The 144179-nt window shown below is 36.6% G+C and overlaps 4 protein-coding genes across 16 annotated transcripts in view; 2 read left to right on the forward strand and 2 right to left on the reverse strand.

The window, feature by feature from the left end:
- LOC127949323 (ubiquitin carboxyl-terminal hydrolase 38) overlaps positions 1-5250 on the forward strand; it is a 10789-nt gene extending 5539 nt beyond the window's left edge. For both annotated transcript variants that reach the window (XM_052546424.1, XM_052546423.1), the window contains exons 8-11: positions 125-218; positions 355-461; positions 2843-4106; positions 4858-5250. In XM_052546424.1, the coding sequence (XP_052402384.1) occupies positions 125-218; positions 355-461; positions 2843-4106; positions 4858-5019 (1627 nt within the window). In that variant the 3' untranslated portion in view covers positions 5020-5250. The remainder of the gene's footprint in view (positions 1-124; positions 219-354; positions 462-2842; positions 4107-4857) is intronic.
- A 2605-nt stretch (positions 5251-7855) lies between these two features.
- Positions 7856-82216, forward strand: gab1 (GRB2-associated binding protein 1). 8 transcript variants are annotated; one of them, XM_052545634.1, is made up of 13 exons: positions 7856-8442; positions 8532-8653; positions 58901-59198; positions 64977-65202; positions 65417-65506; positions 66460-67106; positions 68869-68963; positions 69066-69369; positions 71401-71484; positions 74137-74230; positions 77331-77406; positions 78719-78847; positions 80321-82216. In XM_052545634.1, the coding sequence occupies exons 2-13, from the start codon at positions 8576-8578 to the stop codon at positions 80477-80479; spliced, it is 2280 nt and encodes a 759-aa protein (XP_052401594.1). In that variant the 5' UTR covers positions 7856-8442; positions 8532-8575; the 3' UTR covers positions 80480-82216. The 8 variants fall into 8 exon arrangements, with proteins under 8 accessions (XP_052401594.1, XP_052401600.1, XP_052401593.1 ...); XM_052545633.1 differs by lacking the exon at positions 77331-77406 and adding an exon at positions 74736-74862 and having other exon boundaries at positions 7863-8442; XM_052545640.1 differs by lacking the exon at positions 71401-71484.
- A 534-nt stretch (positions 82217-82750) lies between these two features.
- frem3 (Fras1 related extracellular matrix 3) lies at positions 82751-111856 on the reverse strand. Its single transcript, XM_052547065.1, has 24 exons — positions 106656-111856; positions 106451-106540; positions 96632-96778; positions 96031-96261; positions 95785-95910; positions 95439-95690; positions 93590-93739; positions 93263-93472; positions 92894-93091; positions 92640-92804; positions 92380-92562; positions 92094-92224; positions 90974-91132; positions 90446-90749; positions 90193-90324; positions 89758-90089; positions 89262-89454; positions 88977-89081; positions 86619-86746; positions 86356-86490; positions 86088-86214; positions 85773-85960; positions 84975-85121; positions 82751-84894 (listed from the first exon to the last, which is right to left on the reverse strand). Exons 1-24 carry the CDS (start codon positions 111682-111684, stop codon positions 84376-84378), a joined length of 9381 nt encoding a protein of 3126 aa, XP_052403025.1. The 5' UTR covers positions 111685-111856; the 3' UTR covers positions 82751-84375.
- Positions 111857-118329: 6473 nt separating this feature from the next.
- On the reverse strand, positions 118330-137764 carry LOC127949176 (uncharacterized). Of its 5 annotated transcripts, none has more exons than XM_052546165.1 (13): positions 137636-137764; positions 137164-137337; positions 136870-136998; positions 136480-136506; positions 136347-136367; positions 136220-136255; positions 136067-136105; positions 135613-135695; positions 135426-135519; positions 135261-135344; positions 129644-129838; positions 129458-129544; positions 118330-119757 (listed from the first exon to the last, which is right to left on the reverse strand). In XM_052546165.1, exons 1-12 carry the CDS (start codon positions 137664-137666, stop codon positions 129498-129500), a joined length of 960 nt encoding a protein of 319 aa, XP_052402125.1. In that variant the 5' UTR covers positions 137667-137764; the 3' UTR covers positions 118330-119757; positions 129458-129497. The 5 variants fall into 5 exon arrangements, with proteins under 5 accessions (XP_052402125.1, XP_052402123.1, XP_052402122.1 ...); XM_052546163.1 differs by having other exon boundaries at positions 136220-136258; XM_052546162.1 differs by having other exon boundaries at positions 136480-136509.
- Positions 137765-144179: the final 6415 nt, after the last annotated feature.

Raw genomic sequence — 144179 nt, forward strand, 5'->3', positions numbered from 1 at the left:
TTACTTTTTTATGGATTTGCAAGTAAACACAATATAAAGCATCATAAAATGATCCTCAGGCATTTAAATATTTCTTATATTTTGTAATGTATTTCTGATATTTTTAACAGTCTCTCTTTAAAAGTTTCAGACGACACGTTATGTCTCTGCATTTAAATGGTAGCAACACCCTCATGAAGAAGCTCCAGCTTCTCTTTGCCTTCTTGGCCCACACACAGGTATGTTTATCTTCTGTGCAGTTTCCGGAATGTCCTTTGAAACATTACAGTGTCTGGCATTGCTGGGTGGGCATGTTAAATGAGAGTATTAAGCATACCTGCTGGTGATTTATTTATCATGTTATTTGCCCACCAGAGAGCAGCATATTCTCCAAGGAGTTTTTTGGAGGGTTCTCGGCCGCCGTGGTTTACAGCCGGATCCCAGCAAGACTGCTCAGAGTATTTGCGCTTTCTGCTGGACAGGTAAACTCAGAAAATGGCTATGGCAACAATGATGTATGTTTCAGAGTTAAGAGTTTTGCTGTAAATGTGCAATGCCAGACTGAGCTGATTTCGAGCTGAGCTGAAGCTGAAGACTGACCAGACATTAGTCTTTGTTAAAAATTCACATACACAAACACACAGTATTCTGGTTCATGTTTGTCAGGAATAATGGATAAAATACCCTTGTAATATATATATTTTTTTTTCATAGCTCAAGGAGTATGAAGTATAAATGAGCAAGTAAACTACAAGCAAAGCACACATTTATTTGTACAGATATTAAGAAGAAGATTGTCAGAGGACAGCCAGTCAGCTTCAGTATAAACTGGCCAAATATAAGTCCATAATGTGTGGGGAAAGGTTGGTTGTAGTTGTTTCTTATTGGGCAGTTACACATATTCTTCATTTGCATGGGTTAGTGTGATTTTATTGCTATCTAGAATCCAGAATGGTTGTCTTTCTCCTGCCACCTGCATAAAAATGTACTGTCAGAATCCAAATCTCTTGAGTTTACAAAGAGGGATTCATCCAAAAATCACTTTTTCTACAGCAAGGACCATACAGTAACTGTTGCATTTCACTGTAATGTGTATGTTTTAAATACATATATTTTTATTATTTAAATGCTGGTAACTGTTTATAAGAATAATATCATGTCACTGCTTCACTACAGAGTGTAAGAGCTGTTAAGAAGTGCAAAGTGGGAAAAAGTAAACAAAACTATTTAAACTTTAAACAAGTATGCAATAAAAATGTTAATTATGTATTATATACATTTATATATAATACATAATTAATAATATATTATGTATTAAATATATTGTTTATATATATATATATATATATATATATATATATATATATATATATATATATATTAGGGGTGTAACGATACGCGTATTCGTATTGAACCGTTCGGTACGACGCTTTCGGTTCGGTACGCGGTACGCATTATGTATACCGAACGGTTCGTTGGAGTAATTAATTATATTTGAAAAAAAAAAAAAAAGAGAGAGAGAGAAATATAATGATATGCGTTCAACAAGGTAGCCCAATAACCCAAACAACGTAACAGGCAACGCCCCTGACACTCCCGAAGAAGAAAAAAACACCATCTTATATGTTTATGTTAGGCTACTCAGCAGGCGCTCGCTCACTCAGTACACGCTGAAGGCTCGTTGCAAAATAGCCAATGCGTTTAACAGACTAGAAATGAGAAGATCCTCCAATAACCAACAGGTCTGGTGTTTGGGTGCACTTTGGATTCCCTTTAAGCTATAATGGTGATGGCAAGAGAGTGGTGGATAAAAAAACAACGGTATGTCGCATCTGCAACATGACAGGGTACACCAGCGGGAATAAAAAAAAAAAAAAAAAAACACCAGCGTGAATATCTGGGATATATGCGTCAGTACTATCTGGGAAAAGACGAAAAAAAGGAGAAACATGCATGCAGCAAACTATCCCTGCAGCATTTAGAAACTATAGCTTACAGGGAATCCAACCCAAACACCAGACCTGTTGGTTATTTTAGGATCTTATATTTCTGGTCTGTTAAAGGCATTCGACATTTTGCAACGAGCCTTCAGCGCGTGCTGAGTGAGCGAGCGCCTTAGGGGCCGTTCACATATCGTGCCTAAAAACGCGTGGAAAACGCTAAGCGCGTCTTTCTCCTCCTTTCCAAAGCGCTTGGGCAGAAGCGCTCATGAGGCGTCTGTCTTTGCTAAGCAACAATGACGTGCTCTCTCCATGAGACGCGGAAATTTCAGCGAAGGATAAATGGATTTGCAGCTCTAAAAATCGCTTGCAGTAGCTCTGCTACTAAATTTATTTCAAAATTGCAATCCATATACAACTATGATCAGCTGATCCTTCATCTTGGCTGAGCTCTCAACGTTGTTACGGGAAAGGATGAAGCTGATTGGTTAGTTCTTGTCACATGACCCGCGGTGCGCTTGCGGCATTCTGAAAAGTTGAGATGTTTTTACATTTTGCTGTATCTAAAACGTATCGAACCGAACCGAACCGAACCGTGACATCAGTGTATCGTATCGAACCGAACCGTGAATTTTGTGAACCGTTACACCCCTAATATATATATATATATATATATATATATATATATATATATATATATATATATATATATATATATATATATATATATATATAATAGGGCTTGCAAAGCTATCATTTTACTAGTCAACCAAGTTGCTGGGTTTTTTACTTATGTAAATAAGAGGTTCCTTTAATTGATGACAGCCCTAAAAACAATAAAATAATGCGTTTTCTTATTTACGACAGCAGGGGGAGTTTATGCATTTCATGTGTCTTGTTCTGTCTTCTTATGTGAAATTAAGGTTGCATGAAGAAGAGAAGACTCTCTCAGAACTTCAGGTGAACAGCCCAAAACCTGAACCTGCAAGCACTTCTGCTGAAACTCTAAACAATGCTGTAAGTCAGCCAGTCGCTGATATGCCATTGAATCCAGATCCTGTAGCACCCAAGGGAGATGGTCGCACTCTAGTGGAGCGTATGTTTGGTGGTCGACTCTCGACAGCCATCCGCTGCCTGCAGTGCCACAGCCTGTCAGAAAAAGAGGAGCCATTTACAGACCTCTCTCTTGCATTCTGCCCCTCGATGTCCAAGTGCCACGGTCCCACCGATGAGCACAAAAGCTCCTCCTCTGTGGGACCCTGCCAAGGGGCGGTGAATGGAGGCAGTGAATCGTCGGAGGGCTCGGTTAAAGAAGGTGCAGGAACCAGGATTGAGAGGCCGGTGGAGGAGCCCACACTGTCTGTACCAGATTTGGTCGACTACTTCCTAGCTCCAGAAATCCTAGAGAATGAGAACTGCTACTTCTGTGAACGCTGCGCCTCACTTCAGAGGGCCGAGAAGGTCATGCGGGTGGTGGCGGCACCTGAGTACCTCATTCTGACTCTGCTGCGCTTCTCGTACGATGCCACCTGTCACGTCCGTCGCAAGATCCTGGACAATGTAGGCATTCCGCTGCACATGAGCCTGCCTTTACGCCAACACAGTATCTCAGTTACGTCTTCCTCATCCGACTCCCCAGAGAGTGGTGAGAATCTAGCTAAGAAGCTCAAACCTTCTCAAAAGGAGGATGTGATGACAGAAAACAGAACAAATGGCAAGACAAACGACAGTGATTCGGAGATGCTGTCAGTGCCGTATGTTTTGAGTTCTGTTGTAGTGCATTCTGGGATGTCCTCTGAGAGCGGTCACTACTATTCGTATGGAAGGAATGTGAGTAACACTGACGGTTCTGTAGCTCACCCAAGTTCTACGCCCCTGGAAAGCTCCAGCCTATCAGAGCGCTCGACAGCCACACAGGAGGAAATGGGATGCACTGACAACAAGTCCACCGACTGGTTCTTGTTTAATGACAGCCGTGTGACTTATACAAACTCTGAGTCCTTGCGGAACGTCACCGGTCGCTTCCCTAAGGACACAGCCTATGTCCTGATCTACAGGAAACAAGAGGTCGGTGGACAACCGAGCAATCCTGGGTCAGTTGTAAATGGCTCAAGACTGAGTGGAGAGCCGCCCCTGCAGAAGGAGCTGATGGATGCCATTACCAAAGACAACAAACTCTTCCTGCAGGTGGGAATATTGTACTTTGTCTGTGGTGCACTTTTATGCTCTCCAAGAAAATAGCCTAAGATGCTGACATGGCATTAAACAAAAATATACTACTACTGTTATTCTATGCGAGGCTGTATTTATTTGATCAAAATACAATTAGTAAAGGTAATGTTCTGAAATACTGTTACAATTTTAAATAACAGTTTTAAGGCTTTGTTTAAAAATATATATTTTATTCATCTGATGGCAAAGCTGAATTTTCAGCAGCTAGTCTTCAGTATCAAATGATCTTCAGAAATCATTCTAATATGCTGATTTAATACTTCTATGAATAAAATTAAAATTAAAAAATTTAATTTATGCATTTAGCAGATGCTTTTATCCAAAGTGACTTAGTGCATTCAGGCTATCAATTTTTACATATCATGTGTTCCCGGGGAATCAAACCCCCAACCTTGCGCTTAATAGCGCAGTGCTCTACTCTTTGATGAATAAAGGTACCCCCTCCCCAAAAAAAATTTAATAAAAAAAAAATGTAAGTAATTTTAACAAATAAGTAATATGGTACAAAAGGGGAAAAACATAGGACATTAAATTATTTTATAAAGCCTTATGGCTCTTTGTAAAGTTCAATACATTATTTATTGTTACAATATATTAAGATACTGAATTTTATTATTATTATTATTCCACCTGACATTTTCAAATAAAAGTCTTGTCAAAAATCCTTTGTGTCATGGATTTAGCCCTTTTTTTCTTTTCCTTCCAGGAGCAGGAGCTGAATGCTAGAGCTCGAGCTCTTCAAGCAACCTCTGCTTCTTGCTCATTCCGACCCAACGGTTCTGATGACAACGAGCCTCCTGGCAGCTGTGGGCCCTCAGGTGGGGGTGGAGGAGGGGGCTTCAATACAGTCAGCAGACTCGTCTTCTAAGGAAGGGTCACAGACATGGCCTCAGAGCACTGGACAGTCCAGCTAACAGCATTTGTTTTGTCCCAATTGCCCACAGTGTGGATAAGTGTGCCACCTCAGAACAGATGTGTCTTATTAATTTTTCTGGTTTGCATGGTTTTTCCCTTTTACATTGACGTTCATTTGAAATTAATTGAAGCACTTTGAGTACTTTAGGTCAGAAATGGGCATGCAATAAATTTGTACAAAATACAGTAATGGTTATGGTCTCATTCTGGAATCTTAATTGTTTCATTTTCTAAACAAATCATTAGGCAGAGAATGGTTTTAAAATATTTTTGGACCATACTATACAGTGAACTGCTTGCATCAATATTTGAATTGGAAGTTTTTCAACTTCTGGGATGAGGATTACAGTTATATGCTTTTGTCAATTATTTAATTACAATTAAGTTATTTTATTCATTCAGGTGATACCTGTTTTTAATTTAAATTTTTAAAGTGAATTTCATGTGCCTTTTAATACTTCAGTAGTCCAATACGGACCAGCCACACACACACACACACACACACACACACACACACAAAACCTTCTTGCTGTACAGTGTTAATATGTAATACTTATGGTTTTGGCTCTATAGTAAATACTCATAACTGAAAATTGTCTAATTATATTATTTAAAAACCATGTTACAATTGATCACTCACTTGATCACTGTCAGGTTTTGTGTCATTTACTAGTTAAAACATTTTAAACGAATGTGCCTATTTTATTCAAGGTTAGAGATGTGGTTACAGTATGAAAGCTCAAGTCTTATATCCAAAAGAAAAAAAAAAAGCTGATGTTTCAGTTTTCAGTGTTCAGTTACAATAAGACACATTTGATTTCAGTACAAATACATTTTTGATTACTTATGTTTATTTCTATTGTCATTCTTATGTTAATCTTTAAAAACTATATAGACATATTTAAAAGGGTTATAAAAATGACAATAATATCAAAATGAAAACAAAATAGAAATAAACTATATAGATATATATAAATTGGTTTATACTGAACCCCGAGCAACAATTAAAACAAGTGCTATTCCTGTGAATATTCCATGGTTCTAAAACAATGACCAAGTTTAGGTCTGTTTTCACTACCAGAGTATGATACCTTTGTTAGTCACCTCATGCCTATCAATCCATAAGTCCATCCCCAACATCCCACTGTCCTCAGTTTGAACCACTACACCCTAAAACAACTCTGTTTTTGAGCCAGTTAAGTCCAATTAAAATCAGCAAAACATCATTGTCCTTGTTCATTAGCTTAGAATAGATGCTTAAGCAATCCTTAGATGTACATTTCTAAATTGGTGAACTAATACATGTAGCAAAGTTGTCTTTGTGGTTTTCAAATGTGGGCTTTAGTTCTTCAGTCCCCCCCCAGAGCCATTCGCTTTATAACAGTGTTGCACCACTCACACAGTCTCTAAAACCATTTGGTTAAATCAATGACTTGAATTATTCAACAACTGATATTATCTACCCATGCCTTTGCTACAGTTTAGGCCACTCCCACAGACAATTAATTTTGTGACTTGGAAATAGTTATAATGTTGTTATAATAACTATTGAAATACCCAACTATGATGACCTTTTCTGCTGAGAAACCCAGAAATGGGAAAAAGGTCCATAGCCACTTATATCGTCCTTGGGTTTTTTAGAGTAGACGGATAATAGAAGAAAACAACCAAGGTGTGGACTAAATTATTTTGTAGATAAAAATACTTAATATGGATTATAGACACAACCTGAAATCACAAGATGGAAGATTATAGGATAATAAATGACTAAATCAATCGTTTGCACTGAGATGCAAATCATTGCAGAGAGTAGGCACAGAGCTTCAGAGATAACCAGCTAGGCGTTTAGCATTACAATAACATTCCGAAGATACCAATCCCACAAACATGAAAACATTCTTTACTGACAGAAACCGTTTACCAGTCATATTAACTTTAGTAGCCTACCTATGCTTTTAAAGGTTTATCTTAAACTGTCTGAATTTCTCAATTTTTATAAATATGTAGGCCTGTGTAAAGTTAACTCCTGTATAAAAAAACTCAGCTAGCTATTATAAGTCAGCATCGTTAATTTGGACAATTCTGTTAGGTAAGTGCAGTCTGTATCAAGACGTTCGCTTAAACATACTATGCTTTAATTGAAAGTCTCTTTTGGACTCTTTTCTGCGATTCGGTTCTTTCAAACAGTTCATTTAAAGATTCATTTCAGAAGCAGTGATTCTTTTACGTACTAACGTAAATACGTCATCATGTGTTGAATTGTACATGCTCTAAAACGTTTAATGAAGCCAAATCTAGACACGCCTGGCTTTTCTTTTACTTTTGGGGCTTTATTAATGGGTGGTGTTTACTGCAAAGTTCACGTCAGTTTATTGCAGTATGATTCAACACACAAAAATATAAAAATATATATACATATATAAAAATTATTTAGTGCCTAAATATATTTTGCTGTCACATTAAACCACACAAACATGCGTTTAGGTTAAAAAAAAAGAAAAGAAAAGAAAAAAAAAGGTTTTGGCAGACAATTTACTAGTTATAGAAAATGGTATTCTACAAAATATTTATTGTAATAATCTTATAAACCGACTATGACTGTTTTACAAATCCTACAGATTGAGTTTGAGAAGCGGCTCAGTCGAATCATTAAAAAGATTAGACGCAAAAGAACAGCACTACTTTATTGTCGCAGTCTTAATCCGGACTCAAGCTAGTTTTATTTGGGACGTGGTTGAGACATTTGTTTATGTCTCAGCGTTCTGTCCTCCGTCCCAGCGTTTTCCCTCTTCACAGGGCAACACTCCAAGACTACATTTCCCATGATGTAATGCTCTTTATTCTCCGTCTTGACCGACTTCTCCCTGCCTCCATAGGCCAGAGGAGGCTGAGTTTAGGGAAAGTATCGACGTTTATGCTTGTCAATCAGCAAGGAGCCGTGGGGAGTGAAACTGGAGGGAAGGTCGACGATCGGAACGGATTTATTTTCTAGTCCAAGAAAGCACATCAGCGCTAATGCGACCATAATGTTTTGGAAAAATAAGGAAAAACTGTATATATTTTCAAGAAAACTGTTTTGGTTTACTTTGAAATAAGGTTATCAAGCAAAGCTTTCACTACGCCGAACTTGGCGAGTATCACTCGCTGCCTCGTTGCATTTCAGCTGGAAACAACAACAACAACAAAACAGCGGATTATTTACACCGAGAAAGTGTGTAAACTAAAATAAGGCTCAACTTCAGACGGATATTGCTGTGCTTGAACATACGGTGTTTGATATATTGCTTTCGCCAGAAGAGAGGACTTCATCCATAGGAGTTTGTGTCGCTGTCGGGAAGCTCTTCCCGTGTGGACGTGCTGGAAACCGAGAGTGACGGTATTTTTGTTTGTTTTAACAAACGCACTAAAAACACTTGGGCGCAACTTCCACCTCAAATTGTGGGACTTTGCTTTCATGTGTTGCAGGTTGAAACACGAAACTTAAAGCGCTTATTTTCCTGGAAGGTTAGATGAAAATGAGCGGAGGAGAGGTGGTGTGCACGGGGTGGCTCAGAAAGTCTCCACCTGAAAAAAAGTTACGGCGTTATGTAAGTACCGTTTTAATCTTATTCAAATGCACTGACAGTGTTGTAACCGCAGGACTGTTGGAGCGAGATTCATGCAAATTTAGAGTACGATTTCCAACAACCGCATGTCAATCACTGCTCCCGATCTTTCTGTTGAGGCTTTTTTTTGCGTTCAAAAATGCTGACGATCTAGGAATAGTTTGAAAACGGGATCATTTCCTAAAAACGCGTGAGAGAGTGTATGAACGTTGTCTGTGTGTTCATAACACTGAAATGGTTTGGAAATTCGCATGTGCAAAATCCTTATTTGTGGGGTCTTGATCTGTTCTGTAGGACACACCTACCGGTGTTAGAGAGAACTTTTGTTTGTTTCTTAAAGGAGCATTAAGTATAAAAAAAAATTCTGGTTAAAAGATTTACTCAAATTAAGAGAATTTATTTTGAGAAATATCAGTTAATAATGTGCACTATGAGACCCCTCGCATGCCAGTTTTGTAGAAAAGGCAGTTTTCTTCTACATGGGGTGGGTCGCCCCCTCATGGGCGACGCCATGTTGACATCACATGACATAACTGTCCAAGGTACAAATAATAATTACAACAAAAATTACGTTTGCTTACTATAGCAAATTTAGCTAGAGGTTAGGGTGTAAACATACAAGTAGGCCTGCATATAAATAGTTCCAAGCGCAAACAGAACACAAGGACGGTCACAGAACTTGTGGTATTCTGGTCAGTGAGGTGCAGCAGAATTGAATCCAAGAATGTCCATGAGTGGACGCATGTACTATGAGATGGGGAAACATATACAAAAAAAGAACATAACAAAGTGTAAGAAACAGAACAAACTTCATGAATCTATTGCAATAGAAGTCAGTTCAAGTCCAAAGTGTCTAGTACAGTTGGAAATGATAAGAGCCAAATGTGCATTAACCTTAGTGATGCTTATTGTTTTAATGGTGTGTGGCTTGACCCAAAGACACCAGTATCATACATCTAAATCTAAACGTTTATGTTCAGTTTACTTGTGCAAAAGTTGCTAGCAACATTGTTTTATGCAAGAAAGGTACAATTTGTTTGCAGTAGGCATTGCTCTTTTGAAATCTAATGACAACTTTTAAGTGTGGCTCAAGCCGAAAGCTATTGTTTATCTGCATCAAGGTTTCAGAAGACAGTGCTGATATGGATGGATTAAATTGCAATTAAATTTAATGATTTAATTTGCACTGCTTGCACCAATGAATATTAAACTGAAGGCTGGTTCCTTGATCCGTGTATTTTGAGTGTTTTGTATTAAATATACTGTCACCTTAAATTTGCAAGGATTTCAAGGTTTTTCAAATATTTCCCCAAATCATATGAAATGCCTTTGTTTGCTGCTACTTTAGTTGCCAAGACAACCCTGAACACTTAACTCTCCATTCTGTCTGCACAGGATGACTCAATGCATTTAGTCATTCACACATCGTATTTGTACCGTGGGGTCTTCCCTTCCTCTTAGTGGTAATATACACCAATAATCCGTAATGAAATCACTCACTTACAGCTCTGCCTGCTGTCGAACCCCAACCAAACATGTTAGAAATCTCCTTCAGGCTCAAGTGATGCTTTTTTTTTATTGGATTCCTTTAATCTGGTGGAGCTCTATTAGAGACATTGCATTGGATTTATGTTTTATCTCATTGTGCAATCAACAAAACAGTTTAGACTCAAACAGCCAAGTGTTTGGCATATATTGCCATTGTTTAGAAGGAACATTCGAATGGCAATTATTTGGCCTTGTAGCTAATGCACAGGCTTGAGAGACTGGGTGTGATTTCACATGCTTTGAGCTTCCAGAGTAAACGGTAGTGTGTTGAATGTGATGAATGATATTTCATGGCTCCAAATCTAATTAAAAGGATTTCTGAGCTCATCCACACAATGCTATAATAAGATTAAATCCAAGAGAGAACAAGTGCTTTGTTGTAACACACAATGTTCTCAAGTAATTTTTTTTAGATTTCCTCCTGCTTGAGACATGTTTGAGCAAAGTGATTGTGGAAAAAGCCTTTGTATTTGTTTAGTTGGTTTTTAGAGTGAGATGAGAAACTTCCTTCCCTTTATCCCTCCTTTCTTGTTGAGGTAAGTTTACAGTTTAGGTTTACTGTAAGTGTTGTCCTCAACATTAGTCTCAGGGTGTACTCACACTAGGCACGGTTGCCATGAACCGGGCCCGAGTACGATTGTCCCCCCTCCCCCTCTGGCCTGCACTCACATAGGGTTTCAGCATTCGTGCCGGAACACGCTTACGTCATTATGGTGCGACGGTTTCGGGATAAACAGGAAGAGCGGCGCTCTCTGAACACAATGGAGTCCATCGCTCTGTTTTCTTTGTGGATAATTTTGTGTCGTTTGGTCCACGGTGGTCCACAGCCCTCTCACAGCCTGTTGTTAAACAGATGTGTCGCCTTAGTGGCGCGAAAATTTTCGCGTAATCGTGATGCTCGTATGAGGAGGTTTGCAAGGTACCAGCTGAAGTGCAGCAAAGACTTTGCAGTTTTGAGTTTTTATGCGTTTTGTCCAGCTGTTCTTGTATGCTCTCATCTGCCCAAATTTCCAACAAGCATTGCACCTCTGCCGTAGACCAAAGCGACCCTTCCCCCGCCATGTTGGTTTTGGAGCGTCGCAAAACCGTGACGTCACGCATCCTGTTCCGTGCTCCGGCACGGTTAGCGCTCACACTGCATGCGAACCGCACCCAAGTCCAACTGAACCGTGCTCTGGCCCACCTCTTCCAAGCGGGCCAGGGCCGGCTAATCGAGCCGTGCCCGGGCACGGTACGGAGCACTCACACTAGTCAAACGAACCGCGCTTTGTTGGTCAAACGCACTCGGGCACGGTTCAAACTGGTAGTGTTAGTACACCCTCAGTCTGTTTTCTGGTGCATGAAACTGGAGTTGTCTCAGTGTTTCACATGTGGCTGATTAGGACCAGACTGTTTTTATTGGAGCCGGGTGGCTACTAAAATACTTCTCCTCAAGAGGAGCCCCATGCCAGGTGTACGGGCCTATCGGTGATTCTATATCTGTTTTTGACCAGTGCATTGATCAACAATGATTTTAGATACATATTGCAATTTCTTGTACTGTGATCGACTGAGAAACTTCAGATAACCCTGTCATTTTTATTTGCTTCAGAAGACTTGTAGACATCCTCCAAAAATGTGAGTTTTTATTTAATTTTATTTTAAAAAAATTTAGAAATTAATGTTTCTTGAGCAGCAAATCAGAATATAAGACGGATTTCTGAAGGATCATGTGACACTGATAAAAATGGCTGCCAAAAAATTCAGCTTTGCACAATAGAGAACATTTTTAATGTTGCTTAACAATAAAAAATTCTTTAGCAAATAAATGCAGACCTTGGCCAGCATAAAACTTCAAAAGCATTAAAAAAACATGCTGACCTCAAATGTTTGAACAGTAGTGTTTGTTGTTCTAAATCCATTGTTCATTATCCCTCATTCTGTTCCCTCTTATGTCTAAATTAAATGGAGCTCTTCTTGAGTCTTTAACGATCGTTTTTAGGTAGCTTATGTACTGTTCATGTTTGGAACACTTCTGAAAAAATCAGAAAGGACATGCGGCCAGGCAGCTTCAAAACAGGATCTTGTTTTATAATTAAAAAGATGACTATCATTTGCATCTGAACCAGCTGGGAATTTGAATGCTTTGAACATGTTATGAAATCATAACAGTGGAAATGACACAATCGCACTTTGTTGCATTATGAAAGATCTGAGATGGTGTCTAGCTTCTCACGAGAAGTTTTTGCATTTTATACTCTAAATTGTACCGTTATGAGGACTAAAAGGAAACCGTAGATCAGCAGAATTTTCAGAAAAATTCATTGCACATTGTCTGAATCTTCTAGTGCTGCAAAGCATTTAGCGGCATAGGGTCAAAAGTCTGATGTTTTTTTGACGGTTTGGCAAAAGTTCAAGAGCAGAGCAGATCATTTGACTCGACTGTTTAAAGGAAATGTTCTTGATGCTCAAAGAGCACAGTGCTTTTACAGAGGGTCGTCTCAGACAAGTAACTAACTATTATGAGAGAAGCATAATTAAAAAGGCTGCTTGAGTATAAAAAAAAAAAAAGGAAAAAGTTTGTTTTTTTTGGCCTGTCCATGCGAGACATGTGACTGGTGGCATCAGAAGATCATAAGTTATTATTCCCCACAATAGCCACACCATGTTCCTCAAAATGGACTATGAAATGAGTTAAAAATGTCCATTGCGGCTCATTTTTTTTTTTTTTTGTGTCTTAGCAATTTCCATTTGGCCTCATCCTCTCTTCATTGTAAACTTCTTCTTTCACACCCTTCTCATAATGCTTGGAGAGACTAATTGTGAAAGAGGCAAATTAAGTTGGGAACCCGTGAATGAATGAATAAATGAATGAATGAATGGTACGGGAAAGTAATGTGGCAACTCCGAATAAAGCCTGGAGTGTTAATGTTCACTTTGAGACGATTTAATCTCATATGATTTCTTATATGGAGCTCATTTGGATACATGCTTACCATCATTTTCGGACTATAAGTCGCACCTAAGTATAAGTCGCATCAGTCCAAAAATACCTCATGACGAAGAAAAAAACCTATATAAGTCGCACTGGACTATAAGTTGCATTTATTTAGAACCAAGAACCAAGAGAAAAAAATTTTCAGGGGTAGACTAGAGGAGCACTGAGCAGCATAGAGTGCCCTCTCGTGGCTGGAGAAGGTAATGTTTTCTCTTTGTTCATTTCTCTTGGTTCATGTCAAATACATTTTTGATAAATAAGTCGCAGAACCAGCCAAACTATTAAAAAGAGTGCGGAATAGTCTTTATTTAGATTATAGTCCGGAAAATACAGTATGTATATTTCACTTTAAAGTTTAGTTTAAAATGATCTTGTGTGTTTTTAAAAACACAAAATTCACTTTTAAAGGATATGCGTATTTAATCAATTAAAACCAATCAAACGTTCTTGAAAATCAAAATGCCACTCCCTTTTATTTAGTAGCCAATCATTGTTAATATAACTTAAACCTACTGGCTAATTAAAAATATAGGGGCTAGTGCTGTTAAATCGATTAATTGCGATGAATCATTTGAAATGCTAGTGAATATGTTATTACATTAAAATGTACATATTATTATTATTATTATTTATTTATTTATTTTTAAGAGTCAACATCAAGTGAGTGATTGATAATTTACAAGCTTGTCCAAATGTAGAATAATTTTTTTTTTAAATATGTAGGCTATACGTAGCACACATATATTCAGTCTTTAAATATGTATGTATTTATGTAAGTAAATGCATGTGTGTATTGATGGAGAGGTTGGCACATAACAGGGAAAGAGAGCCAGAGGGAAAAAATGCAGGAATCTAGACTTGTGCAGCTCAACCCATCTAATCAAGAACACACTCCACCCTTCTGTTTTAATGCAACTCAGCAAACCACTAGGTGCTCTAAGCATTTACAGAGTACTGTGAGCTAGCAAGCCATTAGCAGTGCTATACAATGGCTGCCCTCACTCACTGCCTACATCAGCTGTGTTGAATTCAGTTGGGTGCACAGAAAAACAAAAGAATAGTTCTTTATTTAGCAGTTGAATTATTTATTTTCATCAGGATTCATTAAATCTGCTTAGGATGGGGAAACATAATCGTGCAACTTTTTGTTGAAACAAACATGCACAGAGAACAGAAACAAACAGTGTTTGTAGTTGGGGTTATCGGCTTAGTTAGGTGCTGGTGCAGACATTTTTTCTCATTTGTTTTCTCTGTCTCTCTCACTTTCTCCCCCTCCCCCTCTTTTTGCCGGTCTCTCTCCCAACCCCGCCTGGTCATTTGTGGCCAGAGTAGTTCTGTCAGGTTTGAGAGGGGCCCTGGTAATGGATTGGCTCTATCAATTATTAAATGTAACAAATAAGAAAAAAAAAACACTTTTGCAATATTAATGTGCTTCACTCCTACCCAATTTAGCTTTTCAATATTGAAAATTATTGTCTGAAATTAAAAATTATGGACACACTGGGATGAAAACCAAAACTTTAAATGCTAATTTGGAATTAGCTTTTGTTTTAAATGACTTTGCTAAACAGAGATTATGTTGATTCTTTGACACTATTATTATGTGTATAAATTAATATTACACATAATTTGCCAAAAGAGCAGTATGTTTAGTAACAGAAGATTTTCTGCCTTGAAAGATGATTCCTCTTTTTGGTGCATTGCATTTGACGCTGCATTGAAAAGCCTCAAAGCAAGCAGACATTCTTTATTATTATGACTGACCAAGAGGGTGACTGTTGTATGATAAGTTTGGGATGGGGAAATGCAAATACACACTGAATACAAACTAGTTTGTTTGTATTTCTCTGCAAGAGTCTCACCACACATAGAGTGTTAGCATGGTCCAGTTAGCCCCTGCTGGTAGATGTCGAGTTTACATCAACTAGCAACAAAAAGCATTTTCTTTTCATTGACAACCATTCAAAGTATTCATGCAAAGTTTCAACCATTCAAAGTTGTGCATTCTGAGGTAAACTTGCTTTTTGAAAGCTGTAATGAAATGATTGCATTATAGAAGTAGTGCGCAGGGTTGGCCTTTGTTGACCTTTGATTCGGCCCACAGTTCCAAATAATAAGAAAGGAGAAAAATACACAGAAATAAATCAAGAATTAAAGGGATAGTTCACCCAAAAATGAAAATGCTGTCATTAAAGGGATAGTTCACCCAAAAATGATGTCATTAATGACTTGTTCCAAACCCGTAAGACCTCTGTTCATCTTCGGAACACAGTTTAAGATATTTTAGAATTAGTCCGAGAGCTTTTGTTCATGTCCAGAAAGGTAATAAAAACATCATCAAAGTAGTTAATGTGACAACAGAGGTTCAGTTAGAATTTGTTGAAGCATTGAAAATACATTTTGGTCCAAAAATAACAAAAACTATGACTTGATTCAGCATTGTCTTCTCATCCGGGGCTGTTATGAGCGCGTTCAAGTGTAGTGATATCCGGTTTGCGAACGAATCATTTGATTTAACCGGTTCTTCTAGAACCAGTTCACCAAATCTAATATCTCGGAGTAATTAATTTACTCAAACTGTACACTGACTGAACTGCTGTGAAGAGAGAACTGAAGATGAACCCTCAGCCGAGCCAGATAACGAACAAAAGATTGATTCGTTCTAGAGTTGTTTTCCGCAAATCGGTTCTCTTACGGACAGTTCAATTCAATAAACCGGTTGAAGAAAATGGTTCACTTGTTCTTTTGCGCTCGACTTAAAGACCTCATTGGCGATGACTGCCCTTGATTCAAGCCTTCGGTTTACCCGCGCTCATAACATTAGCACAGAATCAGTTCAGAATTAATCATCAAAAGAACCAGTTCGGTTCAGACGTGCTTCACACTGAATCACACATGCGCAGTTATCATATATGTGGACAAATGCGGAAGTAGCTTCACGACAAACTTGACAACTAGAAAGAGATGCCGATCTTGCTTGTTTTACTCGACAGGTGAGTTGTTTTGATTCGTATCTTTACAAAAAACTTATGATATTATAACGATCAACAAGATTAGTTTTATGGGGCATACACGCCAAACGTGGGGTATTGCGTCTCTAGACCCGTGCGAGAGCGCGTCTGATCCATAGTCTGAACGTGTCTTTGCATTGACTTTGTATTTAATCTACTTCGCGCAAATCGTTGAACTCGCGTTAAATCCGTGATTTATCTTTCCGTTTGATTGATGGCCATCAGCAGTTGGGTAGAAGACAACAAATTCCATCATTCCACGCTCCTTCTCAGCATCATCAAGCCATGCGATTGTTATTGTTTTGGTGGTAAACCCTCTAGTGGCAGGTCCTACAACCTGTACCTTTAAGTCATTTGTGGATTAATGCTTATTGGAGATGCGGACCGTTTCAAACGATTCAGTTCGATTTGGTGAACTGGCTCAAGAAGAACTGGTTAAATCCAATGATTCGTTTGCCAACCGGATATCACTGCACTTGAAGACAATGCAGAATAAAGTCGTAGTTTTTGTTATTTTTGGACCAAAATGTATTTTCGATGTTTCAACAAATCCTAACTGACCCACTGATGTCACATGGACTACTTTGATGAGGATTTTATTACCTTTCTGGACATTTTCAATGGAGAGACCGAAAGCTGTCAGACCAAATCTAAAATATCTTAAACTGTTCCGAAGATGAACGGAGGTCTTACGGGTTTGGAACGACATGAGGGTGAGTCATTAATGACATCATTTTCATTTTTGGGTGAACTTTCCCTTTAATGAAATGAAATGCGCTGTTTTCCACTAACTGGCTACCCGGGGGTGCCGAAGTACAACTGGGTAAACTGGCAGTGGGTGGGTTTCGCAAACAAGAACAGAGAACGACATTCCGGCTCGGAAAGCACATTTTCAAAGGAGAATAACTGACTGTAGCATTGTTTTTTCAGATAAAGAAGTATGCTAACTTAGCATGTATCTTATATACCTGTGTGGCGAATCAGCTCAAAGGGTATATACAAATAATCATTCATAACTAGTTATGATTAATTATAAATATTTAGATCCGCTGTAAGTATTTACTTGACCTCTCAGTGTCAACCGTCCGTCAATTCTAAGAATGTTACTTTCCTGTTTAAGGAAAATTACTTTTTTACTGTACAATACTACTCAGAGCATGTAGCAAAAATCTGCATGATTAGGGACTACTGTTATGAACAATCAATGAATAAGTGTGATACAGGTAAGACTTTATTAACTACAGAAACACTTAAACTAGTCTAACATACACACATATATGCGCACACACACACAAATACATTCATTACATCTGCAAACATATTATGGTATTTTTATGCTTTAGTAGAGTCAAACTTACATACAGCACCCTTAACCTTTAACTAACACATAAGAGCACTACTGAGAGGCTAACATGCTTGCCTGCTAACTATTGAATGTCAACTTTTGTTAAAATAAATGCATATACAACAAAAATTAGTATTTTGTTTTGAAATGGTTATGATATAGGTGAATCAAACTTTTGTGGAAGTTTTCAGTGGTTAAAGGAAGTTGTTTATATATGACCAAAGTCTAAAAACTCTAGTTTTACCCCATTCAGAAACGTAATAGAAAATGTTTTAGACCTCAACAGCTGGAAAGATCCTGACATTTCGGCATCCATACAATCATGTCTCTGCATTCAAAGCGATCTGTGTGGTTTGCTCAGGCAGCTCTAGTGCCTTAGGTGAATGCAGATTCTCACGAGAGCATTACATTAGCATTGGATAAGCATTTGTTGCCCGGTTGATTTGATTTTATTGGCAGGATGGTGTGTGTTTTAGGATTCCTGTGGTGAGGGAACTGGCCTCAGCTGTCGTAACTCATTCACACAGTCTGCTCTCTAGAGGGCCTCCAAAGGCAGCCTCTGTCTGGGAGCAGGGATGGGGACCTGCCCCTTTAGCATACACACACACAAACACACACACACACACAACCATACATTGTCTCTCCCTTTACTCTATGACCTTTCTATTTTTGCTGGGAAGCTCAAGAGTTTTTTATTATTCACCAGGGCTCCATCAGTTTGATCCAGAGCTTAGAAGTTTATATACAGACTATTTACATTCCTTATTGGTGGGAAACTATTTTGGAAACAGTGTTGCATTTGACTTTTCCTGTTGTTATTGTGTTAAACCACTTCCATAGTTAAGGCTGTGTGATTTTTGACAAACATCTTAATTTATGTTAATATTGTAATTTTATGTTTGTTTGTTTTTTTTCTTACTGAATGAAATGTTTTATGAGTGGCAGCTGCATGCTAAAAACTTTATGTAGGTTACAAATCCAAAATAAGCTGAGAAATATGTTCCCATTTATTGCTGTGTCATGCATAATAAATTAGTGCTACCTAAATGGTCAGCTCCATATTCAACATCTTGGCAACATGAAAAACAAAACTGTTATTTAAATTAATGAATTACATGCAAAAAGTTAGTAATGTTAATGTCCCATGATCGTTTAGAAATCATTCTAATATTTTGATTTGCTGCTTAATTATTTGTCAAACATTATCAGTAAACAATTAATAAAGGTTCTTCTCATTTTTGTTAAAATGTGCTCCTTAATATTTTTTTGGCAGTCATATTTTTTTTTAGAATACTTTGATTTAATGGCTAGTGCATCACCATTTCTGCAAAAATATTAACCAGCAAAAGCTATTTTCAACATTGATAATTTAGGAAATGTTTCTTGAGCAGCAAATCAGATTTCTCAAGGGTCATTTGAGACAGAAGACTGGAGTAATGTCTGTTGAAAATTGTAACTAAATGTCATTTAAAAATATATTATGATGGAAAACCTAATTCAATATTATTGCTTGTTTTTACTGTATTTTGATTGCTTGGTGAGTGTTTTTTTTTTTTTTTTTGCTAAAATTAAAATGTGAATATTATGTTGTTGTTATATTATTTTATATTGAACAAGATAAAATAGTAGCTAAAAAGGCCAAGATTTTTCCTGCTAGCACCTACTGTATGTGTCTTGATCAGATTTTCAAGAAGTAGTTTTTTTTTCACAGTTTTTCCCTCTGTAGAGACCCGCTATAGTCATGTGCCGCTAGTGTTATCTGTAGTGTTTGTTTGAAGTGTTCAGTCATTGAGCATGACGAGCTTAGCTAATTATAACTGGCTGAAGTGCTCAGTGGCCCTTTGCTATCGATGCCTTAGACATCTGATTCATAACACGTTTGATTAGCTTTTATTCTTGTATGTGTCATCGTCTGCATATCTAGACTAGCGTTGTTTGGTCAGCTGATCACAAATTAGCCTAAGTGCTGAACTGCCAAAGAATATCCAGCAAAGAGAGGCTAACAGGAAAAGACAGTTTGTAAACAGATGGGAGCTTTTATTTGCAGGGGATATTTGTTCAGTCTTGTTCTTTCCCATGCAGAGATTAGATAAGATGGAAATGGAAGTCTCACACTTTCATTTTCTCCTCTTTTTTTTTTTTGGCTCTCTGATTTCCGTATAACATAACATGGTTTCAGTTTTTCAGTTTTTTTTTTCATTTGTTATTAATTATTTTTATAACTCTTTCTGTACTTTCAGAATGCCCTGCATGAGGCTTTATTTATTTATTTAATTATTTTGAAAGAATTTGATTAAATGGAAACACAGACTTGGCCCTGATTACAAGCCATATCGATTAGATTTGGTTTCCCTTAAGTAGGTGCTATGAATTTGTCAGCACCATTTAATGTACACTGTATACTTGCATATTTTACTTCAATGCATTACTTGTTGAATGGAATGCTCAAAACTACAGTATATTGTAAAATATTTTATCCAATATGTTATGATATTTCAAATTCTTTTAAAATCAGAAATATCTAGACAGAGCCAGTCAAGTCCTATGACATTCAAAAAATAGCCTGTTGAATACAACGTGCAGCCATTTCTACTCATAGTTATCCAAAAAATAAACTGGCTATGTATAGTTATATTGCACAAAACTAGCTTAGTACTTTTTTGACACATTTAGTATTGTTAAAGTCAGTCAGTTTATCACAAAAGTGCTGACTTGAGGTTACTACTCTTAGTTCATCCTCTTTAAATCACTATGAAAAGCTAAACTCTAAACGATTAAGTCGACTCATTGTTTAGTCCATTCTTGGATGAATAGTTTTACTGAAAGAAGTTAGCAGCTGATGAAAAGACGTTTTAGAGGGGAAGTGGAGCAGACGTTTCGTTCTAGAAGTTGGCAAATCTTGTGATGCAGACGTCTTGGGTGAGCCCAGTTTAAGAATAGATTTGAGCATTTTCTTTTTTGGAAGGTGCTATTTTAGGGCCGCAGTTCTTCCCCATAAACATACACCAACTACTGAAGATGGTACATGTGGTTTGTTCAAGGAATGTTTCGGGCTGAACTGTGTCTGAAATGACTGAACTGTATCTGTATCATGCGCTTTTTGTGCACAAGTTTTTGGATTTGTTTGCAGGTAAGACCCTCTAAATAACACTGCTGAGCTGAGTAATTTTGTGTTTCAGTTATTAATTATGGTAATAAAAATAATAATTATTATTATTTGTATTGTTAATAATAAACTATTACAAAAGCCATTATTACCATTGATGTTCTTCTTAAATATTGATAATATAAATTAAGTATTATTTATATTTGATTAATAATTATTTAAATTATAAATATAATAATAATAATAATAATAACATCAATAATAATAATATAAACTATAACAATTATGTAATCAATAATATTTATTATTAATAGTAATATTAATAACATTATATATATAAATTCCTATAACTATTTTAGTTACGTTAAATTTTTTTAACTATAAATATTTTAATAATCACGATAGCTTTCTTATTATTGTTATTATTATAAAATGAACAACTAATTTATTCAATAATATTACTAATTAATAATAATAATAATAATAATAAATACACTTATAATATCTATTTTAGTAATGTTAAGTATGTGTAACTATTAATATTTTAATGATTATGATGGTTATTATTATTATTATTATTATTTTAATATTATAATATAAACAACTCGTTTAGTCAATAATATTAATAGTAATATTACTTACATTATTAAAAAATATAATAACTTTTCTAGGGATGTTAAATGCTTGTAACTATTATTATTTAATACATATTGAAGATAATTATAATGGTTTTGTTTATAATTAAATATTATTATTATTATTATTATTATTATTAACATCATTAAAAGGTTGCAGTATAAAGGCAATTTTATTTAAGGCCAATCGCTCAGTTTAAGGATATGTAATAATATACTTTATGAACATGTGGAAAATCATAGATTTACACTTTACAAGGTTTGTTTCAGAGCCTATTTGTTCCCCAAATTCCCATGATGCACAGGATTCTCAGTTTGTCAGGCTGCTCATCTGCCCCCTTGCGCTGTCTCTCAGTCTTTCTCCTGCTTTCTCTCCAGCTGCTCGTCTGCTCCTGACGTGTCGTTCTCTTGCAGACTGAGCTGCTTGACAGCAGCATGGCGACCATTTCCTGTGCTGCTGTGCTACCGCTGCTGATGGTTCCCAGATGGCTGAAGAAAGCCCTTTCACTCTCTTTCTCTTTTCTTTATTTGGAATAAAGCCTAGTTATGGGCTTGAGTACATTAAGAGGAGGTGTTGGAGAGAGAGCGAAATGAGTAGGCTGCAGGACCTGTGCTGGAAAACAGAGCCATGTGGGATTGAAGAATCAGTTTTGGCTATTGTAGTGACACTCCAGAAAAACTGACAGACATAATAATAATAAAGTTACTGTAAAAGAAAACAAGTGTGCTAGAGATATATAACCATATATATAATGCAAAATAGTAGCCTGAAATCACGCAGCATGCTAAAGGTTTATGGCATTGATTCCTGCTTTACTTTTCACTGCATCCATGGCAAGAGGAATTTTATATTTGACTCCGTTTGAGTTAGCAGTCTAAGTGGAATCTGCAAAATATTGATGAGAAAAGTTTGTTTCGGTTACATTGTCTTTACCAGCTGTCCTCGTAAACAAACATACTAGTCGCTGTTGTTAATTAATGAAAGCATACTTTGTTTTTATGCTCAATATACATATCATCTTCCCTATACTAAAGTGTTACCTTTTTTTTATATTATTTTATATTTTAAATATAATATAATTTTTTATATTTTTATATCAAATATTTATTTAAAATATCAAAATGGTATTGGGAAGTTTTGGTTACAGTTTTTTGGTTACACTTGGTAACAATTTTTTGAAAAAAAAAAATCCACATTTGAATGCAAAAACAAATTTGAGTTGTGCGTCAGCCGTCAGGCAGCCTATCAGTAGCCCACGAAATGCAACGACGATGTAAGAGTCATAAAAGTAGCCTACTCTGTGATTTGGTTTTCGGTCTTTTGTATTAAACTACACATACATGGATTTATTATTATTATTATTATTTATTATTATTGTTTAAGCAATTTTATTATAAAATGGTTTAAAAACATTATTTTAAACATTATGCACTTTTTCTTCAAAGATAGTTGTGTTATTTTATTATGCTATGAAGAAACGTGCGTAATATTTTGCGCGATACGCCCCCTTGTGGCCTACTTGTGGCCTTTTTTCCTCCTAACTGAAATTATGCCTTTTTAAATTCAAATATAATTAGAATTTTGATATTTAAGTAGAAAATTCGGATTGAACTAATAAGCAATAATGAACAATCTTACATATGACATTTTTAACATCAGTTAATTTATTATGAATGAATTAACAATAAACAACAGTATATTTAAAAATGAAGATGAACCTAGATTAATAAAAATGTGACATTTTTTATACTTTATTCTACCTCATGTCTTTCCAAAACCCATAAGACTTTTATTTATATTTGAGACACAAATTAAGGTATTTCTAATGATACCTGAGATTTCTGTCCTTCCATTGAATATCCAAAATGTTGACACTTCAAAATGTTAATAAAGAGATTTTTAAGTGTTTATGAATAACGTAGTCCAAGTCATCTGAAGAGACACAATTGCTTTGTATGATGAACAGGTTCTTATTCACATTTAACACACATACATGCAAGAGCAAATCAATTTTTGGGAAATGGAAACTCAACTCTTATTGTAACAGAAACTCATTTGGTGGTAAGTAAATGATCACAGAACTTTCATTTTTGAGTAAACTAACTCTATATCAAGTTGAAACTTATTGTAAACTGTTACCTATTTAATTTGGTTAAGACCATTTATGGTGTTTAAACATTAAAGAGGTGGACGAGGGGCTTCTCTCTGTCCCTGCTCAGGATCACAGTGGGCTACTGGTGTGTAGGAGGGGTCAGGCTGGAGACAAGCTGTGAAATGCCGCCGCCGCCCCGTGTAATTTCTCAGGTTACCGTGAGTCTGTTGGGGCCTGGCTCACATTGGACTTCCCTTCCCCCTCGTCGCGAGTGAGCTCTCAGCGACAGTCTGAGAGTGCTCTCTCTCCTGATTGCATTAGAAGGGCTGTTCAATGTGGCTTGATATCTCCAGCCTGGCATCGTGCCAACAGAGATAGTGTTCATGTGTATAGCTGTGAGAAGCAAAAAGACCTTCAATATAGCCCATGCAGTGCACAGGCTTGTTTCTGATGTGAACGTACGCCTCTGTCCTCTCCAGAAGTGCTGATTGGCCATGTCTTGTTTCTGGTCTTCATTTGATTCCTAATTGTTAGTTTAATATCCTTCATTATCCTTTTTTTCTTCCCCGAGAACTTTGGATTAAGATTTACTCCAGTAAATCTGCTCAGCTTTCAAGGTCAGTACGGGTTCCTTTCATTTCCTCATGGCACGTTTTGTTGATCTTACGGGCTTTGGAGAAAGACACCTGGTTTTCCCTGCAGACGAGTGGGTCTAGAGTTTCTGTTGTGGTCTCTATACGAGCAGGTGTTTTAACTCTGGAGTGTGTATATGCTTGACTTTGGAACCTGGACCCTTCACTGGGTTATTATATTATCTGTTTGATGACGACCATTTGCATATATTCCCCACCCTATTTAAATTAGCATCTGCTGCATGTGTGAAAGCTTCAGTTTATTTGGTTTTGCTTTTGCGTTCACCTATCTCAGCTTAATGGAAAAACTGTAAGTGAGCCATTTTGGAGAATGATTTTCTTAAAACATGTAGATACTGTGACGCTCCAATACAATATCAAAACATTAGTGTTTGTTTGAGGGCTCAAAACAGCAGTTGGCATGGGACCGTCTGTTTGACAAACTAATGGAAACCATTAGAGAGTGTTTGCAAAACCTGTTTGATGATGCCAGCTGCACAGAAATTATGCATTTTAACTTTAACTTCTGAGTTTTGTCCTTCAGAAATAACTTGAGTATTTTATTAAAGTTTGAATTAAATTTAGTTTCTCTTTATCTATTATATAAGTGCATGCTATTGATCTTATTACTGATTTATCCTTGCATGTTTTGCTTGGTTGTTCTGCTTTTTATTTATATTACATTGTAATTTTTCATTAAAATGCACCTAGGGCTGGGCGATATATCTAACGATATGATCATGCGCATCTAATCAGTAAAGCTGCTTCCGTGATCACCGCTAAAATCGCCATCACCTGCTTATAATTGGAGTGGCATTTAATAGACAGAGCCGTAGATCGCTGACAAGCTACGCAATATCACGTTCATTATCGAAGGCGATTCATCTGCGATAATGAACGTGATATTTACTTACTTTACTTATTTACTTGACTGATTAGATGCGCATGATCGTATCGTTAGATATATCGCCCAGCCATACATGCACCTTCTCTCTGGTGATGTGTGCTGGATGTAGAAAAAACTTGCATTCACATATCCCTCCTTCCAATCAACAACTGATGGAAAGAACCAAGTTTTCCATTTCACTTGGATAAACATCAAAATACTGAAGGAAATATCTGTTATGTTGTAACTTCAATATAAAAACAACTTGGTTTATGGTTTTTAGAGTTCTCATAGTCATAAAAGCATCAGGGAATTTTAAAATAGGCCTAGAAAAAAAAGGAAATTGACATATGTTCAATATGAATTATTTTAGTTAAGAAATACTTAACATTTTGTCTGTGAGAAGTTGCTCATTGTGAGTGCAGTTGCTATTTTTTATGCAAAACAGGAAAGAAAGGCTTTGGAAATTAATTTCTGTGTTTTGTTTGAATTGTGTGAAAATGTGATTTTTGAGGTTTGCAGTTTTACAGCCTTATTAAAAATGCCATTTGCCTGAGGAAACTCTTAATTTGCTGCTTAGTAATAGACGGTTAGTAAGGTATTTGTTAAGTTTAGGTATTGGCTAGGATTAGAGATCTACAATATGGTTATGCAGAAAATGTGCTTTATAAGTACTGATAAACAGCCAATATATTAATTATAGGCATGTCAGTAAGCAACTAATTAAAAGTGAGAAATGGTCCCAACACTAAAGATCCATACGGACCTGACCCCACGTTTGGCATGCATGCGATTCACAGATTAACTGTTAAATTTAACATCATAGAGTTAGTTTATCATTGCATGTTCAATTCATGTCAATGTGTTTTGTCTTGCCAATTTACCCATTCAAACCATTTTTAACCATTCAAGCAAAAGAGAATATGCACACTGTTTTCTACTGCTGCTGCACACATCCCAAGCGCACACACACACACAGAGAGAGAGAGACAGGCGCGATTCACACACATTGATTCTGCTTTGACTCTCTTTAAACAGAAACATACACACAAAGTTATATTAAAATACCCGTTTGGCAAGTATTCTGGTAAACACAGTCAGTAATGTCTTAAGTGAATTGAAACAGCTGAGAAAACAAGCGGATTTGTTGTCAGTATATTAGGTAGATGATTTTGGTCTTAAAGAGACAGCAGCCTGTAAATACCTGCTTCTGTCTGCTATATTTAACTTCTGCAGTGAAGACCACTTTTGTGTTCTTTTACAATTATTACATTTCTGCACCTGAATACTAGTGTTACTGACTTTATTAGTTACTTTGTTGTATTCGTCCATGCATGTAATTTATGTAATGTTTCTTGTTTTATTATTGACTTTATTAGTTCAGATAGTAGTTTTTGCTGTGGTATAGAAGCACTTAAATTAAGCTTTAAGTAATAAATGAAAAGCACACTTTTTTTTTTAATTGATCTGAAATATTATGCGATCCATGACTCAAAGTGAGTTTAGTGATCCATTGCACCACTAGTTACCACCTTTTCTAGCTGTCCCGTTTCTCTTTGGTGTAGCCAAACAAGCTGAAAGACTAAGAAAATCTTGTGTCGCGGAGGTCAATGTCCGTTTTGGGCCCTGCTGCCCTGCGCACGGAGTGGTAGGGTACTAAAAAAGAGGGAATTGTTTGGGCAGGCGGTTGGAGAGACCTAAGCAGTGCTCCAGTCATGTGAAGAGAGGCTGCCAAGGCCAGAAGAATGTGTTGAATGTGAATGACGCAGCCTTGACGGAGACATGTGACTTTAAGAGCGATAGATGGAAAGGAAAGGGGATCGAGGAGGAGGGCAGTTGACTCATCCAGGCAAAGTGCCACCCTACTGACCTTTTTATGCCAGCGTAACTATCGCCCCCTTGGATCAAAGAGCAGGGATAGAGGGAACTGAAAAAAAAAGAGTGTGCCTGCCCTGTTTGCGTATATCTGAGTTTGTTGATGTCATGCCCCTTTGTTTCTCTCCATCTTGGTCAGATGACTAGCCCATGCCTTACCACTTGGTGTTCCACAGCTAGTGCTTAGACGTCATCCGTAACCTTTGAAATGTCTTTTAGATTCAATTATGAAGGGTACACACTCTCATAAAGATGCTTTTTCAAACTTTTGTGCCTTTGTTTTTAAATGCCAGCATTATTATGCATATTAGTTTCTAAGTGTTGCAAGTGGTCAGGCATTATGTATTGGCCATTAGATTAGATTAATATATTGGCCAATACAATACTGTTATTGGACTGTACTTTCTTAGCCGCTAGACAGTCAGTTCTATTGTATTGTGTATATAAATACACATCAAGGTTTGCTGGATATTAGCATTATATGAACAGCATATTAGCAAAAGCCATCATTCAGATTGAATTAAAACACAAATAGAGGATGCTTTTATATGAAATAATGAAATAGTAATTGAAATGGTGTTCATAGTGACATGAAAAGCTATCCAAAGCATTAAACTGGCTAACCATTTAATGTAGAGGCTTCAAAAAAAAAAAAAAAAAAAGAAAAAAAAAAGAAAAAAAAAATAATAATAATATATTATTATAATATATTATGTTTTTTTAAAGGTCATGAAACCCTAAAACAAACAATTTTTAAAAAAAAAATGTATTGATCAATTGATTATTAATTTATTACTCAAACAGGATAGTCGGAAAAAAGAGGGTGAAAAGTGTCTGTGTATCTATCAGAAGCCTGAGTGAACTTTACATTAGGATAATAGCTATTGATCAGTGACCTGGTTTCTACTTTGACAAGCACAATGTAGTACAGCAGTCACAGTTTAGTTGTCCTTCAGAAGTGTCTTTCCTTGTCATAGCACATCACACAGTGCTTCAGTGCAAGTGAGGCTGAACCACAGACCCACAAGCTACTTTTAACTGTGGCAAACTCATTTGAGTGGCACATGGGAGAGGTTGTGATGAGGTACACTATCTTTATCTAGGAATCAGCATTCAGCAAGAAGGGAAGGTTACATTGCAGTTTCCATTGTGTCTATTAACAACACAAATATCGTTATACTGGAGATACATGTGGCAAGATCAGCACAATACATTTTTTATTATTATTATTTTTTACCTAAAATGTCAGCGAACGTTATAATTAAAACTCATATAAATCACAATCAGTGCTACAACTAAAAATAAGTGTCAACGTTGAGAGAAATTCCCATATGTTGATTAAATTCTCACATATGTTAACGGGTGACTTGCAGGCATGTTTTCTCCCAGTCTGATCCAGTACACGATGTTCTCTGTAGGGGGTCACTGCTCTAATGGGCTGAAATCATGTGTTGTACACACCTCTCACCCTTCACCACCTGCTCGGACTTTAACAAGACTGTAATTTATGTGTGTGCACAGCCACAAAAAGTTTTCTTGGAAAGTTTTATTTTTATTTTTTATATCTGTTAATTTGATTTATTGTATCAAACATCTTAACATTTTTCACTCATTTATTCCAAGTAACTTAATATTAATTTTGAAATGTTTTAACTGTATATGTTATTATTGCATACAGTTAAAGTATATCTTTATAAAAGACCAGGAGCATATATCTTACACTTGGTTTCATAACATGAAAATACCTCATTTTTTGTTATATCAGTGCATTTATAATAACTAAATTGAAATCAGAGATTATTTTACTGTTTACTACAACACACTTTTACTGGCTGAATCAAAAATACAGTAACATGAGTCCTTTAACATGAGTCCATAGTCATAACAGTAAATTATGCATAATTCGATGCAACTAACCTTAACCCTATAGTAAAAACACATTACATATATTTCTCACTTAAACTTACTGTTACATTGTAGCAAAGCCACTGTAAAATAGTGAAACCCAAAATTCATAATTATTGTATTGCAATTTTGTGTTGCCTTTGTAATCAACAAATATTTCATGACTGTTTAGTGTTTATCACCAGTAACAAATATTCTCTTAAGGCCAAACCTCAATAATACTGTGAGTATAGATTCATATAGATATAACCATTAAATTCTTTAAAGAGTGTATTTAGTCTTTATTAACTACAATGTGCAAAAATTTAATATGTAATGTATTCAATGTTATTTTTTATTTATTTATATTTTTAGTATTTAAAAATTATAATACACGCTGAAATTATTCTCAGTTGCCTGTAGAGTTGTCTGCACAGCCCATTATAGGCTCTGATCCAGATTTAGATTCAGTTCTGCTGTTAAGGTGTGGATGAGATTATAATAGGAAACGCTGATCAGAAGTCTTCTGTCCAGCGACCCTCGCCTCTCACAGTCCTTTGGGACACTAATGCTTAAGTCACTCATGCATTGTTTTTCCCACTTAAGAATTCTTCCTTTGCTGTAGATTAATATGGCAGTCATAAATACTTGAATGTCAAACATCATTGTTTGGAACTTATATCAGTGCAAGAGAAACGTGTAAAGGATGCTCTTGGATGCAGCCTCTTTTCTTCCTTATCTCCACTACATCATGGCTCCATTTCTTGTACCTCTCACTTCTTTAGGTAGCCTATATAGGGACAATTCGATTTGGCACAAATAAATTCTAGTCTCTGCATTAAATGTGATTTGCTGTGGTTAGCCTTGGCCTAAAATTGGATTATGTGCCTGGGATGACACACATTATCACAAGAGGCTCCTGGAGAGAAGTGAGAAAGACTGCAAGTGTGCACATGAAAAAAAGCAGCATACACTGCCTTGCAAAAACTTGATGTCTGTAAGATTTTTTTTTTAAGTGTTAAAGTCTATTATGCTCATCAAGGCAGCATAAACCAAATATACATTAATTAAAAAGAAATAATACAGTAAAACAGTAATATCATGTGTATTTTACATAAATATTATGCATGCTCATCTGTAACAACTGTAGAATAAGATATAACATCATTATAGCATATTAATTACACCCAATTACAACTTTCAAATAGGAATAGTGAACTTTTATGTGCAGAGAATTTGCATCAAAGAAGAATGTTCTTTCTTATAGGTATATTGTTCTGGCTCTGTCTTGACGTGTATGGGAAAGACCCAGTGAGCTCTTGTGCAATCCTGGCGGAGATACAGAGCAAAGCGCTGAGTCTTGACAGGTATCACTGTGGTGGCTGCAGCCTTTCTTCTTCACCGTACAGAAAAGGCTGTTGTTGTCATCTAAAGGAAGGTGGAGGGTAGGAAAAAGTAGAGAGAGGGAGAAAGGGGGAGGAGGTGGCCTCTTGTTATTTTCAGTCTATTGTGTCTACTTCCTGTAGGTCAGGGGTTATTGGAGTAGGGAGTTGCAGACTAGCTGTGGAGTAAAAGTGGGACAGAACTTCCATATACTCAGAACAGCAACACCACAGAGGCAAGATCAGTTTGCCAAACACTTGGGACTAGCAACAATCAACCTCAACAGGTAAATACAAGACAATCTGATGCTGCTTTATGCTTCCGACTCTTTCCAGTTCAGTCTGTCAGAAGGTGTCCTGTTTAGGAAGAGCTGTAGTATTTATATTGAGTTTTTCTTCGGATGTTGCTCGTAGAGGACGCTCTCTTGTTCTGCAGTCCATTTATGAGTGCTTGCGGTTTTGTGTGTGCATTAGCGCGCTCACTGATGTGTTTACTGGCTTTGCAGTCTCGTGATCAGGAGTGGAAGAGATCGGAAGAGGTTGGAATTGTTTTTGAAATGTCTCTTATGTAACTCGTGGGCTTACTGAGAGCAGACATATTAAAGTCCGGTTAATGGAGAGAAGGAACCTCTTTTACCATTAGCCAATATGGCCATGGCCAAATCACATTAACGCTGGACTGCAGCTCTGCAGGGAAAGATATAAATCAAAAACACCATGTCGCTCCTTCCAGTCCTGAATCACCTCTTGTGAATCAGGTTGGTGATCACATTGTTTTGATTCGCCTAGTTCCAAAAGTGACTAATAAACACTAAATAGTCATTGGTGTGATTTAGTGATTTCTACTCCATTCTTAGTGAGCCTACTTAATGTGAACAACCAAACTTTGACTGTTCTGTGAAGTTTTCTAAAATATGAATTATTATTATTATTATTGTTAGTAATAATAATAAATTCGGTAACACTTTAGTATAGGGTCCAATTCTCACTAATAACTAGTTGCTTATTAGCATGCCTATTATTAACCTATTGGCTGTTTATTAGTGCTTATAAAGTAAATATAATGCATGACATCCATAATCCTACCCAATACCCTAAACTTAACAACTACTTTATAAACTAATAATAAGCAGCACATTAGGAGTTAATTGAGGCAAAAGTCATAGTTAATAATAGTTAGTTAATAGTGAGAATTGGACTTTAAGTTTAATTTAATTAGTGTTAATAATAATAATTATTAGAAATGGATAATAAAATGGAAGCAGATTAATAAAATCTTTTTTGCAGTTTTTTCTCAACACTAGATATTGTAACAATACCCAAAGATAAGTATTTATACCAGCAAATACAAAAAAAAAAAGTATAAAATATAATGAAGTCACAGCTAAGTATATATTTGTACACACTCTCTTAAAGGAATATTTCACCCAAAAAGGAAATTATCCCATGATTTACTCCCCATCCGAAGCCATCCTAGATGTGTATGCCTTTCTTCTTTCAGATGAGTACAATCGGAGTTACATTAAAACATGTCTTGGCTCTTCCAAGCTTTATAGTGGCAGTGAATGGGGTTTATGATCATGAAGTCCAATAAAAGTGCATAAATCAATCATAAAAAGTGCTGTGCACAGCTCCGTGGGCTTAATAAAAGCCTTATGAGCAGAATCGATGAGTTTTCTGTAAAATATCCATATTTAAAACTGTATAAACTGTAATCTCTAGTTTCCATTAACTGTCGTACACACGTTAACAAGAGACTTATCTTGCACAAATGCATTGATTCACTTCAGATGACCTTTATTAACCCCTATGAGCCGTGTGGAGCACTTTTTATGATGGATTTATGCACTTTATTTTGTGTCAAAATCTCGGCCACCATTCACTGCCATTATACAGCTGGGAAGAGCCAGGAAATTGTATTGGATTATATTTGTCTGAAAGAAGAAAGTCTTATACACCTTGCATGGAATGAATTTGAGTAAACCACAGGGTAATTTTTCATTTTGGGTGAATTATCCCTAAGCATCCCTTAAGCATAGCATTTTTCATAGTTTTTTTTTTTTCAAGAAAATAAAAAAAAGAAAGAAACTGTGTAGAAGTAATCAAGAAACATAAACTAATTATTAAAAGTACAGCAAAGGTATTGTTTTATTATCTACTTGGAAACCGTACAAATATATTTGACATTTGAACCATATATAGTGAAAAATAATATTGCATGTCACCTTGCACAATATAATAACATATATTGCATAATAGAACATGCAATATATGTCAGCTCACGAAAGTTTAGTGTAACTGCACGATATTTAGAAATAGACTGTTACCTAAATGGCTCAGTGTTCCACTTGCAACTGCATGTTAATCAATATTGTTGTTGCAAGTAATGTTTAAAATGCTAAGGATACCCTCCTGCATTTGACTTTAAGGAAGCCCCCCCTTGCCCTACAAACATAAACCAGTCTAAACTTAGTCGTGACCAGCCATGTAGCGAACGAGTGACAATGGAGGAAAAACAGGATGTCTTTTTCTCAAAGTGAGTGTTGGGAACAGATGACCAGGAAGATGAAAATTGCCAGCGAAGTGGAAACTTCCACTTTGTATCTTTGTGTTTTTGCCCAGTTGAGACCGGTTGCTCATCTGTTGTTCCACAGCCAAGCGATGGTAAACTGTAAATGATTAAGCCCCTCTCTCCTTCTCCTGCTTACGCTTTTGCCCTGTTCTATACTCTATTTCGCGTTCCTTGGTTAATGTTTGAATCCCATCTCAGTGCAGCTTTTAGAGGTCCAGCCGCTGCGTCTGTACTGGCTCACATTTCTTCTGCAGAAGAAGAGATAAAGGAACTAAACCAACTGTAGAGAGGAAATGAAACCATGCCATTCCCCTGGGATTACTGTTAAGGGCTATTGATCTATCTTTCTCTCTTTCTGTCTCTCTCATTATTTCTCTGCCCTAATGATTGATATGGAATGACCTCGGCTTGAAAACATGCTGTTGTTCTTGTCCTGCATGTGTCACTTTGGTGGTCATTTGGAAAGGGAGCAGTGTGGGCTAAGAGACGGACATCCGACTCATCAATTTAGTGCACCATCCAAGGACAGCCATAGCCAGGATGTTTTTTTAAGGAGAGTGGATGGTGGGTCTTCTAGTTAAACCGTAATCATTTGCATTAAATGTGATGCTGATGTTGCACACACCTGGACTTAGGACCATGTGAAGTTTAAGAGTTGCGGGACTCTCTAGCACTGTGTTTTCATCTCGCATGCAGTAGGTGAAGTTTCACAATATCAGAATTTCCCAGAGAAGACGCATCATTCCAGGATTAAGGTGAGAGAAATGTTAATGCGCAGTTTTATTATTCATGTTTGGCTGTAGCTTTTGAAGCGTGTCATTTTGAGCAACGATATGCATCGGTTATGAAAGTCCCAACCACTGTATTCCAAGAAGAGTGGACATCGCTTGTCTGTGAACTATAGTTTGTGGTTTGCACATGAAGTTTGTTATTTTGGCCGTTTCATGGTGTTCTGTTTAAACCTAGTGCAGGTTATTTATTCAGCTGCTCCAGCTGCATAGGATGTTCTCTGTATTACATTTATCTTCTGCTGATAATTGCTTGAGTTAAGGCTGCGTTCACAGTCAATGTTTGGGATTGACAACTGCCTTGTTTTAAATCATGGTGTCATAGAAAAGCAACCCATGAAATGTCTTGATCGCTGATTATTTAGTTGCGAGTGGTTACTGGCATTGTAGTTTGTTGATTTTCAACTAGCTTAATATTGTTTCAATGCTGGTAATGAAGCAAAACATGTCAACCGGCTGTCAAAAGTGTCTCGTAGCAACATCTCTTTTCTGATGACGTGCACCAGTGCGAGGATCTTCTCCAGTCATGAGCAACCCATGCAGGATTTGTAAAAGTTTATCAAGGAATAGCATTACAACAGCTTTTAAAAAATGTACTTTGTGTAGCGCCATGATGTGATTGCTGGCTACGACTATGTGCCTGAATTGAATATGATTATGTTTCGCTCCAGTTGAGTTATATTGTAAGCCAATTTGACATAACACAGTTTAAACAAAACTTTTCCATTTCCTTCTGATTCAGAATAATCCCACACCTTCATTGTCTTTTGCATGGTCATTTTTAAGCTCTCCACAACAGACACAAAGAAAACACATGCAAGGTCTGAGTTAAAAAATGTAGTTTCTGCCCACATACACTTTTAAAAAGAATGTATTCTTATAACATTTTATTTTATTTTAAAATGTTTTAAATGTAACATTAAACTGTTGATAATTTCTAAATTTATATGATGAAATAATGTGTGTGTGTATATATATATATATATATATATATATATATATATATATATATATATATATATATATATATATATGCGATTTTCATGAGCATTTCATCAGTAATATTGCTCCTCTGATTAGTAGTAAATCTCCAATATGTGCGTTCAGATCAGGGATGCCTGGTTTTCAAAACAAAAACTTTACCAATTGCTTCTCAAAACTAGCCCGATCTTGCACTGTATGTGCCATAAGGCTGTTGGTGCTGACTGGGGCTGGTCCGTATTACAGTTTTCAAGCTTCGGTAGTAATCAACACCTAATATTCAAAGCTTAGGAGGGAGGGGGATGAACATATTCTTCTCTCTAATAAAGGCAGGAATCTCTGTATGTCTGTCTGTAGTTTTGCATTTTTATTATGTCAAGAACTTTTCATTCAATCGACTTCACACGTGGCAAGTGTGTTGCTGTGGAACAAAGGGAGTGCAGTGTCACATTTTGGTGCAATATGGACACACGACACTTTTAATAAACTACAGAACAGCGCGAGCCAGAAGCGGTGCGACTCATGCAGGCAGGGCTTATATGCTCCGAGAATGGACACTGCTCTAGTGATACAAAACAAACAGGTCTGTTAAGAGCAATATTAATATAGAACAATTATTATTAGGCTGGACTAAAGTAAATTTTTTTATGACTTCCGTATTCGTAGGTATTTTCCAAACAAATTAAGTGAATGTTTTTCAACATGGCAAATAAAAGCAGCCCTTTTTTTTTTTTTTTACACCAAAAATAAACTATAGGCGTACTACTTACATTTTTCAAACTTGATGTGCTGTTGTGGTAGGCATATTTGGGACACTGCCTTTGTCTTGTCCTCACTCAATTTAAAGTGCTCCCACACAGCTGAGGTCTTATGCATTTTTATTTTCTCTTCCAAATGAACTGAATCATGACGTAAACTCATGGGCGATTCATGTTCAAGCTCGAATGAGAACCGTTTCGCAGGGGGTACAAGGTGTAAAAAAAAAAAATCAAATATTCTGGTCCAGCCATAGTGCTGACTCAAATTAAGTTTTACCATTTGATCCTTCTGGTCTGGATTTAGCTTGTAATTTTATGGTTGTTGTGATGTGCTTCAATTTAAAGTGTTTGTGGGTTGAGGACTAGCATGCTAGCTCTCTGGATGACCTTACTAAGGGCTTGGCTTTGTTTAAAAAAATCTAATGATTGAGAATGGGTGTTCTGTGAGGGCAGGACCGCACAGCTGCCTGAATCATTCCCAAGGTTATTTGAATCAAGGTCGGGACAACCGGCCTATCCCTTCTTATATACTAACTATCTTTTTTACTTTCTCTGTTTCTCTTTTCTCATGTAATGTCCTGACAGAGAGAGGGATTTCAGATTTCCTCCAAGAACTCCCACATTTCTTTTTAGCTTTCTGCTTTTGGAGTCCAGGTCATAAGAGTATGAAGACAAGGGAGACTGAGGACATTTATCCAAGAACGGAAAAAGCAGAGTTTTTTGTTTTTTTGTTCTGTTCTTTATTTCAACCTCTGTTCCACTGGACTTTACTTTCATGTCTTCCAGACCACCACATACTGAATGTGGATTCCAGAATAAGGCAGTCCAAACTTCATATTAGGTTAGAGCTCACTTCCTTTTGGTTTTTGCAAAACATATTTTCTCTGATGTTCTGCAGGAAAAATGTAAGCACACAGTGCCAAACTGTGTTAGGTGCTGATAGAAACCAAACCCTGCCTTCACTTGACTGTATGAGAATCTTTTCTCATTAGGTGAGAAAAAGGCATTAAAGTTCGAGGTTGGACTTTCTGACTCATTAATCGCGTAAACATTCCTTCAGCTACTCAAGTGTGAACTGACTCTCAGCTGCCCAGCAACATTAACAATGCGTGCATTAATAACTGGATTCAAGTAAAGAAAATGCATGCTTATGTGCATGTACAGTATCTGCAAGAAAAATATCCAGTGTTTTTTGTGAACCAATTACTACAAAATCCTTTGAATTTTTCCAGTTTATATAGATACATTTTGGTAACACTTTAGTATAGGAACCAATTCTCACTATTAACTATTTGCTTATTAGCATGCCTATTGTTAACACATTGGCTGTTTATTAGTACTGATAAAGCACATATTCTACTCGGCCATATTCTACATTCCTAATCCTACTCAATACCTAAAAGTAACAGCTACTATTAACTATTGCTTATTAAGCCACTATTAATAAGCAGCAAATTAGGAGTTTGAGGCAAAACGTATAGATAGTGGTTTAATGACTTGAATTGGACCTTAAAATAAAGTGTCAGGTCAGAGGAAAAAAAAAGAAAAAAGACCTTTTTTTTTTTTAACCAGATAGCAATATGCCAACCAAACAGAGAAGGGAAAAGTTTAATTTGGTAATTTTTGCTACAGTAAAATGATGTGTAATTTAATATGAATTCACACGTTCGTGATAAACCAATTTAACATGATATATATAAATGATTAAGCAACAAATATAGTATCCACGATATGTTGCTTAGGGTCCAAGTGTGGATCTTGCATATCACTAGTTGACTTCACTCTGTCCAGGTTGTTTTTGTTGTTGAGGTTGATTTTGGCCGTTCAAACACTGGTTGTAGCTGTAGGTGGTGAAAAGATGATAATATTGACATAAAACATCACAAGGCTAAAGAGACACACATGGAAAGTGAAAGTTTGTGACTTTGCACATACCTAAGGTAGTATGTAGGCAGACATTTCTTATGTGAGTGAAGTCTTATTGGCATCTACTGTCGTAGTACTTGATTTAAAAAATACGTTCAAGCAAGCTGCAATGAATACGCTATATATTGCTGTGTACTTATGATCATATTGCTAATCTTTTTTTTAGAGTGAAAAAACACAAGTCGTGTATCCTATTAATAAGTCTCATTTTATTATTTAATTCATAAATAGGCCTAATGCTGACGTGAAATGTCTACAAACATTATAATAAACACTGTAAACATAGCTATGCTATTTTAGTTCCCCTCACTCCACAACAAATAATTTCAATTAACAGTAGCCTAGCTTTTAAAAAAGAACAAGAATAGCAACGTAAACGACAAGCCAAAACTAATTCATTTAGGCTAAAACGAAACTGAGACCAATGGGTCTCTCATTCAACACAAAATCAAATGTTTGCGATTGTATTTGAATACCAAATTATTATTTATTATAGCCTACTACACTCGCGTTCCAATATCCAAATAAAACTAAATGTTTTGCATAACATCACAGCGGTACGGTGATAACACTTAACAGCACAGATTTTACTACATATTTAAACTGAACAGTGTGTTGTTGTTTTTATTCATATATTTTTAACTGACTGTATTTTATTATGATAACGAACAGGCTGCATTTGCAAAGCAAAGCTTAACTTTGTGCGCGCATTTGACGGCAGCGCAATCACTTGATTTTTTTCCCCTTCTAACAGTGGAAGCAATTTCTCCTTTTAGTTATAAAGATCATCGGAAATCTAAACAGTTTGCCTTTGTGTACATTCACAATAAAAGCAAATGTGTAAAGACATTTTGTTGGAAGTTTTATGTGTAAATGCTGAATTTTTATGTCATATAAAGACCATGTTAATTAGAGTCCGACTGATATGGATTTTTGGGGGCCGATGCCGATATTAACTCGAAAAGAGACGATTTATAAGCCGATATTCTGATTTTGAAAATAAACCGGAATATTAGACCCATTTCCTATAAACTGCACTTACACAACATTCAATAGCAAAATATCTGCCTATTCTATGTATGTGGGCTGTATAAATCATTTTCCAGAAGGGATTTATGTTTTTTAAAAAAAGCCTTAGATTACAGTCTCAATGACTAAACAATTGCACATCAAAAGTATATATTTTTTAATGATCAAAAAACAGTCTGATTTTTAACATTTAACACTTTTACTTTCTTCCAGTTGAAGCTGGTTTTAACAGTCTGTGTGTGTACTGTAAATAAATTATAATACTAAAGTTAAAGTATTTGCAGAAGTAGACCCAGAAGTGTATATATAGATATATACAGAAGTGTATATATAGATCCCTATATATATATATATATATATATATATATATATATATATATATATATATATATATATATATATATATATATATAATTTTTTTTTTTTTTGTCAAGCAATAGGTATGACATATTACCTACTTATATTTAACCATATTATTACAAATTTTTCCAGTTATGCCTGTAAAGCTGCTTTGAAACAATCTGTAAAAAAAAAAAAAAAAAAAGAACAAAAGCGCGTGTTCAGCTCACATTTATTTACATGTCCCCTCTGGTTTAATAATTTCTGGACCTGTATATCTTCTCCTCTTCTCTTTGTGCAGGGAAGCGACGCGCAAGCGGTGCGACGCGCCCGTTTTTTCCAGGTGCGTCCGCACCGCATCGAGACCGGGGGTCATGTGACAAGAACTAACCAATCAGCTTCGTCCTTTCCCTTAACAACGTTGAAAACTGAGCCAAGATGAAGGAACAGCTGTTCATAGCTGTATATGGATTGCCATTTTGAAATAAATTTAGTAGCAGAGCTACTGCGAGCGATTTTTAGTGCTGCAAATCCATTTATCTTTTGCTGAAATGTCCGCGTCTTCATTGAGAGAGCACGTCATGGTTGCTTAGCAAAGGCAGTTGCCTCAGGAGCGCTTCTGCCCGAGCGCTTTGGAGAAGGAAAAAGCGGCGCACCCACTGATCTATATATATATTATAGATCAGTGGACGCGCCTAGCATTTTACTCGCGTTTTTAGGCGCGATATGTGAACGGCCCCTTACGCGGTCATTATGTGGAAAACACTGCAGACATATTTGGAATAAGATAAACGCTAAATAGGGATGCACGATAATATCGGCACAATATCGGTATCGGCCGATAAAAGCTTAAAATGACCATTATCGGTATCGGCCGATATGAATATTTCTGCCGATGAGCCAAACCGATATTCTCCAAGTGAAATAATTGACCTGTTTTTCAGATGTGAATGTCTGTCTACATTTGTAAAATAATAAATTTATGGTAAAATCAGTACAGAAGAGATACATGGATTTCTCTTCAGTAAAATTAAAGTTTAAATATATCAGTATATATTTGTATATATATCGATATCGGTATCGGCATCGGCCAAAATTATTTTGAAAATATCGGCATATCGAATATCGGCCAAAATCCAATATCGTGCATCCCTAACGCTAAAGTTATAGTTTGACCTCTTATTAACGTTAGCGCTCTTCCACTGATAAACATGGTATTAGCTTTGTGGCTAATCTAATATAGCAATGCATTAGCGGCTGTAAGTGATGTTACAGAATATTTAGAAGTGATAATGATAGGACCGTTAGTTAGAACTACCACACCGTTTTTATATACAGTGTATGAACTAAATCATCTCACATGTTGAATGACAGACTCACCGTATAAACAGTACATCTCTTGTGGCTTGGCTGATCGCTTTCTTCTATAGTGGAGTTGCAGACTCTGCAACTGCGGAGCTCCCTCTGGTGGGCAAACTATGCAACACTCATAACATGAGTGAAGCATGAGACTGTTTCTCATGTTTCGCCGATGCCGATTTAAATGCAATAAGCTCATATCGGCCGATAATATTCCCCACCAACAGTTCCGTCTAGTCTCGGGCTGGACGGAATTGTGGGTGGGGTGAGTGCATGTACAGTTCTCTCTCCACCTTCAATACCACGACTTAGGTGTCCTTGAGCAAGGCATCGAACCCCCAACTGCTCCCCGGGCGCCGCAGCATAAATGGCTGCCCACTGCTCTGGGTGTGTGCTCACAGTGTGTGTGTGTGTGTGTGTTCACTGCTCTGTGTGTGTGCATTTCGGATGGGTTAAATGCAGAGCACAAATTCTGAGTATGGATCACCATACTTGGCTGAATGTCACTTCACTCACTTAAATATGCTCATGTTCTGTTGTTTGCTGCTTTTTGCGCATGTAAAATGAATCCCTGGGAAACAAATGTTAGTATTTTTAATGGGTCACACACACTTATCCTTTCTAATTTAATTCAGTTCTAATTTAAAATAATCTTGTCAGTTAACGGTTAATAATCGGTTAACGAGCGTCGGTTGTCGGTTAGGAAAAATAACTGAATGAACATCCCTACTGAAAAGCTATGTAGCAGGTGACCTCATAATATGGCAGGTGTTTTATAAATCTGACAAAAGCTGTTCCCTTAAATTGTCTTGTCTTTATGTTCGGCTAAGAGAATCACTCTGTGATAGCTTCATTCGGTGGGTCACTCTCGCATTTGATTAGATTACACAGGCCTGGAAAGCATTAGATTGTAATGGGCTGGTGAGCTGCTCAGGGGGCAGAGCTTGAGTGCTTCAGAATGCTCTGCCAAAAAATCTTTGCTTTGAAATATATTACTGGAATAAAGCATCCCCCCCACCCCCAGAAATTCAGTCGATGCACATATTTTAAATTTTTGTGGTTTGTGAAGTCTAGGCATTTAATTCTTGATAACACATGCCAAATATTTTTGCACAGAAGATTACCTTAACCTAAGAATTGCTTCACCCCAAAATGAAATTCTGTCATTGCTGACTCACGTTCATGTTATTACAAACCTGCATAACCTTTCCGTGAAACACAAAAGATACATTTTTGAAGGAAATTCTGGAACTTTCATATAAAGAAAGTAATGTTTTTTTCATACGAGTAATGTTAATATCGCAGATTTTTTTTTTTAATATGCAAAAAAAAATGTTTTCCTTTTTCTCAAAAAAAATCCAAGTTGAATTTAACTTCTTGATATTCTACAGCATTGATTGCCAGACTTGTGGTTTTCGCATTGTCTTTATCTTACTGTATATTGTACTTCCACAACTAATTTACTAATAGTGCATGTTTGCTTTAGGAACTACAGTGGTGGAGTAATTTTCAGTGAACTTGTCGCACAAAGCAATTATACAGCTTCTCAAAAAATTATTTTATGATAATAGAGCTTGACAGTCCCAGTGCCCATTTATTTCATTGTAAGAAAAAGAATGACCCTAAGATTATTTAAAAATATATATATTTTTTTTAAGTTCCACAGAAAAGCTATTATTCATCAGCATAAGAGTGAATTAAGTCAGAATTTGTTTTGTTTACTTCAAAGTTTTTTGAGGACCCTCCCAAAAAGGTATATAGATATATAAATAAATATATTTTGCTTTCTTTTTCTTTCTGAAGTGTTCTGTCAGCATGAGTGTTTGTGTTTATTTGCACGCAACCCCTTTCACTGCTCCTGCCTTCAGTCAACCACAGCCCCTCTGATTTAGTGGTCATGTTTTTTAAGGCATTCTGGGAGGGCCTGATTACCAATATAACAGGAAGTAAGAGGTGGGAGAGGTCTCTCCAGAGTTCCATGTAAAAAGACTGGTTTTCTTGATAAAGACTCACTCGTCCTACACATAACAGACACATCCCTCTCGGCTTTGCCCTGACTGCTGATGGAAACTGTATTTGAAAGGTAAGCTCACTGACTGTTGATTGCTTTAAGGTCTGATTTGACTCATAAATGCTTGTTTCGGGATTATTGGGTTTATGAATATTTTGTAGTAAAGAATAATTTCACACATGCTAATATGCATCTAGTTAATGGAAATTGGTCCCTATACTAAAGTGATACCAGTATTTCTATCTTATTGGAAGCTTGGTGTTAGACTGAGCAAAATATGTTGCAGACTACTTGGAACAGAAGAATTCAGAATTGACTGATGTATCAGCTTAGTTTTTTCAACATGATATCAGCATTTTAGGATGATTTCTGAAAGGTCATGTGATACTGAAGACTGCAGCTTCACAGATCATCACAGAAACAAATTACACTGAAAAAATATATTTAATCAGAAATGGATTTATAGGCTATATGTTTTAAAACGTTATATTACTACTTTTTTTTAATCGAATAAATGCAGCTTTATGCCTCATACACACTGGGCCGATTATCACGTGTACACATCACCAATGTTTTTTGACACGTCTGTTGTGTTCATACTTAAGTGATTTTCATTGGCGAAGAGCTGAGTGGACGTGCAAATTCACTCCCTGGCATTAGATGGCGCTTAATGAAAAACAGAAATACCCTGGTACACATCGAATCCTATTTGATCTGCAATTCCTCTCCATAACAACTCCCTCTTATCAAGATTTTTGTAGTGGCTGTTGCGTTCGTCATGAGGCCCTTTGTGTTCAGACACCAATGAGACCAGCAGCTCTACATTCATCTTGTCTCGATGCATCTTCTTGGTGTACTTACCTCCTCTTCATTGTTAGGTATCAAGTGTGCTCAGCAAGATCGTTTTGTGCTTGAGCGCCACCAAGTCGTGTTTTACTGTAACTTCAGAAGCTCACAGTGGCACCCTTTGTTTAGTCACAAAACATCAAACGTCGGCGATAAATGCTCGCGATATTCGTCCCAGTGTGAACAAGCCTTTAATTAAGATACTGCTTTCAAAAAAATCAATTGAAAAACAGACGCCAGATTTTTGAACAGTAGTGTTTCTTGCGTCCGAACGAGATGTCCAACAATTGAATGTATATTGCATCTCCACATCTGCTTCCGGTGCAGATTAGTTTTATGCGGTCTAGTTTTCCAGATATTGAGTTAATATATGAAATATTCTGCACCCTGACTTCTAGACCAGCAGGATTTAAGACCCTGTGTAGAGTCCAGATTCACCTCTTGGCATACAAATTAAGAAATGTTTAGACTCATCAGGATGCTCTTTGATCACTGGGTAAGAAGAAATTGAGTTCCTATTGGTTGTAGATTTTTTGACTAAACCATTTTATCTATTATGCCTTAAACCAAAAACATGCAGAATAAAATGAAACTTTATAGAACAGGAGATTTTTTCAGTTGGAATGCAGGAAGAATGCTTTCAGTTGGAATGCTTCATCGATACTGTGTAGGTCTTTAATAGAAGAGTCTGCTCAGCTATTCATTCTGCAAGGCCAGCGGTGCCTTTCAGAACACTGGCTTTTGAAGTCATCATAAAGCGTGCAAGATAAGGATAGTAAATCAAAGGTCTCCTCCTCCACGCCATAGATGACGATGGTGATGACGATGTACCAATGTAATGAGGGAGCAGGCAACGCACCGCTTGAACATCACTGTCCGTCACTAATAGCGCATTAGTGTGACACAGGGGTGGATGTTATAAAAGCTACAGCTGTATCCCAGAGATTTTTTTTTTTTTCACAGATAACAGAGGTTGATTTTTCAATAGCTATTTGAACAACACAGAAAGCCTTTGTATATTCTCCTCCTCCTCCTTGTTTTCCTCTCTTCATGCGCCGTGTTAGCAAGGCCAGGTTGGCCAAAAACTCTTGATGCTCCAGAGTGAAGTGCCTCAAGAACTGCATTGTTCTTCTACAGCCTAGCGGACTTCAGAGTGATATGCATGGTTGCGATGTGGAATGGGGTTTGGTCTGATATTTACAATGCTTTGTAGAGACCCTAGAACTGTTGTGCAACCTTAAACATCAGTTAAAAGTCTGTATTTCAAAACAGCAAGATGATGTTCAGTTCACTGGCTTTTTGGTCAGTAACTGCAGTTTTTTTTAGAATATTTTGTGTTTCAGGGTAGTGAACAACTGTTTACATTTGATACTATCCAGTGCTTGACTGATATGGTTCATAAAAAAAATGTTATGCAGCACATTCCAGTTTCTCATCAGTTTCTCAGCTGTAATTCTGTTTTATTTTTTTATTTTTTTTTTTATATCTTCGATCAACTACTGTATAGCAAGGTTATTATAGTTTTGCATTTTCCATTAGTTTTTATTTTTATTTATTTTTGACTTTTCGAATTCAGTTTAGTTTTAATTAGTTTTTAAAATGGGTTTGCTAGTTTATTTTTTAGAAAATACTTAGTTTTAGTTTAGTTTGTCTTTTTTTATAATGTTGGTTATTTGTCAGGGGCAAGATTAAAAAGGTCAGAAAAAGTATTTAATAATAACTGAACAAAAATATCAGACAATTTTAGAAAATATTCTTTCAAAAATAAAACCAGTACATAAAATGTACATATGGGCACAAATATGTAAACAGTCTCAACATTTCAAGTGCAAAGTAAGTGCAAAATGTGTAAGTGACGTGTGCCAGTAAAAACATAAAAAGCCAACATTAAAGAAGACATACATGAACCGCATGTATTCAACCCATTTTTGAGCCACAACAAGACTTTTCTGTCAGATTGTCTGGGAGCTCAGTTTCAATTTGTGTGTGTGTGTGCCGTGGGTGTGTGTGAGTGAGTGTGCATGGTTGAGAAAGAGATAGATGGCTTTACTTCAGTCAAGCAATACTTTTTTATACAGAATTCACACCCTATACAAATACCACAGCTGTACAATTTTCGCACCCTATACTAAATTTACCCTAGCCTACTCATCTGGATTGAAGCAGCAAACATTCAGTGTAAGAGTAAACAAATGTAGGGCTGGGTATTGTTCAAAATCTTTCGATCTGGTGCCAATTTCGATACCTCAGTTTCGATACCGATCCAAACGATACTTTTTTTTTTTTTTTGATACTATATGTTTTAAAATCCATTTCAACATCAACACAAATACATTAAACACACAACTTTTATTTTTCACCTTAATTAAAACTAATTCTGCTAACACTTCACACTCAGGATAACATTTTTGCTTTTTGGATAGGGGTGTGCCAGCAGACACTCAGGATGGGTATCAATCCTTACTTGGCCAAAATTAACAAAAAAAAGAGAAACCTTTTTGCCACAACATGAGCATATTATAAATAAATAAATAAATAAACAAATGATATTGTGTACAGGCTAATATGGAACCAACTAAAAAAAAAAACTTTTTAGTGCAAAATCAAACTGTATTTGTAGCAAACCTTTAACAATAAACCCTGTGACTGCTCTGTGGCACTCATCTCGTCTTTGAGTGGACATTTTCCCTCTTGCTGCCAGTGTGAAGGGATTGGCACCTTCTGATATTGTCTTCCTATTCCTAATATAAGGGTGGAACGGTGCAGAGGCTAATGTGAAGGGGGAAATTACAGCGCTAATGCTACAGCAACCTACTAGCAGCACAAGCTAACATAAATAAAGTGGTAGTCAACATCATGGGGATGCATTCGGTTTAAGTAGTGAAATTCAGGGGTGCACTGGGACCAAAAAGTGGCCCTGGACATTCTGGCCCACAGCAGCCCACCACATCATAATGCATCCGCCCCCGTTTTGATGTAATTTATTAATTTAATATGTAAGTATACAGTTTGGGGATTTTAACCAATGGGGCAAGTGATCCTCCGTTGAAAAAAAAAAAGAACAGCAGCTGTTCATTTAGTGACTCATAGTGAGCGATATATGAACTCACACTTTGCATTCAGTTAACAAATCCATATGAATCATGCATGAAATAGAAGTTTATAAACTCAAACGATAGCTTTGTGCTTTGCAGATGAACTTGAAGTCTTTATTCATTCGAGATGTTCTATAATAGATCATCTTTGGCTCGGTAATACAAGTTCATGATCCGATTAGTGAACTGATGATTATTTTGAGTCAATCTTTTAAAATAATCATTTATTTTGTTTAACGAAACCTGTGTTTCACAAACTGGGTAGATCTGAGGTGCAGAGCTCGCAAAATCATTAGCCCCATGTCCCGGGGCTATTGTGTTGTCCAATCCGATGGGCTATTGTGATTAGTAATGTAAAATTCCTAACTTGATTTGCGTTGTTCCCTCGTTGAAGGGGTGAAACAGGTCGTAGTTTATCATTTTCACTTGTTTCTAAATCTTGCTGATTCAAGCGTTTTAAACAATTCACGCACGTTCATTCAAAGCAAGCTCTGCGAACAGCATTTCAGACAATGCGCATACAGAGAATGAATTCATCTTTCGCGTATCGTAACTTCTGAATGAACATATACACACAATTATCTCAAAATAGTTGTCTCTGCAAGTATTCTCGTAAACACAGTCGGTAATGTTTTAAGTTAATGTATACAGCCTGCTGCTCAGAGAAATTCGCTGTACTGGTTAAATCTGTCTCTCTCTCTCCTTTATTTAGACGACGTGAAAGGGGTTGTGTTTCAAGATACGCAATGGAGTAGACCAAACCAAACGGAGGGAGGGCAAAACAATCATTCAAACAAATGCTTCATTAAATTGGTGGTATTGCAGGCTTTGGTTGCAATACTCTTATCGCATATGTTGCACTTTGCTGACTCGGCATCCACTTTTATAAAGTGTAGCCGCACTTTAGACCTCTTTGGCATTGTAAACGGAAACGTTTTGAGAAAAAACAACTACACTTTTGTTGTGTGACTGCGAGTATCTTCAGAAAATTCCTCCCCGTCACGTCACGTGATTGTGGACAGCCAATCACAGTGAATTTAGGTCCTTACATGCACGTATGCTAGAAACTGAGCTCACACAAACACAGCCGCTTGGCAAAAAAAAACAAAAAACAAACATCCACTTGCCTTTTGGAACCGAAATTTGCCACAGAAAGATAAATCATTTTTCGATACTCTGAGTATCAAAGTTTTTCGTTCGATACCATAAAGGCATCAAAGTTCAGTACCCAGCCCTAAACAAATGATATAACATCATTTAATATTTGAATCACAGCTTATCTATTGTTTTGACATTGACAACCCAAGTGCATTTTACCTCAAACTTGCGACTAGTTAATTTTCTAAAGTAGCAATCGCTTCTCGGGTCGACATTAACACACTGACAAAATTATATTCATAATGTAAATATTTTTATACCACTTTTTAACATGTGATTGTGTAAAGGTGTTCACAAGATACCAACCTTTCACGAATGTGTTTTCAACGTCGAATTTGAACACAATGTTTTTTTTCCCCACCTAGTTTTCTTCTTTATTTTTTTTATTTTTTTTCCGTTAGCGATTATAACCTTACTGTATACTCAGGATTTTACAAAAATCTATGACTTTCCTCCTTGAAGTCCAGAAAGTGTAATGAACAGACTAGGGCTGTCACTTTGGTGAAAAAATAATTTTCGATTTTTAAGACATAAGTGTTCATTGAATCGATTGTAAAATCGATTTTCCATGTCTAAAAAAAAGATGTTTCCTTTTTCAGCGTCAAATAACGGACGAACTTAAAGAGAGCATTGGAAACGCACAAGTCAGCAATATTTATTATTTATTGGCATGAAGTTTTGTGCAGGATAACAAACAGCAACAGGAGTGCAACATTCTTGAAAAAATATATATGTAGAGGGCACGGCTGCCATAACAAAAGAAAAATATCACTGAAGGCTTCAACCTGGGCAATTCAAAAATCTCCAAGATTATTTTAAATAAGGATTCAATCCATTTCAAACATCTGTTCAAAAAAGTTAAATTTTAAATGGACTTGAGAAAGGACTTGATGTGTGTTTTTTTTTTTTTTTTTTTTTGAATGTAACCGACACATAAGCTAGGCGGCACTAGGCAGGCATAATTAAAGGCTAGGGCCATTACAAATTTATTGGACAGGAAAACAAGTCGATCAACATTTTCGGGGTCCAGAGCTGAGGGTTTTTTATTCACTCTATGTCCAGCTGTTGAGAAGATGCTCTCCGACCGCACTGATGTCCCAGGTACACTCAGGGACAACTGCGCAAGGTGGGAGTATTACTTCAAAAAGCCGGTCGCTGTCAGCTTGCAATGGTCCTTTTCATAACTCAGAATATACTTTAACTAGACACATGTGAAGCGAATTCACATCTACCGTGCCGCGAGACCTCCAGATGTGCGTAAATGCATCTTTACATTGAATTAACATTGAAATCATTCGCGCCAGACGCTCTATTCGCATTTTGGTGTGAACGCAGCATAAGAGGTCACTTTCGACGTCACTGGGTCTTATAGGTGCATAAAATTGCTGGTATTTTCTCAGGCATACTGCACTTTCGGAATTCTTTATTTTCTTTTCCTGCTTGTTTGTGAATTTTGTTACATGTATATTTTTTATTTGTTTAATTATTTTAAAATTAATAGTGTACATATTTTTTGTTAAAATCGAATCCCTATTTTCATTTTCGAAACTTTTTTTGGTTGGTCCGATCGATTGTGCAATCGATTTTCGAACTAATAGTGACAACCCTAGAACAGACAGACATTTAAGACTTAATTCACTAAAAAAAAGTCAGATTTGCGAGTAACCTGCTTCAACTCTTACATTATTATCATTATTATTATTATTTGACGTGTCAAAGTTGTGATGTAATACACATTAAGTAGAAGGATAGAAGTCTGTCGGGTTTCACAATTCATTTTTTCTTTCTGTTCCTAACACTGGCAAAGTAAGACAGGATTAGACAATCAAACTTATGGTTTCCTGCAAGTGGCTGGTTGTGGGCCCAAAACATTTTAACACTAATTTGAAACAGTATGTGGGAAATGGAAGAAGTGAGAAGTCAAATCTGCTGCTCTCAGTTCTCTTTTCTTGTCTTTTTAGTTTTTGAAGGAGAAATGATCCAGAACCAGTGCACCAAAACTGACATGACATGCATCCCTTCAGAGTGTGTCAAGTTAACATTTGAAAGTTTGTGTTTACAAACTTTGCTTTTAATTTTTTTTTTTTTAACTGTATCATGCTTTTAAGTGCTTGTAAGTGGGAGTCATGTGGTCAGTTTTAGAAAGACATTAGGGAAACCATTATTGCTGAGGCCAACAAAGGGCTATCAAGCACAAAGTTTGTTTGCACTGATCTTATTCCAGAATGATGCATCTGAGATCACCGAGCAAGAATGACTTGTTTTGAAAGGCGAATGTTAGATGTCAAAGACATTGTTTTTGTGTAAACCATTTGAATACCAGCCTGTGGTGTTAATGATTTTTTCTCATGTTGCTTCTGGCTTTTCATAAGAGTTTCTGACAGTGTAGATAAATGTTTTGTATCACAGCACTGCAGTAGAAACGTTGCAATAAAAACAAGTCTGACACTTTCTATTGAAGTGAACTCCTCTAATGATACGTTAAAAGTCAACTGGGTAATGTACGCCTCAGAGTTGAAACTAAAAGTTTACGTAGAACAAAGTATTATGTGTGCAGAGCTCAACAATAAGGATACAGGAGTGAGAAAGTGTGCGAGAGGTTGTGGCACTCAAGTTGTCACGTTCCCTTTTCATGCAGTTCTGCATTGTGACTATGGCGTAAATGTATTGATCATGTGCTGTTCATACATCAGTTAGAATGGGTAAAAAAAATAATAAAAAAATAAATATATATATATATATATATATATATATATATATATATATATATATATATATATATATATAAAACACTTTATTTTAAGGTGTCCTTGTTACAGTTTAATTATACATTTAAGTAATGACTAATATTAAATGGCTACTTACTGTAATATTAACTGTATTTTGTACTTACTATATGGTTAGGGTAATAAGCGTTACTTGCATGTAATTATGCATAATATATTGTTATTATAATAGTAAGTACATTTTACCTGTGTAACAGGGACACCTTAAAATAAAGTGTGACCAAAATTGGTATTAAAAAGGTGTATAAAAATTTGCAGACCTTTTGTCAGCTGGATACTACCTTACAATGAACCCTGTCAGGCTGTTATTTTTACTTGCATGTAAATGGGAAACACTCTAACTGAAGTTTCCTTTCTAAGATGCAGCTGAAGCGTCACTATATAGAATGACATTATACAGCGTCATTCCAGAGCTAGGAGTCCAGGCTGCTTTGCCGTTTCATGCTGTCACTGGAAATAAATAAAGTGAGAGTGCACAAGTTGGATGATGAACAAACAAGTGGCAGGTGTGACCCAACCTGGGCTTTGCCCTGACATGTAGCTGACAGCATGTTCTTGGCAGAAAGGCATCCCGACACACCCCTCTATACGCTGGAGCACTTCAGCTGCAACATATGCATACTTGCACATGCTCTCATAGCTTGTTATTTCTGTGACCAAACCTGATACCCCACTCTTCCTCTTATCTAGCACATCTGTCTGGGTTTGACAAACTCCGACACACTGACTGCACCATTAACTGCAAATATACATCATTGTATCTGCTGGAGGCCATTCATGTGATGCCATCTTGTTAGATCTCATTGGTCTGTTTAATGAGTGCAAAATCAACTTTATTCTGCCAATCCAAATCCATGTAAATTAATCATCTTTGCATGTGGCTTATTTAGCACTGACAGCCCTGTTCACTGTGCATGTGATGACCTAAAGACAGGGCTGTAGTGTAACGAGATGGATGGGGCATGAGACATGAGAGAATGATGTCATGCAAAGAGCTAGTAGATGGCGAGGGGGAGGTGCCCACATATGTGTCTTCATGTGTTCAGGTCTGGACAGGCCAGTTCTATTATTATGCACTTAGCCGCCATCCTGTCGGTTACTATCCTTTCAACCCAAACACACAGGGCTGTTTCCTCATATTACATGGGGTGGTGGTAGAAAGAAGCCAGTTAGATCCAGTCCTATTAAGGAGTAAACAATGAAAAAAATGACACATTAATCAGAATTGTGATGTGCGATTTTTAAGGGGTCATGTGATGTTGCTAAAAAGAACATTATTTTGTGTATTTGGTGTAATGCAATGTGTTTACCATAATTTCCACATCTTACAATATTGTTGCTCCTCTCTGTCCTTCTTTTCTGATACGCAGTAATTTTTACAAAGCTCATCATCATTCTGAAAAGTGTGGTGTGATCTGATTGGCCAGCTATCCAGTGCGTTGTGATTGGCCTAATACCTCAAGCATGTAGTGGAAATGTTACACCCCTTACCATATTTGGAAACACACAGCGATAATAAAAGTTACGCTTTCTTTGCGTGAAGATTTGGATGGTGTTATGCAGATTTTACCACACAGTGACACAATTTTTTTTAATTTCTAGTTTTTTTTTTGTATGGGGTGGCATGCAGGCAAAAATTATGCTTTTGCAGAATTTTTATTTCTCAGCATGTAGCTTTCACATCGCCCATCAAATAGATCTCCAGTAAAGTGCACATTATAGGTCTAGTACATGTATGGTATGCAGTGCTATTCACTGAACAGTCAAGATGGAGTGGCTTTGGCAGTCAGATACGAACATGTCATGGTTATTCCGTCTCGGAACGATCTCACACTTACAAATGATCCAACTGTCAGTTCTCACACACTCTCCAGCTCTGGTCTCCTTAGAGACCACTGATCTAATTTCTACTCTTTTCTAGTGTTCATAAATACTGAACCATCTCATCTTACTGGTGTGTGATATGTGCTGAAAATTATACCACAGTATTTTCTCAAAATTTCGGACATGTTAATATTTATTACACATAAAACGATATTAAATTTATGCATTTAGCAGACGCTTTTATCCAAAGCTACTTACATTGCATTCAGGCTAAAAAAAATTTACTAACATGTGTTCCCTGGGATATGAAAACATTTAGCAGTTTGTCATTTGTGGTTATGGTTGAACAAATTTTCTACCAATGCTTAAAACAAGAATAATATCAAAAATATCAAATTGAGTTCAAATTTGTCAAATGCACGAGAAGCTGATTAAACAGTATAGGCTCATTTAAAATATGTTCCTTTTCTTTTTTCGCAAAACCTTTACATACAATTGACTGCAGTTTCCATCTGAAATGAACAGAAAAACAACTTTTATTTTCAAACAAAGTATTATTATGGGGGCAGATTATCTTTTAATAAATATTTATAACTTTCTGGTTTCTTGCACAGTAGTACTTTATAGGCTTCTTTTACCTCAGTGCATAATTTGTAAAGTAATGCATTTTGAAGTTTGTGTCACATAATCACATATGCATGAAAAAGTAAAGTTGCTTATTAGCTCACCTAGTAAGCATTGCATTTGCAATGCAGAGGACTCTGTAATGCATCCAGTACAACACTAGTCACAATAAAAACACTTGAAGACTCGTAGAAGCAACCTATAATGGCAAGGTTGCTTCATCAAATGCGTTTTAATCTCACATTTGCTGTTGTTAACACTGTTGGTTGGGTTTAGTGTAGATGATACGTTATTTTTTAAGTGCAACAGAGCATTAACATTTTAGCGGCACTCACTAGACATTTCATTGCCGAACTATTGAGATGCATTCAACAACCAACATATAATGAAATATTGGCAGATAAATGTTTATCTGTATCGGGTAAAAGTTTGAATGCTTTTAGGTACCGCTGATTAGATAACCGGCTTTACTGACGAGATGCGCATTAACGATCGGCCGATCGTGATCGGAGCACCCCTACTTTTAGCACCATTCACTAAACATTTCAATTTATAAATGATTGACCATTATTGACGAGACCTGATGTTAACAAGCAGAATCAAAGATGAAAATCACTATTTGTATGTCACCATTATAGAGGTCAGTGTTTGCTTTAGTTGGGCTCTTGCTGACCCTTAAAATGTTAAAGTAAGATTTTGCTTGGCAGTTAAAACAGACAGACAAGCAAAAAGTATTGTTTTTCCTGAATAACGGAGTAAAACTTGTTGATTATTGCAGCCCTATGATTCTTCAGCATAAGATTTCCAGCATTTTAAATAAAATCTGAGGAATTTCTTAAAAGTTGTTTGTTCAAAAATCTTTCAGAGTCTTTCATTTAGACATGCAAACCTCAAGAATCAACCTGTGAATCTCAATAACGGTGACAATCAAAAAAGCATGTTGCAGTGCATTCTGGGTGCCACCTATCAAAATTAATCCATGGCTCCCATGATGCATTGTGGCATTAATTAATTATTAGATGAACTGTCTTAGTTATTTCTTTTAATTTTTACTGTTGCATTTTTTTATGTTACTTTTAGTAGTTTGTGTTCTAATGTTTAGAGTTGATCTGTTTTCTCTTTTCTGAATTTGCTGTTTGTCACCGTTGTTGAGATTCCTACACTGATTTTTGATGTGTGTGTGTGCCTTAAAAAAACAATTCTTTTTTTTTTAATTATCAGAACAACTTTCAAGAAATCCTTTTAATTAGCAGGTACTGTACAATCACAGGATTGTTATGTGGTTTGTACTATATCTTTATTTACTTATTGTGAGTTACTTGTTTTATGAACTACACATTTATCAGCAGTTTACCATCCTTCCTCTATTTTAAGAGTCTTCCTCTATTTGAACTTCTCTCACTTCCGAGTCTTTGTGCCTCTTTCAGATGTTATTTCTCAGTGACATGTAATAATTTCAAACAATGATGATGGAAAGGTAGAAGATGATGTTGTGAAATTAACAATTTACATGTCAACATGTTTTAGAAAGCCCCAGTGTGATTGCACCTCATCTAAAATATGGTGCAGGGTAATGCCCCTGGAATTTCAGGCATGAGAGAAATGAATGCTGATGCATTGGCTGTCTATGCGAGTCTTTTGCTACGACAGCAACAGCTTGTGGTCTCTTATTGCTTTCCATTTTTTTTAAACAGTTTCTTTCTAACTCTTTTCCATTGCTGTGCCTGATTACGTCAATTATCCGCAGAGAGACTGACCAGTCAGTGATTCAGTTTGGATGGCATTCCCCTATAGTTTGTCCTTCAATGGCATCTCTGTTAAGTCAAGACAGTGACACTGTGCCCTATGCCTCTGTATGCATCACACTTATGTGTATGTGTGTGTGCGTGAGACAGACAGCTGCTGCCACACTTGGAAGGGCCTCTTCAATTTCGTCCCACCCTGTCCCCACTCCCTCTCCCTCCTTATGCACAAACACATTCATTTTACGTACTACTTCTGGAGCTGAAGGACTTTTCGAGATGTGGACTTGATCTTGAAACACTGCAGAAGTGTAAGGGACTTTTGCAAAAGGGTCCATTTGGATGCTTTTAGGATCTAAAGGTGACTAGCTGTGGCAGTGTTGTTTGTGAAACAGAGCATCTCTTCTCTTCAGATTATTCTTCATCTGAGAGTCTTTGGATTTATGTGCTCTTACAGGCTAAATGGCATTGAACAATATTGAACAGGCACTCACCACAGGTGGCTAAACACCACACTATCTGTGCCTGAGCTGGATTCAGGAGCTGGGACTCAAGGTAGGATTGATGTATAACAAAACCAGAGCAGGATGGCTGAATTGGTGTCATGTGAGAGTGTTTTTGTCTGAAATGAGGACATCTTTATTGACAAAGGCGAGTGTGTCGGTTAGAAACCAGCCTTGTGTGTGAGAGAGAGAGAGAGAGAGAGAGAGATGTGCACAAATGAGAGAGTGATGTTTATGGCTCATTCAACTTGACCACTTTCCTCCAAAACGAAGACATTGCTTCTCCTAAATGAAACAAATTTGACATTTCGATCCCCTTTAGATTTCTCTACTGCAGCTGTCAAAATCAGAAGCAGTACAGTTTACTTGTTTGAAGGTCAGATACAAAATAAATAAATAGATCTTTGTATTCATGTAGGTTTCAAATCTAATTTAGAATTTTGTAATGTAAATTAATTTTATAGTGTCAATATTAATTTTATTGAATGACTTTAAAAATGTCATATGATGTAATTCTGTAAAGATTTCCTATACACCATCTTAAAACCATTATAAAAATATACACCATTATAAAAAACATTTTTTAATGTAATACTGTAATTCAATTTTTAGAGATTGTACCACTTTAGACATTGTACGACCTGAAGTAACTTTGCTAAACTCTGATGTCAAATAATTTTAAGTGACTTCTTATCTTTTAAACTCAGTCTTGAGGGTCTACAGGGGTCCTCTATGATTTAATTTTCCATTTTTTCCTGCATGTTTCGCTGTCTCGTTTGCACCACATGATTTGGCTGGTCACATTATGTTGCTTGATTTGGCAGACAAAGGCTTTTTAAATGTTTATAATGCATTTTTTTAATGCTTAATAACAATGAAACTAACAATATGCCAAACAACTCAAGCTTTCCCTCACGAATGTGTCATCCTTTTAATGAGTTTTTCTTTATTATGATATTAGGACAGTTCTTGATGCCACATTGATTATTTTTCATATCTAAATTAATCTACATTAACTTCAGAAACATAAAAATGTTCTCAATGAAAGGTGTATTTTAGCCATTTTATCTATAACTTGAATGTTTTAGGTTTAATGTATAATTATTTTAATGAATTGATTTTGGATAAAAAAAATGTAATTGACCCTTAAATTGTAAATGATTAGTTTATTACATTTTTCCTTCCCATTCTCTTGATTTAAACTTCAGCATTCTTCTTGCTTGCCGTGAGTTCTCCTGAATGTTCACGGTTGACTGAAGCAGTTCTCCGGATGATCTTTTGTTCTGTCTGTGTCGTTGTACCCACGTAAGCTGATCCATGTGACAGGTTAGCCGGGGCTCTCTCCTGCCAGTAAACATACACATGCACACACTATCTGTGTAACATGAGCTTCGAAAGCTTTGTTTAGAAGTGGTGGCTAGAATCTAAGAGGCCTCTGTGTTGGTTAAACCATAGTAGAGGAGCACGGCTAATGCTGTTAATTTTAGGACTTGTTCAGTCCCACTGACGTGTTTTACCACTTATCATTTAATTTTATAGTCTATATTGCAATTAGAATGTTAGCAGAGTGAAATGTTCAGCCTGAGACTGTAGAGCTTTCCATACGAGTGAAATGATGCTCGGATGGTATTCACTGGTAAATTTAGGTCGCATCACACAATTAGGTCTATCATGCTGATCAGTTGTTGAGCGACATGTTGTGTGTGTGTGTGTGTTTGGTTTGGCATGGCGGGGCTGTTGCCTCTTGTGTTGCTATGCGGTGGGGTGATATCCAGAGGGCCAGAGCTTGGCTGTCTAACAAAGAGAACCCTGTGGATGGAAAAACAGCTGAGAGGGGGTTAGAGGGGGTAAAGTATGGCATTGTTAATCCCCTCCAAACCTGATGGTAAAAAATAAACAACAACACGGATTGAGATTCCTGGCAGTCTGGCGGTTTAATTACAGAAGCCTGTGATCTTTTCCTCAGGGTTAATTTTCTTAATCTTGTTTAAGACAGAGTGGTCTGTTGAAGTTTAAAGTGTCACGAAACCCCCTTGTTCGAGCACGAGTCTCTCACACCTTGGATATGAAAAAGACTTCAGAAGTGGGCGTGTAAAACTGTCGAAAAGTGGGAGTGTAGAATGGGAAGAGGGGAGAAAATAGCCAATAGAACACAGACCTATAACACACTCTTTATACAGACAACTGAATATTAAAATATCTAAAGCAGACAGAATAAAGGCAGTTAGTTTCTGTTTACTCTTCTTTGAATTTTCGGTCTGTATCATTTGCTGTGTATCACAATCTGTTGTGTCATCGTGTTCATGATTGGACGAGATGAAGAAGACATGATTTGTGTGCGTGCTAGTTCATGTTTGGAGCAAGGGAGAATATGACCTGTGTTCTTTCACATAAACCCAAAACACGCTTGCTCCGGTCAAGATATGAACTATGATATTACTATAATATAGTGTTATTAAACTCATTGCGGGATTCCACGCAGAAACCTGCATGCTCCACATGTTGTCATATTAAATATTGTTACGGTCATGTTTAGAGATGAACTGACAGTGCAGATGCTCTTTCATAAGATTTGAATTATCAGAAAACTGATGACGCAGAAGCTACTCTCCAGCCTCGGCAGCCAATCAGCACTCCAGATTGACACACATATGTCACTTTTCGTGACATAGGCTCAACTTTGCTTTTTGAACTAGAAGAATAAAATTGCTTCAGAAAAAAAAAAAAAAACTTTTACCTTAATAATAGACATGAGTACTAAAGTTGTTTACATCTCAAAAAATGTGTTTTTAGAGTTTCATGACACTTATACGGGCAAATCTAAGAAAAACTTTTTCTTCCCCTGTTTGGAACTGTGTTAGGTACATATTTTGGTCTATTTAGGTCTTGAATATCTACTAGTGTTGTGCACATGTAACCAACCAATCAAGTACTCATTCTGCAACTAATTGTTTAAATTACTAGTTAAAACACTCTTCAAATAATCGTTGAATAGTGTTTTGGAAATAATTAAATGTACTCTCACTATGTGATGCCATTTGTTTTGAATATTTTATTTTTTATGTTTTTAATATATTATAGGCTACATATAAAAAAAGAATCTAGTCTTGATTTTTTTTTTTTTTTTTAATGTTTTAATTTAATGTGAGCTTCTTTTGAAAATTAATATGTGAAATATACAAAATATGAATATCACATGCATGTCATACTCATTATGTTTAACTAGTTGTTTAATTGACTGAAAGTACTTGATTGAAATTGATTAAAAAAAATAGCTTATTTCAAGAGTATTATTTTATTAATATCTGAGACCAGTTCTCACTATCAACTAATGACTTAATATCATGCATATAACTAGCATATTGGCTGTTTATTAGTGCTTAAAATGCACAAATTAATAACTTATTCTGCATGACCATATTGTGGATCCCTTAATCCTAGCCCATTCCCAAACTGAACTACTACCTTACTAACACTACTTTACTAACTATTAATAAGCAGCAAATTAGGAGTTTGAGGCAAAAGTCATAGTTAATCGTTAGTTAATAATGGGAATTGGTCCTTAAAATAAAGTGTGACCACAATAAATATTAATAATAACTTTCTGCTTGACCATTATGCCATACAGCATTATTTATCCAGTTTATGTCCATCTTTTTGTAAATTGATATTTTTTTCCCTCCATCTGATGAATTTATTATTTCATTCGTATGATGCTTTTAATTTCCACATTGCCCTCTTTTATTTGATCCCCACCCTGTTTTACATCCACCCACCTGATAGATTCAGGTAGGCTAGTTTTCTTAGAGTTGAACTGCTGTCCCCTTCACTTTGTCACAATCCGTGACATTTTGAACTCTGTTTTTTATACAAAACCAACATTTCCATTTTCCCCCCCTTTTAAATGGGACAAAAGCATGCATAATCGAGCTGTAATTGTCAGTTACTTCTTTTAGCGTGAGTGCTTCTCAGGCTTTTGAGATGGGGTTAAATTAAAGTCAGTCTGTAAAGGGTTTAGCCAGTATCTGTTTGAGCCCTCAGTGTCCGCTGCATGTGGCTGGATCAATAGGATCAGATGTAATAAAAACCCCTGCAATGACTTTTGTAGGACTGACACATCTCACAATGCTTTTCCTACAGTTAGTCAGTGTTCATTTGGTACGGTTCTCATGTGATAACATTACATAACAGCATGAATATTCCAGAGAAGCCAGTCTGATGAACTTTTCGTAGGCTGTCAACATATTTCTAAGTTCAGTCTAGATTTTTTTTTTTTTTTACAGTAGATTTGTTTGATACATGCGGAGTTAGTATGAAGAGCACTTGTATTAAAAAAGAAAGAAAAGCATTTTGGAAGTTAATATAGCCTTTTTGATTTACAATTATCATCTTCAGAGAAAATTTTATCTGAAGACTTTGTCAAGATGGCCATCAATGAACTTTTTTTTCATTAGTCACGCGATTCTTTAAATGTGTTATAGTATGAATCATATGGTTCTCCTCTCTGCTTTCAGGCATGGAAGAAGCGATGGTTTGTTCTGCGCAGTGGGAGGATGACAGGAGACCCAGATATTCTGGAGTATTACAAGAATAACCATGCCAAGAAGCCCATCCGCGTGATCGATCTGAACCTGTGTGAGCAGGTGGACGCCGGTCTCACATTCAACAAGAAGGACCTGGAGCACAGCTTCATCTTTGACATCAAGACTATTGACCGGATCTTTTACCTGGTGGCAGACACTGAAGAGGAGATGAACAAGTGGGTGCGCTGCATCTGTGATATCTGTGGCTTCAACCCCACCGATTCGGAAGGTAAATTGTGTCACATGCAAATGCACACCTCGGAATTGAATGATTATGATTTCAGACAGTCTCATTAAACAATTCTTCAGGACTTTTGAGGAAAATATTTGATGGTAACAATAATCCAATTTAATTTCTAAGTAATGGAAAAATACATATATCTAGAACAGTTTTTTCTAAAGAAGGGATTATGCTTGTGAGCTCATTTGGCAGTGAAAATCACACCATGTACACCTGCACTTAGAGCCGTCATAAATCCTATCCATTAACTGGCCATATAAATCCCCTTAACTGTCACCCACATTTTTTAACATAGACTTTATAGTGCACGTTCCAAACTTACATTTTTATAATTCATGACTGATTACATTTTGTAACATGATATTGATGTACCATTTACATGGTAATGCAATGTCTGATTTTATAATGATAAATAATTTCTGATGATTTCTAAAATGTGATGCCTAAAAAGGCAACAATATCTTTTTTTTTTTTTTTTTAACAAAGGTCAGAACTCCTGTTATAATGTAGATTTTTTTTTTAGGGTGCACTCTTGGGTGCACTCTTATCATAAATTCATCTATTATTTTTCCTACATAATTTTTAACAAAAACATTGGTAAAATATATATTTGGGAGTCTGAGACCTTTCCAACAATATATAGTTTGTCAAGATTAGATTAAATGTAATTAATATATATAATATATATTAATATAATATATATATATATATAGGGAAGTCGTGGCCTAATGGTTAGAGAGTCAGACTGGCAATCGAAAGGTTAGGGTTGTGTGTGCACTTTGGATGGGTTAAATGCTGATCACAAATTCTGAGTATGGATCACCATACTTGGCTGAATGTCACATCACAAAAAAAAAAAAGGTCACTATATATATATACATTCCCCGATTTGCTCGGTGCATCGGCATAAAACGTTAAAGATTCGATGCATCGGTTAAAAAAGTGTGCATCAACCACAAGTTGTCATTTATATGATGCATCATTTCTAACGTATTTGCATCTGTAAAAATTATTTATTTATATATAATTACTAGTGGATGAGCTATACTTTTTTTTATTTAGAAAGTTTCCCAATATTTTATTTGTACCGTATTTTCCGGACTATAAGTCACACTTTTTTTCATAGTTTGGCTGGTCCTGCGACTTATAGTCGGGTGCGACCTATTTATCAAAATTAATTTGACATGAACCAAGAGAAAACATTACCGTCTACAGCCATGAGAGGTCGCTCTATGCAGCTCAGTTCTCCTGTAGTCTACACTAAGCAGCATAGAGCGCCCTCTCGCAGCTGTAGACGGTAATGTTTTCTCTTGGTTCTTGGTTCTAAATAAATGCGACTTATAGTCCAGTGCGACTTATGTGTGTTTTTTCATGTCTCATCATGACATATTTTTGGACTGATGCGACTTATACTCAGGTGCGACTTATAGTCTGAAAAATATGGTAGATTGTTTCTCAAGTGCGTTCTATCATCACCGCTGCTGCTGCGTGAATATGACGCATCACAACACCACAGAGACCCGAGGAAAATTAAATGGGTATTAAGTCCAAAACCTGACTTGAAAGAACCTAACAAATCAAATCGGGGCTAAAGAGTTTCCATTAACGACAAATTAAATACACACAACCTTACTAATTTGTGCACGCTTCTTCTTAAGCAGACCTTTATATCAATCATGGATCAAATCTATCCACCATGACAAACAGTAATAGGTCAATCAAATGTAAGCTAGTAGGCTACTAATTACTAAGCTCAAATTAATTAATGTGTGTTTCTTATAGCAGCTTCTTATGTATTCGTTTTCTTTATTTTCATTTTTAATTTAGTGATTTTAACTTTTAAGTTAGTTATTTTAATGATTTCAAGAGCAATTTTAGATTGTAATGTTCTGCTATCTGTTCTGCAAACTATAAAAGGTACAGCTGTAATAAAATGAAAGGCTGTATGGCTAGAAACTGTAAAAAAACAAACAAATCTAATAACAGTATGTGAGACAGTGTTAATATCATTGTGTTGCTGTTGGTAAGTAGAGGAGCTTAGCTTAGCCTGACAGTTAGCCTGCTTTAAACCCAGGTTAGTTTCCCAGCATAAGTTGCCACAGTGACCAAGCTTGATCTAGGCTAGACCTATGTTAAATTTGCTTTTTGAAACTAAATCATTTGACAATGAGTCAAACTAACTGATATAAGCCTGGCTTAGTTGGTTGAATTGTTTCATAAAACAGGCCTTGAGGCATTAAAAGTGATCATATTTCCTTCATTGCATCATATTGCATTAAACTGCATTGTGTGGAATTGAATCGAATGGAAATCAGATCGCACTGCATCGTAATAGGGGTGAATCGTATGGCTTTGCATCAGTAGCTGCTTCATATGTATCTTTAATGTATCGTATCGTATCGTTGGCTATGCATCGAGATCATGAGATCCACATGCATAGTACATTGTCATATGTACAACCAGTCAGTAACTACAGTGACATCTCATGAGAAATGAGACTCATTTGATAAAGTCAACTACAAATAATTTGGTTTATTTTATTTTAATTAAAAAAAAAATTGTTTCCTAGACCTAGAGAAATCAAATAATTCTAGTTCAGTGTATACTGCCATTCAAATGAGGTTGGAAAGAAAACATTCTTGTTGTTTTACAAAAGAAGAAAAATATTGTGAAATGTTATAAGAATATTGTCATTTTATTTGTTCCTCTGATAACAAAGCTGAATTATCTGCAGCCAGAACTCCAGTCTTTAGTGTCCCATGATCCTTCAAAATTCATTCTAATAATATACTTATTTGCTGCTTAAGAAACATGTCTTGTTATTGTCATTTGTCAATGTTGAAAATTCTTCTTTTTTTTGATACTTTGATCAATAGAAGATAAAAAAATCAATGTAATGCATCCTTGCTGAACTGAATAGTTTATATTTTTTTTAAATAAGTATTTTATTGACACATCTATGGTTTGGATTCTTGCATAAGAATTCAGGCATAAGTCATTTAATGTAATGCAGATACTAGATCGAAGTGCCAAAGTGTCCCCCTAAGAGAAACAGTTTCAAAGAAACAGTTGGGGGAAAAAAAAACCCAGAAAATGTATGAGAGAGAGGTAGGAGAAGGAGTGTTAGCTTCTTTTTATTATTATTATTATTATCATTATTATTATTATTATTATATATTTTTTTTTTTATAAATTAAACACTGTTTTAATGAGTTTGAAGTGAGCTGTTATAAATGAGGTGTTTTGCAATACCTTTGCAATACATTAGCTAAATTTATATTTTAGTCAGAATTATTGCCATTCCATTCTATTTTATTCCATATCTTTGATGCATAATTTAGGAGATTTGCTTACTGTCAGGGTAAGCCGTTCTGCAAAATGGAAATATGTTTATTATATATATAATAGTTATAATAGTTTTATTTATTTTTATCCATCTAGTCTATTTAATGGCTCTACAGTGCAGATGAATGTGTTGGCCTGCTTTTACTTCCTTTATATGCAAGTCAATAAAATTTGTCTTTGCTACTACATTTAAATTTAGGCATAATGTTTGAATATTAATTTGGCCATGCATGCTTTGTTTGGTAACCTACAGCGAGCGTCCAGACAAGTAACTGAATATTCATGAGCTACTTCTCAACTCGACAACTAATTAGTTAAAAAGTTAAGCCTTCTGGGAGAACATCACGTAATAATCAATATTCATGATCAATGCCTCTGCAGTAATTGGACAATAATATATGACGTCTGATGAGTACTGCTACTGAATTTGGTATAGTGACACCTCAGATGTTGAATCGTCACATTGTCTTTCACTTTTTTGCTGAATTTATTATGCATTATATCAAAAAAGGACCAAACGGTTTTAAACTGTCACTTTTGTCTATTTTGATACACAGAAGCATGCCATTATTAGCCACCAGCACTAAACGGTGTACTGAGAATTCAGATATGTAGGGGGGATTTTCCAGGGCTTGGATGATTCAGCAGCAAGCTTGACAAACAAGAGCAGGGAGGGGAGAAGAATAAGGGAAAAAAAGTGAAGAGACCGAAAGAGACAAAGTGGCCCTGACAGTCTTGAGCTGCCTGCACTTAGAAAGAGTCAGATGCTCCCAGTGAGTGAGTGGGTGTGTGTGGGTGGGTGTCAGTGTGTGTGCGCACAAGAGATGTGTGCACGTTTTACTGAATAACTGAAAGCAGAGTTTGAAGAGAGACTTGTACAAAAACATGCACAACCACCCCGTCAGCCGCACTCCACTGACCTTGAGAGTAGGCTGTTCAAAGAGAGATGGAAATAAAAATAAAGTCAGAGATAAAGAGAAAAACCCTTTTGAAAGAGCATAGACAAAAAGCTTTACAAGCTATCCTAGATGCCACATAAAAACCTAGACTCTGTCATGGATTAGTGGCACTTTCATTAGCGTCTTGTGTTCAGGGTTCCTCTCTGCACAGTTCTACACTTTCACACGGCCTGTGTAGGATGGAGGCCATAACCTTGATCAGTCTTTTTGCAAAAAAAATAATAATTAACGCTCCCTCAAAGTAACATGGTAGTTTGATAGTTTTGATAGTTTCTCTCTTTTTGGAATATAAAAATATTTGCAAGCCATCTTGTGCTCTCAGTGATTTTGTCCAATCAGCTGTTTCTTCTCTCAATAACAAGAAGCAAATCATCAAATCTCAATCAATTGTGATTTAGCTTAAAAGGTGTGTGTGTGTGTGTTTGTGACCTATCAGGACACAACTCTGTATAATGACATGGGTATGACACAGATATTAAAAGGAGAAGGGGACTTATGAGGACATAACCCATGTCCCCATTTTTCAAAAGGCTTATAAATCATACAGAATGAGTTTTTTTGAGAAAGTCAAAAGTTGCAGTTTCCTGTGAGGGCTAGGGTTAGGTGTAAGTTTGGTGTAGGCTATAGAAAATATGGTTAACACAATACAAAAACCATTAAGCCTATGGGATGTACCCACTTTTCACAAAAACAAATGTGTGTGTGTTTTAAGACGTGGTGTGTTGAAACATCTTAGGAAGTAATTCAAAGTTACAACATCAGGTGTGTTCAAGTCATCTGTTGTGAATAAAGAATGTGTTTTTGCTTTGTTTTTATTCAGGTACTGTAAATGTAATTGATGTATGCCATAATTACAATATTGCAAAAATGATTTGAATGCACCCTTTAATATTTCACACATAAACATTAAAGTTTCAATAGGAAGTACGTCAACACAGGAAGGAAAACTGCATTCGCCAAACAATTTCACAGGGTCTTTGAACACTTTTGGCTGCATACAGGATCTACGTGGCATGCTGTCGCTGACATTTAGCTTTAAAAAAAAAAAAAAAAAGGGTTAAATGTTTATAATAATGCACTTACATTAGAGGTGAATTTGGAAAATGTATACAGTGAGACCAATCTTTAAATCAAGCAGGTCATAGCACTAAGAGCTATGATTTAAGTAGATAGATCCAATATATTTTGCATCCACACATTATTTTGCATACACATATATTCTCATTTGATCAATTCACACTTTTTTTTTTTTTACACCCATTTCACATAGCTTACCAGATATCAGCCTGCGGAGAGGCTTTCACAGTACTAATTTGTTTTGTACAGGGATGGTTTCAGTAAAAGCTTTTGATTAAAGCAATGCTGCCCTGTGCTTGATCTGATCTTAAGTGTATCTTAAAGCTTATGATCTCATAAAGTGTGAAGCTCAGCGATATTCTCTCCTATCATCTTCTTTCTACAGACTCCGCAAAGAACTCTCACCAAGTAAATGTGCCAGGGGGTCTGGTGGTGGATATGGCCCCTAGTGGAGGGCCGGGAGGAGCCTTAGGGGCTTCTGCTCTGGCCAACCTGCCTCCTCCGTACCAGCCTGTCAGCATCCGACCCTTGGGATCCTCCTCCAGTCTTGATGAGCCTCAGGACTACCTTTGGCTGCTCAACTGTGAGAGCAAGAAACCTGAGCCTACCAGGTAAGACACAACATTTGGGTTATGTGTACACTGGCTATTTTAGTGTGTGGCTCAACCAATAATTTGTAACGTAGGCCTGCTACTGTTTTGAGTCTGTTGTTTTTAAATTACCCGTTATATAATGTGAATACCGCCCACTCCTGCTAAGACGCTTCAGGACATTTCAGACCTGGCTATATGGGGCTCATTTTATGTATTTGTGTGTGTGGTGTAGTCCAGTGGTTCCTCTTGCCCTAGGAGGGGAGGAGCAGGAATACCTGCTTCTGGAGGAGTGTGAGAGCAGGAGCGCTCCTCCTGACTGTCAGTGAGTGAAGAGCATCAGTGTGAAGAATACAATACTAAACAACACGCACACATATATGGCCTGTTATTTTTACCTGAAAATCTGCACACTTAATATAACAACTTACTAAAATATATAAATTGTTCTGGGGTTTGTCTAAAATGGGTTGGTATGTTTTCTTGCCTTCGGTGCTTAAAAACAAAAACAAAAGAGTTGGTATACATAGTTTGAAACAGGACTTGTGTGAAATATGACATGCATGGTTGTGTTTGGCACTAACCTTGCCAGTTCTAGTTGTATAGCGATAAGCTTATTACACAGCTTTCTGGAATACTTTAAATGTTTGGTTATTCATTTCCTACTATGGGCAAATATTGTGTAATGATGTTCAACTCTATTTGACCATTGTCCCTGGCAACCAATCTGCCGAACTCTCCCAGTTACATATCCCTCATTAAACCAGTAGCGTTTTGTCTCTATATTCTATCAAATCAATAGTTTACGTCCTTTCATTTATAAAGGTGCAGTCGGTAGTTAGCATAGTTGTCATTCATGTACTTTAACGTACAATCACGTATTGCAAAGGTTTTATGTAAATTACTCTGATGCTAGTCATGGTTTTTAACCTTGCACCAAACTACTGAATGCATCTTTAATTGCCAAGTTGCTGTGTAATAAGTGATGATAAAATAATGTAGTTGGCCGGTAAATATTGCAATATAAACCACTTTAGTTATTATGGATTCAGTTATTATGCAGCAATGACCGACTGACATTTTGTCTTACTTGCCAGTTAATCAAAAATACAAAGAGTATTTCATATTGCGATTTTCATAATGACCTAAAGTAGCATGGTGTGTTTTTGAAAGGGTGTCTTTGTATTGATGAGGAGAGTGTGTTTTAATATATTTAGCTTGCATTTGTTGGAGTTACTTAGCTCGTAGCCTGTGTCTCATGCATGGGTTTCTTTACAGGGCCCGTGGCGAATGCTCCAAGTCTACCTCCTCTGAACCCGACTGTAATGACAACCTCCCTTCCCACCACACACCCACCTCCTCCTCTTCCTCCAGGCACGCCTCGGTCAATGGTTTCTTTCCTACCCAGCATGCCCCTGGGCTCTATGATTCTCCTCCTGCGCGCGGGCAGTCGTTGTCGGCCGACTCGCAGGGTCTTTACCTCCTGCCCCGAAGTTACTCTCAAGACACTGTGCTGCTGCCGAAGTCGGCGTCCTCCCCTCTCGGTCCTGACGGTGAGCCCGGTGAACTCTACGTCTTTAACACGCCTGGTCGTAAACCCTCTTTTGAGGCCCAGTTGCGGAACTTGTCAGTTAGCTATGATATTCCACCTACACCTGGAAGTAACTGCACCTACCAGATTCCCCGTACTGCTGGGGTGGAGGCTGTTTCAGGGGCCACAGATGTGGTACCGCCCCCTCGTCCGCCGAAGCCTTTACTGACCACGGGAACAGTCCCACCTGAGCGGTCACCCACGGACACGTATGTGGTGCCACGGTCAGTGTCTGAGACTGATGGGAATTACTGCGTGCCGTCTAGTACAGGAGGAAACAAAGCACTAAGGAGCAACACCATTGGTACAGTGGATTCTTCACGTCTACGTAAAGGTAGGAGGATAGCAATTATCCAAGTCAGCTTTGCTATTTCACCATCATTATGAGAGAAAAAGTTCGGTAACAATACAAGCTCAAAATCTCTAGGAGTCTTAGTTCCCTATTGGTTAGGACTGCACAATTAATTGAAATTAAATTGTGATTAGGCAGAAGATCCGATTGTCATGCGTATCTTTCAGTGAAGCATGGTTCTGTGATGAGCAGTAAATCTCCATCCAAAGGTCAGAGGGCGCTCTCGCACTGAAAATCCAAATCCAGGAAATGCCAATTGCTGCAGCTGAATAAACAGAAGATTGAACTGCTTTTACTGGTTCAGCCTGACTAATAAACACAAGACTATGGCAATATATGGTTTATCTGGGTTCTTATTATTATAATTAATAAAGTATATCTATAATGTAATGCTAATCGACATCTATCACTGCTTATAATAAAATGGAATAGTGTGTGCCTTAATCTGTTTAAGAAGCCACATCACCTTACAGAAGGATTTATTTCAAACACTCGACTGACGTTATGAAGTGAGTTTGGAGTACAGACATGTTATTAAATGTGGTATTTTCACATGCTCCCAGATGCATTTACTAGCATTTACCACACAAAAGGGTCTGGTGCTAGGGTGACGTGGAGGAGAAGAATTCTCCTTTAACATTAATAGTAAGACATGTTTTTTCAGCTGTAAATAAGCATATTTAAATATTTCTGATGGTTCTTGTGAGACTAAAGACCATAGTAATGTTTGTTGAAAATTCAGCTTTTTTTTTCTCGTCAAATTTCTGAACGGTAGTTTAGAATAATTATCTATATTATAATTATTTGAGACTGTAAGACATAGTAATTACTACAGATTTTCAAGTGTTCATTCTGCCTATTTAACAGTTAGCACAAATTCTGTATAGTGGTCTGTAACAAAGCAGACAAAGAACTAATGTTCACATGGAATAATGGAAAAGGCATCACTGTCAATTTGGGCAAAAACCTAGCCTTTATTTATTTATTGTCAGATTATTTATTTGTTTTTCTTACAGTTTGCCAGAATGCTTGAAATGTATGCTAAAAAGCACTAAAATGTAACCCAATTGTACATTGATTACAGTTCATGAGCAGGTACAGTATGAATGCTAATGTCAATATTATCTTTATTTTGAAATTCTAAATCCTGATTTTATTTAATAAATTTTATTCAATAAGTACCATCAAGCTGTTTGTTCTGCAATGGGGGTTATGAGTGGGTCCCTCTAGTGTTGTTTGGTGGTATTGGTATTGTAGTATTGAGATTGTTTATGTACACTCATGCCCTCATAATAATACACAGCTATATAATAAATTGACTAATAATAAATTGCACTGATACAGCAAGGATTGAAATAAATTGATGAAAAAAATGACACAATGGACTTAATCAGCAAGGGTGCATTCAATTGAGGAAGAGTGAAAGTAAAAATATAAAGATTACAAAAAAAATATATTTTTTAAATAAATGCTGCTCTTCTGAACTTTCTCAAGAAACTAATGTGACATAAGACTGGAGTAATTGCTGCTTAAAATTCAGTATTGTTAACACGGGAATAAATAGAATTTTAAAATGCATTAAAACATTAATAATATTTCATAATAATACTGTTTTACTATATTATTAATGAAAATAAATGTTGCCTTGTTGAGCAGAAGAGAGAAGGTTCTGTGACTTTTTTTTTTTTTTCTTCTGCTTTTTTTGCTTTTGACTGCATTCATTTATTTTCTATTTATTTCACAGATTACGGATCCCAAGACTGCTATGACATACCCCGTCCCTTCCCCCCAGATAAAAGTTGCTCATTTGATTTTAATGAAAGCTTCAACAACTATTTTGTGAGTTTTCCTAATAAATCAACTTTATCTATTTTAAAACTAGGCCCTGTCTTTAAAATGTCTTAAGAAAACCGTTTCTTCCCTGTTCTTGGATGCATGTAGAAGAATAAAGGCATGGTGCCAGTAGGAGGTGTTTCCACTGAGGAGATGGACGAGAACTATGTACCCATGAGCGTCCACTCTTCGTCACATCAGCGTTCTGGCAGCCTATCAGAACCCATCCAGGAGCCCAACTATGTGCCCATGACACCAGGCACAGTAGAGTTCTCCTCCCTCGGAAAACAGGTGCCCCCTCCAGCCCACATGGGCTTCCGCTCCAGCCCCAAGACTCCACCTCGAAGACCGGTTCATATACCCGAATGCCAACCGCCGCCCGTAGACCGCAACCTCAAACCTGACCGTAAAGGTGAGCCCTGAGGTTTGTTTCTTTTGTGGTGTTTGTGTGTATAAGGTGGGATTGTGAACAATGCTTGCATCTCTTCAACATAGCAACTCTCATTACCAGCTTTCTCACTAACAGGTGCCGGCCCATGCTTATGAAACATTTCTTCCACTTTTAATTGAGGTCTCCGTCTGCTTGTTGCCATGCAATTATAACGCGCATTACAGACCTTTCAACTCGCTTAGCAAACTAGTCTGCACTGCTGTAACAGTGACCTTTGCGTTTTAATCATTAGCATGTGACCTCACACATAAAAGAAGCTATTGTCTATAGATTCGGAGCCCTGGGTATGAGGGAGCCTGTCTGCACCGTTAGCCTGGAGCGGTCACCTCTGTCCCCATTGTGCCTTAGTGAAAGACCTCTTTGATGGCCAGACCTGCGAGGGGAATTTCAATCTGGTCTGAGAGAAAAAGGGGACGTGCGAAAGTTGCACAAGCGGGCGCAACATCAGCAGCCAGCTGGGACAGCACTATTGATCTAAACACTAATAGCAGCAGCTCTCTGTGCTCATCCGAAACCATTGTGTATCTTCAGTTACGTGTTACTGTTTCAAAGCGCTGGTTAATGCAAGAGACAGCAGGTTACGTGCAGAGGAGATGCACCACTCGGCCATAACTGTGAGAACCCCATATTATTTGGTGGTTTTTAGTGACACCCATGAGTAATCATATGACAAATATGTGATACTGTTAAATTATACTTAATTACAAGCAACAAATATTAAAACAAACAAACCCTAACCCTATATGTGCATGTTGCTAATTAGTATTTCTCATAACTTATTTGTGTCATTTTAGTGTAAAAAAAAAACACAAAAAAGTGTAAACTAGAATAAAAGGTTGTTCTGCAAGATATAAATTACTATAAAAACTAGTGCTATCAAGCAGTTTATTTCATCCAAAATAAGTGTTTTTTATACATAATATATGTGTGTGTACTGTGTATATTTATTATGTATATATAAATACACACACATGCATGTATATATTTAAGAAAAACAAGTTATGTTGATATTTTAAGTATATTTATAATATCAATTATTTGAATATAAAATATAAACAAATACACGTTTATGTATTTGTAAACATGTATGACATGTTTACAAATAAATAAATCCATAAATGGTGTAACATTCGGGCGTCCGCATGATTTTGGCCAAGTATGTGCATGTAGGGTACTGAAATAGGTCTTCTTAAAAATAATTGTTCTATTTTCTAAACATGGGCCAAGCACAAAGCTAACTGTTTTCACATCATCCTCAAATGCCAAGCGTCCTTTCTACGGTTCTTCAGACAGCAGCTTATTGTATTTGTTGTGTATTTGCAAGCTTTTTCTGAACATGGAGTGATTCAAATGGCTTTGGTGGCATTTCACTGGCAGTTGCTGGGTACTTTGTGTTCTATTGTGTTTGTCCTCTCTCTAGTCTACGCTTTTATTGGCTGTCCTGTATTAGTCTAAATATTAGTCTATGTTCTGCCTGGTTTCTCTGTCTTCCTATATCAAACTTTTTACCTGAACAGTCTTCAGTCTTGGAAATCATTGTGATATTCTGCTCTTTTTTGTGTTTGGCTGGTTTTATAATTGTGGCCATCATCACTCTTGACTTGTGGCAGCAATATGCATACAGCAGAAAAAATAAATTGGTTTAATTTTTCTAATATTACAAAGACATCACTGAACCCTTCTGTCTGGCTGAGCCACATGCTGGCGTGTCGTCGGTTGGTGCGAATGCTGTACTCACCCACGTGTGTCTGTTTAACCCTGTGCATGTTCGTCTTTGTGGGGAAGCCTTGTTCATCGCATGTCTTAAATGCATGAAGAGGTGTTGCCATGGCAGCAGCCCAACACATAATTGTTCGGCGAAAGAGAAGAGGCACGAGTGATGGAGGTGGCCGTGATTGTGCTGAATTGCATGGGTGTGAAGTTTAGAAGAAGACAAGGCCGATTTCTTTCAAAGGAGACATGTAACAAAGAAGTTTTCTCTCACCAATTCAGGTCAGAGCCCTAAAATAAACAGAGCAGTCGGTCTTGAGCGAACCGACTCCCAAACCATAGGTGAATTCTCAAGACGGCGTAAGGGTACGTACCTCGACAGAATGCTACTTTCATTGTCTGCCTCCTCAGTTCTCAGGTGTATGTTTGTGAAGGTTTCAACAAGTGGTCCTAATCGCAATGTATGACTGTTGTATTCGAATATATATGAAGTAGCTGCTTTAAATATTTTTATATTTAATTTGTAATTTTATCAGTAGATTTAAAAGTACCGTATTTTCCGGACTATAAGTCGCACTTTTTTTGATAGTTTGGCTGGTCCTGCGACTTATAGTCAAGCGACTTATCAAAATTAATTTGACATGAACCAAGAGAAAACATTACCGTCTACAGCCACGAGAGGGCGCTCTATGTAGCTCAGTTCTCCTGTAGTCTACACTGAACACATAGAGCGCCCTCTCGCAGCTGTAGACGGTAATGTTTTCTCTTGGTTCTAAATGAATGCGACACATAGTCCAGTGTGACTTATATATGTTTTTTTCCTCATCATGACGTATTTTTTGGACTGATGCGACTTATAGTCTGAAAAATACGGTATATTATTTTGATCGTTGATGTTTCCATAGGCTCTCTCTCTAATTATAACTGTATATAATATATATATAATAATTGTAAATATGATTTCCCGGCCCAAACACTGACTGTGTGAACGTAGCCTATCATACAGACATTGACTGTCTGCAGTGTGTGGAGGAACTTGGCTTTCCACTCAAATATTGTAATGATCAAGTCACTGATGCAGTTGCCTATACATTGCTTTGTCTGTAGTGTGCACAGATTGCTGTCCCAGAGAAGGCGGTTGGATTTATTTCTTAAATGTGTTGGTCAGCTGGTTATTAAGCTAATGAATTTGTGATAAATGAGGTTTTAAGGTTCTGGTAGAGTGATGCTTGTGCTTAACTGGTGAAGGGAAGCTAGCACACTTGATATCGCAGCTACTGTAAAACTAACTGATTAACATTTGACTCTACAAACACCTTTCACTGTCAGACTGCTCACTGCCCCACGAGTCATAAACATTTTAAACACTTAACTAACACATTTGCATACGCATTTTTGAGTCATATTGACAAGAGCAGAAAGTGGGCGGATGAATCGTATTATGACTAACAGTGTGAGGAGCAATCCAGGTGTCTGGATGCAGTCTTGGGAGCTTTCTGATGCTGCTTTGTTTGATGGCATCAGGATATACCTGCCATCAGGAAGTCCAAAGATACACTGCTGTTCAAAAGTTTGGGGTCGGTAAGATTATTTTTTGTTTTTTGTGGAGAAGTCACAGAACCAAGGCTTATTCGCACCAAGGCTAAATTTTCAAATCAAAAACACACACAAAAAATTGTAATAACGGTTTTCTATTTGAGCATATTTTAAAATCCTGAACTTTCAGCATGGTTCCAGACTTTAGCGTCACAAGATGCTTTAGAAATCATTCCAGTATGCTGATTTGCTGCTCAAAAACAAATAAACAAATAATTATCAGTGTTGAAATCCTACTGCAACTTAATTATATCAGGACTCTTTGTATTTTTAATACTAACAGTTAAACAACAGTTTAATGCATATTTGCTAAATAAAAGTATTGTTATTTAAAAAAAAAAAAAAAAAAAAAAACACTGACCCGAAACTGTTAAACAGTAGTGTATCTCCCATCAGTGTGTCCGAATACCAAATATACAAAAAAATAAATAAAATTAGTGCTACATAACTTGCTCACCTGTGGATTGTCTGCAGTGAGTAAGTGCCGTCTGAATTATAGTCCAAACAGCAGAACAAAAAAATTAGCAACAAAAGCCATTACAAGTGGTTTATCAACTCTTTTGACTTCTTTGTTCCTATCAGAGCAGAACAGAGATGGCTGGAAAATAAATCAAATAAATGGACATATCAAAAATAAAAATTCATTTTGTGAAGTTTTTCACAATTCAATATATTACAATATTATTTAGTAGAAACTCACTCAAGCCAAGCGAATGTTTTGTGCCCAAAAAGTTCAGTTAGGGCCCTAAAATGCATATCCATCTGTGCTTCTTCCCTCACACACTGGCACCAGCTGGTGTGCGTTTCAGCCAGCTACAGCTACTTCTCAGTTGCCAGATTGGGTGAATCTCAACTCAGCAGAGTTTTGGGCCAGCTGCAATAACTAAATCAGTCACTGTTTATATGTGAAAAGAGGAAGAGGGAGGATATGTGTGATTATCACTCAGTCTTGACCTTTGGCAGTGGCCTTTTAACCTTTCCAGTTTTCCCTCAGGAATGATTTCAGTTCTCATGATTTGGTCCTGTATTTGATTTGAGTACATTCTTAAGTGGTGTAAAAAATTAAAATAAGTGTAACAAACTTTTCTCACTGAAGAAATGTTCCTAATTTACTTCTGAGTCTGACTACCATTATTTCTTTCAAATAGCAGACATCGCCCTCTACTGGCTAAAAGTAGAGAACCACCATCGAAATTACATACACATTTTTGTTGTAAATATTTATAAATCCTAATAATAGTTACGTTTTTAGTAGTTTAACAGTTTTTGTATAAATGTTTTTATTACACACAATTTACACACGCAATTTTATTGTAATTTATATATATATGTACCATATACCATGTATTAGGCCAAACCATTGGGTGGTACTGTGTCATTCGGAAAATTTATCTGCATTAAACTGCTGGGGTTTTTTTGCAGTTAAGCCGGCCCCTTTGGAGATCAAGCCTCTAGCTGAGTGGGAGGAGTATACGGCACCGGTCCGTTCCCCCGTGACCAGGTCCTTCACGAGGGAGTAAGTGTCAGTTTAGAACAGATCAGTATTTAAGCATGGTTCTGCATGTCCTCCACACCACAGACTCCACAGGCTAAACAACTAATCATTCATGCATTCCTGTAGTCTTGTCCTAACATCCCATAATAGTAAAACGGTGGTGATGAGAGTAATATGTCGCCATTATTTGATTGTGATTATAAGTGATTGGACTGTCATCACTACCTAACACCACATAATAACAAAAGGGGTAGTGATGACAGTGCGATGAAGGCATTAATTGTGTTCTTGAATTATTTATTGATTTAATACCTTGATGTAGGTGCCATGTGGCTCATGTGTCTGGAACGCTGGAAGTGTGTGTGAATCAGTGTCACTGAATCAGTGTGTTCCACATTATCAGCCAAAGTCGTCCAGCTCAGATCTTGCATTAATCCAGACAGAGAGAGTTTGTGTTGCTGTTCTTTGTGTGTGTGTGTGTTTGTGTGTGTGTGAGCGGCAGTGTAAATCTTGTCCTGCTGCTCAGCCCCTCTAGGTGTACCGCAGCCCCCAGACCGTCCTCGGGGCATAGCACTGCCTCCAGCAGCGACTCCGACGACTGTGATGAGAATTATGTAGCCATGCAACACGCTAATATGTCTACAGATGAACCAGTATGTAAAAAACACCACAGCTACTGTTCCACTCAATTATAAATAATTCATGCATTCAAAATTGGAATATGTGTATATATGTATATAAAGTTAATTAGATTAACCGGTATAAATTACAGAAGTAATTTATATACACATACATTAACAATTGGACGTTTGTAGTATTTTAGAAAAAAGTCTCCTATGCTTATCAAGGCTGCATTTATTTGATATAGTAAAAAAAAACAAAAAAAAAAAACAGTAATATTGTGACTATATGTATATTTTTATATATAATTTTGTTTCAATCTTGAGTGTCACATGTTCCTTAAGATATCATTTTAAAATGCTGGTGCTCAAGAAACATGTCTTATTATCATCAATGTTAAAAACAGTTGTGCTACCTAATATTTTTGTTGGAACTTTTAATTTTTTTTTTTTTTTTTTTTTGTATAACGTTAATATTTTATTTTATATTAACGTTATTTCATATTTTCAAATATTTTTGATCACTTTAAAGCATCCTTGCTAAATAAAAGTATTTATTAAAATAAAAAAAATAGACTGATCTCAAACTTTTAAATGGTAAGGTAAATGTATAAAGTTGACTTTATTTATTTTTTAAAATATGTTAGCAACATTAAGGGATTAGAGTTAAGTTTACTACAATATTATTATCTGCAAATTTGATTGAAATATACATGGTCTTGATTCCACAATTTTCTTTCCATATACATTATATAACTTAAATAGCCATAAAAGTGAGTGAGAATAAAATCGCAGGTTCCCAGAAATTTGTTGGTGTTTGGTGGTCTTTCAACTGACTGGATAGAAGGACCCCTCACAGTTTTTCCTACCTTTACTTTTCTTTTTTCTCAAGAATTTCTTCTATTTCTGTTGTGTCTTCACCTGGAGGTCCTTTCTTCTTTGTTGCTCCATGTTTGTGTTAATTTATTTATTTTTTCTTAAATTTAATGCATACCCTAGGAAACATTAAATACACTAAAATGTTTTTACATATTTATTTACTTAATAAAAATACCATACAATTGTACTTTCGGTAAACTAAACAAGTCTGCTAAATTGGAACAACTAATTTTGTATTTAATTTATTTTAATTGCACGGAAGTAGAAATGGAATCCAACTAAAGATATAGTGAAGTATATTTCTACGTGCTAAAGTAGAACTATTGCAAGTATACTTCAGATACACTTTGAAAATCTTGAATTTAAAGAAAAATATTATTCAAAGATCATACAATCCTCAGCAATATTAAGAAATGTGCATTATGCACAAGTAGTACTCCAAATAAAGTTTAATAATGATTTTTGGTAACACTTTCTATGAAGCCCATATTTATAATACATTATAAGGGGTATTCTCAAGGCATTATAATGAAATATATAAAACTTTAATGTGTTGTATCATCTTATAAATAATCCTAACAACAAATATAATGCATCATCATGCTTACACATTTGTGGTTATAACTTTGAAGATTATGATTATTTATAATACACAATAAACACCATATGAAATCTACTTTTGCATTTATAATTGACAGTTTATTTAAGATCTGCGCAGTATATTACTACATCGTGTAAGTGGTTAGGTGTGGAGTGTTCTCTGTGAGGCTAATATTAATTTTGATGTGAGCTGGTTAATAATTTCAACTGAAAAAAATTAAATGTTTATATGTTAGGTTACATTTTATTTTGATGGTGCCCCTAGTCTGTTGACTATAAGCAACTTTGCAACTACATGTCAACTAACTCTCAGAGTATTAGTTGGCTTAGCTTAAGCTTGACGTACCTACAAAGCTTTTTATAGTGAGTTTATCTTTTGGGGAACCATCAAAATAAAGTGTTAGCATATATTTAGCAGACATGCTACTAATACTCCACTGACTGCTAGTTGACATGTAGTTGCAGAGTTACTTGGCAACCGTCTACAATATAATCGATTGTAACTTAAGTTATAAATGATCATATTCTTAAAAGCTATCCATTATGCATTCATTATAATGCTTTAAGACTACTTTTATAATGCATTATAAATATGGGCTTCATAGAAAGTGTAACCTAATTTTTATATCAGTAAAATATCAAACAAAATGTTTGTAAATATGTTAATAGATTTGAACTATACTTAGTATAAAATAAATGTATTTAAAAAATTACTTTTTTACTAGGGTAATATGGAGCTTTTTGTGCATGGCTTGTTTTGTTTGCTAACATGTTAGCATGCAGCAGTAAAGGTGTTGATAACACTGCACTGTATGGCTTTTGTTGCACTGATTTGGAAGAGACTTTTCTCTGCCTCTTTTCTGCTTATTATTTTCAACTCTCTATTCCTTGCCTTCTTTTGTGGATCCTCTTGTCTGCCTCATCTGTATTTAGCATTTTTCATTTCTAGTTTCTCTGCGGGCCTTCTGTTTACTCTTTGATTTTTCTACTCCTCTTCTCCTCCCTGTTCCTCCATTCTTTAGAGAAGAGTCATTCTACTGTACAGTTCCCATCACTCCTATAAAGAGAGAGGTGTCAGATCTAGACCACCAGGATGAGGTGAGCAGGGTTGTGAAGGTGGACTGAACAACACTCTGGATGTGTGTTTTCAAGGGATAATGAATTCTATCAAAGAAAATTCTATCATCCTACAGAAAATCTAAAAGTGCTATGAAAGTCGATGGGTGACCATTAGCGGTTTCAAAATATCTTCTTTTGTGTTCAGCAGAAGAAAGAAATTTATACAGGTTTGGAACAACCAGAGGTCGAGTAAAAGATGACAGAATTTTCATTTTAGGTGAACTATCCCTTTGACAAAACTTAGGAAAACTTAGGGAAAACACCTGAAAGACACAATTACAAAAATTTTGTGTATGTATGTATGTGTGCGTGTGTGTGTGTGTGTGTGTAAATGTGTATATATATATATATATATATTAATGTAAAACGTAGTGCTTATAAATAGTGTTGTAATCATATTTTACAATATTGGAGTTTTATTGTATTTTTGATCAAATAAATGCAACCTCGGTGAGCATAAGAGACATCTTTTGAAGGCATGAAAAAAAAAAAAGTTTCAAACAGTAGTGTATGTGTGTCATTAGATTTTTTTTTTCTTTGTGAAAAAAAATCCTGTTCATTTCAATATGAGTGGAACCTAAATTACTTGCATAGAGTTTTAAGAAGTCTTACATTCCTGATATTCAAGATAATCGTATACATGATTGTATTATTTTATCAGTTGTATACACTATGCATTACATTGTAGCATTGTTCCCCAGACAGTCACTTGATGATTGGATTTGTATTGAGTTACTAAATAATGCAGCATGAAATAAGGCTCAATATATTTTGAAACATGAAAAGAAAAACTACATTTATACAGTACATAATTATTACATTTATGACTCATACCATGAAAATACATGGAAATAATCCTGCATGTGACACTTTTAGAGGTTGGATAGACATCTGCAGAGGTTGCTTCTTCTGCAGAATCCTCTAGAACTAATAGAGCATTGTTTTGAATTACTTGCATCATAAGATCAGTAAGGAATTATGAAGCTGTCTGATCAATATGTAAAAGTTTACAAACACCTATTTCTGCATAATTTGCAGGTAGACACATTACCAATTTAATCATTTGAATGAGTGTTGGGTGAACGATCGCATGTCACTGAAAGATAGGTAGATTAGATTAAGTATTTGTAAAAAATTCAGACTCTTCACTTACATCATCTAGTATCATTGTAGTAGATTAATATATCGGTAGCATAAATATTTTAGTAACTAATTCTGACTACAGCATTGACTATTATCTCTATGTATGCAACCTTTTTGTTGTGAGTTATTTTTTTATTTTTTTTCTCAGAACGTGAAGCTAGCAGCACCAATGAATGCTGATGGAGGTGGCAGTCCCATGGTGAAGCCCAAAGGAGACAAGCAGGTGGAGTACCTGGATCTCGATTTGGACCCTGGGAAATCAACTCCTCCTCGGAAGGTAAGATATGAGTAATAATAAAGCAGAATTAAACAAATTGTCAAATAAGATGTTATGTTTGGATGTGTTTGGGTGAGGTTTTTTTATCATCAGGTGTCGGACAAGCGTTACAGTGGAGGCATAATACATGTTGATCCCAGTGTTCTTATTCTTAGGCTCTGATTACTGTATACACCTGTTATAGCCTTTTTGCCATTAATTAAAAGGATTGAAATCTGCTTTTGTCTCATGTTGATGGAATAGTCATTCTATGGCCTGTCTCATTAACAGTGCTTTTTGCCTGTACATCAGTTGAGTATTATTATTTTTCCCATCATTGTTTGCAGATAAGTATGGAAGCATGTTTCCACCACTGAATAAAAAAAAAAAAAAACGGCAATTGGGGCTTTTTTTATTTCACAATTTTTTCTCTGAATTGAGTCATAAAAAACTAACTTCATAGTCAAAATCATAACTGTGAGATAAAAAGGAGCAATTGATGCTTTTTTTTATTATTATTATTATTATTATTCAGTGGCGGAAAAAGGCTTCCCGTAGACAAGAGACTGTAGTTAATTGCAGCTGATCCAATTCCTGGTTCCTGAGACTTTACTTACGTTGCCAAAAGTCTCTGTCTTTTAATATTTAGCTTTTTAAATAATGGAATTACCCATTTTACCATTATTTAATAAGTTTAATATTAATATTCACATTAAATTAAAACAATGACATGTAAAGTACAAGTACTTTTAGGTAAACTAGCGACACACTGATCCAGAATTCGGTCTGATAGCCATAAGCCAATTCTTATAATACTTATAAAGTACAATTTTATTTGAAAAATTAATTTAATGCAAAAATATAATGCAGATGTCAGAGTAAAACATTAATAACTGAAAGTAGTTTTAATGGTACAAGTGAATTTAGGAATCACAACATTTTCTAAATATCACATTTAACAGTGTTATTCAATTATTTGTATTTTTAAAGATTAGCTTTATATGAATGTTACATAATGGCAAAGGGTAAAATACGGTTGTTTAGCTGTTACAATGAAATAACTTTTATCATCCGATAACCGATATTGTATCAATACAATGGGCATCCCTAAAATAAATATTTATTCAACTTTTCAAAAACTTATTTAATAAACAAGAAGTCTATTTTATATACTACTAATACCATAGAAAAGTGTTGTTGCAGTTTTTAGTATCAACTTTTTACCCTTATATCGGTACTTTTTGGCATCTCTCCTGTTTTGACTGTTTCTCACATAAATATCTATTATCATCCAATAACCGATATTGTACCGTTACATTGTGCATACCTAAAGGAAACATTTATTCAACTTTTAAAATAATTATTTGATATAATGAATCCAAAAAAAGACTGTTTTATATACTACTAATACCGTAGAAACCTTTTACCCAAATATCTGTACTTTTGGCATCCCTCTCTCCTGTTTTGACTGCCATTCATATCTTGACCTTGCAGAAGAAGAGTAACGGGACTGGTATTTCAGCATCAGACGAGCGGGTAGACTATGTGGTGGTGGATCAGCAGCGAACACAAGCACTGAAGAGCACACGTGAGGCCTGGAGTGATGAACGGCAGTCGACGGAGCAAGATCCCCCCAACAAAGGGACCAAATGACACCCATCTCTTTCCTCTTTCCTAAACGGTCATGACTCGTGGGAGGCCAGGGAAATGGAGGACACTGCACACGCTCTGAACCTCCTATCAGGCCACCATGTTTGATTTTAGATACAGCTGTGTGACAGCGCCTAGGTCACAGCTCCCAGATCAGCTAGTTTACACTGCTTCCTGCTAGACGACAGCACCCATGCAGGGGAGAGCTGACCCGAGGGATCCTCATGTATAAGCTGACAGACTCCAAGTAGGATGGACCGCACTCTGCATAGGGGCTGAAGGACTTGCCGAGCCTTTTCGGCTGAAAGCCAAGTGAAAAATACGCTAACAGCAGCATTATTCATACTACATGGATACACACTGCCCCCAACTCAGACAGTTTCAGATTTTTGGATATTGTTTTTCCCACATCGTGGTGTTAAAGCACATTATTCCATGGGCTTGGGGAGCATCAGGTCTGATGCATTTGTCTGTCCTCAAGGTTTTTTTTTTTTTTTTTTTTTTTTTTTTATATAAACGTTCCCTGTTCACAAAACTGCCAAGGTGAGTTTTTAGAATGCATTTTACAAACCTAAAACTTTTTTTTTGTGTGTGTGTATAGTTCCATGAAAATCTGAAACTTTTACACATCTTTTTTTTTTTTTTTTTTGGGCCTCAGTTGTAATTCAGTAGTGCAATCAAAAGGTTTTGAGTTGCTTGAGCCGCAAATCTGCTAAGGTGGGTTAGTTTGTTTGAAAATGATTATTGTTTGCATTTGCATTTAAGACAGCAGGCAGACTGTATAAAGTGTTATGTACATGAATAAAAGTGTCCTTTATTTGTATCTAATATCTAGTATGTTAAGGCTAAGGTGTGGATTCTGCAGGATAGAAGTCCACACGGTCTGAGATGGTATCAGAAACTATGAAATGTTAATGGTGGAATCAGGAACTGTGATAGTTTTTAACAGAGAACAGCTTTCTCTGAATTCTTGTGTGTTTTGTGTTTTATTCTCTTTTAAATTTCTTTCAAAGCAAGGTATCAATTTACAAAAGCGCCGAGGTCAGGTACTCACTGAAAGGTTTAATAGATTTCATTTATTTTATTTTGCAGCTATAGATGACGTCTTTAGTGTTGCAGATCGTATGTTCTCATAGAAACCTTTTGAAATTGCTTATGATGCAAGATATTACTAAGTATGAGACGCCTTCATGGAGGGAAGGAAAAGGCGGTCAAGTAGTTTCAGGAATTTTATTATGTTTCTTCATTCTCTGTGTGACTGGTCTATCAATGCATTTCATTGCTACTTCGATAATTTATTTCAGATGGAGTTCCGCCGCTCATGGAGACTAATTGCCTTACCATTGCAACTTTTTTTGAATGTTGTAAATATGATCCGTTCAGTGATTTTAGATCATGTCAGAATACATCTATTCAGAATACATCGGCATAAAACTTTACTTGTGTGTGTAAAATAAAATAGCTCTACTAACTACCATTCTTAAGCCAAGAAGACACTGTTGATGTGTTGCAACACCATTGGTGGCTTCTGCTGTATATATTTCCATACAGGCTTTTCAAGCATGTCTTTTGATTCAAAGCTGTGCCTATATTGGTTCCCTTCTACTCAAATTGTTTTCTTTGAGTCCTCAGACCCTGATGCTTTATATCTTTTTTTAATGAATCTGTAAGAAATGTACATTTTAAAATAAACTCAATAAAAATGATACTCCAGGAGATTACTGCTGGCATTGCAACTAATGGAATCTGTGATGATTTTTAACTGTTTTCAAAACTGCAATTTCAATTACATGGAACATTATGGGTTGATATTAAAGGGATCGTTCACCCAAAAATGAAATTCTGTCATTAATTGCTCATCCTCATGTCTTTCCAAACCTGTAAGACCTTCATTTTGGAAACACAAATTAAGATATGTTTGATGAAATCCGAGAGCTCTCTGACCCTGCATAGACAGCAGTGCAACTACCATGAAAGCCTAGAAAGGTAATGAGGACATTGTTAAAATAGTCCACGTTACATCAGTGGTTCAACTGTAGTTGTATGAAGCTACGAGAATACTTTTTGTCTGCAAAGAAACAAAAGTAATGACTTCATTCAACAAGTTCTTCTGTTCCGCACATTCACGAGAGGTGAACTCATAAATGGTGTCCTGATAGAAATTAGATTTTTCTGTAGTTTACTCCTTACTGCTTGGAGTATGTTACATATCAAGGGTATCATCATGCACATTTGATTATCTTATGATAGCTGAAATGATAGAAATTCAACTAGTCACAGGGTATAGAAGTAGGCATTTATCTTAACAGGCACTTTATAATGAAACAAGTATCCAGGTATCTTAACAGAGTTCTTTTCATCAGCAAAAAAAGAAAATAATTCTCAAAAACATATACAGTTAATAAAACGTCAGTTTTCAACCACAAGGCTAATGGTGTGTTCTCCGACACAGACTTCTTTAAATCTGTCGGGTTTAAAACTTGTGTCCTGGAGTTATTTGATATTTAGTCATTTTTATAATACAGGGTGAGATATAAATTACAAAATATAGGTTTGCAAAATCTTGGTTTGTCTCTCACGATTCAGTTTTAGTACATTGAACAAAAACTAACATTAAACAATAAATTGAAAGGAATATCAATTGGGAAACTACAAATACATTATTGCTTTAATTGTGTAAATATGTATTGGTTTTTGATTGAAAAATGTGCTTTGTTCACACAGTTTCAAGTTTTTTTTTTGTTGTTTTTTTTTTGGACAACACCAGTCTCACTTTTTAACACCAGATATTTAACAGGCGGCTGTGTACACACACAGAATTATTGTGTTATGCTGAACCATATTCTAACATCCTGAAAAGGTATAAAAATAAGTACATTAATAATATTAAACATCACGCTCCCTTTGCATAGCAACACATCGGTCATGAGGGATCGCTGACCTGTGCTCTTGTACACAGCATTTCATGTTATGGAACATATAAAAATAGATACATTTATTACAACACTGCTCGAAGAAGCCAGTTCTTGTATCTCTCAGTTTGCTTAAATCTTACACACACACTCAGAAGAACTGTTATGAAAATTTGAATAAAAATTAAAAAAAAATGTCCAATGATCTTGAACAAGTTTAAATTGTCTGGGTAGTTTAATAAGGCTTTTGATGTCCAACATACAATTTCATGCCAAAGTAAATGTACCTTTTATTCTTGTTTACAATGAAACTTTTTTTAACTTTGGGGAAAAATTAAGTAGATTTATGGTAGCACTTTATTTTACAGTCCTGTTCCTCATGTACATACTATGTACTTATTATAGTAATTACAATAACTATGTAATAACTAGGTACTAACCCTGAACCTACCCCTAAACCTAACCCTAACCCATGTAGTTACCTTGTATTACCAGAACTTTCTTAGATAAATACACTGTAAGTACACTATAAATACATGTAAGTACACGTACTGTAAAATAAATTGCAACCAGATTTATCTATAATGAATGAACGAATGATTTATCTATAACTCAATTACAGTTTGACACAAGCTGAAGCACAGATTCGCTCTGTTTGTCTGAGCAGGATCACTGTGGCCAATTCTGGTTCACAGAACTACTGATGGAAGCGCGCTAAAATTACATTAGTACTATGAAGCTCAAACTTAATCTTAAGATAAAGGCAACAAGCAACTTCCTTTAATTTGACCAAGTAATATGAACAGTCTTGGAGTCGAGATGTCTTCACTGAAGCTGTGGAAACCTCCAAAAGAGCCACATATTGGATGTTGTCAGTTGAACTGAGGATTGAGATCTCAGAATCTTTCTGTCTCAACTTCAGCTGCTTCTTTGAAAAGAAGAGCACCGTGGTGAGAGTTAGTTATGATCGGGGGGAACAAGGGCTGTTTAAACCTCAGAGCTGTCCACATTGTGTCGCATGGGCTCGCGGTTGTACGCTGTGCAGGACGAAGTGGAATAAGCTGGGTACTTTTTATCTTTCCTCTTGCGTCGCATCAAGAGAACCACCAGAACTACAACCAGGCATACCAGCAGGATGAGCCCAGCCACCCCCAGCAATGTGGACATGCCAGCGGGAAGAGAGGAATCTGAACCAGGCCCTTTGCCCAGGCTCCCCTCCACCAGAGGGGGCTCCAGGTAGGTTTCCCGACCCCATGGCTGACTCACCCGAAGTCGGTTTGAGCGATCCAGGGCGATGTGCTGAATGTTGGTTCCTCGATTGTTCTCAGTACCGATCTCGAAAGCTTCTGGGTCAGGTACTGCACGTCGACTTCGGGATTGGGTGCCAGAGTCAGAAATGGAGGATATAGCGTGGTGGTACCCAAGGCTTCTTTTACCACGGCTGGCGTTCTCTTTAGAACGGAGTGTGTAGATAGTGTGGATGAACCATTCACGGCCAGCAGTTACCTAGTGAATTAAACATAAAGACTGCTCAAGATTCTGTTTCAAATTGGGTTTATGGTTATAAAACATGGTGAGTCTCTGACCTGGAAGAGTGGAGATGATGACAGGGTGAAACCATCTGATCCAGGTTGTTGGACTAAAGGCAGGGCTCCAGGGGTATCCACAGCAAGGCTGGCATCGAAATTGACATTTCCGAAGACGGTGGCTTGGGTTTCTGGCTGAGCTTTGTCCTAAAGTTCAAAGACCAGGAAGTTCATGCATTCAGTGAGCACAATAAATATATTCAATTAACATGAAGTTACATACTGTACAATGACTCAAAAAAATTGCATTTCTCTATTAAAATCAACTTTGATATTTTTGGGGGATATAAAATAAAAAAAATTTCTAAGTGAAAAAACTGTTCTAAAAGCTTTAGAACAACAACAAAGGCTTAAAATGACAAATTCTTAAAAACATTTTTAATACAATGATATTTTAATAACTGGGGGAGAGGGTGGTAACAAAACTTCACCATTGTTTATTGATATTTGAAAAAAAACTTTTGTCTGCCAAATCAATGTGTGTGGCTAAAATACAAAATATATATGAAATATATTCTGACCTCTTCATGACAAGTCACAACTTTTTTTAAACCACATAGCATTCTTAGACATTTTTAACTTTTTTTTTTTTTTTTTTTTTATAAAGATCACATGAAACCACATGATTTTTATTCTTTTAAACTGCATTAATAAAAACTTTGACATTTTTATGTCCCTGATATTTTAATATTTCTCTGCTCAAAAAAAGATTAACATAGTGGTAACATAGTCTACATTCATAATTAACATTTGTACGAAAGGTACAGTAAAGCAAGATGGTATGAGGTAATTACATACCAGGATCTTGAGTCTGTACAGCAAGGATGGAGCGTCAGCCAGGCATCCATACTCTTTATTAGTAGGGTTGTACTTTGGCACGTAGCCGTCTGTACCAGTACAAAGGAACACTTTCTCTATGCTGCAGGAGAACGAGTCACCCAGGTTCTGCACCGGGTCCACCATCACTCGACCATAGATGTTCGAACCTACAGCGGACCCGATCGGAACAAAGTTTCACGCTCAATGCAGGAACTGAATTTATTAGTGGTTCAGTAATTTTCACCTAAACCAACATTTAAATAATTATATTATATTGCTTTTGGATTGTGGTACCTTCCATGAAGGCAGTGTCCGTGCCCTCTCCAAAGCCCATGGAGCCATCAGACAGCCACATCTCCTTCTTCGACAGCAGGAACATCTGTGTGTTCAAACTGAACTCTGCTGCTACAGGGTCACTCACCTGAGAAACAGCACAAAATAACAAGCATCATGCCTAAATATTCATTGTGACTTGTAGGATTAGATGAACACACTCTAAGTAAGTATATAGTTGAACCAAAGATCAATACCAAATTTTCAGATTGAAAAAAGACAAACCAACCTGCTGGAAGCGGATGTCCATGTCGAAGGTGAGGGGCTCCCTTGGGTGACACACAGGGGGTATGCTGAACTCTCCGTTAGGTGAAGCAATGCATGGAATCAGCTTCACAGTATAGGTGCCGGAATAGTCCCTCACCTACACACACACGTGATCAGTTTACCTTTTTAATATTTATACAATCTATAACCTGCATTTACTGTATGTATGCCATGACTGACAGTACCTAAAAGAAACAAAAGGTAGAAAACTGGACTTGAACTTACAGCAAAGTCAGAAACGAAGCTCCACTGTTGCATGGGCTGGTTGTAAGTGGGCTCAGTTCTGATCAGGGAGAGAGTGAACGTGAGTCCAGAGTGGTCCGCTGACATTACCATGGAGGACAAAGTGGTTCCTGAAAGCCAATACAAACACCAGACATTTAAAATTCCAATTAAACATGACTTAAGAACATGACTTAGCCTAGTTTAATAATAGCCTATTTAACTCAAATAATATTTGATAATATTTTAACACATTTTAGAAAATGATACAATGTATTATTATTACTATTGTTTAGAAATTGTGCAGTTTATTTTATCAATAAAAATAAATAAAATAACAAAAAGATTCTCAGTTATGCCAGCCAGTGTACTGATCGACCAACCAATCAGAGGCCACGCATCGATAAAGTTATCACCGCGTGAAGCTGAGAAGAGAGATATCCAAGGGAAATGAATACGGAAGTTACGCCCGTTTGCACTGACTGTTGAGGATGAATTTACCATCTGTAGTTTGAAAGACGTGAGGACACAAACGTGAATGCATCGAAGTGAGGTAATTTTTAGAAAGAGTAACGCTATTTCCAACAAGGCGCCACATGAGGAATAAATGGAGACAAAAGTGCGCCAAAACAAACCCTGTCCAAAACGAATCATGTTTACATACACAAGCGAAGTGAGCTGAGCTCAGACTCAAGACGGAGAGATATTGTATAATTTCCAAAGACCTAACGTTACATGGTGTCCATTCACTGCGTTAGTAAAGGCTAATTAAATTTTTTTTTAAATCAGGCCATACAATTTATTATTAGCATAACTATATTGCTAACATAGCGCCTTATTGTGACCCCTTAAGTGAGAATGATAAAAAAAAAAAATATATATATATATATATATATATATATATATATATATATATATATATATATATATTAGGGGTGTAACGATACGCGTATTCGTATTGAACCGTTCGGTACGACGCTTTCGGTTCGGTACGCGGTACGCATTATGTATACCGAACGGTTCGTTGGAGTAATTAATTATATTTGAAAAAAAAAAAAAAAGAGAGAGAGAGAAATATAATGATATGCGTTCAACAAGGTAGCCCAATAACCCAAACAACGTAACAGGCAACGCCCCTGACACTCCCGAAGAAGAAAAAAACACCATCTTATATGTTTATGTTAGGCTACTCAGCAGGCGCTCGCTCACTCAGTACGCGCTGAAGGCTCGTTGCAAAATAGCCAATGCGTTTAACAGACTAGAAATGAGAAGATCCTCCAATAACCAACAGGTCTGGTGTTTGGGTGCACTTTGGATTCCCTTTAAGCTATAATGGTGATGGCAAGAGAGTGGTGGATAAAAAAACAACGGTATGTCGCATCTGCAACATGACAGGGTACACCAGCGGGAATAAAAAAAAAAAAAAAAAAAAAACACCAGCGGTAATATCTGGGATATATGCGTCAGTACTATCTGGGAAAAGACGAAAAAAAGGAGAAACATGCACGCAGCAAACTATCCCTGCAGCATTTAGAAACTATAGCTTACAGGGAATCCAACCCAAACACCAGACCTGTTGGTTATTTTAGGATCTTATATTTCTGGTCTGTTAAAGGCATTCGACATTTTGCAACGAGCCTTCAGCGCGTGCTGAGTGAGCGAGCGCCTTAGGGGCCATAAAAACGCATGGAAAACGCTAAGCGCCTCTTTCTCCTCCTTTCCAAAGCGCTCGTGCAGAAGCGTCTGTCTTTGCTAAGCAACAATGACGTGCTCTCTCCATGAGATGCGGAAATTTCAGCGAAGGATAAATGGATTTGCAGCTCTAAAAATCGCTTGCAGTAGCGCTGCTACTAAATTTATTTCAAAATTGCAATCCATATACAACTATGATCAGCTGATCCTTCATCTTGGCTGAGCTCTCAACGTTGTTACGGGAAAGGATGAAGCTGATTGGTTAGTTCTTGTCACATGACCCGCGGTGCGCTTGCGGCATTCTGAAAAGTTGAGATGTTTTTACATTTTGCTGTATCTAAAACGTATCGAACCGAACCGAACCGAACCGTGACATCAGTGTATCGTATCGAACCGAACCGTGAATTTTGTGAACCGTTACACCCCTAATATATATATATATATATATATATATATATATATAATGTCAATTCCAGTAGAGGGCAGTGAAGGTTTCTGTCAGGAGGTTAGTGACAGGACTTTTACTGTCAGTAGGGGGCACATAGTACTGTAGCTACTGTACTGTACTTGCACTGTATTTTATATTTTGTACAGCACAGTGAGAGCTTGTCTGCTGATATGAGTGTGTGTCTGTGTTCATCTGCACCTGTGTCAGTGTTTTGGGGTTACCTGGATGAGACATCACAAACTGTCCCCTGAATCGAGCCTCAGTCTTGAAATTGACAACAAGACGGCCTTCATCATTTATTCTCATGCTGGTGGGATACATGGCACCTATACACAAATAACAACATCAGACAGGTTATAGTGATTTTCATTGAAGTTTTAGGTGGAGAAGAATTTTGATATATGCTGATGTTTTAAAACCTGCATTAATCTATATTCATGTCTATTTAATTTCATCATTTCAATTACTCTGAGTTTATGCTCCATCTCTTGAAGTAAAAGTACTACCTTGCAGTTCAGCCTCTGGTGGGCTTCCAATACCGTCCTGCCATAAGATGGCAGTGTCATACACAAAGGTGAGCCGCAGCTCAGACCGTAGGTCAAAATGTTGCCAGCCGCCAACCGCAACGGGTGAGTGGAAGACATAAGACACAAACAGAGGCACCCGCAGGGTTACATAGGACTGAACAAGATTCAACACCTACAGACACAGGAACAGAGAAAGACACATTGAAAAAAATTTACATGTAAACGAAATGTGAAAAGATTTCCATTTCAAATAAATGCTCGTCTCTTGGACTTTTTGGTCATCAAAAAATACTGAAAAAAAGGAGACCGTTTGGACACAAAAGCAGAAAATCAGTATATAAGAATGATTTCTGAAGGATCATTGTGACTGTGAAGACTGGAGTAATAATGCTGAAAATTCAGCTTTGCCTTTGCCATTGGCTTCAAATATGAATTAAACATAGCACTGAATGACACAGATTCTCGAAATCCTTACCTGTCCATCTGTGCCAATGGATCCTCCACAGTCATTCAGCAGCTCTGACATGTCGTAGTAGCTACTGAACTCCCACAGACATGCCTCCAGGTTAAGATTGCGGTAGAATCGAAGGGAATTGGTGCTACGGATGGCCACGCTGTACTGGTACGGTAAAGTCTCGCCAATAATTTCTGGGTTCTTTGTGGCGTCGGTGATGAAACCATGTGCCGTTTGGATCTCGTTGAAATCCAAGAGGTTAGAGCAGCGGTGGTTACCTACTCGTGTGCCATCTGGACTAAGGGTTAGCTCAAAGTTGGAAAGGGGACGTGTGGAGATAACGGGCAGCATGCCTAAGCAAAAAGTGTGGAGATTAATATCCTGGACTTTTTGGACATTTCAGCTGACATTTGCTTACTTAGTAGTGCATTGTTTGTGATAGAGGTGGTCACTTACCATCCATGTGAGGCATAGTAACAGTGAGTTTGATCAAATTGGGGTAGTCAGGGTCATCTGGGCCGGTGTAACGGATTTTAGCAGAGAACGGTTCAGCACCAACTGTGCCAGGTATACGAGGCTGACACAGGCCTAAGGATGGCAGACAACTTCATTAACTTCTAATCATATTCATTTTCCTAGAATCCTCAAGAAAACAAACGAAACCCTGTGCTTTGCTGAATTAGTAAGAAATGAGAAGCAAGAGCCTCACCCTCCTCTCGGCTGATGACCACGATTGGGGAACTGAGCTCCAGCCCAGCATCTCCATTGGCGTTGAAGGCTCGGGCAGCACATTGTACACGGGAGCCAGCCTGGAAGTAGATGGAGTCCAATGTGATGGACTTGGTGTTTGTGAAGAAGGTGTTGGTGTCCACTTCTCGCATGGGGCTGGTGACTCCATCCGGTCCACTAGGGGCACTAACCATCCAGCGGTACTGAGTCATTGTGTCATTGATGTTCTCCACCGAGCAAATGGAGCCGGTCTTGTCAAAGTCAAAGTATTTGGGGTTGCAGGACTGACAGAACATGGACACAAGAAAACAGGTCACCTCACCTTCTCCATTTGCAAGATGTCACAACTATACATTCATATATATATATATATATATATATATATATATATATATATATATATATATATATATATATATATGTGTGTGTGTGTGTGTGTAATTTTTTTTATTAATTAATAAAAAAAATGGATTAATTGGAATTAACTGACATCTATGGTGTCACTCACCGTAACGCACACAAGAGGATAGCCGGTTGGTGGGTGGGGATTGTCCTTGGACCTAACTGTATCATCATACAGCAGCAAGGACACCACCTGAGGAACTGCTGGGAATGTGACATCAGCAACGCTATTCATCTCTTCAATGTACACAATAGCCTTATTCATCTACAAAAATTAAGAGAGGAAAAAAAAATCTATTTAGGCTACCGATCTCATATTAGGGAAAACAGAGTGTGGTCAATCCTACAATAGCATAAGCAGCAATAGGCAGACAATCTGTGAACCTTTTTTTCCCAAGTAAGCACTTGACTTATTTGTTTCACAAAATATTTTAAAAATAAAATTAACAAAAGTTGAGAATATTTTGTATTCTTTAAAACAACTTGTATTAATTTATTGGGTTGTTTAAAATATGTCAGCATTAGATCACTGGCTCTTACAATTACTAGATGTGCATGCATGCTCTGAAGGGACATTAAACAGTAAACAGAGAGTGTAAATGAAAGACCCCACCAGCTTGAGACAGGCTCTTTAAAAAAATGTAAGCAATACAACAAAATGGCATTTAAAGTATTTTTCAATGAGTTGATCAGCAAATATTCGGCACAGTGAAATAACACCACAAAGCCTGTCATGTTCTAAAGAAAAAAGTACTATGTTCTTAAAAATATATTTGAAAACTTCTTGAATTTTTTGTCAAGAATGCTACTTTGTAATATTTTTTTACTTCTTAAAATCTTAAAACGCTCAATATACAGTAGTGGTATAAGTTGTAAAGCTCCAAACACATTTGAAATGTCCAGTCAGAGACTTGTGACGTTTATGTGCAGGCGACTCTCACTGTCAATAAGATAGCAATAAGCCCCCCATAATGGCTCTAAGGCCTTGACTGTAAAGGGTTTTGTACATGTTCAGTGGATAACTCTGCTTATAGGTCACTGTGTCTATTGAGGCCCATTTACATCATACAGAATCCTCTGAAAGAGACTGGAGACAGCGATTGGCTCTTGCTGACAGAGGCAGCTGCCACATGGCTATTTTAGCAAGAGAGTCACATTAGCGTGTGTCTTTGCGAGTATGCGATGTGGCGTCTCTGGGGGTATTTTTAGAGATGATGGTCTCTGACCTGTGTCTCAGCCACCATATACTCGTCAGGCTTCATGTGAACTGTGAAAGCCTCACGAATCTCTCTTTGTCCATCGTAGAGAACCTGGATCTCCACCACATGCTCTGTCTCACCCTCTTTAAACTCCACATCTGTGAGGACATGCAAACAGATATATATACAGAAAGGAAATAGATAACACTCCTGGATGTTGCATGTTTTGTTGAGCATGGTGAAATAATTTCTGATAATAGTACGGCATCTTATGGGATTTGTATTTAGTAGCCTTCATGGGTCTTCTGCTGACCTTGAGAAAGGGGATTGTAGTCCTCTCCTGACGTTGCAGAGCCATCCTTGGTGTGAATTCTCACCACAGAGACCTTGGAGGTGTCGCCCCGACGCAGGACAGGAATCTTCACTACAGCAATCTCTCCAGGAAGTTGTGGCTCTCTTACACTGTATTTGATCTCAGCAAACCTGATGATGGATTCTGCAGTGGAAAATGAGTTTTGTTTGCTGTGAGAGAAGCTCATCAAGACCTTTAAGCAGATATTTGTCAATACTTACTATCTTTATGATCAGTGATGGTGACCAGAGCTTCTTTTTGTTCTCCTACAGCAGCTCCATATAGTGATTTGCTCTTAGGTGTGCCCAAAACCAAGCGGAACTCCTCATCCTCTTCATGAATCGTGTCATCTACTAAAGTTACTACACATGGCTTCTCAATCTCTCCTGTAAACATGCATATACAAAAGATGAGCGAATCATAAAATTATAGCTGGATGAAAGGATGAGGAACGGGTTGAAAAAAAGTAACAGACCTGGTAGGAACACAATGATAGATGCGTCAGTATTGGGTCGTTCATCATAGTCCATCATGACCTGGGCAGATCCCTGGCGTGTGTAACAGCGGACTGTGGACCTCTGATTGAGGTCACCACTGCGGTACACCATTGCCTTCACCTCTCCATCAGCCTCATCTACCTTGTACTCTGCCTCTCTAAACTGGACTTTGGGCACTGCAGAAGATCCCAGCATTGATTCATTAACCAGTATCGCTCAACTAAGATGACTGTATTTAGAATTTTTCATTCGCACTAATGCACATTTTATCTGCAGTTTGATATCTTCCAAAACAAACAAACAATAAATGGTTGTATTTATTAGTTCATTTGTTTTCCTTTACTCACAGTCAGTGAGAGTGTCATTGATGGTGATGACGGTTTTGCTAGGTTCTCCAAGAACTGCGTTCATGGGCATACGCAGCACCAACTCAAACGTCTCTGGTCCCTCCAGCTCTGGCTGGCCAAGATCATCAAGAATAGTCACACGAAACGTTTGCATGGTCACACCTGGAGCAAAGTCCAAGTTACGGCTGATTCCCACATAATCTAGACCCGCTGGGAGGAAGAGAAAAGGGTGGGGGAGAAAAATCATATGCATGTTTTTTTTTTTTGCAATTTTATTAGGTAAAAATCATATATCAGCAACTGTTGTTTTTGACTGACACTCTTTACCTTCTGCTGAAACAGGGTCACTCTTTCTGGAACGGACTGTGACGGTGGCTGTCTTTGAAAGGTCAGTTCCAGTTCTCCACACTTTCACCTCCACATAACCATCACTCTCATCCACCATGTATTCAGTCTCTCCAAAATAGAAAGATGGCTCTGTACCGAGAGGAAATATCTGTCAATCTCCACTGATTTTATTTTGAAAAATTTTAACTCTTGATATTTTCCTTGTTTATATAATTATATATATATATATATATATATATATATATATATATATATATATATATACACACATACATACATATATATATTAGAATCTGAGATTTTCAATGTAGTCCCAGACTTATGACCCTGTAGTACCTTCAGCAAAACAGAAGCCAAGAGGAGGTGCTCTTTCCAGCAACTAAAATGACATTTAAAGCCATTGTTCTCAGAATTGTTAAGTTGTGTTTCATCTTTCACAGAGATGTTTTGACCCATTAGTGCTTCAGACAAAGATCTGGATCTGCCATCACCCCCATGACAGCACAGGAAACCTACCATTATTTCCTACGTCCTGTCTGAGTCTTCTCCTGTCAAGATGCACTTGGGTGAGTGTGTGTGTGTGTGTGTTTGGGAGGTCGGAGAGGTTCCCAGAGCGATATATGCATCAGCTCAGGATAAATGAATGTAGAGGGGAGAGGGCTTTCCAGGGTGGGGGAAGAGGCCGTAAGTTTGAGGGGTCGTACAAAGAAAAAGAGAGTAGTGACACCTCCATAGACAACAAGTCAGAGACAAAACAAAAAGATTCCAACCCTGGCTGGCATCCAGACCACAAGTCTATCCAAGTCCCCATCCCCCCTACAAATACCGGGGCCTTCCAGACCCACCAAGACGCTGGACTACTACAATATACACATTAATCTTCATTTCTTTAGTCTAGGCATGTACATACATTATTTACGCATAAATATATGTTGGGGTAATTTCCCAAATCCTGGAGGAGGGGACTGTTATTGATGGTGCTGATTGCAACTATTAGATTGTTTTTATGAGTGAAGAAAACACTGAGGATTTATTGAAAATGAAAAGATAAAAAGGCTGTGCTTTAAATGGTGAATTCCTGAATTAATCTTTGAACGTACTAAATTCAAACATGACTTGTTTGGACTGTGGTTCCTTTGAGTTATGCATATAAATCCTAAATCCTACATGGATGGGGTGTTCACAAAGCTCTTTCAGGTTCCTCGCTGAGGTTTATGGGTCGTTACTAGGGTCATAGGGGCCTCATTTGTTCTTCTTCAACTTGTTTTGGGTTATCGTGTTACCATGCTGCCAAGGACAACAGTAGTATGACCAAAAATAAAGATGGATTGTTCTGTGACTAACAATGGTTTCAAAGCATGTGTAATAAAAGAGCAACTATAAAGAAACAGGTAAGATAACCACAGAACATGGAGGAGAATGTGTTGTGTCTTTGAGGATGAGTAAGTTGTTTTTAAACTCCAATATCAATCATGAAAGTACTTTGTGGTTAAGAAAAATAAAATGCATAGTTAGTCTGGCTTGCACTATTTTATATATATATATATATATATATATATATATATATATATATATATATATATAGGCTCAGTTCCAAATACTCTAGACTAGTGTGTATATTGTTACAAAAAATATATATTTCAAATAAATGCTGTTCTTTTAAAATGTCTATTTATCAAAGATTCCTGATTTTTTTTTTCAACTGTGATAAGAAATAATTGAGCATGAACTAGAAATGATCATGTGACACTGAAGACTTAAAAACTGGAAAAAATAAAAATAAAAATGTAATTGAATAACATTATTTATGTAGTTCTAGCCTACTCACCATCATCACTATCAGCCAAGATTACCACTTTGGCACTGGGGAACTTGGCTCCCACTTGGCCACCCATAGGCATACTGAGGGACACGTTGAAGCTCTCCTCTTCCTCAAAGAGGGAGTCATCAATGATTATGATGCGACACGACTTCTCCCGCTCATCCTTATCAAAACGCAGGATGCTGGTGTGGTCCTCGGGTCTTGTGATGAAGTCTGAATAGGAGAGTACTGTGCTGGGGGTAGTTCCGGTTGCACTGCCTGTATAGAAGGATTTCTTTTATTAGATGAACAAACTTACAAGTACTACAGAATATACACCAGAAGTACAGTGTGATCATTTTTTAGATCTTACCTTGTTGTGTGTAACAAATAACCATTAGTTCTTGGCTGACGTCTCCTGATCTTCTTACTGGGACTAATAGTTCTCCTATATCCTCTTCTATACGATATTCTGCTTGAGGGAAGAACACTGTGGACTCTGGAAAGAGAGAAATTCCAGTGCTTAAAAGTGAATATTCCATTGTGGTGCACACACTCTGGAAGCAGGGTTTAATAGTACGTAGACGAAGTAGGAAATCATTAAACATGGCATAATTACCATCACCAGGATCTACAATCTCCACAGTAGCTGTATCAGGGTATTCAAGAACAGCCATCACTGGCTCTGAAAGCTGGATTTCGAACATCTCTGAAGTTTCAAACTCTTGGTCTGTGAATATCTTCACCCTCCAGGTGGCTGAAGTCTGGCCGGGATTAAACTGGACCTGTTTCTGGGCTTTGCCACGGAAGTCTTTGTCCTGTTTTGCTGTACCATCTTTGGTGGCAATGCCTTTAAATTGAAAACACTATTTAGACCTTAAACTACAAACATAATGAGTGAACAGTTTATGATATCTGCTGACTACTTTATGACTATATACTTCAATGAACAATAAAAGACTGCGGTACAATTTAAGACATTGCAAGTCATAGTTAAAAGGGGTGTGAAAATACCGAACACAGAGAGACCAACTTGTAACAGCTTCAAATAAACATTGTTTACTATCTCTAAATATATACGGACATGACAATGAGGGAGGTTCAGTTTTGTTGTCATATGTCATTTTAACATATAGGCCTAAAAAAATATTTTGTAACAGAAAACTGGTGATAAAGATTTTGACTTGTTGGGTAACACCATCACTTTGATAAATACTTACTGACAAATGATGTCTCTCCCAAGTATCCCCGGCGTTTGAGGGTAACCTCCAGAAACTTTGCGTCCTCATCCACAATGTAGTATTCCCTTTCTAGAGATATCCAGGCCCAGTTTAGACGGAATGGTTGTGGTTTCAGTTTGTTGCCCCCTTTTCAAAAAAGACAAAGTGTATGTTTGAGCCCTTGAGAACATGTGATGTGACATACAGCCAAGGATGGTGACCCATACTCAGAATTCATGCTCTGCATTTAACCCATCCAAAGTTCACACACACAGCAGTGAAGACACACACCATGAACACACACCAGGAGCAGTGGGCAGCCATTTATGCTGCGGTGCCCAGGGAGCAGTTGGGGGTTCAGTGCCTTGTGCACTGAAGTCGTGGTATTGCCTGCCAGAGATTCAAACCCACAACCCTGGGGCTAAAAGTCAAACCCTCTAATCACTAGGCCACAACTTCCCCATGCAGTTTGCTAATGATTCATCTCTTTCAAGTTCAGATATGTAAAAAGAAAGAGGGGCCAAAACTTGATCCTGTGTCCTGCTTGTACATGTCCTGTGGTTGTTTAATTTTCTTTTGACATTCTCCACCCATTTTTGTCTTTCCCTCATTACTATGTTCACACTGCCTTCGTTTTTTTTACTACTTTTGTTGGTAGCTGAATGAGGTTCAAGAAGAATGAGTCCAATGAGGTGTCAGGTTAATGCCGAAAGCCCATACCATGATAGTGTAAAGAAGGCAGTTGTGGAAAATTGTGGTTGGTGCAAATTAACACAAAAGATGGAAGGTTGAAAGAGATGAAAATGGCAGCAGGAATCATAAAGAAGACAGTCTGGTCTTTTGTCTCCAAGGCTTGCATACTGTATGTGCTGCACTTACAAATGTGCCACCTCCAGATCCAAGATTAACAAAATAGATAGTGTCCTGGTATTTAACTTTTATTTTATTTTTAATAGATAGAGATATGGAAATATTTTATACATTTTAGAATGATTCCAGCTCTTTTCCATCAAATCATACACACCTCATTGGCTAATTATCACTTTGAGTAATCAGTTTAAAGTGTAATCGGATTAGACTCTCTCCATGGACTAAATGATTTAAGCAGTGAGGATCTTGAGTCTTTAGTGACTGAAGTAGGATAAGGAGCTGTAATGACTTTGAAAGTATTCTCCATCCCATTTTGACATAATCCATGCTACCCCCATGACTCTGATTATCTTTAAAGACAAACGGTATGTTACATTCTTAGACACTATTTCTTGGCTCAGTTTGTTAAGATGTTGTATTTAGTAAGTAATTTCGTAGTCCCCGATACATCACTGTAGATGTCAAAAATTTTGGATGGTTGGTGCATAACTGAATAAAAATAGCAGTTTTAAATGTGAACTCTTTATTTCCAGCAGTTTGTGAAAAAAAAAAAAAAAACTGCTTGCCATTTTCTAGTTATTACATAGCTGCTCTTTTGATGTGAGCATATGCAGAAGCAATATTGTAGTTCAAATCACAAGATTAATTTTAGTAATCAATAAAATTGCATCATTATGTCGTACATTGGCTTTCTTCTTTACCATCCTCTTCTCAGTTTAGGAAATGGCTCAGATTGGCATGACAGCATTGGCCTTGACCAAGCTCAGGTGTCAGACAGCTCTGCCTAAAAATATAGAACTCATTTATCATTTTTATCTCTGCCCTAGATTTCTGAAGAGTCAAAGCTGATTGACATAGAAGATGTGGGGGAGCCTCATTTAAATGAGATGTTTTATCTCTTGTTAAGCTTTCACAGGAGTGTGAATATAGTGGCACATTACAGATGCACCAACTAAGATTGCTGCATTGCTGAACACATTAACAAGTATTAAAAACAAGCTGATTATTAAACATCCCGCAAGGGCACAATGAGAAGAAACTGAAGCACGTTTTCAAAGGCTTAATGGAAGGGGAACCGTATAGTAGCTCAGCCAAGTGTCTCTTTCTTCAGGAGACAAATTTCCCAGGCATAATGCCCAGTTTGAGTATGAACTGATATTGAGCTTAGTGAGGCTGTATCAGAGGATTATCAAACGGACAACATGCAGACTGAAGGCTCTCTTTCAGTTAAGAAAACAGCAGTCACCTGTGAGACGCGGAGGCCTTATGACATTTCTCTGGCCCTGGATAAGGGCACTTTGTCTACAAGATTATGGAAAATAGTTTCACTTGCAATGGAGACAATGTCCCTCTATTCTATAATTTCCATGCATAGCCATAATTTTGTCACAATTATTCTATATAAAAAAATATCTAATAAAGTTAATAGGTACTGTAAGATAAAATAATGAGACAATCACAAGCACAATACTCATAAAGAGTGAGTATTAATTTTGAATGTAATAGTACTTAAGGGGTTTTCATTTTGGGGGTTTTGCCAAAGACCTTGTCCCAAAACAAAGACATTTTTAAAGTCCAGTTTGTGAGTATGTGATATTATAAAGCTACCTTAAATTGTTTAATAAATGATCAAAATTGTATTCATTGTTTATTAAATAAAAGAAATTAAAGCTGCAGTAGGTAACTTTTGTAAAAATATATTTTTTACATATTTATTAAACCTGTCATTATGTCCTGACAATAGAATATGAGACGGATAATCTGTGAAAAAAATCAAGCTCCTCTGGCTCCTCCCAGTGGTCCTATTGCCATTTGCAGAAATACATCGCTCCCGGTAAGAAACAACCAATCAGAGCTGCGGTCCGTAACTTTGTTTGTGTTCAAAATGTAGAAAAATGTATATAATAAGCGAGTACACCATGAATCCATTTTCCAAACCGTGTTTTTAGCTTGTCCTGAATCACTAGGGTACACCTATAATAAGTGTTTATATTCGGACTATTTTAGATTGCTTCGGGAGTACCGCGGCGAAGTAACCCAGTACCTTTGTGATTCTTCATAGACATAAACAGGGAGAAGTAGTTCCGGCTACAATGCAACAATGCAAGCAGTTCTGTTTTTTTTAACCGCGAGAGCGTCAAAAGTTACCTACTGCAGCTTTAAAATATATGTTATTTGTTATTGTGCTAAAACCATACTGATGTTAGACCTAGTAACATTGCCGGGTTCAGTCCCGGAACGAGCGCTGTGTGAACAAAAGTCAGATCATGCGACTCTTTTACCAGGTGTTTTGAAGAAAGTGCAAAATCTAGCGATCCGGGAACAATTGCCGGGACACATTACCCAGGTATTTGCCGGAATCGCAATGTGAAAGGGGCTTGTATTAGTCACTTCCTGTGTTGTTTACTGGGTTTCAGATCAGAGATTTATAACCATGCAGTCTAAACAGATGCATTTGCAACTGATGTTCTGATCCACTATCACTAATGCACTGTTATTTCCAGATTGAATTCAGCCATCAGAGTTGAAAGTCACCTGGGGCATTTTCCTAAATAGTTTTATTGCTATGTTTGGAAGGCAACTGATGTTTTAACAGGGACTGTGGAGCCCACCTGAGTTTTCTGACTGTGCACATTTTCTCTTTCTCACACAATTTTCTAGTGGTTTTCAGATTCCAAGAGTGGGAAGTGACAGCTGTATCCTCACTCCCTGCATTTATTCCCTCCCTTGTTCACCCCCTTTGTCAGCTTTTATCTGAGCATGGGAGCAACAACTGAGGCAGACAGCAGGCACTGTCTGGGTGGCCCAAACCCACTCCTGTGGTTCTTTCTGCTTCTTTCTACACTCTAGGGGGATTTGTGTCTACAATGAACAAACAACACAAAAGTGTCTTCCTTAAAGGCAGAATGTTTTCTCATGAGTGTTGTTTTTAGTTCAGTATATGTCATGAGAATTGGAGCAGTACAATAGCAGTTTTTTGGTGTTACAAAGTATTTAAATTAAGGGTTTCTGATGTAAGCTGGAGAGGCAGTAAAGCATTACTTAGTGGTGCTAACTCATTTAATGCTCTTGAGGTATTTATGACTGCAATAATACATAGAAAGAATGCAGGGCCAAGTAATGGTCACAGTCACAGTTATTCAAGTCACCAACAGCCTTTGATATTCCAGAAAAAAAAGAAAAAAAAGTTAAGAAGACCTGAATCCAGAATAATTAAAGCTAACACTCATGGCTTCAGAAAAATAAATTAATAAAATAAATACATATCTGATGGTAACACTTTAGTATAGGGACCAATTCCCATTATTATATGCTTATTAGCATGCATATTACTAGCATACTTTCTGTTTATTAGTAATTTAAAAGCACATATTCTGCATGACCATATTCTACATCCCTAATTCTACCCAATATCTACATTTAACAACATTCATATTAACTATTAATAAGCAGCCAATTATGAGTTGAATGAGGCAAAATCATAGTTAATTGTTTGTTAATAGTCAGAAGTTGACCTTAAAATAAAATTAACCTTGATTTTACGACTAACAAGTATAATTTTGTGCACAAAGAAAACAAAAATAATGACTTTTTTCAACAATTCTACTCTTCCATGTCCATCTCAGCCATGCATTCACAAGAGTATTAAGGCTGAACCACTGGTGTCACATGGACTATTTAAACAATGTCCTTACTACCTATCTGGGCCTTGAATGTGTCAGTTGTGTTGCTGTCTATGCAGAGTCAGAAAGCTCTGTGATTTTATCAAAAATATCTTAATTTGTCTTTCAAAGATGAACAAAGGTCTTATGGGTTTGGAACAACATGAGGGAGAGTAATTAATGACATACTTTTCATTTTTGGGGGAACTATCCTTTTACCAATCTTTGTTTCAAGTTGGCAGTAATAATTCCCCACTGAAGTAATTTGTTTTATTTCTATTACATAACATTTTTATATAGTTACTTTTTTTTAGGAATTAGGCCCACCAGATGATGGATCAAAATGGGTTTTGCTTGTAGAAAGATTGTGTTACATTTAATGGTAAGTATAAAGTTGGAGTGGATAGTTCTTATAGTTCTTTACCTCAGTGCCACAGGTCAATAGATGTATAGAGCCTCGGGCATGGGAGAGAATGATGGGAGGATATCAACATTCACTGCCAGAGGCATATTGCAAGACTAAACTGGCCTAGCACATCCATATCCTTTTATACTTACACGAACCAGGGCCATGTTAAGTATCCCAAACATGAAAATGTATGCATGAAATGAAATGAAATGTACAATGCTTCAGATTAGACCCATCTGTTTTCCATCTGATACGAATATGGGTCACATCTTTCTGACCTGAGAAGCTTTGGCCATTTCCTCTGCATCTAATAATGGCGTCTCACAAGCACCAAGCTTGGAAGTCTATGTTAGGCGCCTCGTGTAATTCCAGGCATTCCACAGAGGGAGTATTTGACAACTGGACACTGGCAGGTACTGTACTTGTCCACGTGACATCTGTGTAAGTCAGGCACCTGATCGCCAAACTGCAGGGTGATGAATTATGGCATGGTAGACCAGCCACATCCCTTTTGACACCAGTCGCCTAAGTTGTCTATGGCAGGCAGAGGAAGAGAGATCAAGAGAAAATACTCTTAGAAAGGAAAGGCACCATATGGTGATCTCAAGGCTCAGATCACAGAAAAAACTCTGCCATCTGTGAGAGATAAGAATAACCCCAGTTACATACATCATATCCTCTAGCAAATATGAGAGTTGCAAGGAGGAAATAGAGTAATGGAGAGGTGTTCAGTGCAGCTGTGGCAGAAACTGGCACCAAAGAGCAGTAAATCCTTTTGGTGTTTACAGGTCCGACACACAGATTAGATGCAGACGTCTATGAAAAAGAAACCACAAAACTCGAGAGAGACGTTGTAGACCTGATACTGTACATGTTATGCCTCTTTAGAATTTGGCCAGCAGAGCACCTATGATGCCTCACTAGGTTTTGCAACTGAGCCTTTCTCCCTGGCTTTCCACCAATACTCATGTTTGATTATCCTGAGTAATTGCTGGAAGAAAATCCAAACCCAAGCTAGCAGACTGATCTTCTCCATCTTCTACAGCTCTAAAGATGAACTAGGCAAGGGGGAGCCCCAGGGTTTTCAGCATATCTTGTAATGGCTTTGAGTTTCGGCCAGGCAGAGAGAGATCTTTGAAAGGAGATCTGTTAGCAGATCTTTGCTCCTTGACACACAAATCCCTTTCTGCAATGACTTCTACACTCGGGTCAGTGTAGCTGGTGCCACATTTCTCAGAGGAAATGCATTCCACCATCTAACAAGTGATCATATAACATTGCTTTATGTCCCTAATACGAACAACGTTATTTCTGTTATGAAACCTAAGCTTGTACTTTATTGAAGTATGTTTTATGTGAACACTGACAGCAGATAGAAGTTAAACTATTAACTTTGTTCATAGGCTAATACATGAGTTATATGGTTGGCAACTTGCTAGTAACTAATTATACAAAGCCTGGTGAATTAAAAGTATATCCATTCAGTTGAAACCTGTAGACTGTTTGAAATTCATTCTGATCTTATTACAGTTAAACAGCAAGTAGATAATAGGGATTGTTTAAAAATCATATAGATACATAAGCTTTACTTAAAATGGTGGATGGGCAACTCTCGTATTATGGCTAGCATTTTGCTTGTATCCACAACACCAATTCCCTTTTAACACTTCATCTTCACTCTTTCTGGCCTTAGAAACTCTGATCTATACATAGATGTGTATTAGTGTATCCTTGTAGCATGCAAGCTATTGTGTCTGTGAATAACTCAGTTTGGTGTGCAAACATGTTTTTGATGGTTTCTCTGACGTAAACCATGACAAATAATTAGATAGGGGACAGTAGGTCAATTTTAAAATTACTGTTATTTATTTATAGCTTTAGATACTCTGGAACCCCACAAATAAAGATTGTAAACTCAGTCTTAACAGTGGGTGAGAGTTACTTTGAGAAATGTATACTGTATGTAATGCCCCACAGCAAGGATGTAAACCTGTTCCATTCCTATCCATTAGTTACTTTAAATCTATATGAAGTTTAGACATCATAGTGTCAATCTAAGGGTTGCAAAATGTACTCAAAAATGAATACTGTTTGTAAGTACTAGATTCTTTAGGGTCCATGTCTAAATGGTATTGTTTCTATTATCTTGGATAGCTCTCTGAAAATGTGTATCTTTCTTGGCTCTTATAGCAGTTACTGCCACTATCTGAAATGTTGCCAAAGAGATGCAGTGTCAGCCCTAGTGCATGCTCCAGTTCCTGTGCCATTAGTTAAACTACTAAGAAGCAAATGTCTGCTCCTTTTTAAGTTCACAATTAAGGATTTTCATAAAGATGCACAACCAAGTTTGTGCTGATCATATGAATTAACATAGGATATAAGTAAAAATTAAGTCCTGGAAATAATTAATAAATACAGCCTTTCTTAGTGAAAATAAAATTGTATAGTTAAGTATGATTTATTTGTACGTACTTTAGTAAAACTATATATTTATGGCACACTATAAAATGGTATACTTAAAGCCTGCTAAATTGGAACAACTTATTTTGTACTAAATTCATTTTAGTTGTAGAGAAGCAATGCTGAAGTTCAACTAAAGTTGTATGAAATGTACTTGTTTGTGCTAAAGTGGAACTATTCCAAGTATACTTAAGTACAATTAAAATAAACTCTTTTATTTAATTTTTGAAATGCAGAATTCATTCAGCATAAACTTCAAGGGCCTTATCATACACCCGGCACAATGCAATGCAAGGCGCAGTGTAAGTGTGTTTGCTAGTTTCAGTCCAGCGCCATTCGCATTTTCCCGTCCAGTGCCACGCCGTTTAATTAGCAAATGCATTTGCGCTCATTTTTGCGCCCATGGGTGTGCTGGTCTAAAAAGAGGTGTGTTCAGGTGCATTGCTGGCACATTGCTATTAAGGAGCTGAGAATAGACTGCTCCATAGACCATATATATATTTATATATAAATGCCTACATGTCCTAATGGATAGTCATCACATATTTCAGAATTAGGCTATTTATATCTATTATATATCTATTTTCTCACACACAAGCAGCTCTGTTTCATCTCGGAGATGCATTCTGTCTTTGTGTTTGCCAAATTCCGCCGCGTAAATAGCAAATCCGTTATGCTGGCACGAGCTCAACTGGCTCTTAAAGGGAAAGGAAGATGATACTCTGATTGGTTTATTGCACGTTACGCCCATTGCTCATTAAGAGAATAGGGACAACCCGTTTAGACCATGCGCCCGGGCGTGCAAACCATTTTTCCATCTGTAAAATAGCAAAAGTGGATTTGGACACGCCCTGAGTTCACCTGCACTGTGCGCTTTACACTTTGCATTTAGATCGTTAAAATAGGGTCCAAAATTTATTTTGGTGACATTACAATTGCAATTAAATTACACTGTAAGAGTTTTGAACATGCATTAGTATTATACTAATAACAAACTGAGGTCATACTAGTGACTTTCAAATTAATTGCAATAACATTTAACAAGTAAACTTGAAATGTGCTAATGGCAAAATGATTGTGTGCTTCTAATGCAATAAATTTACTTTTATAAATAAATGCACAGCTTAAGGAATTGCCTTTTACTAACACGCCCAGTGCACAAGTCAGCTCAATTATCCAGAGAACATCAGTGGAACATTGGACACAGACATTTGAACAATGTCTGAAGGAAACATAGTGGACTGGATTTGAACCCAGGTCACTGCCACACACTTGCACTGGCTTTACCAGTTTTAATACTATAAGTAAACAGTTTTTTTTTTTTTTCATCAATGACAGCTCGAATTACAAATGTCCAACAGGGATTCCCAATATTGAAAGTATAAAGTTAGGAGAGACTGACTTATCAAGCTCCCTTCACTGACCATACCGTAGCCTATATTTAGGCCAATGTTAAAATCACATTATTAAAATACTTAAGACACTTTTAAGGGATGAAGGAACAAACAAATATCAATACACAGAATGTGATGAGAACTCATACATGGGCCTTGTTTACTTAAATGATATGACAACATACAATAAAAACAATCCCCATAGACATACGGTACCTTATATGGCCTTCATACAGCTAAAGGATCATAAGATGAGTTGATTCATTCATCTATTATCGACACTAGTTGTTGGGCTGAGTGAGCATGGACATGTTATTGGGGTTATTAAGTACCGTCCTCTTTCAAAGATTCCGTCCAGTTAGTTTTTATCTGTATGTGAAATATAGAATTTATTATAGAATAATTTTTTTAATAGTATTTTACAAATTAATTTGTAGTGTGCTAAGTTTACTAACTACATTTAGATCAGTATTTTCAGCTAGTAGAGACATGCCAATCTATTTTAGTGTACTTATCATTAAATACATTTTAAATACAATTAAGTATATTTATTTTTCACTAGGGTTGCTTAAGGTTATTAGGAAATGCTTTGACATTCAGTTAAGATCCTCACTCCACATTAGACAAATGCTATTATTTACTCACACCAAAGCTCTACCAACTTGTCCAGGCTCATCCAAGTTGAAAAAGATTCTTTGAATAATCATTGTTTCCTTTTTTAATGTCTGAATGAGTGTTTCTTGTTGTCATGACGAGGTGAAATACAGTCTGATTTCCAAGCCTGACAGCTAAACTCAGAAAGTGTTGGCATTTTGAACACATAAAATGAAGAAGCACTGAATAAACATTGGTTATTACTGACTCTGACAAAGAAATACTCTGCTAATTATAAACCAACCTAGAAAAGTCCCCTTCAGCAAAATGTATTTAAATGAACAACTGAAAGCTTTGAAATTCCTACAGCAGCTTTAGTGACATATGACTCTTCCAGTTAATAAGAGGGGCAAGGAAGAGACTTTCTTACCATTGTCTTCCACTGTGAAGTAGAATATGTCACTTGTGGCATTGGATCCATCAAGAAGCACATAGCAAATCTTCATGTCATCAATATCAGCTAATAAGGAGAAAGGATGGAGTATGAGAAGTTTGAGATTATTAAATCTTAAATAACAGTGAAAGGTTTTGCATAATATATTTCAGAAACAAAAGGGTAAATTAGAATAACTTACCCTGTGAAAAGGACTTGATGCTATCATTGCCCAAAGCATAATTCATGATAAAGCCATGAAGAGGGGTCTCAGTTACAACATACTTAAGCACTTTGTTTGGGCTGTCTCTGTCCTCAGCCTTTAGAGCTTTGCTGGTAATCAAAAATCCAAGGTGCCCAGTATGAAGAGCCCTCAGAGTGGGTGCTGCTTTGTTTACAACGATTTGAGGCACTCCATTGTCCACTGTGGTGATATGAATTGTCATCACCTGAGGTTTACGAGTTTCATATACAGTATCAGGGAAAACATAAAATTCAGTGTGAGTCCCATCAGTAACTGTGAAAGAAAAGCTGTCTTCATTTGTCTCTGTGCTATCATGCCTGTAAGTTATAAGGTTTTCATTAAGGTCCTGCTTGGTAAATGATGAAATGACTTGTGTTCCATTGAACAGAAGCTGACCATGAACTGGCACTTGAGTCACTATAAATCTCAGCAGGTTGTCTGGTGTGTCACGGTCCTCCACTGTCAATTCAAATGGTGTGATCAGCTTGGTTTCTCCCTCCCCCAACACCAACTTGTTGATCGTCAAAACTGGTTTCTTGTTGTCCACATCTGTAATGGATACACGGAAGGTGCGGAAGACAGGGTTGTAGCCATCTGTCACCTCAAACTCAAAGCTGTCCATCTTCACTTCATCATCAGATGTATGGATATAGTAGATCTTGTTGCCAGCTAGTTGCAGCTGAGTGAAGGTGGAGATGGGCACCCCTGGCAGATCGGTACTTTCAAGATGGCCCCTGCTAGGAGCACGGGTGATGCTGAAACTTAGATATTCATCTGGGCTGTTGATGTCAGTTGTGCTGAGAAGGTCTGTGGTCAAGGTGACCCTACCTCCCTCTTTGAGTGTAACACCCTTGTTGATAACATCAGGAAAGACCATATCCATGCTTCCAATATTAATGTAGAAGTAACGATCAATGAGGGGATTGATTCCATCGGTTATATCAAACTTTAGCAGGTCACGAACACCCTCCTGGCCTGTGTGAACATACTGAATCAACTGTTTGTCAAGTTCATCTTGAGTGAAATTCATTCCAATACTAATATTACCAATGACAAGTCCATGTTTGGTTATTCTCTGAAGATAACCTTGGCCAGGGCCGTAGCGGACAATGTAAGTAAGCTCTTTGTCTTCAGAATCCAGATCTGTGGCCTTCAGGACACTATTACTTATTACTTTGGTTTCTCCAATTTCTACTTCCAGGCCATCATTGATGGCCATTCTCGGGGTTTCATCATCAACAGGAATGACCATTATAATGACTTTCTCCTCAACAGTGTGCTTCCCATCAGTGAGTCGAATTTCAAAACTGTCTTCCTTGGTTTCAGAGTCATCATGTTCATAAACAATATTGGAAGCCTCCTTGATCTGCTCTAAGGTAAATTTCACCACTGGAAGTGTTCCAGTGCTCAACTGCTGAACTATGTTTCCATGTTTTGGGTTTTTAAGTATTTCAAAAAATAATTCATCATTTGGGATGTCTGCATCAGCAGCATTCAAAATAGGAGTGTCAATAACCAAGCTCATCCCCTCCATGACAACAAACTCACGAATGAAAATCTCTGGCTTTTCGTCATTCGCTGGGATGATGACAATGGGGAAAAAGTGCCTTTCTGAAAAGTTAATGCCATCGGAACAGCGAAAAGTGAATCTGTCCTCCACTGGCTCCACACCCTTGTGAATGCTTTGGACATAGTAGATGTGACCTAGACCAACATCTCTAATGGTGAATGCGGTGATGGCAGTGCCTGCTCTGGATTTTTCAGAACCAGGAGCTGGGGAGATGTTCTCCACATAGCCAGAAGTGGACTGAACGATAATGGTACACAATATATCATCATTATCAGTGTCAATGTCCTCAGCTTGAATGTGCTCTAATGTAATAACATTTTTCTCACCCTCAACTACTACAAACTGGCTGCCAACATTAACTATAGGTGGAATGCTGTCTACAGGGAGAATGGTGACATGAACACGGACTCCTTGGACTTTGTTGCCACCAACAACCCATTCATCTGACATATCAGATATGGTAAGATTGAAGGAATCATGCTCTTTGATGGGACCAATTTCACCACTAGTGTGAACATAGATGACCACACCATTGATTATGTCTTGCTGAGTGAAGCGCTCGGCTGGAGCTCCATTCACCATTATTTCTCCTAGCCTAGGAGGCTCCTCAACTATGAAAGTCAGCATGAGGTCATCTGTGTCTTCATCACGACCCTGGATGACATTACTTGTGATTTCTGTTGCGCCATTTTCAAGTACATCAATGGACGCACCTAACAAACCAGCTGGTAACATAATCTTTGGAGTTTCATCATCCACCGGCTTGATGCTGATCTTTACAACAATGGGGACTTCATGGAAGCCATCACTAATGTCCAGCTTAATGACATCATAAAGAGATTCTTCACCACTGTGAATGTAGGCCAATTGGCTGTTTTCAATGTCCTCCAACACAAATGATTGACCATTAGACATGTCGATTCCTAAATACTGCAGCTGCCCAAACCTGGGAATCTGGGTCACTGTAAATTTTAGGTTTTCATCCTCAGTGTCCTGGTCAGAGGCATCCAGTTCATTTTTGGTTATTATATAAGTATTTCGCTCCAGAACAGTGAAACCAGTGTTAGTAATTACAGGGGGTTTGTTGTCAACAGGCTGTAAAAAGATTGTAAACAATCCATCAACTGAATTACTAGCAGTGTCCTCCACGCTGAATGTAAACTGGACCACTTTGGGAGTAATACCAAGCTCTTGGTCTGGGGGTTTGTATGCCACTTTGTGGTGGTTGACCTGAGCTTGCGTAAACTCACTGATTGTGATGTCAGGGCTATCAGTCAGCACAATGGCACCAAGAGGAACAGGGTTGTTTTCATCTGTGTCAGTAGGAGGTTTGATGATGGTGTACTTAAGATCCCTGTCATCGCAGTCCAGATCTGTGTATCGTAAATATTTTTTCTTGAAAAATGTCAGCTCGTATTCCTTGACTTCCATGTGTAATGTGGTGCCAGGGTAAAGTTCTGGAGGAATATCATCCACTGGATGTATTTTAATGGTGAATGTGTGCTCTCCTGATTGATTTGGTGGGTCATTGTCATCCTGGACTCTAAAGACAAACTGGTCAAACACAGTTGTGGTACTATGAGGTCCTTTGTGACGATAGAACAGCTTCCCGTCCAAAATATCCTGCTGAGACCATTCTGTCACCACCTGTTCAAACATCTCATCTGTTGCACTAAATTTCCATGCAGATGGATCTGGAGGAGGCTCCACCTGCTTGAGTAGTAGCTCACCTATGTCTGAGTATGGCGCTTCTAGTATGAATTTAATTGTTGAATCCTCTGAGTCAATGTCTGTGGCACTCAGGATAAAGGGGGAGATTTGCATTACTTCATTCTTGAAAAGCACAATACCAGTGTTTGCATTTATAACGGGGGGTTCATCATCAGTGGGGGCAATTGTGATGGGGAATAAAAACTCTACTTCGTTACTGCCATCAGTCATTCTGAATATAATATTGTCACTGTAGGTGTCACTTCCATCATGCTGGTACACAACAATGCCAACGTCTAGATCAGCTGGTGTGAAAAATTTTCTTTTAGACCCTAACACTGTCAGCTCTCCATGTTTTAAGCCATCAACAACTGTAATCTTCACATCATCAAGATTATCCTCGTCACTTATCTCTAGATTGTGTAAGCTGGACAGTGCTCTTGATTGGCCCTCAAAAAGCAGCTGTCCTGTGTTTTTGGTTACCACTGGAGCTAAAGTATTCATTGGCTTCACAACAATCATGAATGCAAAAGTATCAGAAACAGCACCATCAGTGTCAACAATTTCGAATTCAATCTGGAAAATTCTTTCTACATCTGAATCCTCAGAGGGAGGCTTGTAAGCAATTTTCAGGTCTTTTACATCTCTCTGATGGAAAGATGTGATCGGCTGGTTTTGATCATCTGTGCTTATAATATAGCCCTGCTGATAGCCCAGGGGAGATGTTATGTTAAAGATTAAATCATCAGAATCTGTTTCAATATCCTCTCCAGCTAGCATATCTGAAGTAATGGCTGTCATCACAAATTGGTCAATCTCCATCATCATCATAGAAATAAAGCTAGGCTTTGGTGGTGTATTTTCAGTGCCCTCTTTGATTCTAACCATTATCTGGAAATGTTCCTGTTGAATAGTATTGCCATCATTATCTTGTACTTCCACTAACATTGGAATATAGTCTCTGTTCGGAGAGTTAGTAGTTGCAGTGTGTTGATATTGAATTCCCTTCTTGACAAAATCATCGCAATTAAACATCTGACCATTAACGGAGTTATCAGTAAGACTACCATACCTGGGAAGTTTGCCTGCACCAACCAGCGTTGTCACCTTACATGTAGTGACACCATCTTCAAAAGCAAACTCCAAAGTTTTCTTGTCAATTGGGTTGCTTAGCCCATTTAGCTTGTCCACAACCAGTGGCATGTTGCGGGTGACAACCTCCAGTTGCTGAAAGACCACTTCTACTTCAAGAATGAAAGGAACCACCACTGTGTCTGTGTGGGAGTCATACCTCAGTTGCAGTTTTATGTGGTCTTTGCTTGGACTCCGGGAACCAAAGTGAGTATATTTTACCTCTTCTGTTCCAAAGACGCAGGGGAACTTCTTGGGTGTAAGCATTCCAGGTCTCTGGGCCAGTGGGTCATTGTCCAGGACTGTAATGTGACAGCGGTCTCCTGCATGCACTTCAGTCACAAGGTCATTGATAGGGTCCAGATAAACAGAGCGTCCAAAGGGAACTCTAATCCCATTGTTGGCTACCAATATTGTCTCAGCAGTAGGTCCAGGTTGGTGCCTATGGCGGAAAGCCGCGTCGAAAGGGTCTGCATCCACTTTAGAGAGACAACATCCTATTGAAATCAATATGAACAGGCACTTTATAGTTGCTCCTGCTGCACTTAGCCTTCCTCTTTGCAGACAACCAGCCATATTTTTAAAGCTAGTTGCACTGCATGAACTTGTAAAAATAGATTCACTGCAGTGTCAAAGCAAGATTTAGGATGATTCCCTTGATTTCTCAAGGCTTGGTTTTGATCTCACTGCTACGTTTCCCCTTCTCTGTCCTTACACACAGCACAAGAGCAGCTAACCTACTGAAGCACTGCAGGTAATACTTAACAAGGGAGATAGTGACAGAACAAAGCTCCACCCTTAGTCCAACCTCTCCCACGGCTAATTTAAGGCAGCACATTGGACATCCCCCCAAAGTGTTGGATTCATTCTAGCCCTCCCTCTCTTTTTCTCCTTTCTTACCCACTGAAGGCAAAACAATTCACATTAAGACCAGAAAGGAAATAATTTGGTAACACTTTAGTATATTGACCAATGCCCACTGTTAACTAGTTGCTTATTAGCATACATATTATTAACATATTGGCTGTTTGTTAGTCCTTATAAAGCACATATTCTGAATGAGCATATTCTACATCCCCAATCCTACTCAATACCTAAACTTAACAACAACCTTACTAACTATTAATAAGCAGCAAATTATGAGTTTAATTATGAGTTAAAAACCATAGTTAACAGTTTCTTTATAGTGAGAATAAGACCTTAAAATAAAGTGTGACCAATAGTTTTACAATAAAAATAAAAAGGAAAGATATAAACCATGACATGACTTTTGTGAAATTCTGAGGTCCCTATTGATGTGGCCACTGATTTGTGATATACGTGACAAATGTTTCAAGGAATATGTGGTTGCTCAGGATTTTTTACCTTTATTGTTTAAGAAAAATTAGTCAGGACAGCGGATGTTCAACTTTTTATTTGTGAACATGTCTTTTTTAAAAAGTATTATTTTAGTTTACCTTGCCAAAATAACTACAGATAAAGCTGAATAGTAGCAACAGCGCCTTCTGTTGGAGTGATAGAGACCAAAAAATGGTAAGATTGGCAATTTGGCATCTCAAAAAATATATTAATATATTATAAAAAATGTTAACAAAAAAAATGTAATGTTATATGTTTCCATAATTGATTTAAACATTTATGTATGTTTAAATCAATTATTATTAATTGATGTGGTACTCTTTGGTACTTCTGTATTTTATTTTATTTTTCTAATAACACTTCACAGACTTTTTGTTTTCAGTCAATAAATTCATGCTATGTTTGAATGAAATTATGTGTTTATTGAGTTACTCATGTGCTTGTAACACATGAGGGGGGTTACCTCATGGGGCAGTTGAAAGGTCAAGACACACAATACTCATTCCAGTTGGTTAAACAGGTGGACAGAGGCCCTTTTATTGTACTAAAATAATAAAACAAGGGTTGCTCTCTAAACATATAATAACTCTTGAACTTTAACAAAAGCTTTTTTTCCCCCTAATTTATTTTCCTTAGTTCTTCCAGTTACTCAAGCATCCATGTAAATAATCAGCAGTGCTAGGCTGTTGAAAGGTATATTTAGGCACATTTCCTAATGACACTTTTTTTTGCCAACCATAAGCGTAGTTTGACCTATGGCTTGAAGCACTGTGATCCTAACGGGCGTGATGTCCTGCTGCCTTCCTAAAAATCCTCTCATATGATTTTATTTCTAGAGAGTCCAAATATATCTTTTGTGGTTGCAGTCACTGGGGATGGGATTTTAAATGCGTCCACCGGATGATGATGATGGAAATCCCCCATGGCTGTCAGGAGTACATAGAGTTTATCCCTTAATGTGACACATGATCTTGGGCACCAATACAAGTGCTCAGCATCAGTTGCAAAAAAAAGAAGAAATATCTTTCATTCTTTAAAGATGAGATGATCAGCATTTTTTTATACTTAACTGCTTTATTTTGTTCGTGTTTTTGTTGCGATTTCAGCTTAACATGACCAAGCTGAAGTGAGAATCAGGGTAGATACTTGAGAATACATACTGTGTATGGAAACCTTGTGGTCCCATCTAGATATAAATACCCTCTTTCCATTTATGGAGCAGTGTTTCAAATGGATATATGGGAACTGATACCACCTCACATATCCGATTAAATGACCAATAATATTTTTGTTTTGGTCATCATTTTCTCAGATAACTGACATTTCCTAGTTCATTACAACTAATTAACTCACATTCATGTAAACTCAACAAGAGTCCTTTACATAAAGCATCACATTACTGAACATATGCACATGTTTTGATGGTTAATTATGTCCCAAGATACAGTTTATCGCAGTTTCCAAAATAATTGAACTGGTTAACACTTTATAATAAGATTCAGTTTGTTTGTTCATGCATTATGTATTATGAACTAACAACGAACAATACTTTTTACATTTATTAATCAAGGTTAATGTAATTCATGATTGTATTGGTAGATCTAAAATTTAATATTTTGAGTTTCTAAACACTTTTTTATAAATAATAATTACTTATTTTATCATATTTCATGTTTAGAGTTTACTAATACTGAAACTTTAACATCTTGTTTGGCTTGAGATGAATAGAATTAGGCTTTAGATTTTCCTCTGCACCAGTCACCCTCACTAGGTTCAGATGGATAGAAGTTTTCTAAAATACTACCAAAGCTTGAATTTATGGGTTTAAATTTACTGTGATCCAGACCTTTCAGCACATTGTGAACCAGAAATTCCTTGGAGAATGCAAAGGTCGTAAATCTTCATGGTGAGTAAATATACACAGAATTTAACAATGCAAATTGAACTAGCGTTCCACTAATGGATTGTTTGATGCCTTTAATAAAATGAACCAAAAATAAAGGGCACTCTGTTTATTCGGATACGTATTTGGGACAACAATATGCCACTCTTAGCAACACTTGTGAAAAACTCCTGTTAGCATTTGCCGAATAACCAGCATGCCACGGGTGCTTGATGAGTCTGTTTCTATTTTGTTACTTTGCTAAAATAACTTTTGGTGCACTTATAACCAATGCACATTCAAGCACCTAAAGTGGACAGTTAGTGTAGTACCAGTTGATATATGGAAGCCAACCAGAACAGTACTAGCTATAAATGTAAACTTTGTCAGATTAAGTTAAATGTATGGACTGTTGTTCCTACCAGTCAGTTTTCTCACATCAAAAGAATAAAGAACCTACTGATCTAGGGCTATAAAACACCACTTTCTGAAAAGCAATTTACCAAAAACATTTTTGAAACCCGACATCTCCACACAGAAAAAGTGAACCATATACATATATCCACTAGACTACATAAAAACATCATTTGTTTAGAAAAAAAGTCACATTAGTTATTACTGACAGTACCATTCGCAGGTCCAGTATTCTTATTTTAGTTGAACATCTTCCAGCCTTAAATCTGACATATAGCCGTGTTAACATATGTCTGTATCCAGCTATACACAGCAGATGTGACCATGCATCACTGTCTCAGGATAGTCAAGATTGCAGACGAACGCCGCTACCAGCGCTCAACCCTTCACATTTTCAGCTATAGTATAGGTCAAGAATGCTAACAGACAACACGCTACTATGTACTATGTCAATACAGTCGTGGTTGGGCACAGGAAGGGTGCCTCTACATGTCCCTCAATAAAGTGAAAATATTGTCAACAAGTATGTCAACAGCCACATGCTAATCAGTCAGCACTTGCATATAAATTCTGTCACTTTAAAGCAAAGCAGGCAACCTTTAGGACGTCTTTTATAATTGGGATCCTGAGGGAATGTCAGGATTTTCTGTGCATTGTGTTGTTATATTAATACGAGCCTGTCCTCCAACAAAAAAAATGACCATATAGGTTGTTTGTGCAAGCACCTTATTACGACCTATATTTCCATTTTAAAGTTAACCTGTTAATTGTCACCCCGTCCCGTAAACGGGACACCTACGTTGACTATACTATATTACAATCAAATCTAATCTAATCTTGACAAACTATATATCGTTGGAAAGGTCTAAGACTTCCAAATATATATTTTACCAATATTTTCTGTTAAAAATTATGTAGGAAAAGTAATAGATGAATTTATGACAAGAGTGCACCCTCAAATATCTACATTACAAAAGGAGCTTTGACCTTTGTTTAAAAAAAGACTTCCTCGTTGCCTTTTTCTCTATCACATTTTAGAAATCATCAGAAGTTATATATCACTTGAAAACATAAAATCTCAAAATTCATCCTTCAAAACCCATTTTAAAATCAGACATTGCATTACCATGTAAATGGCACATCAAAATCATGTTACAAAAATGTTTTCAGTCATGAATTATAAAAATTTAGGTTTGTATCATGCACATTCATGTCTATCTTCAAAAACGTGAGTGACAGTTAACAGGTTTAGCGGCCTGTAGCGGGCGTAAAAATAATGACAGTATCGCGTTGCGTCTGTCGTCAATGAAATGACATATAACATCATTACCAATCAAAATGCGCGTTTATGTAAATGCAATGTGTGGACTTTTTACATCGATCTCACAGTAATTTGTACATATTTTACTAGGTGGCTTATTCGTACGAATGACCACACCTAACCCCACCCCTAAACCTAACCCTCACAGAAATCATGCTAAATTATGATTTATTGAGGATATACAATTTACATGCACGTCTGTTCTCTGGGATCGAACCCATGATAGCATGATTACATATCAAGGTATAATGCAATAATCTACCAACTGAGCTACACGAAATGCAAATCAGAGTGCAAATAAAAGAGTACAAACGTTAATATGAAAATGACCTTTTACCGATAGGGGCGCAATTGTAGTATACAATAATGGGTCGTATTTCAGGGATTTGGACAAACGACCTATATGAGTGTATTGGTTGGAGGACAGGTTGATTAATGGAAGATTCATCAGAGAAGAGTAATATAATACTATTAGGATCAGCTTTCTGAAATAAAAATGGACTTTTCATCCAAAACTTTTCTTGGGTTAGTTCAGGGCAGGTTCAGATGACCAAGACCTCAAAGTCATGGTAGTTATGCTTTTCAGCTTTGCCAGCATCAGCCAAAACTTTCTCTGCCTCAGAATAACTCTTTCCCAGAAAGGACGGCAACGTTTTCACATTGCTTTCGCACATTGCAGCATCCCAATCATTCACCGCTGTAAATATACACACTGTATAAATAGAGGATCCTAGGATAATTTACTCCTCTGGATCAAGCACAGGGTGAGCTGGGAGAGGGGTGGCTTTTTGCCTGGCCTGCACAGTGGCACCATTCCTGTTGTGCTGTGGTCACGTCAGCATTCTTGCGATACCTTTCCTCAGTCTCCTCCCTTTCTCCCGATCACACACCACTGTGTCCATCAGCTGACCACAAGTACTGTAACGTGGGTGTGCTGCAGACTTGTCAGTCTCTGTTGGGTCTTCTCTTCATTATTATTATTATTATTTTCTATTTCATAATATACAAGATTATTTTATAGAATTTTTTATTTTATTTTATTTTTTATTTTAGACAAAAGTTCTAAAATGTCCAATTCGTTTCAGGGAAACGCATGTCTAAAGTAGTTTCAGGCAGGTATTGACTTCATTACAATTCATTATTACTTTTCCAAATTATTTCAGTTACTTAAAAGGTCGTTACAGAAAACAACAGCAAAAGAGCTAAAATCAACAATGACACTGACCAACCATATAAATATAGTGAGCAATCGGACAAAAATAACAATAACTCAAAATTTATTTTATGTACTGAAAGCACATTTTCTTTTTCTCCTGCGCGCTCTCCTTTAAGAGTGCGCACATGTACAGTATGGGCACATGCTTGCACAGAAATGTGTTGTCTGCGTTGCTATGATGATTTTAGCAGTAAAATAATCTAGCATCTTAAAAGCTACAATATATTTGTCACTAGCAAGATTATAACAGCACTGTTTTTGAAGCAAATAAACTTACTGTATTCTCTTTAAATGAATAACTTTATAAGTCTGCTATCACGACTCAAACCTCCTTGTCTAAAATGATATTTTGGAATTGGCTATGAAATTAGATGAGATGCGTAAGAAATTAGACATACACATATGAATATTTTAAACCTGACAAATGTCTTGAAATCTGATGTATGAACAATGTCTTGATGTCTGGTACTGTAACTGAAGTATTAATAGAAAAATAGACTCTGGTATGAATTAGAAAATAATACACACCAGAGATTACACACAATGCAAAGACCCATTGTCAATTATTCTATTATGTTCTAGTCATGATTTTGATTTAAATAATGTGAAAGTCTCTCTAAGAAGGTATTATCCTTAAGGCAGCAGATGCCCTCACTATACATCACCTACTACTTCCTCACATTCCTCTTCCTCTTGTTTTTATAAACATGTCGGTTCAAGGACTTCTGATGTTCAGGTGTATGATTTTCTGAAGTGACAACCAATTCCTGTCTTTTATCACACAGCACACATGGTTTGAGGTGTTTCAGTGTGCACCTGGAAATTTGCAACTGGAGGCAATACAAAAAGTTTAGTAAATAATAAAAAAAAACACATTTCAGATGAGTAAAACATTTTATTATAATTTATTGTAATATTGTTGAGCATGATGTTGTTTTAAGTGTCATGAAATAGCTGATGCATGGTCTCTATTCTGGTATCAAAGTGTGTAGAAGAAGGCAACTCATAAATGCAATCTTAACTACTTCAAACCAGAAATAAAACTTTTATTACAGTCTTGTTAATGAACCATCTATGCTTGCATCTGCTTGGTTACTGAAAGCAGTTTCTAATACAGTTCTCATACAATATAACTTGCTTTATTAAATACAGAACATCCACCTGACAAATAATAACAGTAATACCGGACAGTAATAAGTAAAATGGGCAGCCAGAACACGACTTAACATCACAAACTACAATTTGCTGTAGAAGATAAAGTCTTTAACTTAAAGTCAATTTTTATTTAAAAACCACAACTTTTCTTGTTTTCAAGAAAAAGATGTAAGTAAACTACAAGTAATATTAAATGACATGTATGATCAAGATCAATTTTTATTGTATGAATTAATAGAAGGCAGTAGGTGAAACAACAGTAGGCTTATACTGTATATTTCTTAGACTGTGTTGTTTACAGCAGTTTAAGAAAACAAACCTTAATACAAATTAATAAAACTAGGCTTTAACCCGAAACATAAAGTCAAATGGAAGTTTACAACAATGAAAGCATTACATAGAGAAAGAAAGAAATGATGCATTATGCGGATGCATATGTTTAACATTTAACAGCTATAGGCATTAAAACATACATATACTGTACATACAATGGAGGAACTGTGAGCTCTATAACACTGGTAAGATTTCCTTTACTTACATCCTGATTTTTTAATTAAAATATACAAATGTTAAAATGTACATTTTGTCATAAAAGTCCACACTCAACAATGTAATATATTGATATACATACTCTCAATGGGGGTTGGGGAGGGGGACCAATCTGTAGTTTTATTAAAAAGCCTGGAGCTGTTAACAATGACATGTTTTTCATGTTTTTCATTATTTGGTTATTTTCCAAGCATCCTTTTGCTTGGAAAATACATTGTGATATCTGGGTGCAATAACATAGAAAAAGTACACATTGTTCATTTACATGCAGCCAACAACAATAAAAAGCTGCAACATTTACAAAATTATCAACAAAATTATAATTAACAAGTTAAAATATTAAAATCTATTATGCTAATTGCAATACCATGTAGGAACAAAAATCTGCAGAACAACAGAAACTCCATTACGTTTTCCATTATGTTTATGTATATTTCCTTTAACCATAAAACCACAAAATGTATTTTAAAATATGAGTAATTGATTTTGAAAATGTATACAGAAAATTCACTATAAAATTCACACTGAGCCCTGTTTTTACAGACTTTTCTTAGTGCTATATGTATACTCAAACAACACTGTTCTAATAATAATAATAATGATAATAATAATAATAATAATTCATTACATTTATATATCGCTTTTCTGCTTTTCTAAGCACTTTAAGCGTTCTAACAATGACTCACATCATTTACAATTGAGTTCAGATGTTACTTTCAGTTCCAGTACAATCCATCAGTCAGGTTCAGAGAGCTGTAAAATAGAGAGTTGATATGGTTTTTAATTATAGTAATTTTTTCACAGTTATTCAGTACATCAGAATACAATTATGGGACTATTATCTTGCTGAGAAAAGAAAATAGGCTCCAGCTAATAACCTCCTACATGACCTTTGACATGACCACTTACCTCAAGCTAAAACATCTGTTTGACAAAAGAAGAGCACTTCAAATATATTGATGGCATTCGTGAAAAAGCATGACATGCTGATATACAGTAAATGCATATAATGCATTTACGGATATAAAGGCAGAGAATTTGTATATTTCACAACAAATGTGTGAGACATTCATGGACATGCTCACGTTCGTTGAACACTGATAAGCTTCATGTTTTGTTAAACCTGTAGGCTTGTTCACACAATGGCGCGAAATGACATCTGTATTAAAATTTACAAATGGCCACTCAATTATCAACAGAAAAGCTGCTTGTTATCCAATTTAACCCGAATACTTTCTTTGCAGGCTTACACAAAGGCACGAGTGGACCGTACACATCAGAATAGACTCGTTAGGCTGAGCTGGGGTGCATAGTAAACTGAGCCTGAGATAACAATCTCCCAACCCCCCCCCCTTAAATAGAGAGAGGAAAGCAGGTAGCCGAAAGACTGGACATTCCTTTAAGGATTTATCAAGACAGAACCAGAGGACGAATCTAAGAGCTCCAATCTGTTAAACTGAAGTGGAACCTCTAATTATATCAGAGTTGTTAGGGCAGGTTTGTAGAGTCAATTTAAATTTGCATCTCAATACCTTTTTGTCCTTTCTCGTCCTAGATTTAAGCTTAAGATGCCTAACTAGCCTAACTAAACTAAATGTAACAGATAGAGTGTAAAGCAGTTGTTGCAGTTTCTTAATTGAGATACACACATATCATTTGTATTCAGTTTTAAGGTCACAGAAGCCATATTTCCATGTATTTTTATCTTTGGGGTCCACTTTTGCGATGAAAGTAAATCATTTAGTTCTCGTATCTGCTTCCAGTGGAGTCCAGACCTGAGGCTGAGGTTACACTTCAAGTGTCTTTCTTAAAACCTCATATGTCTGGTTCCAGGTGTGAAAAGTGTGATTTGTGTATCCCATAATCCAAGAAGGACACATCCTGAAGGGATGAGTTTGTGAAAGTAGTGTTACCTCTTACACAAAACCTACTGCTTAGAGATTCGTTACTGAGTTTTATCTGCAAAAATCTCTTCTGACAGGCTAACAAATCAACAATTAAAAGCCCTTTCTCCAGTAACTTGGAAAATCTTGAAACATGAATAATCGGAATAATTGGAATTGTGACTTTCTACATCAGTGCCATTTTAGATTTTACAATTGCAACTTTGTCTTGCATAATTGCCACTTCATGTCTTGTTATTGCTAATTGTAACCAACACTTTACAATTTCACAATTTTTAATTTTTACTTTGGGTCAGGAATGGTTTACAGACTATTCTCAACAGCAGATTCAGCTGAGAATAAATAACTACAGATGCTTGTTCAAATGACAGAATCACAGGATATTCAAATAATTGTTAAAAGTTAACACGACGTAAGATTGTAGTTCCAGCAATCATGCCAAAGCTGCCTTGTGAAGTCTTTCCTTTACTAGCAGTTAAAAGAGTCTGTGTTGGTGGAGGGGTGTCCTGTCAATCCCACTCTAAGGAATGTGGCTGTGATGCCCAGGGCAGATACAGGCAGGTGAAGGTATCTATCTTTCAGCAGCGGCCTGATCACAGCCAGGCCTGTGAAGCCGCTGCTCTGGGACACTAGAATAGAAAGCTGGAAGAGAGAGAATGTGCTATCGGATGCCCTTCCTGTGAATTTACAGAGACCCATCAGTCAAACATGTGGATGAAACTGTGTGTGTGGAAGGCCAGCTGTGTTTATTAATAATAATAAAAAGGGGAGATGTCACAGACTATAATGAATAAGCTTTTTTTTTATTTATATAATCACAAACCAATATACTGTATGTTTAAAAGTAAATTATCTTTAGATTCAAACTATCCACCTTCTGGTTGGATGCTCTCATGTTCTGGTCTCCACAGAAATCCATGTAAAAAAGTTTATTTAACTCATTTTATTATTTATATATATATATAGCTAAGCATAAAAAATGTGTGAAGGCTTAAGTTTTTCATTTATTTGGCTAGAAACACTAGAAATCGGAAATGCAAAGAATCTTTCTGTTATGAGTCATATAAGACTTCCACATTCAGGAAAAAGGTGAATTGAGAGAGTTTTCATTTTTGGGATGGACTATTCCTTTAATTAAAGGAATAGTTCACCCAAAGATGAAAATCTTATGTTGATCTGCTTACCCCCAGGGCATCCAAACAAAGATTTTTAACACAAACTGTTGAACTCTGTCACTCATATAAATGAAGTCAATTGGAATTTTTATTTTTTAAATGATTTTTATTTTCAAATATTAACAAATAAGAAATATTACTGAAATATAAAAAAAATATTATATGTTTAGGTAAAAAATGTTAGCCTGAATGCACTGTAAGTTGCTTTGGATAAAAGTGATCTCCTAAATGCATAAATATAATTTAATTTAATTTAAATTAATTTACCATCACCGTATTTCACTGTAAAAACCTAAAACTAATAATAATAATAATAAATAAAAATCAAGTATTTAAGAAAAATAGAATAATAACTAATAACAATAAGTATTATAACTTTCCCTAACTAATTATAATACTCATTTCATGCAGTGAAAATATTTATTTATTTATGTAAATCACAGCCTTTATAGGTTGGTAATGTCACTAAGTCATATCACAATTTACATTTATTTTAATTTATTTTGCAGCCACTTTTCTGTCATTGTAGTCTTTTGATTTGTGGGACACTAGATATTACTGATGGGTCGCCATTTTGATTTGGGCTTAATAAATGATTTGATTTGAAAGTGAATAACTATTTGCATTTCACTCTATTCATCAAACAAATAATAATATTGGTTATAAAACTGAAGAAGAAGATGAATAAGACTAATTAAACTGATGGAATTGTTTGGATTACACAACTTTTTATGTCTACTTTGAACCTCTTTTATGCATTTATGAAAAAAAGAAATTATTTAACTAATTATAATACTCATTTCATGCAGTGCAAATATTTATTTATTTATTTATGTTAATCACAGCCTTTGCAGGTTGGTAGTCTCACTAAGCCATGTCATGATTTCAATTTTATTTTTATTTTTATTTATTATTATTATTGTAGTCTTTTGAATTATGGAGCACTGCAGTCTGTATAGACTTCAGTGAAACTACTGGAATGTTGTGTCTGAAAAATGACCATGAGCTCACTGACAGTCTGCTCTCTAATTAGAATTGCTTGACCTTTGTCCTTTCATTAAGTTCCCACCAAACGAACCACATCTCAAACAAATGAAGAAAACTTTATTAAATGCATCTTTATTAAATGCATGTTGATTTTTGTAGATTTTCGTGGCGTGCATGCAAATGTGTTCAGTTAATTTCTTGGAAGTTGATTCTCGAATGCATCTGATAGAAAACAAGATGTGTGCTAATTGTCTTAATGATGGTAGTTAAGAATACATGGACCAACAATCACACTGATCATTTTACTTTGGGAATATTAAAAGTCCACATATGGAACTTAGATGCCATGAAATATTCCCTTCTGGGCACTTCTGTTTGTCTGGTCAAACAAGACCGTACTATTCTTCAGTGGTGGTCTAACTTGTGTCGGTTGTTCAGAACAGCTGGGAGGTGTTTTTTTTATTGCATACAGTGTGTTAAAGAATTTCAGCCTTGTTCATGTAAGAAAAGATATCCTTCCTACCTTGTAAACCAAAACAATGTTTTCACTATTGTGAACACACAACGAGGCAGTCAAGAAGTTCCGGAAAGGAAATTGACTTTTTTTCTTTGTAAATATACATTAGAAAAACCAACAAACAATTAGGAGTATAAATTGTTCAACTGTTAGTTTCAGGCTTTTTTTCACAAAACTAGTAGTAGCAACATAAACTACTAAAATTAAATTAAATCCAAGAATGAAATACAATGTGTAAAGTTACACACAGAAGTTCCAAGAAACTCGCAGGAAGTTTGAAATATAAAGAATGTTTGCCATGAACTAATTATCACCCCACTTAAATGACTTCACTGCTTGTAAAGTCACCCGAGAAATGTATCCTCACTGAAAGCGGCCATCATTAAAAGTACGAGTAGCACAGGATGGATAAAAAAAGCCTAAGCGAAAGGACAGCTGGAGAAGGACAAAATATAGATGAACTTTGAGTCTGACAGCCACTGTATGACAACAACGCAGTAAGGGAAATCATGCTTTCTTTTTTTTTCTTACATTTTTCTCCAGCCTCAGGTTTGCAAACAGCAGTAAATAAAAGGAGAAAAACAATGAAAATGTAACTGGTTTAAAAAAAAGAAAAAGGAATGTTGCATGGTCTTTGAACAGGTGGGTGAGAACGAGCTTGGAGTTTTCTGCCTCACAACTGTTGAAGAATAGTCACTGGCTCGACTCAGAGTGCTATTAAATATCTTTTATCCCGTTCTGTAAAAATAGCCGCAATCAAGGAAGGTGTGAGGATTTGCAGGGAGATCTATAGGGACATTGATGGATGTTCCCCACGTGAATCAAACGTAGGCTCGCAGGGTCACTGTGGTGGGATAGACCTACAGTACATGGGTGTGGTCCCAACAACAAAAAAATCCTTTCATGACTTCTCACTGAGAGTGAATCGGAGACGCTTTAGAAATATGAGAGGGGATAAAGTAGCTAAATATATGAACACACACTACCAACAACCTAAACCCAAATTCTCTAAGTCTTATTGCTTATTGGCCTTGAATGTTCAGCACTTTAATGTTTATGACACATGTCATTGATTGACTTTTATAGCAAGATGCAGCAGTTTCTACAGAAACAGGTTTTGCACACATTTAATATAATAGGTCATCCAAAAATGAAGTCCTCACCCACACACGTAAGGTTAATTTCTCCTGAAGAACACAAAAAAAGATATTTTAAAAGTAATGTCAATCCTCATTGGTTCTTGTGTGCCATGTGACTTGACTTCATGGCACAAGAACCAATGAGGTATGATATTGCTGACGGGTCATTTTGATTTGAAAGTGAATAGCTATTTGTATTTCACTCTATTCATCAAACAAAGAATAATATTGGTTATAAAACTGAAGATGATGATGAAGAAGACTTTGATTACACCAGTGGAATTGTTTGGATTACTTTTACACAGCTTTACACAGCTTTGTACTTTTCTTGTATGGATAAAAGCATTCTTCAAATATCTTTTGTCTTCTGCATAAAACAAACAAAAAAAATTGGTTGAGTAAATAGGGTGAACTATTCCTTATAAACTGTTTGAAGTGTGAAGTCTTTAAGAACACTGTTTGCCACATTCACAAAACTGCCGAAATATGGCTTTTTCTCTTTCCACCAAATACAGTCATCATCTGTGTTTGTGTTCATACAAACACTAACATCCCACTTTGTCAACGTGTGGTTAATCTTATAAATAAAACCACAATATATCAATGGAACCATGGAAACGTAACAAATAACTAACAGTTACTACCATCAAAGAGAACTAAACTTTACCAGTGAGCTGTTGTAGTATGCTTCTTCCACCTAACACAATTACCTCATCGATTCTTTCTGATATGGGGAAATGTTTATGTTGCAATTGTTAAGTAAAGTTACACACAGCATACAGGAAAAGCTTACACTGAAGTTTGCAGGTTTCAACTTAAACCAGAAGGCACCACCTGGTACTGAGTTTCTCTCTTTCCCACTCCTTCTTTCCGAAGTTACACCTGGCCAGGTGAGACAATAACCACATCAAAACGCTAGTAGTCAATAACTGCATGTGTCCATGTGCAAACACACATTAGTTTCACACCAAAGCACGGTGTGTAATACTGTTCAGGCCTGGGCGAGTGTCAGATTCTTATTGTAAATCTAGCATTGACTTGGCTGCTTTGTCATTAGATGGTATTGGGCAGGCCACTCCTAAAAAAAAAAAAAAAAAAAAAAAAAAAAACCTGGATTCAAGGTTCCCGAGTTTCAGATCTTTCTCTTTGTTGTTTTAATATGGAATTTATTAATGTCATGGACAGATACTAACCATTTGTCATTTCAATATTTAGTCATTAAAACTAAAAGAATTGTATCAATGCTGTTAGAGCAGAGAGAGCACCATTGGCCAACAATGTAGATGCCATTACGAAACTTTTTTAGATTATATGTCCTGTCAATGAACTTAGAAATCCACGTATCCGAAAACTGCTGTTTGTCTGATAGAACACTGCTGTCTAGTTTTTGTTTCTCTCTGTTGAGTAGACTAAACACTTTAAAGTGAATGTGTATAGGTACAACTAAAGCATTTATGAGAGTCCTATCAACTCCCAAAACCTGGAAACGGAGCCCCTGACAATGACCGGAGAGCACATGAAAGCATACCCTTATTGGAAAATAATACCCTATATAATAGTCCCTTGGGCTCTAGCTAATTATACTGCTTTATGAGCAGTCGTGGTCATTAGTTGTTATCTATGGGGGTGGGAGAACATGACCTCTTTCAAGTTCATGTCTCCAACCTGTCCTTCAGTTCCAAACCAGCTGGCATGAATGAGAGGTTTTCTCTCTGTTTCCTCCCTTTGATTCCTTAACTGTCTATGGTTTTTAGAATGGGTGGACTTTTCCTTAGTTTCAACTAATTATAGTTTGTCTGTGTATAGTATTAGTCTGTATAAGTATTTTGGTAACACTTTAGTGTAGGGAGCAATTCTCACTATTAACTATGTTTTTATCAGCATGCCCATTAGTAACATATTGGCTATTTACTAGTACTCATGTAGCACATATTCTGCATGACCATATTCTACATTCCTAATCCAGTACCTAAACTTAACAACATCCTTACTATTATATATATATAATAAGCAAAATAATAAGATGAAATAATTATCAACAAAATTAATCTCAGCAATGGAGAGAAAACGCAGAAGCTGCATCTGTAGTGGAATAGATATATTTATCCACTTTTTAATGCAGCTCTGAGGGACATCGGATGCTTTAACCTGCAGTTACAAATGAATAATGTTTTGATAAATAAAACACTGAATACTGATATTTGAAATTATATTTAAAAAAATATATATACTTTAAATGTTAATCAATGAAATGTCAATGATATTAAAACTGCCAGTAGGTGGCATCAAGTTAAAGTTAATTAGCAAGTCATTGCAATTGAACCGAATCATTTAAATGGTTGATTCATTCAAGAACGAAACACTGCCATGTTGCTCAGAGACCCAAAACAGTGCTGTGGCTGTGTTTGGAATTATATCTGTTGGCGAAATAGAACAAAAACAGGCAATCTGGTGTCTTAAACGTAAGTCTCTTGATATTAACTTCTTTTTTGTTGAACTGTTGAATAAAATCACATTTGCCATGCCGATTGTTAGAGCAAAAAATGGCGCTCTATCTTTGTGTGATATTGTTAAACTATATGAAATGATATAAATATATAAATTTTCTGCCTCCATACTTTGAATTTTCTAAACATTATTCATGTAATTTAATACTGAATCATGCAGTGAAAGAAGGTACATGTGCACTAGTCTAACCTACTAGACTACTTTAAGTAGGCCTAATTTATGCATGCACTCTGTAGGTGTGTTTTGTTTGATTTTTGCAATATACTTGATAATGTCAAATCGCACATCGTTAAAACAACAATTCCAATATTATCACAAAGGAAATATATCACAAAGCAAATATATCACACACCCCCAACAAAGACTATATTACAAATTAAGGCAGTTATTATTCTACCCTACAAAGGCAAAAGTCCTTAACTCGCTATAGTGTGAAACTGAGAAAAATGACTTTAAAGTTTTTTACTTGTCCAGCCAAATTAATTATAGGTAGGACACTGGAAATTTAACAGTTATATGTTTTAGTAATGAAAATTATCTACATAAAAAGGAATTGTGAGCTCAAACTTGTTTTTACCCCTATTTTTAAGTTAATGTACTCTGCCTTTGCATTGTCTGCAAAACGTGAGAAGTCACACAAAGGCAAAAGACAGTAACTTCCACATTATCAATGTTTGGTTGCTGATCAACATTTACAAAATCGTTATAGTAACACCTAGTGATCCTCTGCTGTCTAATATAGGATATTGCAAATAGTAATGTGACTGTATTAAGTTATTTTATGTATTTATTAAAAAAAAAATAATAATTATGGCAACAAGCAGACTAAAGGTTGAACATGAGTGGATACCTTGGATACCAATTTATTTGCTATGCTCAGTAACGTCAAATAATGCTAGACATAGCATTATTGCTTTTATATTGATTTGTACGAAATAACCTAACCTAAACCTAACCTAAAAGAACGACTTGTGGATTGACGTGAACACCAACAAATGGGAATAGGTAATGCTCAGAATGCTTCTGGATTAAACATCTCCAAAGATGTTCATTACCATGGATTTATTTTATCAGGTTACAAGAAATGGTAGGATATTGATTTAATTGCGAACTCTTAGTAGGCTACAGATGTTATGATTGATCATGCTAGTTACGGCATTCGAGTCCACACCCATCCAACTAGAAATAACAGCCTGATGAACAATCTGCATTACAAAAAGAAAAAAAAAAATCTTTAAAGGTTATTTACGATTACGTATTGCTGGCAAGGTATAAAGTGCTTTGTTATATGAAACTATTTGGTTATATGGAGCTATTTGGTAGATGGTGATCTATCTAATTCGTTTGTCTACACCATAATTAAAATCTGGCAGACTTTAATGGACAGTAAAAGAAGGCAGAACACTGTATTACTCCAAACTGGCACTGTAACTTCATATTGACGCATGGCTAAACAAAGTCAGAATGCCGTAACTCAATTTGAGCATTCCAAACAAAGTGAAAGAGTGGTAACTGATAATATACACTACGGTTTTCTGCCTTGGTTTCTCCATTGGTTTTTTAATTTACGGTTGAGACGACCCATTATTTTCTCAGAAAAAGAACTTAATTGACACAAGATACTTATACGTATGATAAAGGATGACTTGAATGTCCCAAAATATCTCAAATTTGTAAATTTCTCCTTCACTTGCCCATCCAAAACATTCACTTGTCCCGGACAAGTTGACAAGCGTTAATGTCGAGCCCTGAATGGAGCATTCCATTGTCCATACCGTGGGCCATCATGTACTGAAATGCTGATGAAGGTCTCTCATCAGCTGTTAACAGAGGAACACATTTCACTGGGAGCTGCAAACAGAAATAAAGCCTTAACCTGCTGGGGCACAGGTGTGCAGAAAACACCCTGACAGAGAGAATTAAAGCTGTGTTATATCTCTCAAGTGTCTGATGACATGAGACCTGAAGCGGCATCTGTGGTTATGATGTGATGAGAGATGGAATGCCCTCTACCACATCTGTACGAGTAAAAAGTGAAATTTGCTTGGAGTGACCAATGTGAATCATAATATGAATGTGTGATTTATGCCCTATTATGCAACTTTTAGTTACAATACGCATACATGTATACTGTTTTTTCCCCCTTTAATTGAGTACATCTCTAATGGAGCACAGCACTGTATGTAAAGAATGTATTTGCATGGATTGCTGGAAAACACTTACCATTGTAAAATGCTGGGAAGAACCTGATTAATTTTAGAAATTAAGCATCAATAGAGATTTCAGTGAAATCATGCCCATTGCCCTTGACTGAAACAAAAAGAAGAAATGGTTAATAGAGAGAGATGGTATTAAAGTCTAACTAAATAATTAAATTAAAAAAATATATATTCTCTCAGTCTCACTAACCTTCAACCCTTGTATTGTTGCTGTTGTTTTCATTGAGAACATCATCTAGGGATTCCATTGAGGTTTTGGTGGAGATCGTCGGCTCTCCATCAGTAAGATCCACTACGGTCAGCCCCTCCATTTTATCCTTTGGGTTCTCTGGGGCCTGGGAGCTGGATAATTTCTGTTGGTTTTCTTGTTTAACATCAGTCGATTCTGTAGGCAATATGTTTAAGAATTTGTTTGTATTATAATGGATCACACAAAGAAGTGTAACATAGTAAAAATCATAGACCATTATTTTTACATTATATAAAATACTTACAAGCTTACAAAATATAAAAAACCTCGGGTGTGCATTATTTTTTCTAATAATCCAATGGCCCAGAGTCAATTATTCCGCTTATACTATAGTTACCACACCTCAATACATTGATCAGATGTTATATTTAAAGGGATTTGTCCGGTTTTTGTAGTTATTGTGAGTAGGATTATTTCTTCTGCATCTCATTCAATGCCTCTTTTGCTAGTTCCAAAACATAATTTTAAAGCTGGTAATGGAGGCCTGAGTCATTGATAGCATTCTAATGCAGTTATTAATGAAGTTATTTTCCAAGAGAGCGAGAGCGACAGAGACACACACACAGAAAGAGAGAGAGAGAAAGAGAGAGAGAGAGCTTGTGTGAATTAGGCTAACGTACCTCTGTGCGTCTCTATTCACTCTTCTGCTGCAGCGTCTCTAACAGTGCTGTAATTACCTTGCTAGTGAGAAATGTCACGTGTAGCCTTTAAGTTGCTACACTATATATAGGCTAACTGATAAAATCGTCAGGGCATCGCTGACAACACCTTTTTGTGCAAACTGCGTGACCGTTATAACAGTTTTACTATGCGAAGTGATATTGAACTGTAATGCGGTCAAGAGAGCTGCCTTGAACTATGTTCCCCGTGCATTTCACAGAAAATAATTGCACACCTCAGAACATTTGTCAGCCAATCAGATTCAAGCATTAAATGGCCCCATAGTATAAATAAATGTAAAGAATATAGTCACTAGGATCATGATTTTTCACGGCGATTCCGATACTGATTTTTTACAAGCAAACTGGCCGATTCCTGTACCGATTTTTTATTTTTTTATTTTTTTTATATCTCTTTAAGCAACAAACAAGAAAGAAGGAAAGTGTGCATAAATAAAAAGTTTATTTGGTATTAAATAGGCCAAACTGGCTTTTGGCTATTGAAAACAATAACCATAACCATCTGAAATTAACGGCAGTATCTGCACAGTAAGTAGCCTTCAATACAAACATAGATGATACAGGCATCAGCATTTAGCTTTAGTTTTTGAATTGGGTCCAATAAAAAAGTGTTTCATTTATCCAATAATAAAAAAAAAAAATTTGGGTAATGATTCACATATTTTTTTGCTTGAGCTAATGAAAAAGAAATAACTATTGTCTCAAGTAAAAAAAATGTAGATGTGAATCATCACCCTTTTTTTTATTTTTTTACCCTTTTTTAATTGAATATATGAAACACCTTTTTTTCAGTGTGCTACAGCAGTTGATTTCTAAATCAAATTAAGTAGATGTAATCTTAAGGTAAAATAAAAATATTCATCCTATCCAGAACTGACGTTTACTTCTGGCTTTTCAAACATGTATGCAAGTTCTACTTAAAAAAAAAAAAAAAAACATTTCAGTTTTGTCACAGTTTAGTCCATTTTGTTTCATTTCTCATCCAACACGCTGAACATCCCTTCACTGTCTCCGCTTGTGCAGGGACAGGTCAGGTACAGTACGCTCACGCAGCTTCAGTGAGCGCTGGAAAGGGACTCATATTTTGTACGCCAGTACACCAACGGCTGATTGCTTCCTTCTATCTGTGCTTCAGACATGTAGCTCTGCACTTTCAGTGCTGAACGACTGCCCGTGTCCTGCGTGCAGATTTCGAAATACTTCCACACAAATTACATGATAGCAAATGATTACAATTTAGTCTGTGCACGCAGGCGCACTTCCGGAAAAAATCGGCCGAAAAAAGACCAAAAACCGGCCAATTGTCTATTGCGTTTTTTAAGCAAAAACCGGTCGGTTCCGATTTATGGCCAGTCAACCGGTGCATCCCTAATAGTCACGCACTACAAGAGCATGAAGTTCAGTTCAAAATAAAAATAAAAATAAAAAAGTAGATATTTCTGTTTATAACTAAATTTAAATGAAAATGTATTCGCACCAAAACCAAACAAATGTTCATCAAACTAAATCAAATCCAAAATTCACTTTATAAAATGTATAATTCCGGTCCTTGATTCTGATTGGTTAAGACTTGTTCGAACCTGTTGTAAAAACATACACCTTTGTTTACTTGTGTTTTGTTTACTTGTTTTGCTGTGGGTTGCTCGACAACCACTTTGTTTCAACCACAACTGTTTCTGAGGAACTACATTGTTTGGTGGAAGAATACTGTTTGTATTTTATATCATTACACTTTATTTGCTCTCTTTTATTCTGTAAAACCTCACTATGTATAACGGGATAACCGTTTTATAAAAGCATTAAACCGTGTGAAGCCATGGTTATAGTTATGATGCGAAACCACAGCTTCTTGCGGCTTTTGCTTTAGTATGATAGCTACTGTTAATCAACAAACAAATTAAACACTCTTCATAATTTAAACTTCACTATTTATGCTTTTTCCCGACAAGTCTAACGACTCTTAAAAACACAACTGCACACAAAACGCCTGTCCTCAGTGGTCTCAAACCTGAGGATGTCTCAAGCTTCCTATTATTTTCTGTGTGGTAAAACCGAATGAGCAGGTGGTAGAAACAGCTTGTGACGGGAAAGTCAGCACTTACAGGATAAAGAGGCATCGTAAAACCATTAGCCACTATGTCATTGCAATGCACACTTCTGTTTTGTTTTTCCCTCCATGGTCATTTTCTTTCTCTCTCTCATTGTTACTCACTCTCTCCCACCATGTGGTTGATTTAGACCTGGAGGCGTTTGCAGTAAGTAAAGCCACTGAAGCTAAGAAACTCATTGAGACCCATTAGCTCCTAAGAGGAATCTGCGGAGCTTGTCAATGACAGGCAGCAGATTTTGGTGGGAAAAAGAACCATCCTGTGTGATTACAGGGAGCATGAAGAGAAACTGAGATCATAGGAAGTCATTCTGTGCTGTTAAACCATTGCACCACTTGCTGCAGGCAAACAACCCCACTATTCCCTTAAGTTAGTCACGTTTCTTACTTTTACAAGGTCTTCACAGCCCAATCCATCAACACAAGTGCACTGTATGGGCAAAATACATAAATAAATAATCTTTTGTGTTCTGTAGCAAAAGAAATTGTAAAACCCTAAGGACCAATTGCTATTAATAACATATTGATTATTTATTAGTACTTATAAAGCACATATTCTGCATGATCATATTCTATATCCCTAATAATATACTCAATACCTAAACTTAACAATTACCTTACTACGTAACTATTAATAAGCAGCAAACTGGTAGTTTATTGAGACAAAAATCATAGTTAATGGTTTATTAATGGTGAGAGTTGGACCTTAAAATAAAGTGTGACTGAAGAAATCATGTTTGAGATGACATGAGGATATAGAAATGATTAAATAATTTTCATTTTTGTGTGAACTGTCCTATTAATACTAGGATCTGGACTACTTTAACATGAATTCAGTCCAACAGGCCAAAAGTCTTAATATCATCTGTTTTTTTTTTGTTTTTTTTAATGTACTAATATAAATTACTATTTGAATTATTTCTATCCTGTGAGAAATATGAAAGTGACATTAATAAAGGTCAGAAGCACTTTTGAGAAATGCATGCAATATATATATATATATATTCTAATCTCTAAGTTCTGATTCTGTCTGTGATATTGTGTGAATAAATAATCTTGCACTGCTGAAAAATGACAATGTTGTTAATAAGGGAACTTCTGAAGTTCCTCAAACTGCTAGACTGTAGGCAAATAGTGTAATATCCTGTTGCAAAAGCTGTGAGGGTGAAACATGTATTCATTATTTCCAGTGCACTGAAGTCACTCGAATATTTTATATTCACTGTTTTCATTAGTGTTGGGATTGTTGATACTATCCCAAATAAATAAAAAGCACTATGAGCTCAACTCTGAGCAGTGTCTCTTAAATGAATAGATAAATAAAACCACTACCTGCAAACCCAGACAGCCAAAGGCATCTTTATTTCTGTTATGGGTCTTCCAGATGGAAAGGATCAGACACAAAGACCAGATGCTTCTGGTCAAAAGTGGCTATTTCCTAAATGCTGTAGGCATTGAAACATTGAATCATGTCCATGCAGGCTCAGTTCAGATAATGGTTTGTGGCAGAGACCAACAATATCAGCACAAGATTAAATTTTTTCTCAGTATTGAGTTGTTGGTGGTGTTTTTTTCTTATTATTATTGTCAGTATTGAAGCTGAAGATTCTTGAATATTGCACTTTTAATCTTGGGGTTCCATAAACGAGTTTACTGTAGAAACTAGATCAGCACTAAATTTATATATATATATATATATATATATATATATATATATATATATATATATATATATATATATATATATATATATATATATATATATATATATATATATATATATATATATATAAAATCAGATACAGTCTCAAATTTATTGCTGATCTAGTTTCTACAGTATATATATATATATATATATATATATATATATATATATATATATATATATATATATATATATATATATATATATATATATATATATATATTGTTAGCACAGATTTATCATTTTTGTAAAATGTAGGATTCTTTACTGAGAGACACACTCTACATACTCTTTACTGAGAGCTACATACTCTTGTCTTAGAAGTCCATCCAGTGGAGCTCTATGTTATTGCAGCTAGTTCAGCAGCAGGGTTCTAGTCACTGGTTTGAATCACAGGCTTTTGGATCATAGACGGATCAGTTTTGTTCTAGTCGAAAGTGTATTTCATTTCAGTACAGTAGAGTTTAATATAGTAGTTTAGGAACTTTTAGCACAGTTTCAAAGTTTAGGGTCGGTATATTATTTCCCTTAGAAATATAACTGACCCCAAACTTTTGAATGATAGTTTACATTTTATTTAATTATATAAATTGTATTATTGTTATTTTTTTTTTTCAGTTTTTAATAACAGCTATCCATATAAATTTTTGTATTGGGTTTAGAATCGGCAGCTTTCTTACAAACACAGACTTCTCAGGCGTTTCATATGATTGCTTCTTCTTCCTTAGTTCTTTATACGTCTTCACACATTTATGAAGACATATGATTGTGTTAAAATTAACTTGGAGTGTAATGCATTTCTGAAGATGAAGTAATTGTCATAGGGTATTTAACATTAACACTGACTTTTAACTCCTCTAACACTAGCTTGCTCTATTGTTTTTCTGCTATGTGTACTGCGTTAAGCTAACTGAGACTTGTTATAGCACTCGCATATCATTGCTCTTTTGTTGATTTTGATTGTTTCCATTGTCCTCATTTCTAAGTCGCTTCAGATAAAAGCTAAATGACTGAATGTAAATGTAGAGTATTTGACAGAAAGCAGCTGCTTGTCACATAGGCTACCTTTCTCTTCCTCAGGCTTCTCAGATTCAGGCGCAGGGTCCTTAAGCGGCTCGGTGGACTCGACAGGAGAGAACGTTTGCATATCTTTGGGCACAAGTGTAGAACACAAGCTCAGTGTAAGCAGAGAAATGCCCGTGGTGGTAGAAAGTTAAGAATGTCTGGTACCTTTGACTGATGTGGTGTCAAACACCTCTGCATCCACTGTGCTGAGAGGGATCTGAGCATCTTCGTGTTTGGGATGTAACTCCACAGAGTACTTCTGCATTAGATAAACATTATCAGTATATAGTTTATATATCCATTGTAAAGATCAGCATTCACAATTAGTAATAATTTACTAAAAATGGCTTACCCTGGATTTCTTTGTAAGGCAGCAATAAACTATTACCCCAGCGAGAACCAGAAGAGCAATAATAAAGATAACTGCATAAGTTGCTGAGAGTAAAAACAAACCGTAAGAATAATTAACTTTGGTCACACTTTATTTTAAGGTCCAATTCTCACTATAAACAAAACATTAACTATGAATCAATAAACTCTTAATTTGCTGCTTATTAATAGTAAGGTAGTTGTTAAGTTTAGATATTAGGGATGTAGAACATGGTTGTGCAGAATATGGGTTTTATAAGTAGTAATAAACAGCTAATATGTTAATAATAGGCATGCTAAGAAACAACTAGTTAATAGTGTGAATTAGTCCCTGTACTTAAGTGTTACCATATATTAGTATCTGACAATTCAAAATAAACAAGATAACTGAAATAAACATGAATAAACACTGACAATAAGGAAACAAAATCACTCACTTGACCCCTGGCCTTTCTCAGATGGTGCTGCAGAAGTTGCTGTAGAAAAATAAAATAAATAAATAAATATATATATATATATATCAGTATATATTTAAGAAAACTGAACTAAACATGAATAAACACTGACAATAAAGAAACAAAATCACTCACTTTTCCCCTGGCCTTTGTCAGATGGTGCTGCAGAAGCTGCTGTAGAAAAATAAAATAAATAAATGTATATATAGAGAAAACTGAACTAAACATGAATAAACACTGACAATAAGGAAAAAACTTGTACCCTTGCTTTTGGTAGATGACGCTGTAGAAGTTGATGTAGAAAAAAACAAAGACATTTAGGTGATTAGCAAATTTATGCTCTAATTTACTTTTTTCAAAAATGTATTTATAGGTGGTTAGGAAAAATCACTCACTTGGCCCACTCGTTTTGACGGTTTGCACTGCTAGAGAAAAAAATTGTAAAAATACCTTTTTTATATAAGAAATAATTACATATTTAGGTGATTAGCAAATTTATGCTCTACCTTTTTTCTTACTAGATTTATAGGTGGTTAGTAAAAATAATTTATTTCGGCTTATGATGAGTTTTAAGAGTGTGTCACTGTAGGTACATACTTCCTTCCTGTGTGAGAATGACTCAGTCTTTATGATTAAAGTTAAAAGTTAAAACTGAATTTCCACATTGCTCTTTTGTGTAAAATATCATTATCATTAAATATCATTTAAATAAATAAAATGTGTACATTTTATTATGAAAGGCACAATCCATGATTATTCTGCTTGCATGGTATTGTTTCTCTTACTGGTTGTTTTGCTAGTAGTTGCGTTTCTGCTCATATTATTTGGGCTTGATTGTGAAACGTTCTTCAGAGAATTGTATGTGGTGTAATTCTTGGTCTGCGGATGTTCTTGGGGCGGTGGAGTAGGCGATCCTGTTGGCCAAAAAAAAAAAAAAAATCACCAGATGTAACATACTTTGGTTGATGCAAGCAGCTGTCATATAAACTGGCTTACAGTGTTCCTAGCAATTGTACCATTTTGCTGCATAAAGTGTGGACACTTGAATGACACATGATCAAGCAAAATGAAAAAGCTACCTGATGTGGTATTCACATCCACCTGGTTTGGCACCTTGGAATTGAAGCTTGGAGTGGTAGAGTCCATTTTGAACTGGCTGGTCTTGTTCGTATTCACTGAAACTGGAGCTGTGGCATTTTCTGTGACGTTCATGGCTGTCGCCTCATTTTCAACAGCAAAGACAAGTAAGGCACCTGAATTGTACAAGATAAAGGTCATGTCAGGTCATGGGGAACATGCTGTTACTACAATCTACAAATTACTAATTCTGTAAATTATAACTACATCTACAAAAATGGCTTAATGACCCATGGAAAGCCCTTACTTAACAAATGTACAGTGGAAGATATACAATTCGTTTAGAGACTGATTTAAATCTTAATTCCGCTCTTTGATATTTTTTCATTATTATTATTAGCTATTTGCTCGATGCTTAGCAGTTAGGCAAATTTTAAACAACAACAACAATAAAAATAACAACTTTAAACATACCAATGAGGAGATGAATTGATGTGCAGCACATCTTTACAGAAGATACGGTCTAGTCAAATGTGTTCCTTCCTCAGGACAGCAAGTGCTCAGTTTGAAACCGCATAACTTCCACTTCTATGACCACCACAGGATGCAGCAGTTAGTTACCCAAAAAAGGCATATAAGGAACTTGTGCTCTTTTGTAAAGCCCTGTTTGCTGCATTTGATTAATACAACTAATTAAAATAAACAGGTTGTGTACAATTTTTGTTTGCATTAAAGGAAAACGGGGAAATACAGATGTAGAGGAACATACAGTATTTAGTGCATTAAACGTACAATCACAATTTATTTCATTTAAGATATTATCACTTTATAAGTTATGTTGTATGTATAAGTGTAGTTTTTCAGAATTTCTCAGAAATAAAAGGGAAATAAGATGTCACTGGGGTGGTACCTTTTTAAAATGTAAGCTTTGTACCTTATTTAACCCTTTAAGGGTGCATATTTGTGACTCATACAGACATAATAGTACACAAATGATACAGAATTATTAGCCCCCTTGGTAAATTTGAGCAAAGAAGGCTATGAAAATAATTCTGCACTTTTTATCCTTTTGATCTTCCATTCATTCATTAGCCATGATAATTAGCACCGCTAGAAATGCTTATGGATAAAAAATCTACAAAGTACATTTCCATTCATATTTCCATTTTTAGCCCACCAGGGTGACTACAGACATGAGGTAACACAAAGGCCAAATTCCCTTAACCATACTTCAATATAAGTACAACCAAAGAATATAGTTGTGATGTGCAGCAGAAGATTGGCTGTAAGAAAATAGGTAAATAAAAAAGAGCTTTATGGAGTTCACATAATGGCTTTAAAAGGATAAACAGGGATGTCACAGGGACCCCATGCCCAGATATACTGCTGGATCTTTCATGTTGTGGGCTGGATACATCCATTGGATTCAGGTCCTGGATACATGTTCAGATACATGGCATCATGGACTTGCGTAATGGACCAGAGTTGTCTTCTATCAGGACAGTGATCCAAAAACAAGCATCGAAATCCTTTTGAAGTAACTTTTGAAAAGGTTCCAAACCCGTAACAGATTTGTTCGTCTTCGTAACATAATTTAAGATAGTCTGGATGAAAACTAGGATGCTTGTGTCTGTCCCATAGACTGCCAGGTAAATTACACTGTCAAGGTTATTTTTGATTTCTTCGCATACAAAAAGAATTGTTGTCTGATGATGCTTTTCATACTTTTCTGGACCTTGACAGTGTATTTTACTTGGCAGTCTATGGCAAGCTTCCCATTTTTCATCCAAAATATCTGACATTGTGTTCTGAACCCAAACAAAGCATTTACGGATTTGGAACGACATGGGGGTACGTGATTAATGACAAAATTTTCATTTTGGGGTGGAGTATCACTTTAGGGACACCAGGCTAACAGTAAATCCTGCTGGGACCATGTAAGACCACATATAGACACAAGGTGTCACTGTAGGTATGAGAAAGCAGATGTGTTACAAAAAGAATTCTGTTTAGTAACACAATTAATAATTGTTGTAATAATAAGTGGTGTTTTGATGTAGATATCATCTCTTGTAGTATCCAACAACTTTATATTAAAATATACATACATTAAAAAAACAAAACAAAAGAAAAACAACTACAACATTATATATGCTTCTGCTATATACTGTATTTTCTTATTTTTAATGTAAAACAATATAATTTAGTATTTTTTATTTTAAAAATATTGTATGTTGTGCCAGAAAATGATCGTAATGACAAATGAAATGCTTGTAAACAAAATGTGTATTGTTTCACTAAAATGAATGTAAACTAGAGTTTCAAAACTATGTTTTAATTTCTTAAATGTATGTGTGTGTGTGTGTGTGTGTGTTTGTGTGAACAGTATATTACACACACATTAAATGCATTCAATTTATCAAAAGTGACAGTAGAGATGCTATTTATATTTTTCAGAAACATTTAGATACATTTAAAAAAGTGCTTTAAAAAAACCTCCAAACTTTTGAACGGTAGTGTATGTTTGTGTATGGAGTTTATTGTGCTATTTGGGAAGTGTTGTAATGAATATACAACAAGTGTCAGATTTGGTAATAAATGAGTGTGTTGTCTACATTGTGGGGACCAAATGAAATGTGTGTGTGTGTAATCTAGACGTGTGGGGATGAGGGAAAAAGAAGCACAGGTCTGTAAATGTTTGAAAGTTTTTGTGCGTGTTGATGGAAGGAGGTTGTATATTCATTATTACTGTTTATTTCCTCATGCCAGAGGTAATCAGTGACAGGATTAGTGCTAACTGCCACCCAGTTAGTAGTGCCAGTGCAAAGAGCCCACCAGCAGAACTGCACAGCAGCAGAGGCAGCGGCCCCCTCTGTGGGCCTGGCCACGCAGCTCGCCCATGAGGCTCTCTAATCTAGCTCTGAATGAGCCACTGACTGCCACATCAGAGCTCAAGTGCTGGCCAGAGTGGATGAGCTAATGGTTTCTCTTGGAGGTGTTGGGATAGCAGAGGAACGAGAGAGCGGGTGAGTGAATTAGAGAGAGAGAGAATGGGTGTGGAGAGAGGAGACCACCCACCCAGCGGATTCAGAATTCGGGAGGCCCAGACGTGCAGCTCCTTTCTATGACCCTCTGTGCCGCCCGGAGCTCCAAGCTGGACCCTTCGTAATTGTGCTGCCGCCCCAATGTCCCCCAACCCCCAAGCTAACACAGGGAGAAAAGAGGGGGTGGTGGTAAACAGCCTGTCCCTGTCATTCCCTCACTCGCTCTCTCTCTCCTTCACAGTACAATGGGAGGGAATGCAGTGGCTGAAGCACTTTTAGAGTGGCCAAATGCTGCAAAGGCTGAATGAAACATCTGTGGAGGCACATAGCCTTAGGGGGAAATGCTATTCTGTTGTGCACCAAACTGGCAACCTGTTTTTTTTTTTCCTTTTCCCCCCTAAAAATTGGCATATGTGAGCATACTGTATAAGAAGTGATTTTTACAAGGGCGCAAAAGATGCAATTTTATGTGTTTTGTTGTTCAGGGGGCAGATTCCTGCATATGTTTTCCACATTTTTATAAATTCATACATATTACAGGCTGTTAGAGAAATGTAATGATTTTGTGGAAGTTATAAACTGGAAACGCTGAAGTAAACATTCTTCGAGAGAGAGAAAAATAGGCAAAATGGCCAAAGAATGTACAATAATTAACTTTATGCCATTTGAAATCAATGTCAATCAGTATCTCTCTTTTTTTTTAGGCTCTGAGACTTTCAGTGGAAACTTGTTTGAATATAAATACTCAATCTAGAGGTTTTTACATATTAAAAAAGCATTCAAATTACAATTGTGTCCTCATAATTTATTTATTTATTTCCCCTCACTGGAAAGAGTCTTATTCCATAGAATAGCTTATCACCTCTCAGAAGCATACATTTCCTAGACGTTCATCTGGCATTTTCAGACCATTTGCCCATCTGCTGTTTCATCTGTATTTTTCCAAAGATGTTCATCAGATGTTTGTACACAATAGTTAGAATGCAATGCTTTCCAGATGATGAGCTCTGTGACAGAATATGACAGCTCAGCCCACATAACCTGCTGGTTTCTTGTTGCATATGCTTTTCAGAAAGAAAAACAGTTCTAGTAGTTTAATGCTGGTGATTATATGCCCCATCCGTGTCCCCAGTCAAAACGTAATCCAATGTGCTGTTGTGATTCCTTCCTATTCATGCTTCATGTCAGTTGTGCTCACTGTTTTAAATATACAGTAATGAATGAGGACTTGGGCTGTCAAACTCCATGACATTATATATGAAGCCACGACATTCTTAAATGAAAAATACACCAAATTAACCCAAACTTTTATTTAGACTTTTGGTGTTTTTGCATTGCTTTTGAAACTCGAAACGGACCCCTTTCAGTGTAATTGCATTGCATTCTTCTTATTCTTATGTTCCAAGGATGTTTTCCAAATTCTTTTCTTTTCTTTTCTTTATTTAGCCAAATCTACCTGGAGAAATATGCATTGTGTGCAAAAGCTGTTTTAAAAACGGTGGTGGGAACACTACAGCATTTGTGAAGAGTTCTTAAAACTTTTCAGACTACATTTGCATTAGATTTATCCTGGCACACTGAAATGAAATATATTAATAAATCTTAATTTTTCAGTGGCTTTAACATGACATTTACACAGTGCTAAATATATTGTACTTAAACCATTAAATGAAAATTGTACAGACAAGTTTATGGTATTTGTCTAGTCTAGCATCCAAAGGCATTCATGTATAGGAACCTGTTGTTGAGGCTCCAGTCTGTGTCTGTATAGCCACTTGAGATAAGCTCAGCTTGGTAATAGCTGAGGTTTGAACTTACAAGACTTCTAATGCCAAAAGGTCAAGAACTGTGAGCATTCAAACCTCTGGCCTGCTGCCTCTCCTTTATCCCTCTTCTCTGTGAACGCTTCCTGAGGGCTGCGTTTGACAGACGCTCTCTGCAGTGCCTGTGTAAATCATTGTTCACATTGTTTCGCTTGCTTCTACTTATATGCAACGCTCTGTGAGCCTCCTACTCATGCAAAACTACGAAAGTGAGATTTTATTTGCAGGTGGGTTAGTGGGGAAACATAAATCATATGCCTTGTAGCTGCTGTTTTCCTTGCTAATGATGCATTGCGGTTGAGGATTGCATTAGCTATAGCTGAATCTACTTGTGTGATCTTGCAGCACATCTTTACCAGACAAACCCAGAGTGACTATTTCTATAATTGTCACATGTGGCTCATTCAGCACTTCAAGCATAAGTAATTTGTAAGTTGCAAGAGGCTGTTTTGAAGAATGTCCAAGCAGGAATATGAAACACTTTTTCTTAAAGACCACACAAAACACATCCTGTTTACAATTAATGCTTCCACAAAAACACCAATAAAAGCCACATTAGAAAACAGTCTGCAGACAGGCCAAAGAAAAGACCAAAGGATCAAGCAAAGGATAAATGCATCTAGAAAGGGATGATTAATTATCATGTAGGCTATACTAGGAGTTGTTTACATAAATAAGGTGAACAGCTATATGGCTGTTATTGAACTTGTAAAAGCTGAACCAGTACTATTGTAATAAAATGGGTATTTGTTGTATATGTTAAAACGCAGGGCCTTCTAGGTTCATGGCACATGTAGATTTCTATTATTGTGACCCAGATGTTCTCGTTTTTTTCACAGAGAGTCCCTGCTTTTGCTGGCATTTGCTTAAGATGTTCTCCAGAATGTTCCATTAGAATCCCAAATTGGCCTCATCTTATCAGTCTTTTAAATTGCATATTTGGATTATTTTCAACTGTAATGTATTTGACATTTTAAATCTACTCCTAATTTGCGCCAATCCAAAAGAATCCAGTCCTATCAAACAGAATGAAATTCAGTTAATTGGATTGATTGAGGTGTTTACAATGTTGAATATGGTCATGCAGAATATGTGCTTTATAAGTACTAGTAAACAGCCAGTATCTTAATAATAGGCATGCTAATAAGCAACCATAATGAGAATTGGTCCCTATACTAAAGTGTTACTGAAATGACTTGTACGCACATCTTAAAAACTGATCATTTTAGAATAATGGTTGACTTAGGATCAGTTTTGACGAGTGTAACCTGTTTTTACTAAGGTTTTTACAGTGATGCGTTACTCCCAAAGATGTCAGGACAGAATCTCCCTAGACCTGGGATTTAAAGGGTTAACTCAAATTCAGCATGTGTACCTGGCAGCTGGTAATACCACTGAACACTGACGGTAAGTTCATTCATTAGGGATGGAAGTCCAGAGCAGTTCTTTGGTCTCAATGGGAGTCCACCTGCAGAAAACACGCACAGACCGAGGTCCACAGGAGGTACGCAGATGTTGTTTCTCAATGTGAGGTGGGTCTTGGACTCAAAGATAGCTCGCTGCATATGGCACTAATGCTGGAACCTGACATCATTTCCAGTCTGAAATATGTGTGGCCAGAGAGAGGAGACAGCTCGATAAGTCAAAAACAACTGAACTTCAAATGTGCAGAGGCCATGCTAATAGCCATGAAATCAAAAGTGTTACACATTTTGACTGCCTGTGTACTATCAAATGTGTGTTGATGAGTTATTGATATTGTTTGTGTCCTCAGTCCAATCACCGCTGGTCGGTTAATGTCTGGCTCCCGTCCTGCAGTTTTTCAAGTCTGCTTTGGTGCTCAATCACCCTTTCAAAGATTGTTTACCTCAAGTTAACCCAGGCCATATGAATATTTTTATGAAGAAGGATCCCCAGGTCTCCACGATTTGGTTTGTGTATTTAGTTCAGTCACTGCTGATTAAGTCTTGCTCTAGGTTTTCAAGTCCACTTTAAACAGCAATGTCTGATTCTCCATGATTAAAAGTATATGTACTCTGGAAAATGTATTAATTCTCAAAGACAATTGTTTGTGGCTCTGTTTGTCTTGACTGGAAGCAGAGCTGATTGTTATGCCATATGTGTGTGTGTGTGTGTGTGTGTGTGTATGTG

This window comes from Carassius gibelio, chromosome B1 (genome assembly GCF_023724105.1).
Source record: "Carassius gibelio isolate Cgi1373 ecotype wild population from Czech Republic chromosome B1, carGib1.2-hapl.c, whole genome shotgun sequence".
Classification (NCBI taxonomy): domain Eukaryota; kingdom Metazoa; phylum Chordata; class Actinopteri; order Cypriniformes; family Cyprinidae; genus Carassius; species Carassius gibelio.

Coding starts and splice junctions, on each gene's coding strand:
- gab1 (XM_052545633.1), top strand. CDS start 8,576: ATGAAAATGAGCGGAGGAGAGGTGGTGTGCACGGGGTGGCTCAGAAAG. Junction 69,370..71,400: donor CCTCAAACCTGACCGTAAAG/GTGAGCCCTGAG, acceptor TCACCAATTCAG/GTCAGAGCCCTAAAATAAAC. Junction 74,863..78,718: donor ATATGTCTACAGATGAACCA/GTATGTAAAAAA, acceptor TTTTTTTCTCAG/AACGTGAAGCTAGCAGCACC.
- LOC127949176 (XM_052546161.1), bottom strand. CDS start 137,666: ATGTGCTGCACATCAATTCATCTCCTCATTG. Junction 135,696..136,066: donor TGAGAAAGGCCAGGGGTCAA/GTGAGTGATTTT, acceptor TTTTACTCTCAG/CAACTTATGCAGTTATCTTT. Junction 129,839..135,260: donor GAAGCCTGAGGAAGAGAAAG/GTAGCCTATGTG, acceptor TATTGCCTACAG/AATCGACTGATGTTAAACAA.
- frem3 (XM_052547065.1), bottom strand. CDS start 111,684: ATGGCTGGTTGTCTGCAAAGAGGAAGGCTAAGTGCAGCAGGAGCAACT. Junction 92,805..92,893: donor TATCATTGTGTTCCTACCAG/GTCTGTTACTTT, acceptor GCATGTTTACAG/GAGAGATTGAGAAGCCATGT. Junction 90,090..90,192: donor TACTATGCCTCACATGGATG/GTAAGTGACCAC, acceptor CTTTTTGCTTAG/GCATGCTGCCCGTTATCTCC.